The sequence below is a fragment of the Rhopalosiphum maidis genome, chromosome 3, assembly GCF_003676215.2.
Source record: "Rhopalosiphum maidis isolate BTI-1 chromosome 3, ASM367621v3, whole genome shotgun sequence".
In the NCBI taxonomy this organism is placed as follows: domain Eukaryota; kingdom Metazoa; phylum Arthropoda; class Insecta; order Hemiptera; family Aphididae; genus Rhopalosiphum; species Rhopalosiphum maidis.
The window spans coordinates 65,472,362-65,616,540 of record NC_040879.1 but is presented as its reverse complement, the minus strand read 5'-3'; the positions used below and the strand labels follow the sequence as shown (position 1 = coordinate 65,616,540).

Here is a 144,179-nt window from a genome sequence, read left to right as displayed (position 1 = left end):
CCTATAAAAAGATAAAAAAAAAAAAAAATCATTTTTAGCGCTCGATTGGACAAAAAATATCCCGTCGATGGATAATAATAATCTATATTATTATCGTTTATATTTCATATACATTATATATATAGTATTATACAAATCCCACCAATGAATATAATTATTTATACAATCAATTCACATCAATTTGTATATAATGATTATTTAATATTTTCGATGAATTTAAAAATAATTGTCATTTTTTTTTAATATATTAACTTGTGTAACTTTACGTCCAGTATTCATATTCGACTGATATTTTCAAAATTTCCCAATATTTTTATTTATAAAATGTGACTATTAATTAAGATATGTTTGCAATAGTATGGCAATTAAATTAATTTTTAAACTGCATTATCTAGTTTCAACAATATGTCCATTAATGGGAGGTAAATTCTACATCTAGAATCATTTTGAGATGTCCATTATTGAAAAGTTACAATATCCATGTTACATGTGTATTTTTAAAAGGAATTGAAAACCGTCTAAACATTAATAATGTGTGTACTTTTTTTTTATTATTAGTATACCCGTATTACACCTAGCTATGGACTATATACCCGTGTAGTGTGTACATGGACTTGCATAACCTGCTGATACCACTTCCTTACCGACTTATGCCGACAGAAGAGACGTATACAAAGATCTATGCAGACGATCCCTTTGTGGGAAATTATGTTTATAAACGCTATTTGACGGACATAGCCAAGACCTGCAGTAGCATCAGCACTCCTCGAGGCGAAGTGTTTAATTATTATACGCCAAACTCGGAGTTAATAACGCGCGCCGCGTTTTCGCCTTAGACTGTTTTAATATTTATTAATAATACCGCCACCAAGCACTGTACACTTTGCCGTATTATATCTACACAACACTACTCGTGCATATATATATATATATATATATATATATATATATATATATATACATATATTCACACTCTCTCTCTCACACACACACAAGGATGTCACGACGCGCCCCCACACCTTCGTAGCAGCTCTCCCACAAGACCGATAACTTTCCTACGCTGGTTCATCGCCGCCACTGCCGCTCTCGATCCCGCGACACCACCGTCCCCTACACGATCCCTCCGAATTAATTCTTCGCCACCGTCTTGGTATAGTGTTTTTTTTTATTTTTTTATTATTATTTTTTTTTTTATGTATACATTTGTTTGCTTGCGTGTGTTTTACCATTTTTTTACGCGTTCTCGTGTACCTGAACTCACACAAGCGCACACCCTCGGCTTTTGTTTTCAGCGGCCGTTAAAAAATTCAATCCGGTGCGGCCGACGAAATTATACGCACACGCGTATATTTATCGCACTGCCAGTTTTCCTTCCCTCGACTGGCCGCAACTGTATACACACATACATACATATATACTATATATATATATACTCCGCCAACGAAATTAATATTTCATAATAGTTTTTCGTATACACGTCGTCGTCGTCGTCGTCGACGTCGCCGCCCGTCTTCGTCGTCCGCCGTGGTGGTGATGGTGGTGCGAGACGGGAGGTTGCCGTAAAAGGAGAAATGAAAAAAAAAAAATCAAACCGTCGGCAAAATAATAATATATCGTATAGGTACCCACCAATGGCGCGAGGGTGCTTGATTGAATCTGTTCGTCGGGCGAATGAAACAACAAAATATACGCACTGCAGGCGAGTCTGCAGCAATTTTATATAAATGTATGAATATATAACGCGAGTGATGACAATCAATCGTTGTAATACACTATTGATAATGCACAGCTCATATTGTACACGCATAATAATACATAATACTATACATTGGTATACTTGGTAATTGGTATAAAGCATTATAGGTACATGATATTTTGTAGTGCTTCCAATTGGGACGGTCAAAACTAATAAGAACGCGTTGCTAAAGGAAAGCGTTTTTTTCCTTTTTATAAAAATTATAAGATTCTTAACGATAATTTGTTTGCATATAACCTCGGTTAATGATCGACACTTTCATCAGGAAGTCACTTTATTAAACATTAAGTTAACGCATGCTTGTAGTAACTATAATTGTTCTACTTTCCTAAAAACACCTACCAAAAAAATAACACGTTATGCTATTATATAATTTTTTTTATTTTTGACACAGGAATCGTATCATTTTTAATCTCGAAGTATAATACGATTAATGTTTTAGACATTGAGTAAAGTACGAAGGTTTTGCATTTATTCTTCAAAAACCAAATTTTTGAGAAATTATTTTTGAAATCATCAAAACCACAAGCAACGCATTTTCAACCTTTAAGCATAAACTATTATGCGTATAAGTGTGTGTAAACATCGAAGCAGCTTTTGATTTATAATACGCGAAAAAACAAGAAACCGGTATCAGAGCTTTGTGAAATATACATATTTTATTACAATTGTTTTTATTCTTTTAAATTTGAAAAAGCTACATAACGAGAACAAGAAAAATATTGAATATAGTGACCTATAAGAATAGTAGTTCTTATAAGACGTTTATATTATGTCATAGAGAAGTTCTTCTAACCAAGTAAAAATCAAACACAAGAGGTTCGAAATAGATTAACCTAACCTTCTTTATTCTATACCTGCCTTAATATTTAAGTAATATACTATTATATTATTTTGTTATTTAATTATTAACTTCGCAAGTAATGATTAAAACTTAAGAGGTCATCACATCCACAGTAAGTTGTTGTCTTCGTCTTACTTTCCTAGTATAGCAAATTTACGTTCAGTTCACGCTTTACTTCGTTAGTTTTTAAAAATTACAGTGAATCCACCTATTATGAAACTTAATAATCATAACATTATTTGTGTTCATGTGCTGAATTTTTTAAATATCTAATTCAATTTTTACCGAGTTTTTCGTATAAATATAGTGACATTTAAATCATTATTCGTTTTACTTAATGAATTATGGTATAAATACTTACTTACATATGAAATCAGCCTTACAAATAATGTTTTTAACTCAAATTTTTAAGTTAAACGTGACCTTTTGAGCGTAAATTTATCACGTTACGCAATTGTTAGACGGAGACAACAAATGTTAGTGCGTCCTCTTAACGACCATTTGAACAAATACAAATATAGCAGTAGAATTGTATAAATATATTATATAAGAATGTATATTTAATGTTATTACAAAGAAACTCAAATCATTTTAGATTAAAAAAAATAAATTAAAAATATTTCGTAAAACAGTTTAAAGTTCTATAAAACTAACTAAAAACGATCGAAATAAATCTTAAATGCATATTATCAACATAATAGAACTAAATTAAACTTTTAGAGTACTTACTATTTTTTAGTAAAAACAACTCATTAAAACCAAGTTCATAGTTTCGATTAAAACCTAATGAGTGCCATTATGACAATATAAAATTACAATACAACGTTATAAAATATTTCAAATTGTATAAAATATAAAATATCACATCAAACTATACTTATATTGATTCTTACTAAAGATTAAACTACATAAAACCATTCCATATTCTATATTCTATTGATTAACTATTATTTGTTAATAAATTTTTTTTTAGTTATTCGCATTCAGCGTATCCGGCATTATTTTATTAACCAAAACATCGGTCAACGCGAAATGCAATACCTTCGTGCTCTACGTGTTATTTAAATTATTCGCTGTCATTGCATGTACTAAAAAAAACTCATGTTAACCTGCTAAATAATCTCTATCTTTTGATGGATCATAACAATATATTTTATCAGTAGATATTTAACCGAGCAATAAATAACTAATATAAGTACCTACTTATCCGTATTGATTGTAAATAATGGCCCTTTATACATATTATGTTTAACTATATACAGTACACACAAGATACATTTAATTGAATATCAATTTGACTTTCAAGGGGATTTGTGTACTCACTCTTATTATACTCGTACTTTTATTGAAAATGAAAATTATTTTAATGATACGTCACGTATATAATATATAGGTAACAATAATTATGTTGCCATGACACACATACATATGAATATATGATATATACATGATAATGTATACGTTCTACACATTTAATTTTAAACAAAGGATACCGATAACTATTACTTATATGATTAAAAATAATTTGCATAATATGCACGATACATATTTATCTATATCTATACTTGCCAATGAGTATAATTTGTACACGGTAGTTTCGAGGAATAAAACTAATATTGCATTTCAATATTAGATTAAAAAACAAAACATTATTCAAGTACATGTATTATAGAATAATATGCTATAAAAAAATATTAAATCGAAAAAACAAAATATCATATATTATTATTATTAAATTTTATTTTTATTGATTTAATTTTAAAAAGAGAGAAACGCCTATCTATAATTCATCAGTTGCAAAGTGTTGTATAAAATACGAGTAAGTAACTATATTTTTTATAGATTTTTTTTTATCACATAATATCAAACAAGCCATAATTGTTTAACAATTATTGGTCTTTTAAGATTTTAAGAAAGCCGTGAATCGTGATCTCTTTTTAATGCATCTATGAATTTTCTAATAACTTACTTTCTACATTTTATCATTCGGTAATGAAAATTAATTATACCACTCCAATATATTAATGCATGTTAGTCCTAAGTGTCTACCTGATCATCTTTAAACGATTATAAAAGTTTTACACTTCTATTGAAAATAATGAAGGTTGATCTACTTTTAATTCTGTCCAAAATTCTAATTTATGTCTACTCGGAGTATTTTTTAAAAGATGATAAAATGTTTTCATTTTCATAGAAATACTCATTTCTATATAGTAATACTTTAAGCGAATTTATAAATCAACAGGTATGAAAACGAGTGCTCTTAATTTGCGTATTTATAACGAATATTTAATATCCTCACTCCTCAGTTTATTTATTTGAACAGCCACAATTTTGTATTTATCTCCAAATTGCTCAACTAAAACGAAAAAAGTAGCAATCTATATTTTTATACTCGCAATTTTAATTCCGGACTTCAAATAAACTAGACTTTATAAATCTATATAACGTACAAATAATTGACAATTAAACGAAATCATACACGTAAAACGAAAAAATCAAATATTATTGAACAAAATAAATCACTAACCATAAATTAAATTAATAACATAGTACAATAAATTTATAGTGTGTAAACTAAAATATAGTTGTCAGTAATTATGTTTATCCTTCTTTTTACAATGTGCATATATGACATATATCATCATTCTATTGAACATTTTCATTTTATTAATTTTTAACATTTTTGGGTATGGTCAATTCAAAGCTGTCTAACTTTGTTAAAAAATGGTTATTTTCTGAAATATCTAAATGTTGTTTTTAAATATACTTATTAGTATATTTCTGTATTTAAACTAATTTTTATATTTATATTCAATTTCATTGAATTTTTTTGAAAAAAAAACATTAAAATTAAAATGAAACATTAAAATAACGTTTAAAAATATAATAGCATTAAACGGGAAACATCAAATAATGTTTAAAGCACAATAATGTTAATAATATTAGCATTGTATTAAATCTAAATTCCCAAAAACGTAAAAACAATACACATATTTATAACTTAAGCCCTACTTGATACTTCATTAATACAGAGCTTATCGCTGCTTTTTCAAAATCAGTTGTATATTATTTAGAATATAAATTATATTTAAAAGACATTATTATGTGAAACAGATAGCATATATTCTATAAGATAATATACGATAAAATTGTATATTATACTTTTATATTGTTAATAAAAATATATTAAAAAATTTCACTGAATTGGCATACAATTACATCAAATTGACATGCCTCTAAATAACCGCGTCCACTCGACATGCGTCGAAATTTCCATGCACAAAAACCTTACACTAAATAATGATTATTGATTAATAATCAAATTAAAATATCCATTCCAATAGAAATCAATATTTTATTTTAATTAATAGTTAAATTCAGATTTTTAATTTTGTATAGTCTGAATTTATCGACTTTTAACTAATCTAAGCTGGACATAAAGTTGTATATGTATTTTATCAAATAATATAAGCATTTATGTATGAAGTATTGAACTTAATCCCTTAGATGTTGATACACTATAGTTTCTATTGAATTTTATAAATTTACGATCATAAGAAAATGTATTCTAAAATAATATAATGAGTATAAAATATATAACAGAAGTAAATATTTGGTTTGTTTATTTTACAGTAGCTTTTCAGTGTACCTAGGTAAATTGTTGGGAAACAAATTACATAATTTCCATTTTAAACCAAATTGGTTTTGAGTCATATCGTAATTTGTTTTCATTCCGAAACAATAGTAATATTTTTATATTTTAAAAAGTAAATACAAACAATTCGCTGCCTCGTTGCTCGTGTATATAGTAGGTATACAATATATTATATTATTATACATACGCTTTGCACGGGCAATTTGGTTTGAAACAATCGAGCGATTCGTCATCGGTACGATATACGATTTTTAATTTGATTTCTTTTTTCGTTTACAATCCTGGTCTAGATACCAATGAGATTTACAACGGCGAAACGTGACGAGGGGAGAGAAGCGAAAAACAAATGTTTAAACAATGGACGTTTTATGGAGATATACGCATATCAATTGGTCGGGCGGGGAAAAAAATAAACTCCGACGAATAAACGTTTCCTGCAGCAGGTAGACATGCTGTGTAGCGTGTGCATAATATTATATCATCCAACCTATAATAATATATTATTCGTATACGCGTAGTTATCATTGTACACATTATTATGTGTTATTACTGTTATTAGTATGGCTTGCAAGTTACAGGATGTAAAATTTGCACGACAAAAATCAAAAACATGCGAAATCACGAAAGGATTACATGTTACAATATTGTAAAAAGTATGAACGCACGTCATTATTTTTTTTTTAGCTATATTTAGTTGCTTGCAGTCGGTGATGTTAAAGTTAATTATGGAATAGAAAATAAAAATACTATCGGTTTTCGAAAAAAATTTAAAAAATATGATTTTTGCGATGTTATATTATACAAACATGTTATATAAGCCATTAAATTATACATTTCAACTAAACACTGCAAACCTGTGCATTGAAATTTTCGTTTTCCGCACAAAAATAAAAATCTAGTTCGAAAATACGCTTTGAAGATGTCTCGATTTTTAAATTCGCGACGTACAAAACAACAACAGATTTCGACATCGGTCTACAGTTGTACTATACTATCTATTACTGTATAGAGCAGCATATTATATAATTACAAAACAATTTATGCATTTCCGCGACCACTCCCGAGACCCGAATATCGTCACGGTCTGCGACGAATTAGGTAGGTACATACTATACTCATAGGACCCGTCTCCTGCCTATACATATTATATATTATTTATATGATATACTACGCGTATAATCGGACGATATTAAACGACGCGCCGAGCATATTCAATACGTCATATCGTTATAATATTATATTATACACCAATATGGCGGCGGCGGACCGGAAACGCGCGATCGGGAACGGCGCGACGTTATATTATTATAGACTTCGACGGAAGCAGACGGCGGCGGCAGGACTCGGTACAAATGACTTGATCAGTGAGAAATTCCGTATCCCCACGAGGGCCGTACACAATGGTCTCCGGATCTGTGTACGCGCTCACACAATATAATATTATATTATATACCAATATACCTACTGCACACACACACACGTGTACGCTCGTCCGCGTGTATATTATCCCTCTAAATAAATTAGCCGACGCGATCAATGAGCGAACAGCAATCTACGCGTACGCGATCATAATTCTTCCGGGCGACGGATATCGGCGGATGTCGTGCGCGCCGTCGATTTGTTTGCATTTTATGTGCGCGCGTATATGTAATAACGTGTATTGCCACCCGACCGCAAAACATTACTTGCGCACACACACGCGGTTACGGTATATGCGTAAGAGTTGGTATATGTATATTGCGTGCACGTCGCCGTTCGATCCACATATATAAACCGCCTACCTGGCCGACAGTAGATGAGTTAGGCGACGGCGGTGATGGGTATATGTAAATTTTAATATCGTTATTGCGTATATTATAATAATAATAATATGTCATCGAGATGTTTAATTTATGTTTTTTTTTTTTCATACGAGCGGGTTTCATAACGGCAGCAACGATGACGGACGGTCGCCACGATCGACCTGTCTACGCTACGCTTAATCGTGTACGTGGGCGAATTGCCTAACGCGCGAATGAAATGCACTATCTCGCAGCATTCCGTAGTACTTGCAAATTGGAAAATCGTGCGAATAGCATAATATTACCTATAGAACAATGACTGTATACGACTTCACCGGTTGAAATCGTAAAGACGAGATCCGCGTCCGACCGACGGGTCTATTGTACCTATAGCATGTAGTTGCGGGGTAGTAGAACGTGAGGAATATGAAATGAAGAAGTAGGTCTGAAAGAAACTCGAGAAATGGTAAAATTAAAGAATGAAAAGAAGCCGAAGATGACGTGAAGAACCCACTTTATTACCCAAAAGTGAAAAACCCCGTTCAATAATGTAATTCCTGAAAAACGTCTACGCTCTGCAAGCGGGTGACGAGTCGAGTATATGCTTGCGATCGGTGAATTATTATGCGGCTCACAAGTGATATGCATCAAGTGACTAGAACACTATACGAGAAAATTCACTAGACCTTTTCGAGAAAGGCCTATAGAGTCACCGCAGCAATACGCGGGGATCCCATACCCAAAGGGTCAGGAAAAAAACATACTTAACATACGTTCCTAGTCTTTATAGATCATTAGACAACCTTATTATCAACCCGAGCTTTTAAAAGCCTTAGTACAAACATAACCGACCAGAAGTCTACTACTTAATTTAAGGTCTGCAATGACTGTGACGCTGTAACGGGTATCAGAAACACAGATTTTAATTTTACAACATAACGCTTATTTAATCGCAAACCCGAGTATTTAGAATATTTAAAATATTATATACATCCGATTTGAGGCTACGAAGCCAGGCAATAAAGGTCAACAATTCCACTGCTCATTCTTCTTAGATTCTCCTTACAAGTGATTATTTTTTTATCGCATTCGATCATCCAAGTACAAGTTTATAATGAAATATGTGGAAACTTTTTCTAAAAAATTGTACTTAATTTGATAAGTCTTATTTAGGGACAGCTGAGTTAAAGTTGTATGCAAGCTTTTTTCCGTGAAGAAAAATCATACTTTGTCGATTCGTAGCATAACAAAATTAATATTATGATAATAATAATAATAATAATAATAATATAATTATAATTTCAGTGAATACGATGAATGATAGGCAAATAATCATATAATATAATTGCATTGGTAAAAACCTGACTACATCGATATCTGAAATTGTCTAGCAATAATCCTACGTGCTTACAATGAATTAATAAATATATATCGTTAAAATATTTAAACTAAATACTCGTGATCAATATTCAATAAACCTATAAAAAAATTAGTGTACGCACTGTATAGACGCTTGCAAGATCGAACAATTTAATATTCATTCAAATAACTATCGTCAAAACAATACGTTACAGTAGCCAATAAATACCTAAATAAATTGTAAACAACACTTAAGAGGGCGCCATACCCGCATGTGTTGTCTCTGTCTCACTAACGGACGTCATAACAAATTTTCGTTCAGCAGAATACATTTTGTGATGTTATGACATACGGTTTTATGGATATTATTATCATTTTAAAGTGAGCTATAAACATTTTAAAGTCGTAATATTTTACATAGCTGTAACTCACTTTAAAATAATAATATCATTAAAAGCACGTGTCATTGTCTAGATAATATTCCTACCTTTAAATTTGATAGTAGGTAAATTTACTCTAATATTAAAGCTAACATCACAAAATGTATTCGGCTGAACGAAAATTCGTTATGATGTACGTTAGTAAGACAGAGACAACACATGCGGGTATGGCGCCCTCTTAAGGCATAGATTAACTCATAATTAATATGTAATACAATTTTAATCGACGACACTCGATAAGAAATTAAAAATATAATTCTTAAATGTACTTTTTGTTACTATTAGCCGAAATCGTTGGTAAAATAACTTGTTGTTGATGTCCTGCGAATATTTAATCGTAGTTTTGATAATTCGTGCTTATAAAAATCAATAATAACAGGTAAGATTTTCAATAAAAAAAATTAATCATAAAACAGTCTCTTCGTTCGAGCGGCCCGTGGTTGACGTACCGCGTTCGTCCTTTATGCTACGCTAAAGTCGTGCACGCCGCCCCATAACGATCACTTACTACGCAGTAGGTACGTAGTGCGCACACGTGAATCACTTCAACAGTATAATAATTGAATGTATATGTCATTAGAAGACGAATGATATCACATTATTATCGTGTGTAACACGGGCAACAGGTGGGCGCGGAACAGACTGAAGGTCAGCTAAAAAAAGAGCAAAATATAAAGTTTCAACGGGTCGGTAAAATACGTGTGACTGTGCGTCTCGGCCGGCAGTCGTTCTCGGGAGAACGCATTAATGTTATTGACGCGCGCGAATTGCCGATTTTGGCAAGTGCGCCCACACGCGTTCCGGACCGCTTCAAAACACAACAACAACAACAACAACTATATTAGATCGATATGGCGTTGTTCGTCGACGACGTCAAGGCCACGTCGTGAGTCACTGTATCCGTCGGCTATTCTCTCACGGCGGTCGGGTGTATAATTTGATATGCGATGATTAACGTGTGCGCCGCCGGTGTTTCGAGGTCACCGGTCGCCGACGACGACGCACACCAATAACATCACTGACGAATGCGCAGTAACCGTCGGCAGCAACGGCCGCGTCCGCAGTCCACCACTCGCTCGCGCAGTTCGATACTTCACGCGACAGGCCCATAGTCGCGGCGCGATTCCCTTGTCCGTCCGTCCGTCGCGCGATATGACCGCCGCGCGCCTTCTGCTCGAGCTGGCCACCAGCCGGTGGACGATCGCCGCGCTGGCGGCGTTCGCGGCCGCCGCGTACCGCTTCGCCACGTCCACGTACGGCTACTGGCGCGACCGGGGCGTACCGCACGTGCGGCCGATCGCGCCGCTGTTCGGCAACATGTTCGGGCTGGCGGTGGCCGCCGAACACCAGAGCCGCATGTACGGCCGGATCTACGACGGGTTCCGCGGCCGCCGGTACGGCGGGCTGTACCAGATGCGCACGCCGCACCTGATGGTGTGCGACCCGGCGCTGGTGAACCGCGTGCTGATCGGCGACTTTGCGCACTTCACCGACCACGGCCTGTACACGGCCGGCCCGGACGAGAACCCGCTGGCCAACGGGCTGTTCAACATGAACGGCGCCCAGTGGAAGATCATGCGGCAGAAGCTGAGCCCCGTGTTCACGGCCGGCAAGCTGCGGCACATGCGCGGCCAGGTGGCCGCCTGCAGCGAGCAGCTGATGCGCAACGTGGCCGCGGACGTGCCGGCCGCCGGCGGTCCGGTGGAAGTGCGCGACGCGCTCGGCAAGTACTCGACCGACGTGATCGGCACGTGCGCGTTCGGACTGCAGCTGAACGCCATCGACGACGAGCAGTCCGCGTTCCGCAGGTACGGCAAGGCCGTGTTCGCGCCGTCGTTCCGCATGATGTTCAAGGAGCTGCTCTGGATGGTCTCGCCGGCGCTGCGGCGCGCGCTCCGCATCGGCGACTTCCCGCGGGACGCCGTCGAGTTCTTCACCGCCGCGTTCACCGACACGATGCGGTACCGGCAGGAACGCGGCCTGGTCAGGGACGACGTCGTCCAGTCGCTGATCCAAGCCAGGACCGACCTGGTCGTCAACAAGACCGAACCGTCGGGTACGGCGCGACGGGTTGTCGACGTTATATTGTTATTACGGGCAGAGCAATTAGTATAGAGGCTTTCGGGCAATGGTGACGCGATAACTGTCCGGCCATTACGTGAAATCGCCCCGTCTAGGTCGGGCGGTGTAAACCAAAGGATTTTTTTTTTTAAATAATTATAAACCCAACTGATCTTATCAATTACTCTATTAGTTATTATATTACCTTAACTGTTTATTTTCGCTAGTATTATTGGAATGACGTTTTGAGTACAATCGCGTCTATCACGACATCGTCGTGTCCTCCTAAATATTAATATTTCCTCGGCGCTTCTTCGCAGCAATCGGCGGTAGGTCAGGCAAATCTTCTACGGCAGTGCGTTTTCTCGCCTTTAGAATAACACTAACACTGTCTACAGTGATCTACAGCAACTAATTTTTCATTGCACGTAGTGAACTGGCCGTGAGGCCATTATATTATATTAACACTACAGTAAACACGACTATCGACTGCCTAAATAACAAATAGTCTTAACAGCTCACACGTTAGGTACGACTCGATGATTACTCAGTGATAACTGTTGGACGATATTTTAATAGGTAAAACCAATTTACCGATAAGTCGATAATGTTATAGGATGAAAATATAATCTTGGGACGACGACAATTGACGAGTTAATATTATAATATTGAGAGCTTTGTAATATTTGTACCACTTGGCTCGTACTTGAAATACGCCGACAAACAATTATTTCATAATAAAATGCAACGAATTCTGTACTCCCGTAGTTATTACTTTATAAATATAAAAATGCGTAAATAATGCCAAAAAATTAATGTACTAAATCAACTTAAAAACTGTATCCTCCTTACTATATCTAATTTTTTTAAGTGCTCGAGACATTAAAAAAAAAGTACCCAAATAGTATGTTTTTTTTATAGCTTATAAGTTACAATACGCGATTTACTACAGGCAAAGTAACTTGGACCGGTTTGAATAGTATTTTTAATGTACCTATTGCCCGAAAACACCGGGCGAAATATACATAGACCATATTTTAGAATATGTAAACATTTCCCGTAACATATATATGCAACATTACGCCCAGGTGTCGCGTAATAAAACAAGTCGAAACGTCTCGGTAAAGATATAGGTAATCCCGGTCACATACGCCCCCGAGAAAATATTAATAATAATTCAAAACTTTAACCACCATTATATTACTTACAATATCCGCACCCTATCTAAGATTATTGTATTATTCGTCATTTTGATGACATGCTTTGCGAGCTAACCATTTTGATTTTCATTTATTTTGTTGTCTCCACCTTGCAAACGTACAACATAACAAGTCTTATTTTAAGTTATACTCGAAAGACAGGGGAAATGTTTGTTTTTGAAAAACTATTATTATTTGAGAATGATGACAGACAAAATATATCATTGCCAAACCAATACATACACGACCATATTCGTTAAATATCTGATTCGGATAAGCTCGTACAACATTGCATATTATAATATACGAGTGTATGACTAATGGAAGAAACCTTTAACTTTAAAACCCGTTTAGTTGTACAATTTATTTAATTTTTATCGTTAAACATCATACATCTTGGTATTAATTTATTTCGTGTATTTAGTGACATTCTTGGAAACCGATATCGTGGCCAATGCATTTGTACTATTCGCCGCTGGGTTTGAAACAGTGTCTACGGCGATGAGTTTTTGTTTGTATGAACTCGCATTGAAAAAACCAATACAGGACAAGGTACGAGAAGAAATGAATGCGATGAAGATTAAACATAATACTGAAGTCGACGATGATTTTCTAAAAGAGTTAAATTACTTGGATATGGTATTAGCTGGTCAGTATCTATATATTTTAATCGATTCTATCATTGACAGAATATAAAAATATATACTCGTAAACTTAAGTCATATTAATTCATCCCAGAAATATAGAATATGCGATATAAAAATCATTTCAAATATAGCAAATACCTGTTATCATTTCTAAAATGATGGAAGGTATATTATTGACGATTTTTATGATTTAAAATATGTGTGAATATTGTTTTTTAGAAACCTTACGAAAGTATCCACCATTAATAACACTATTCAGGGAAGCGACGCGGGATTACCAAGTGCCCGATGACACATTAGTAATTGAAAAAGGTACAAAAATTCTCATTCCTGCGTATGCTATTCATCACGACTACAGATATTATCCAGATCCAGAGACATTCGACCCTGAACGGTTCTCGCCAGAAGAAAAAGCTAAAAGACCGAATGGGACTTATATGCCATTTGGCGATGGACCTCGCTTATGCATAGGTATGTGCTATGTTGCTATTGTAATTGTACTCAAAAATAAACAATAAATGGCATGTACGAATTTTTCACTAAAGTTTTTTTCCGTAATAATTAATATTTATGAAATTAAATAACTATCTTTAACATTTTAGGAAAACGATTCGCTGAAATGGAAATGAAATTAGCATTAACTGAACTTTTGACCAAATATGAAGTGGAACCATGTGAAAAAACAGACATTCCCATGCGTTTCAGTAAAAGATCATTAATTATTATGCCAGAAAATGGCATTTGGTTAAAATTTAAACCAATAAGTACCCCTAAATAAACACACATTTATTGAAATTAAAATATTTAGTACATATAATAGGATTTAAGGCCATTAGCTTTTAGATAAGAACACGTGGTGGATCAAAGAATATACTATACCATAACACACGAAACAAATTGTTTAATTTAAGAATATTCAGACAGTTGAGCAGTGGCTATGTTTTAAAAATCACCTGTTTAATCTATTATATCTATTGTACACAAATTATTAAGTGTTATGAAATTTAAATACAATGAAAATGTGTATAATATTTACGATATTTTTATATTGGTTCTCTATTTTAATTAGTGTAAACATGAAATATATTATATTTTCTTAACTTGAAATATATATTTCATTAAAAAGAAAAAGTGTAATTTTATATTATTTAGTATAGTAATAATTATGGTTTGACAATTTTATGAAATATATCAAATCTGTGAATTGCTAGGAAATAAATCAATTTCGCTATACATAGACAAAACAAAACACCAATAAAGAAATGTTTCGAAAATTGTCGTCCTCGATACTCATTGCATGTTAATATCAATAATTAAAGTTACAATTTATAGACAATGTTATTATTAATTAATAAATAATTATTATCGTAAATAAATGTTGTAATAAAAAAAATCAATTTCTAACACTAGTAATAATATAAATATTTGTATAAAATAATAATTTATACACTATCATCTGGATATACAATTTATTGTTACTTTATAGTTTATACATCCATACCTCCAAAAAAATTAGATGTTCTAGAGAGAAAGAGAATATTATTATTTATCAATATTTTAATTATAAATGTATGGTAATTTTTTTTTTTTTTTGCAAAATCAATAATTGTGACCACTAAACTTATTAATTAAAAAGTATGTCTTTTGGCTAACATTAAAATTGTCTCTTTATAAGTGTTTATTTGCTTTTATGTATCTGTATTTATACATAGAATTATAAATTCAATATAAGTTAAAAAGGTTTTCAGTGCTTTCATTGAACAAAGCATATTTTTTCTATCAACGTTTTAATTTTAAACCCAGCATTTTCTGTGTATAATATAAAAATATAGTCATTTACAGAGGTATCAGGTATCTACCGTATTAACATAATTATAATAAATAGGATCTATCAAAATATTGATTGTTTTTTATTTTTTATTTTTAAATATTGTCTTTCTACATTGTAATATATTACGTATATCAGTTTAGTACTTATTTGTACTTAATTGTATTTTCTAGTGTAGTTCAGTTGAATTGGATAGTGAGACAATTAATATATAATAAATAGATACTGAACAGTATACATCTATGTATATATAATTATATTTATAATTAAAGCGTATTAGTCCTTACTTCCTTACGGATCTATTTAATACACTAAATAGTTTTTGATTACAAAAAACTAAAACATAACACGAAAAAAAAACTGGACGCTATATTATTCATTAAATCCAACCTAAGCTTAGTTAATTATCCAATGTTATAACTTATAAATTATAAAACCATATTATCTATACTTAAGATAAAACTATACTCGTACATCTCTCTACGACCGTACTAATATCTACTCTTAAAATCATTTAATAATAACAATATTAATAATAGACAAATAGACTCGAATTTTCTTGGCTAGAGTATTGTATTTTAAAACAATAATTATCATTAAATTCATAATTTTCTTGCCATAAGGGTCTGTAAAAAAATATCAAACACGTAAAAATAGTTGTATTTAAAAAATTGTCTTAATTTAATTATTTAAGAAGTTAAAATCAAAAAAAGATAGTTGATTGGTTACCGCTCTACTGTACATTAGTTGAAGATAAGGACATCATTATGAGTAGGTTAAATTTGAATTTAACAATCTATCATTGTATACAAACGAAAAAACCAGTCATACTCTAAGCAGAGAGCGTCTGTTAGCCTATATATCATGATGTTTTATATATACATAGCAATTTACATCGTTTTTTAATTTTTAATTTTAAAGTAAGTTGATATTACTTTTCTTGGAGAATATGGTATTTTATTATTTATACAACTCGAAATTCAATTTAACTTTTCTGTTTAATACATAAAAATTAATTTCATAATATAAATGTACATTGTCTTAAAATAAATCAAAAATGTCGTTGCACATACCAAAATTCAATATACTTACGTAAAAGTTCTAAGTTTCCACGAATAACGTTTTTAAATTATAATAAAATAATAATTTTATAATTATCATTATTCATAGTTTAAATAAGTAATTTCGTCAAAATTCTAACTTCAAATGCATATAAAAAAATTGTGCCAATATATTATTAATATTTTTATACAAATATAAAATAATAGAAAAAAGCTAACAAATAATGATGAAAAAAGTTCATACCTATAAATAGCTCAAAAGAGGATGATAAAGTTTTGAAAATGTTATCATATAATGAAAATGATAATATAAACATTTGATGAAAATCTCTAGTATTTTCTGTTTTTTGTTCTAAATATCAAAAATTGTTTGATGAAAAATTTACGAGTAAATATATCGAATATCCTGAAAATTTTAACTTGAAATTACTTATAAAAAATCAATTTGGATTTTCGGTAGAATTTTGTTTTTGTAAATAGTTCAAAAATGTATTAAGAATTTTGTATTTAAAAATCAAATCTTAGGTATGAAAAAAAATATAATTTCATGAATTTCTAACTAAAAAAGAATTTGTATAGTTTTGGTATTTTGAAGAATTTTATTTATCAAAATGTTAAATTTAAACACTTAAAAAAAAACATTGTGTTTATAAATTTTTGTTTTTTTTTTTAAATTGAAAAACAAACGATTTATGAGAAGCTGTGTATAAAATATACAAGCATTTTCACTCGATAAAAATTTTTTAATCGATATTTATTGAAAAAAAAATAGAAGATTACTCATACCCATAATAAGTAACACAATAGTGTCGAAACATTTTGTAAATTTTTTTGTAAATAAAAATTATAGTATAAACATTTAGTGAACATTTCAAGTATTTACGATAATTTGTTTTCTAGTTAGTTAGGTATATCAAAAAACCGAAATTGGATTTTCTTAAAAGTTTCCGTTTTTCCTTAATTTTGTTAAAATATGTACCTTAATTTACAAAGTTGGGCAATGTACCTATTATATCGAATTTTCTACCAGAAATCACTCTCATTTTTTAAAATTAAAGTGTTTTCACTACCACAAAAGATGACTACAGACAGAAAAAAAAACACAGACATACAAGTATCATTGTATCATCTAAAATATGGAATATCGATCTCAAGTAGACAGATTTTAATATTTTTTTTGAAATCAATCAAAATCATTACTTTGCCAATAGAACACGTCTAAATTTCTCTATACGTTGTCACTAAACAAAGACCGGAAATTGCTTCCGATTTCCCTTTAATTTATATTATAATATTATTATATAGTGTTAACGATGTATATATGTACGCAATCGACGTGTTATTCCTACGGCGGCGCCGTCATACAGACGCGACGTTTTGAACAAAATACAAATCTATGGCCCGTTATCATTATTGAAAATAATTATTGCACTGCACGCGGCGGCGGCAATCGAAAGCTGTTACAATTAACGTCAGGATTAACCGACTGCAGATATATACGTACAAATATATTACCACTACTATACACCTATATAATGTATTATATTGTATGTATACACGTGTAGGCTACCGTAGTAGGTAGGTACTCCACAATATATATATATATATATATATATCGTATCAATTATTTATTATGTTATTTCGTGTATACGCGCGAATAACAAGGGTACTATAATTTTACATGTGCTTATGACGCCACTCTATTCAACTAAACGTTGCGGAATTAAAATAACAACCGCATATCCCACGCGAACCCCGCGTATATACAGTGCACGTATATATATATATATATTATTGTTATGTATATACGAAAATGATAGAACCAAAAAAAGCCGTTGTTATAATTTAGGTCGATTTTTTAAAATAATAGTTTAGAAAAATTACATTTGTAATAACACGCAGTTTATACGCACGCACAACGTATGCATGGTATATAATAATATGTAGTTGCGACGTGTGTGTGTATATCAAACGCTGCTCGTGAACAGTAAGTTTTAAAGTTTATAATTTTCGTTGATAATAAATATATATATATGTGTGTACCTATTAATTTTTAAAAAAAGGTCATTAAATACAAACGGAGTATATAGATGAATTATTCATAAAATCGTGAGCACCAGAAATATGCCTATATTAATAATTAAACACCCCGTGTTATAAAATAATAATATTGTAGTATGAATAAAAGTCGTACGGTTTAGTTTATTAAACCGAGTATGTATATATAAAACCAAAACGGATTAAGAGACCGCGCGTAGTATGATGTTAATTTCGGTTAAAACAAATAATAATAATACATTACAACGTTGTTTATTGCGGGCCTAGCGAGTGTGAGTATTAAGTCGCTCGTTAGGTACCGCTGTAAAGGAAATATAGTGTGCGAGTGTGTACGACAATGTACACTTAGGTGACGTCCTTCGACGTTGCGTAATGTTCTTTTGAGCTTGCAGCAGCCATCGTGTTTATCGTTTTATACGAGCACTGCAGATTTAATCCTTTCCATTTAATTTCCGAGTCGACAGCCTTTGACAAACAAGGCGCACCGCTACCATTAGCCAAATCACACATACACACGTTACGCGATCGGCGATGTGGATTTAATTCGAATCCAAAAGTTTTAAAAGGGGTGATAAAACAGAATTTCGCAAACGACGCGGAATGCAATGTCATCACATATGAGAGGTGGTTAACTTTTTGGCACCGCGAAGTTAAGTGTACTTCGCAAATACCTGCACCGGAACGTCGTAAAACTAAAGAATATCAATCTGTCGAACGGGATTTCGGTATTATAGAACGCGACGAATAAGAAAGTATAAGGCATTAAGTTTAGACAGATTAGGCACTAGATTCTATATTAAAAATAATAAAATACCTGTGACCTGTCAATGAATGTCCATAGAAATATATATGTTCTTGAGTGTTTTCTTTCCGTAGAATAGAAGATTATATTGACTAAAAGGGCGGATTTGATGGATAAAAATGCACTACGCACTTTTTAAAAGCTCATTTTTTATTTCTCTCGTATGTACTTGACGTTTATCTTTAATTTGTAATGTTTTCCATTTGATCCAGACTTATGGACCGTATATATGTTAAGGTACTATATATAGTATGTAATGTGTATTTTTGAGGCCGGTACCTATGGCCTGTCCGAAAGACCTATATTCGAAAGCCTTTGTCCGAAAAGTCGCGTATTAAAATCTATATAGCTGGCATAGTCGATTTAATTAATGACAAATGAAATATGTACCTAACAAAATACCGATACAAATTTAATATGCCTTCATTGTGTTTCTACGGATTACGGAGACTTTATTTCTTAGTGATGCGTAATGTTAGGCCATAATAAATAATTTTCAAAACATTTAAAAACAAGTAAGTATATAATTAGAAAATTTGACGGTTGTAAATATATTTCTATTGGAATTGTGAGAAAAAATAAATTGAAACAAAAATGCAGACAATCATTGAATAAGAACAACACGATTTAGTTATAAACTTAATTTTTCTCGAAGACCAAAATATTCCCCCCCCCACACACACACACACACAGTTGATACAATAATCCAATGGATATCGGATAGCATAATATATTCGCAGTCGATATCATATAATTGAATAGCTCGACATCACTAACTTTGTATTCAATTCGTGACAATACCTATGGATATATATTATAAACCGCAGTTTTTATATGTCAACTGCCATCGCTATGAATATTATAACGATCGTTTCGTTTACAACGCATTTGGTTGTTTAGTTTTACCTATAACGTATTTCGCCGTTTCGCGAAACGATATCGCCGATCATAACATAACCGGATGCGGCGAAGTAACAATTCGGGAAAAGACATTACAACAATAACGGTCGTCAACAATATTTATGTGGTCGCCCAAGTTTTTATATACTATTTTTTTTTTTTTTTTTAAGTCTGCGGCGACGACCAAATTTTTAAGGTTTGCATTCCATCTACTCCCGTTGTACCTTATATATTTACATATTATTATTATATATGTGCGTTCGCTTGATTTTCACTATGGCAAATAGATACACAACACACACACACACATGTGCTCGGGTGCTTATATACGTATATGTATACAGATAATATAGCGTACCCAAAGATGTTGATGTAGTTTATGTTAGTGTCATTTTTTTTGCGCAGCGCATAAAAGAAAAGTACGGTTTCCGTGAAAGCTCTATTTGGCTCGCTCCTTCTCCCTCCTACACACACACACACAATATATACAATATATACACATATGTTCCGGCCTTTCAATGTTCCGCCATATTATACGCGTATGTACACACACGTTCACAGCGTGGTTTCGCGCATATTTATATGCGTATATAGACACAACAAGCATAATTCTTGACTTTGGGTGATAACTTTTCATTGTGAATAATATTACCATAAAGATGTCCCGGAATAATACAATTCGCCGAACCGAAATAAAAACAAATTTTCCCGCGACACCGCATAAACACAAATAAAAGTGCGAGTAAAGACGCGGCGGCGGTGACAACTGCTGTGGGGTCATAACGCGCAGATGTGCCGACGCCACACACTATACACGCGAGCGCATACGCACGTACGCGACTAACGCGCACACGTATTACGGTAGCCATATACATTGTATTATATTATATATGTATAATAAAGCCGTTGCATTGCAGTTGCACAAATTACGAAGAACACAAAAGTTCGTGTTCGAATTTCCGTTCTATAGTATTTATCGTATTATCGCTTATATTAAAGTATATACACCTACCTGCCTACCTACCGTCTACCGCCAACAAACTGTTTAGGGCGATACCCGTTTGCGTACATTTACCCGTTTTTGCGACTCGTTTGCGTACAAATGCGCAGCTCAATATTGCGCACACGAATTTTTAATACCCGCGAGTAAATGACACCATACGTAGAACTCGCGCGTTTGCGAACATGAACTATACCAAAACTCAAAAAACATTTTCCTTCACACTTTTACTGGTTTAGGACTGTGTGTTTAGTATCGTCAACATCACGCGTTCAACTATACTAGAGATGGGCAACTGAAAGTCATTAGAGGGCCATTTTTTAAACAAATTAAAATTTAGCATAAAATATGCATTTTAATTTAGCATAGACGTAGTATAGAGTAGGTATAGACGATTGACTTTGAAATTGTATGATGTGATTTGAAAATGTATCACGGGCCAGATGAAAAAGGTTTGCGGGCCGTCTGCAGTTGCCCACCCCTGATACTTTACCATCGCAGGCATAATAGTAATAGGCATAGTGGTATATAATAACTCAAAACGTAGCCGAATTATCACCGGCTAAAACTGTAACTTGATTATACTCAATTCAATTAGTACGTGTATCTTATCGGTGAATGATAAATCGTATCTACTATCTTGCATTCGGTACTAAGTTACAATATAAGTCTAAATTGAATACGCAAACGAGTCGTAATTTTACAGATAAAAATGTGTATTAGCGGGTTTTCAAATTTTTCGTTGTACGCAAACGAGTTGTCGGTTCACAGGTAAAAAACTGTGTACTGTGCGCAAACGAGTATCACCGACTATTATTAATGACACCGTGGTTTAAGTGATATATGTATGATACCTATAACTGAATGGTCTAACGTTCGTGTTTTGTCGACGAGGGAACTCAATCGTATGATAATAATGTATTTAAGATAGCCAAGCTCTACGTAATAATAATAATTATTATTAAATATAATATACATATAGGTTTATTATAGATTATAATTTAACAGTGATGTAGTAGTTTTTCTAATGTGTATACAGAAAAAAAAATGATTATACATACAATAACATTAGACCCAATAAAAATAATATAAACAACAATAATCACACGATTTTGATAAATTTCGTCAACATTTTAACATCGAAATGCTTACATGAAAAAATCATGACTTTCGGTATTTGTAATTGCTGTAAGTACAACTTATAAAATATTTTTTATAGAGCAATATTTTAAAAGTTTTAGAAAAAAATTTGAAATAAAAATTCGGAACATTTTTAAATGTCTGGAAAATACTTAAATAAATGTTTGCCAACCCTAGGTCTACTCGAAACCTACTACATAGTACATAGCATAGAAATTACAGACTTTTATCTTTTATTAGTTTTAATTCACATAAAACGATTAAAGTCTAATTTTCTACCAGTTACCATCTTCAATATTGAAGATTTTTTTGACCGTTAAAATTGTTCTTAAGCTGAAAACCAATAAATTAATAAATTTTACACAAGCTATTGTAAAACTAATACATTCAATCGGATGCTAATTTAAAATTATTTCAATATTCTAATCACTTTAAAAAGTGTTATATAAAAAATAATTGAAATGTATTTGAATTAACTATATTATAATTAAAAACATCCATAATTTAAGATCACAAAGTGCAGTGAATCAGATTAATATATGTTGATTATTTTGAAGTCAGAAATTATATTAACAGAGTACCTACTAACGATCGTTGCATGACAATTATGCATTTGTATGTGTTTTCTAGTTAAAGTTAGTAAGTACTCGATATATTTATTGCATATTAGGTACTAAATTTGGAATTAAATATCATAGTTTTAATTTTAAAGCTATATTTTTAATGTTTGTCAATATTCCGGCACTACGGTAAATATTTCTTGTAAATACAAGTTTACAAATTTGCAATTATTTAATTAAACTATGAATTTTCCGTTTAAACATTACTAGAGGCTAATTTTCATCTTAATAGTCTGTAGGTTATTTAGATTACAATAATGCAATGCAACATAAAGTTTATCAAATAATTTATTACACCCACTCGTATTTTTGGTTAATATGAAAGCGTATATTGTGTAAATAGATGGGTTAGTATACAATGATATAGTCCTTTAAAATACACTAGTTTAAACTCTGAATGATAATATTGTACAATATCACTATAATTAAAATGGTCATAGAGTAATTATCATTATTTGGTCTATACAAGAAGGCTGGTACACTAAAATTGCAATAATCTAACCTAGATTTTCACTAAAACACGTAGCGTCGTGAATATAAACTTGTAGCTAGTTCATTGTTATAAGTTATAATTTTAAGTGCTATAAGTCCCGAGCCCTGGTTATAACCAATGTTGTTAAATATTTTTGAATGTTAATAATTGTTCTTTGTTTATACAAACTAGACCTCTCGGATTTTAACGTGAATAAAGATTAACGTGATCGCGTGTAAATAATTGTTAAACCGCGGATATTTATTTCACATGTAATAAAAATAAAATATTATTAAACGTTTTAAACTATTATAAAATATACATGTTTATACTAGCCATAAAAAATAAAAACTAATAATATTTTTACTTATTATTTTAAAAATAAATTTTTCATAAGCAGTATTATCGTACTCATCAAAGAACAGGGTGAATTAAATGATTTCGACTCAAATAAATAATTGATATTACCGATAATCGCTAGAAACTATAGAAACCATTGGAATATACTAAAGTAATTGAAAATAAAATTCCACGTGCAATAAAAACCGCTTGAATTAATAAAAAAATGCATGTGAAATAAGCTCACAACGTGAACACGTACATTAATTTTAATTTTCCATGTACCCATGAATTTAACTTCACGTAAGATAAAACAAAAACAAATACTTATTTCAGTTGAGTATAGTTTACAAATTAGAAAATTGTAAAAAATATTTTATATTATTAAATATAAGTTTCTCTATTCACAATCAATTTTGTCTGTACTGAAAAAAGTTGAATACAGTGAATAAATTTAAATATTTATATTTATAAAATATATACTTTTAAATCGTTTAATGCCTGTTCAAATCGGTTATTATTCTGTCGTTTATGAAAATATTAATTTATTATATAAGCACTTATTACATTTATAGGTAAGTCAAACCCGAAATCATGACTTATTTATAATTTTTAAAATCTTTTTCATCATACTCCTTTATTGGTATTCGAAAACACGTGGGAAAATTACGCTATAAGTAAATTTGTTTTCGTTTTTATATTCAATTCTTTCATCCACTTGACGTATTATCAGTGAAAACTTTAAGTAACGTTATTATTTGTTTTCCTAAATATTATGTGTCAACTTAATTCCAAAGTAAATTCAAAAGCTTGTTGTTTTCCTTGATTATTACACTTATTCTCATTTAATTTTTTTCGGAGTTTTGAATACTTCTTAAAGTTTATCAATTTTGATCACGGATTAGGATTATTGCTTTTCTTGAATATATATTAAACTTCTGTTTATTTTCAAACCTAATATAAGTAGTACTTTCAATGAATTTTCATTTATCGTAAATGTTAAAATAAAGCCTAACAAATGATTTCATATTTCATTGTACGAGTAACGAGTACAAACTATAAACACATTTAAATCGATTTATTTCAAATGCAATGTAAAACTTAGTCAATTATAATAATAACATAATAAGTACAAATAATATACGCTTTATAATATATAGGCATAGCTATAATAGTAGAAGCTACGAATACTACCACTATTATTCAAAAAGACGACCGCAGCCACACTGAAGACCGAACAAGTTCGTGTGGGACTTTATCATATTTGAGATATCTATACGAACAAATATATTTAAAAATTATACAAATAACTAAATGTATAATTATTTGTATTATTTTAAATTTAATGTAAATACATAATTATTATTGTTATTATACATAGTCTCGTTTGATATATGTATATTATATTGCACTCCGATATATAAGTAACATGTTTATTTATACGCTATAAATGTGTACGGAGAGAAAATCAACAACCTCCCCTCGGTCTCGGCCCCGGGTCTGCTTCTGCTGCAGTATAGGGACGAGCGCGGGTCTCTTATTCGCGGTCGTGTCACCGGCGGCGATTCCCAACACTCGTAAATTTTTATCTCTTCCGGCCAAATCCCGGTGCACGGATCCGCCGCAACATAATAATATACCTCTTACGACGCGCCGCTCCGTATAAAGTTTCGTATTAGTGCCCGCCACGAATAAATATAAGTACGCGCGTAATACTTCTTTTACCGCGGCCGCCCGCAAACCCTCCCCCCCCCGCAAAACAAATACTCGTATACACGTGTGTGTGTGCGTGAGTGTATTTATTTATATACATAGGTTCTTCTCGTGCCGATCGTAATTCGAATTATCAATTCCCATCCGAGGGAAACGTAAATCCGATCGCGGCGGCAAGACTGCGGAAAAATAAAACTTTCTGGTTTTTCGACTGCGCGGATCCGCCGAATCCTGAGATATGGACCCGGTCTCGGTACGTCTTAACCACCGTGCCGATACGGTAATAATATATCTATCTATACACATATATACGTACGGCCAGACCGCTGCGGCCGTCCGTCTTCGAGCCACCGTAAGTTGTTGGCGGCAAATCGTAACACCCAAAACCCACCGCCGCCGCCGCCTAGAAACTTTCGGCTCGGGGATTTACACGGATATAATATAATAGTCGGTCCGCGAGCGCGATGCCAACGCCGAACAAAATCATTGCTCTCCGCCCGGACCAATGCGGTATATTGTTATAAATGATCTCCCGAATTATTATAGATATATAAGACGATATATGACGCGACTACACGCGTATAATTTACGATCGCGAGTGTATAAAAATATAAACCACCATATACCGCAGGTGTTGTCTATATAAGTGGGTAGATAGGAGGAGTAACGAGTACATAGTAAACCTACGAAAACGGACGTGTGCCGTTGTATATTGGTCGGTCGTACTGCCGTGCATTATTGTACGATGCGGAATCTTTTATCGGTGAGAATTCGCGCTTTGTTTACACAGCGAAAATAATTATAGACCAGAGACGACCTATGGATACAACTCGAATGGAGACTATTAAAGGACCTCTTTTGCGTAGCTATCGTATTATGAACAAAGGATGATCATTTTTTATCGAGTACCAGGAATTTTGACTATGCACATATATTTTAACTATATATGGTATAATATATATGGCTAAATTAAGTTGTACGCTGTCATCGGATTAATAGAAAAATAAGCCATTAGTTTAATTAATTTAATACAAATATCAAAACATTTATTTTTAACTCTGTATGTTGAAATCGGTTCTCGTAAAGTAAATACATTATTATTATTTTTTCACAAATTAACAACAGTGGATAATGTACATAGAGACCAAATTTTGTAATAATAATATAGATAGTATATTATAATTTACCATATAAAATATTTATTGTAACAAGTTTATAAGAGGAAGCTGACTGTGGGTATTCATTGACTTTCACTTATTAGTTTCTAATTAAATCAGAAACTCTATTCAATCAACTTTTCACGCCCCTATATAGTGTGTCATACCACCAGAAAAATAGGGGATTGGAAAATTGCATTCATTTAATTTCCATTTCATTGATAATTGTATTTATAATGAACATATATATCTAGCAAAAATTTAATTATGATTTTTAAACTAGTAAAAATTTTAGTTATAGCTAAATCAATTTTTAAAATTAAATAGGTAGTATGTGCGATTTTATCTGAATTATCTTACATGTCTCTTTTATAATACAACTTAAGATTAAAAATTATTATGTTATTAATATTAAAATAATACTTAGATTTAGAATAATAATAATATAATTGTGTATAAAATAAAATGTTACGACAGACCTGCTATGTTAATTTACTTTATTTACTTTTACTTTTAAAGTAAAATATTGTTGTCGACTAGGTGGTTGTTTAATATATTGATTATATAGCTACATATTATATGTGTATCACATTTTCAGTCACCAAAGAAACAACACTTATGAGTTTATGACAAAGCAATATATGTTTTTTTTCAATATAGAAAAAAACATATTCTAAAAATCAAATTACTCATACGTATATTTTTTACGTAATAAATGTAAATTTATTCATTTTTATCTAATAAAAATCCAATTTATTTTCAATATTCTATTTCTGACTCTTAAATCAAACTTGTATCTCAATTTAAAAATTAAGGTATAGTTTTTGATTCCAAATTACATTTTTATTTTCACCCAGAAATTATTAAAATTACAGTAAAGCGTAATTTGGGATTTATTAAGTGCACTTGTGGTTTATTCATTAACTCTACTTTTAAAAACTCTCTATTGGTTTCTTATAACTTATAAGTTAGAATACTACCCCTCACCTATAAAAATAATACGAGTACATCAAAACAAAAATATTGAAATCAAAATCTGTATACATTAATTTTTTCATATTACATTTAATATTCAACAAAGTACAAACTCAGCACATGTTTCTTACAATGATGTTTTAAATTTAAATATCCTTTAATGTTTCACTTTAGACAGAGCCCATCTGTAGCACGACAAGAATCGGTGTGTTCTCTCGCTGGATAGATTATACTTAGTGATCACCATACTCAACATTTTTTCAAATATTGTTATTAGGTTCCGTTGATTTATTTGAAATTTGTTTTAAAATTAATTACCCTAATACTAAAAATGTCATACTATTTTATCAAGTATTTTTAAATAAAAATTATATTTTAAGCTTAATTGCTAACCTCCTAGTAGTTATCGTACTGTTTTTGAATCTATTTTATAGTGCTTTGTTGTTTTTATTATGTATAATATATTTTATTTTTAATTTTTCTCATTATATCTAATTTAATATTAAAAGTAATATTAATATTTTTATTGTACTGTGTTTGTTATATTTTGTTTCACAATTTTTATAATTATGCTATAGGAGTCACACGTTTATATATAAATATAATTAAATATTCTTGGTACTTTCCTGCTATGGTAAGTAGCTACGAAAAACGGATTTAACTACTGAAAGCCCATAAACAGTATTATCATATTTACTATTTTTAAATTTAACTGTTTATATCAAATAAGATTAGATAATAGTGTTTAATTAATTATACAAAATAACAAAGTACCATAGTTATGTTATGTTATATTTTTAATATTTTTAAATAGGTTATAATTTATTATATTATTATAGTTTAGTGGCGTTTAATAAATATTTATAATTATTAATTATTATTAATTTATAATTATTGTGATCTTGTAAAAAATTATGTAAAAATTAGGAGCTCAATATATTATTATTTCAAAATGTTTAATGCTCGGGTGTATTTATTATATTTAAAGTTTTTTAAAAAAAAAAAAACATTAAAAATAACACAGATATACTTTATTAAAACGATTATAAATAGTATCGAATTCAGAATTTAATTTACTTATATTTATGTTGCGTAATGCATTATTTTATACGAAATGTGTCAAATATCCTGTCTGGCATCACCCCACAATGAAATAGAAAATGGTCGATCGGTTTCCGATCGATACCATTATATATGGCTACACTTCTTTGAAGTCATAAATTTAATAAATTTTAAACATTTTTAGCATTAACTTTGTTAAGTTATCCCATAAGTAGTCCTATCGAAACGGTAGTATTTGTATTTTTGGAATAGTAAAAATTAATTTAGTGTGGTAATTATTGGATGTACCGACAATTTTTAGTCTTTTCTGTAGAATTATAATAAATTCTAAAGACCACTATAGTAATGAATTGACAATACAAGAACTCTGATACAAATGAACGTTCTAATTGAATAAAAAAGTTACTATTACGCTATATTGCTTATGTCCGCATTATATGCCAACATAATAAGTTGTGAGTAATTCTATACCTAATATAATTTTATCGGAACGCCGTATTAAATATCTATATTGATGTTTATTATATTGAATGTATATAAAAATATATTATCCTTTATAATATATTGCGCACACACAGCCACACAGTTGTTGTAATACGTATTTTCAGCGCTTCGTGTATAGACCATTCTCATTATTAAACGAGAATACGTATATACAGATAATACAATATAGCCACTGGCCGCGATAACCGTACACCGCGCGGGGCGAAGACCGCAGGGGACGGAGAGTAGATCATTCAATTTTTCATGGTGTTTGATGCATATTTCATTCGGCAGGCGCATTTCCGGTTGTGCGGGATCGGCGCGGCCAATTGTTTTTAAAAGAACGTGATGGGTCGAGCACACGCGAGACGATGATGTCCAGAGACGTTAACGGTTAAGCGGGCACTGTACGCCACGCGATGGAGTGTGGTGGTCGCGCGAGGGGGGCTAAAACGTTATTTTTATTATGTACACCACAAAATGGACAATTTTGGTCAGGTAGCTGTTAAAATAGTGAACAGTGCTTATGCGTGTATATTGTCGACGGAGTCCCACAGGTCCAATTCAATGTTTGTGTGTGTGTGGCATGTACCTACCCCTTCGCTTTCCCCTGCTCGTCAGCTCTTCTGTACAGCCTTGAACTCGCGGTATCATTTCTCGTATACTCAAATAGTGGTATAAGGACCAACGTCCCGACCATAATCCAACCATATGACCGGATGCTGATCGAATGACCATATTATCACCCTAAAGCACAGCGCGCTTATACGCTGTATCTGTGTATATATAATAAACTATATACTAATATATTATTATAGTCGTTTTGTCTCAGCGTAATACCACGTGTATATATTATTGTATATAGAGTGGTCATAACAATAATATAATACCAGCGTGTGTAAAGTGTGAACCATGACGACCTGTAACAAACACTATATGAACTGGTATATGTATATTTATATGTATACACATAACCGTGTATAATAGACGTACCTATATTAGAGAGCTATACACACTATATACATTATTCACCGCTTGTACGGTCGTTTAGTAATAATAAATAGCTAATACGTATACATTAAACATATTTACACACACGTGTATGTGTATCTATGCTGTGTGTGCGTGTGTGGTGTGCTCAGCGACACATATGCGCCCCCTCACTGATGGTTAGAAGCACTACGGGACCTCTCTCTCTCTCTCTCTCTCCGACTGTCATTAACTGATTTACAGGCTGAACCTCATTAATAGAACGGAATGTTTAACTAAATTGTATCACTTTAAATAATTATACGCGGTCCGACCGAGGGGTCAGCCATTATAAATTAACGGCTCTCTCTCTCTCTCCGTGTCTCTCCCATCATCCCTCTCCACAACTCACTCATTCCCACTCTATTTAACTCTGCATTTATGTATATGTATTATATTTATACATAAACACGCATGTAGTGTGTGTGAATGTGTGAGTAAGTTTACTCGACGACCAACCATCACAGAGGTCGTATCAGAAACTGCTATTCGCATTTAGGCCCCATCTGACCGGAACTAAAAAGAGTAGCAATTTATTTTATACATTTCCTTTCTGAGAACATTACTTATAAAGTATCAAGTATACACAAAAATATGTTTAAATATACAAATATTATATATTATACAAAAGGTATTTGGAGTATAACTTTGAGTGCATTTTATACCGTACAGTTTTGTCTTTCTTTTTCACTATACAGAACACGAGTTGTGAAGGACGTCTAACGTGTATCATGAGAACTATTAGCGAGGCTGATATACTTAAGTCAAATAAAACTAATTGATAATACATTTATATATGAATATAGTGCAACAATAATCGTTGTGATTACAGTAATAGTTGTAAAATCAATAGTGAAGGCGTAAAAAGGTTAGTCAAAATATGTTTGAAATCGGTACAATGGCTTTTTATTATAATTCGAATCAATGATAGAGTCCAATAAATTAATGATTAATCATTGCAATATTTTGTATACATTTTAAAACAACTTACTATTGGTTTATTCATATATTTCAAATTCTACTATTATTATAATTACTATTAATTTGTACACCATACGGAATTTTAATTTAAAATGCAAAAATTAATCTTTACAACAAAGTAAAGCATGATCTGACCTTAAATTTCTAAATTGACAGTTAGTTCTTTTTTTAATGTGTATCAAATTATTTAAGGAGAAAGTATTATACGCCGTAGAGGTTTATTATAAATTTAAAATTTATAACCATATATTACGATGATGAATAGAAGTATATATTACAATATTTGTCCATATAAAATAAAAACCACAATTTTTATAGTCACTTCATTTTCATGAACGTAAATAAAAAAAATCTTAATCATCTATACGAACTCAATTTTGCGTATTTACAAAAACTGTGATAATAAACTAGTTTACTAGTTTGTAGATATAAGCAACCAGAATAATGATGGGTAGTATTATATTATACGACAAATGTTGTATAATAAATAATCTATCTATGATGTCGAATTACCATTATTTAATAATTCATATGCATTAGAAAATACATTACGATTATAAGTTATTAAAAAACTGTAGTTGTATTTGTGACGGTCGTCTTATGAAGTTTTATACCAGTTTTTACATACTGCAAGAAAAAAAAAACAACGCGATTCAAGCTTTTATCGGTTCTTACATATTTATTATTGAATATTTTAAACTCTTTGAAATTTTAAGAAACATTTTCTCGGATGTTTGTAAATACCTTGAACACCAATAGTCACGTGCATGGCACATGAATATTAAAATGTCATAGATATTGTAACGTACTCGTATATACTTATCTATTGATAAGTAAGTGCGTTGGAATAATTCGATAATATACATTTTCGTAAATAACTGACGGATGAGATGTCATGCTATTATATCAAATTGACAGTGATTGTTTGATAAAGTATCTGTTTTAGTGTTATGTTAATAGACGTAGTGTGATAGTATTTGTGTTTATTGTTGGGCGATCGGTAATACCGAAACCTCAGTGTAGTATTTACACTATTGGTTGGTGTAATATTGATAAGTATTATTAAATTATGCCAAATATTTATTCTATTGCAAAAGTTAACAATTATACTATTTTACTTGTATCCTGTTTAATGTACACACACACACACATATATATATATATATAATAAAATGCAATACAATTTAATATATAACTTATATCAATAATAATCTACTACCTTAATTAATCGATCTCAATCCACCTTTTATTTATCCTCATTATCAGTGATTCGCAGAAATTCATTTTCTGTTACTACTATTTTACACGATTGTTTACTTTTCTTCATTGTCCTATTTATTTAAAGTAAACAACTTTACTTAACTCATATGAATTCACATTTAAATTGCTTGTTAGTGGTATAAAATATCTTATACGTATCAAACAAATTTGTAAATTGTGTATAAAAAATAATATAATATTATGTACATAATTGCATAAATAAAATAATGTTATCATTTATGTAGAAATAATATTATATTTTACATAATTTACCTACAATCTCAATTCTTTTGTTTTCTCACTGAGCAAAATATTTTAAAATATACGTATTATATATAAATTATATGTTATAAATATTATCCTATATAATGAGGTTGTGATTTTGTTGTTTCGTCTTCTTTTTTTAAATTATTTTATTGAGTTTTTTCTGTCTTATCTCATAAAAAACAACTATTCACCAGCTATTCTACGCATTTCATCAGTGAAAATGAGCATTGTCAGCTTGAATTTGGTAACTAAGTTAATAATTTCAAAATTACCATCACTAGTTATACTTAATTTGTGTTTTCGGGCGGTTTATCACTGTAATCTTGCGATAAATCTCGAATGATATGTTTGGGGGTCGCCAAAATGAATAGACGAAATGATTTTTTTATATTATTAAAATATAAAATAAAATTATATTTTTTTATTTTTTCTATATTTATAATAATACCTATAACAAATATAGGACGAAATTAAAAGTATAATTAGACTTAAGAGTAGCAATCTCTAATATAAAACCTAATATGGAATCAATAATATCAAAATTTCAAGCTCAAGTATCCCATTAACATGTGAATAACAAGTTAAATTGAATATTTTTAAAATTTTATTCATGTTTAAATTTATTGTGTATGCTTAACAATACGTTTTAAAATAATGTTGTATTATAAATTTATTACATTTTAATGTAAATTAATCAAAATTGTATATCATATAAATATTTTATCAGTAATTACATCAAATTTTGATGAATAATACCACATTTTTTTTTTTTTGAAGGGATCACATTACAAAAAAAAAAATAAAAAATGAAGAGTCGCGATCGAAAAAAGGTTGAAAACTATTGAAATAGAAGATAAAAAATCTAAAACCATCACCCTCAATAGTACGAAAATCTAGAAATTGTTTTGTTTTATCAGTGAGTATTCACATTTGTAAAAATCTAAACTTCAGACGCTATTAAAAAATATTTGATAATTTATGTTCAACTTTTTGCTTTAAATTTAAATAATATCAACTTTTAGGAGCTTTTCGTATTTAATTTTCAAATCTTAGGTATGAATATAAAAATTTTTATAAATTTTAATCAACAAAATATTTTGCAAATTATCACAATTTAATCAAAATTCTAAATTTAAACATTTATAAAAAAATATCATGCCAATATATTTTCGATATTTTACAACTAGTAACAGAAAACTTATGAAAAACCGTAAATTAAATTTCATATTTTTGCAGACTTGACAAAAAATTTATAATCGACATTGTTAAAAAAATAATATCGTTTAAAATTTCTATAAATAGCTCAAAATATTTAAAATATTATATAATGTATGAAAATACTAACATGAACATTTCAAATATCTAAGTAAACAGATTTAAAAAAAAGAACTGGGAATTTTCTCCAAATAACAATTAGATCCAATTTTCTACAGAAACAACATTCAAAGTTTAAAATTAAAGCATTTTTATTGCTTCAAAGATTGATGACACAGTGAAAATAAATACACACATCATTGTAAAATCAATACTTTTATTTATTGTTCCGCTGCAAATGTAAAAATTGTAATTAAGAATAATTAAATATTTACGTGTTTTGGTTATTATAAAGTTACGACAGATAATGTTTAACAAAAGCCTTATAATTAAGACGTGTTGAGTTGACCTCTATAAGCCAATGAATTATTTCTGTTTGTTGACTTTCGTGGAAAATCACAAGCACCCACAATGATTTACGCGATGTTCAAACCCTTTGTAAACTTTGCCATGGCGTGTGCATTGACCAGTTTTACGAAACTGCTTAATTAAGTCCCGTGTTAAAGTGTCCTTATAAGTTTGCCTCATACAACATATAATTAATATTCGTCCAATGTTTAGTTTTCGATGTTCATATAGTACCATATTCATATGTATGAAAACTATATTACTGTAAAATGTATAAACTTTAATTTTAAAAATTTCCTGCAATAGTACATCTTTCTACTATAAAAATTCCTTTTTTATTGCTATTGTATATCTTATATTTTAGTGTTGTACACAAAAATATTTGGAAAAAATAACAATATCTTTAAAGGATTTTATTTTTCATTGTATTTCTTTAATGTATACTTCACCCAGTTGCACAACCAAGGAATGAAGCAGGTCTATTGGTTCATATAAAATAATTCAAAAATTAATAATTATTTATTATACTAACAATTAGCACTCAGCATTTTATTGATACAAGATCTAAATATTTTTAGAAAGTTAGAAATAACATTTATTAGTAATAATAAAATAATTTACAGTTACAGAATTCCGGCTCACTTATTTTTAGGTACACAGTATTCGTTTTAGTGGTTTTGATATAAGTACTTTTATCTTAATATTATTTTAATTAATATCGCACTTTTTTATATAAATAGAAAAACATTGCATAAATCATTATCATAAAAAGTTAATCAGCTGATAAGATCTCATCAAATATTTAATTTAATATAGTACAAATTGTAATGGTTTAAGACGTTTTAGTATTACAAGTATTTGTTTTTCTATATAATATCGTCTTTTAAAAAAAAATAAAAATATATTATTTAATTTTTTTTTTTTATTAATAATACATTTTTAAATTTAAGCATATGATTTTACACTAATTAAATTTTCATTTTATATACTTAAACGTGACGTTTTTTCAATGTGAAAATGAAAATATGTCTTTGGCTATTTTCAGATATTTTTACTTACTTACCTATATGTCCTATATTACCTATTAGATATAGAGCTGCAACGAGTTTATCGTAGCTTTGGTTTTTATTTTCCAGACAATAATAATTAAGTCCCGCCTTTTATAGTTATATATATTATAACGAAATGGACAAGCGTTTTCTTGGTGTTCCAATTACTTTTTCGCACGAACTACAGCACACGATCCCAAGAGAAAAGACTACGGTAGACCACTGATGCCATTTTTTTTATCTACGAGACTATTCCATACGTGGACAGTATGTCCGACAATGTTGTTTATGATATATTTTATAAGGGTTCACCGCGACAATATTGCCCAGTGGAGTTGAGAAACGAATGTGCGAGGATAAATTTCCAAATAAAAGGTGCAGGTACTACGCGTAATTTAAAAACGAATGAAATAAGTAAGTAAAAATAAAATAAAAAAAAATGTAGGAGGGCTATATGTGTCCAAAGTGAGATATTTTAAGAGTTTCGCGTTATTTAAAAAGTTTATTCATTTTCATATACGGAGCATATTATACATAGGAGTATACACTATACTGCAGTATACACATGCCCATATATTTATTTATTTATTATAACTGCAATATTGCACGCCCGGCGATAATACCTTTTGAAATCTCAATCTTTTTTTACAGAACAAAATACTTATTTAAAGCCAAAGCGCTCGAATATAAAGGATGAAATAAGAAACCAATACATATATTATAGAATTAGAACACGAAAAATAAATCTTTCAAAGTATGCAGTGGGTTTTTGGATTCAAGTAACATTTGTTATAAATACGTAATATATTGTAGGTGGGTCATAAGTTGTAAAAAAAAAAAATTAAATATGTATGCACTGATTGCACTGTTATTCTTTATAAACTTCAATTAATTTTATAAAACTCAAATTTCTTAAAAAAAAAAAAAAAAAAAAATGGTAAAAAAAACTAATTCGATTTTCATATCGAATCGGTGAGTATAACTAGACAATTAATTAAAAAACTAATAAAATAAAAAATAAACAAACAAATTTTTGGATTTTAAACTTATTAATATTTCGTCACATATTTTATGTCAAATAAACACTGTGGTTAATTTAAAATAAAATGAAATAATATTCATTTTTAATTATTACAATAAATATTATTTAAGCATTTATTTTTAATATGCTCTATATAATTATCTTACTAGATTACTTATAAAGACTGTTCTAAAAAAAAATTAATATATATTCTATATATATCTATGAATATTTTAAACCTTATATCAGGTTGATAAATGATTATTGATTATGTATTAATTTTCTCCACTGATATCAATTTATGAATTAAATATTACATTAACAAAGTATTTTTAACCTTCTTAACCAATAATTTGTTTTTATATTGCTTAAATAATACATATTACACTATTATAAAATATAATAAGATTTTTAAAAATACTTAAGAAAATCGTATTATAAGTAAATTATTTAAATACACATTTTTTACTTATTTTAAGCATATTATACCTAAAATATAAAAGATTCAAATTTAATAGAAAATCAATGACATTAGAAATGCATTTTTTTTATAACTACGCATTTTGCTGAACTATTTTTCAACAGTTATTATAAACTTTTAAATAATAAATTGTTTTATAGACTTTCTAGTGAATTATACATATTAAATTAATATAATTTACTTACATCAACTTAATAATAATAAGTTAATAATTCATACAATGTATACAGTCTTGTAAAGTATTTAATAAATAATATTCTAATATTATTCAATATTTGAACAATATTATAGATACCTAATTAAGAAATAATATATAAATTAGATACATATTCTGATTATGTACTATATGATTTTAGCATGAATAATTTTATATTTTAATATTTTTCTCAGAAAAAGATAAAATGTATATTGTAAATTATAAGCCCATTAGTTTTAATTAAATCGATAAAACTATAAATCATAAATATATAATCAATATTAATTACTACGAGTATTTTAAGATTTATTTTTTGTGTTCAAAATATATTATTAATAGTATCACAAAATTAATATACATATTTAATACGTAATAAACTAATAACCATGGTTCATTATATACATAACATGTATCTACCATTCATTGTAAAAAAAAATATAATTTCAAATATAAAACTAGGTTAGTATGCATAATTAGTAACTAATTCAATACACTTTATTAATAACAGATATATATATATATATATATATATATATTACTTTTAAGCGTCAAAAATTATTTTAAATTTGACTTAACTACTAAAAAAAAAAAAAATTAAATATTTTAAATAATAAATGTTTACTCGCTGTTTGTTTAAAATAACTAGTTAATTGATTTCCTTTTGCTATAATTTTAGTTTTATAAGTTTAGTTCTTCGTTATACTTTAAGCTATTAATTATAAACATTTTTTATATAGGCGATTTTTTTGTAATTTTAAGACTTAAAAATATAAATACATGTTTTATTGTACTTTTTAAACTCATGAACTCCCAGACAAACTTTTTTGGCGTTTAGATGATTATCTTCTTAAAGGGATAAATAAAATAAATAATTTAAAAATATTAAATATATGAAAAAGATTTGATTTTAATTAGTAACAAGATCTGTTTGACCTATCTTTATGCGTTTATATCAGGTATCTATTGAATATAAAATATAATAGTTGTGTATAATATTGTTATTTTAAAATAAATGTTTTTCCTAATAAAACTAATCAAACCCAGTTTACATTGTAGGAGTCGTATATTGTAATGATATATATAATATAACATTATTAATTAGATTTAATTGTATATATTTAAATATTTGGCATTTAACTATTTTAAGTTTACAAATTACATATAATTTACATATAGTTATAATCAAGTTAGTTTTAACATTTAGAATTAAGAAGATAAATTTAGAAAAAATTCAATACACAGCTTAATACTAAACTAAATGAATGTTATTGACACAATATCTTCTATAAAAGCACAAAAAAAAAAAAAAACACATAATAACGTGCTCAACCGCTCGTCCATTCAGGGGCCTAGCGGCTCAGTGCACATCCAGTTTATATTCTACTACTGTACGTTGTCTTAATTGACGCATCTTTTAACTCATTACGATATGTTTACGTAGGGCATGTAAAAAAACAAAAACCATAATTTTAGAATAATTGTTGTCTATATGCAATTTGATATTCATACTACAACGTTTATATATTTTTTTGCAGCATTATGTTATTGTATGTATATTATGTATAAGAATAATAATTGACAAAAGATAATAGTGAACTCATCTCCATTTTATCTCCAGACAGTCAAGCTCATTGCGCATGTGATTTCTGCAAAATTATGATTTTATTTATCACTCATATAATATATTTGTGTATTAAAGAGTAAATTTTTTATAACATTATGCTCACGGCTTTTAATAATTCGAATTGATAATTATATGTTTTTTTTAAATTATTACAGACGATTTGGTTAATGAAAATAAATGTTTAAGAGTACAAAATTGTTAACACCTTTTTTTTTATGAATTCTGACAGTATTTATTTTTCAGAAAATTTTAATAGTTAAATGATAACTATTCTGAATCACCATACTTTATTAATTATATCCCTCTAAATATTGGAGCTAGTAAATTAAAAATGCAAGGTATTATGGTGGGACTAATTAATTTCATATTATATTAATATACAAATAAAATTTATTCAGTACTAAGATTGACGGTCAGACTGTCACGAACGATACATATCTGTTCTTATCTAATTAGTCTTAAGGATCTATTTATGATAATACAATATGTACATTAGCAAATTGTACGTCAACTAATTATTCATAGAAAACTATTTCTTAATATTCAAATATTTATTCAAATTTCTCAACAATCAACATGATTATTCTTATGTATTAATAAACTAATAAATTTTGTTAAAACAACAATAATAAAATAATATTAATGTATGAAACAAAAACCTAAGAGTATACATGCTAACTTAAATATATTTAAATATTGTTTTCGATTAACATCTAAGATGATACTTTTATATTAATTGAGTAACTATGATTAATGAAGCTTCGTACACACTACAATTGCATGATTTCTGTGAGCTTAATTAAATTTTACCAAAAGACAATATTCAAACCATATATATTATGTATTTTAACAGGCAATATTTCAGTATGGTAATTATGACCTAGACCCTAGATTCTAGGACAATAAAACTATAAATAAAATCAAACCACTTTAACTACTATAAAATAAAATAATTAAAGTTTGTCTGGATAAATACATTTTAGAGTATACAAAGCTACAATGAATTATTAAAGGACAAAAAAAAAAATAGATAAACAAAACACTTACTATTTTATGGGTTGTAAAAAATTTGATTATATTGAATTCTAAAAAGTATTATAGAACGTACAAAGCAACAATAACATGCAAATAGGTATATAGTAAATGGTTTTTAGATTGAAGTGATTCTACTTGTTTCAAATTCATGTTATACTCAATAAGAACATGACAAGTACAATATCCAAAAAACTAGTTTAGCTCATATCTTTCCGACAAGATGACACGTGGCTACAAAACTCGCACTAAAATCGATCGAAGGAGAAGTCCTGAGTCGATAATTGTAATATCTTCATTCTTCACTTCAAAACAATTGTGGAAGAAAACGTTTTAATTAAGTCGTATTGTGATATTTTTATTTTGCTTTTGTTTTACAAACGAATAGTGTTATATTAATAATAATTATGAGTAAAAATATTGTATTTATTTATGATAATAAATAAAAGGTGTGCGTATTATGTTAATTTACGATGGACACGTGAAGAAAACTAGACCGTCAAAATAATATGACTCGAGTAGATTCCGTTGTCGTCGGTTTACCCATATCGTAAAGATTTGACAAAAGACTTTTGTCGTCCGGACCTCGTTTATTTGTTATTTCAATAATGTTCCGAAGTCCAATAGAAATTATTACTCGCGTCTAGACGAGCGTCGTCCCGTGTGAAGCTCGCCGCAGCGGGCAGTTCGTGCGTAAGCGATCGCGGTCCGGGCCTTTTGAAAATTTAATTAACGGCGGTGGCGACCGCGGCAGTCGGCCTCCGAGGAATATATATATATAATATGTATAGACCGATGAACGGGGGAACAGTGGACACTGGTCAGTTCGCGCGCGCACGCCAGTAAAACGCGTTTATATATATATTATTACGGTGTATGTATAATAGTTGTTTAGTGTTGTGTACAGTGTGCGGATGTGTACGTCGTCGACACTGCGTAATACGGATATCGAATAATAGTATAATACGCGCTGTACGCCTATGCATATTGTGTGTGTGCGCGTTTACATCTCGCCATTTCGGTTATCTCGAGTAGCAGTTGCGTTTTGGGTCCGCCGTTTGTTTAAATATAAGTCCGCGCGGCGAAAACCTCGCGACGACGACTGCTGCGACTCTAATAATATTATAATAATATAATAGGTATACGTATACGTATAATAAATGTGTTTTCGACGACGACGACGACGACGACGATGACGACGATATTCCCAGTCGCGTGGTGGCCAGCTATTAATTTTCGATTAGCGTAATGCGCTTTGGGAACGAGAGCTGTCCGCCGCCGCCGCCGCCGTTCGCCCGTCGGGTTTCCGTCGTCGGGTTTCCGTCGGCCAATAATAATAATAATAATAATAATAATGCGATTAAAAACGATAAATTTACCGGCAGCAACGCGGACGGACCAAGACCGTCTTCTGGTCGTGTCACCTCCAACCCCCTTCCCACCTTGTCGCCCCTTGCACGACTGCTTTTATATTAATATACAAAATACAATACAGTCTTGTCCCCGGGAAATTCGACCGAATATTTACATAATATTTATATGTATATATATATACGCCACTTATAGGATAAGGTGGAATTCCGGTATATTGTATAGGTCCCGGCGTACCAGATGGCTTAGTGCAAATCGCCTAATCATTGCTCACGGAGCTTTGCCAAAGACGTCTCGTATAGTATTATATGTAAAACACCGATTTGCTTTGTATTTAACTGTGTATATTGAAATTTAATAGTACCTATATATTACAGTGATGGTCACTGGTCAGTGATGGAAACTTATCAAATGTTCACCACCAAAAAAAATGTATAATTGTTCAATAAAAATGTATAAATAATTTGTCATTACTAACGTGCGTACACGTATAGCCCCGGAGGTACAATATAACAATAATCAATCTTAACAATGAAATAATAATACAAAAAAAAAAAAATTATATAATTTTTTATCGAATTGAAGGTTTAAGCCGTTTAGTATGTGCGATTACGAATCGTTGAGTATTTCAATACGAGATTCACTTTTTAACATTTTTAAATCAAATGATATTATTATTTATTTTTCAAATTCAATGAATGAATGAATTATGATAAAATTAAAATGTAAAATTTTAATACTAAAATAATCATAATAGAAAAAAAAATATTATAGGTATACTATGTCGGGCGGGACTCTTTTCGCTTAAACGTTTTAAAACTACTTTACCTTTTCACCCAAGAATATAGATTTGTGCTCAAAATATAATAAATTAAAAAAGTGGGCAAGTGGGTATCGCTCTACTGTATAGTAGAGATGAAGAGTAGGTCACTGGTCACTGTAATGGATGTGTTAAATTTGAATGCAATGACGGGTATCATTGTATACGAAAAACAATTTTGAACGGACATAATTTGTCAGTTAATGATAACTAATTGGATATACTATATTATTACCTATATTTAAATTGTAATATATCGTTATTTTACGCGATTTCGTAAAAAATTAAATTTCATACGCTCATAAAATGTTTTCTATATCGACGCTGGAATTTTTTTTTACAACTACTTGAAAGAAAACTTATGGATAACCTTGTATTGGATTTTTAAACCTTAAGTATAAATCACAAAAATTTTATGAATTTTTAACTAAATTCCTAGAAAATGTTCGCGATTTTGATATATTTCGTAAACATTTGAACTTTAAATGCTTATAAACAAAAATTGTGACTAACGATTTTTGATTTTTTTTTACTACGATAAGTATGACTTATAATAAACTTTGTATTGAATTTTAAAGATTTTTTGGATAGCCACATTTTTTTTATCGGCATTTTAAGATAAAAAACTTAGAAAAGTCGAAAATTTCAATTATCTATAAGTAGCTTAAAAAAGTCAAAATATTTTGAAAATTAAATCGTAAATAGATAACCATAATATAAAAATTTGGTGAAAATTTCAATTATTTACAATGATTCGTTTTTAAGTTACAACAAAATCAAAAAATCGATTTTTGAAAGTTGTTATGCATAAAAATTCCCGTTTCTCCGTTATTTTTTCAAGGTTTTTTCCGACCACTCCGTTTAGAATCTAAAAATAAATTTAAAAAATATAAATCATTAAATTATAGTTATTTAATTTATAATTTATAATAATTAGATGCCATTGATTTAATAAAATCATACCAACTAATCGTCCCTGTTTAATATTGTTGTATTTTTTGTTCTTCGTACTTTGTATAAATGTGGTCAAAAAACGCTATAATATTCTTGGGCAAAGAGGTAAAGTAGTTTTAAAATATTTGGGCGAAACGTGAAAGGTCATTTTTGCGCGAACAGAGTCTTATCCATTGTGTCAGATGTGCTACTAATGGGTTGCCCGCTGCATCATGTCTTCCTTTTTTATTTGGTTCTGTTTATTATTTATCTATTTACCTATTATGCTGTTAATAGTATACATTATTAATATTCTTTTAAATAAATTTAAAAAATAGTTATACCTTATGACCATATGACAATTGTGTGTTATTAAATATATAAATAATCAATGTTATCTTTATTTCTTGTCCAACTTTAAAATATTGTTAAATAAATCTTGTTATTTTTATTTCACATATCATTATACGATAAGTAAAGATGTGCCAGTAGATTTTGTAAACAGTAAAAAATAGTACACTGTCTACCACTACCACTATATATTATTTAAAGAGGTGTTATTTTTTATATTCAATTTAACTATTTTACTATATTGAAAATTTTAGGTTAGGTTTATGGTCATTGGTCACTCTACCTCTAAATAATATTATTATTATGTTTATATACTGAGAGAAAAGCGATACATGACAGTTCAATGAAGTTTCACAGGAAACTAAAAGAAAAACCCATTGTCCCTTGTGACTGCAGCAGGTAGGTAAATACACTATTATAATGGGTATATTATAGTAGGAAGGTACTATAAAGTGGCAGGCGACAGTCGCGGTCATTGCAATAGTGTAAGGAAATTATAGTGGTTACTCAAATTTACAACGCAGCATTGTCCGCATAAATGGAAGAAAATATTTATACAAGATTCTCCAAAGGTATATTCGTATTAAATATGTATAATTTATATATTATGATAAATTTTACCACACTCAAAAGTATAATATTATACAAACCAACGAAACAAAAATTTAAATGATATATAACTTAAAAATAACGAAGCTATTTTGAAATTTATATGATGTTTAGAAAATGTTGATAATTATGATCCCTTGATTTTTTTTTTGAAAATTTTGAAAAGTGTTTTACTTATTGATTACCGACTATAGATTTAATAATATTCTTCTATTAACTGCCTTATTCAAAGTTAAAGGTTGGAGTATCTCAAAATATAAAAATATATACTGTCATTCCAACGAAGAAACCACTTACAAAGAAAATTTTTTATTACATAAAAAATAAAATATAATGTGGGTAAATAGGTACCGCTCTGCTTTACAAAAAGTGTCTATAGTGCACCTTTTCATTGAGTAGGGTACGGTACTGTATGAAGTGTGCTAAATATTTCAATTCAATGATAAATCATTGAATACAAAAAACGATTCTGCTCGGAGATAGTCAATCCATCTAAAACAATACAAATTTATATAATGCCGTTATAGTTAGTATAGTATCTACTATATACTACGAAAATATAGCTATTATTATATTAGGTGTGTGCTTTTGAGATAACGTCCATGACGTAGTCACTGACGTACTGTATATTTATAAACTGTGAATTATAAATAAATTATTTATATAATATAAATTATTTATTAAATATGATTAAAACACGTAACGTAGAGTATGTGATTGGGATTAATGACTAACTGAATGCAGCGAATCTTAACTGCGTATAAATATGTTTATTTACTAAAGTTATAGCTTTTGAAAATGTCAAATTACCTATGACTTGAAAATAAATAAAACAGTTTTTAATTATTTTTTTTTTCAATTATTCATCAGGCTTACAAACATTTTTTTTCCGCACTCGGTATGTTTCACAAGCTAAAACTCCAGGGAACTTCAATTAAAAGTTTAAATCACACCCTTGATATCTACATAGCATAGTCAACCCCGTGACAAGTTAATGAACTTTTAACAACAAAATATCACTTGAAAAAATTATGTTGTATTAAAATACCTTTTCCTTTAATTTAGATTTTTAAAAGCGATTATTACAATTGTTAAAACTAAGAATAATTAAACTAGTAATCAACTTACATATTAAAAAAAATAAAATATAAATAACTATAATATTTATAGGTCCATACAAGTTGCTACAGTTCGACTCAGTCAAATATGATTATATAATCAGTACATTAATTATTGTATATACAGACAGATATAGAGTATTGTATATAAAAAATACACTCGTTAAATATCAGACTTTCTGATTGATCAAATTGTAAATACAAATATACGATATAGGTATACAAAAAGTAGCTCACTCTTTCTTTTCTTCAATCAATTTATTCAAAATACAATTTTTGGAAATTTCAAGTATACTTAAAGGCGAATTATCTAGACAACCATTTTTGATATCGCTATCGTACAGAAACACACCATTAGAATTTTTTTGAATTTAACTAAGATAACTGTATACCAAAAACATGATGAATTAAAAACGATGACATGAAATTATTTTTAAAATAAACTTATACTAATTTTTACATCAATACCAAAAAAAAATGTCAAGGTATAGTCATACCTACTAGTTTACCTCCTCGTGGTGCACTACGGGTGATGCCAAGTGGACTGGCTCCAGGATCTATACACCTATCTGTGATTCCCTTTTATTGAGAAGGAATTGTGATTATTGTGACTAAAAAATACCATATTTTAAAATTGTTGAGATTTTATGGATGGATGGAAAGAAAAATTTTGATTTTTTTAAATTATGATTCAACTTTTCAACTGTAAATTATTTAGCGGAAAATTTGTTTTTGAAAATGTTGGCGTATTGAAAATCCAAATAAGTAATTTTCAAATTGTTTAACTTTATGTAGGTGCAAAGAATAATATGCCTATAATAACGTTAGGTCAACTAATGAGTTTAGAAAAAAAATGAAGGCTATTATGAATAAATAATTAATAATTTATATTAACCTATATCAATATTTATAGTTTGTAAAAATGGTACAAGTATAATAAACGCCAACTCCAATTTTATATTTTTGTAAAGCCGTATTTAAGAAATGTTTCCTTAATATAAACATTGTATCAACTAAAAAACTACTTAATACAATTTTAAATTAGGTACATCAACATTTAAAAAATAATTACATCCTAAATAATTTAAAGTAAAAAAGGAGGTTCTTATTGAGAAAACAAAAGTGTGTAGAAATACAGAACACTCTTTTTAACAGTATTTTTAATATTTTTATCGTAGAAATAAAAACCTCAAGAATTTTATAATTGTGTTCTTGGAGTACCTATATAAATTTAGGTACTATTAAAAATGAAATTTTTAAGAAATATCTATTTAAAAATTACAAAAATTACAATTAGAATAAAATCATTATTAAATGATGATCATACTTGATAAATTGGTTATCAGTTATCACAATAATGAAAGTTAATTATTAAAGGAATCACTTCTAGATTAAATAATAAAGATTTAACAAGTATAACTGTGAATAAAAAGCAATTTATGGAAAAGTGGAATTTAAATGTTGTTCTGAAGCCAAGAGGCTTAGATGAATGATAAGAATGAATAAACACATTTTGATAGAAGCTGAAAGTATTATAGTCACAAGAGATTGATGTTTTATGCAGTTTACGGTATAATCAAGGCGGTTATAAATTGAAGAACGATATAAATATTATACACGGAATACTAATTCACCAAATATCGTAATGAACAAAATACAATTATATTTTTATACTAACTATATAGAAGAAAATGATGGTGTAAAAAGCAAATATCTTATTTGTGATCAAATCCAGTCGATTAACTAGAATTTATTTAATCCTTTTAAGTAGTATACCCTAATAGTAAGCTACCCTTATAAGGTAAACTAATTTCAAATTAAAATATAATTTTAGATTCTGAGTAGAACGATAAATGTGTTGATTTTGCAATGACATGAATGTTATTTTTCTATTTTTAACTTAAATAATTTTTAAAGTAGAAAATGGGATTAAGTTTGTACTCTAAATTTTCTCATAACATGCGTAATCGTATATTTTTAAATAAGTACATATTCCGTTTCACGTTTTTCAGTTGATTTCTTAAATTATTTATTTCTATCATTTTATTGGTTACAAAATTTTGTTTTTATATTATACTCGTATATTAAAAAGTTTGATAACTATGACTATATACTACATTTAAGTATGTTCTTAGTTAATAAAATAATATGTTTTTAAATTATTTATTATGATCATAACATAGTTTTTTTTAATAATAACAAATAAATTGTTATTATAATTTGTATGCATATTTGTGTGTTTCTAAATGCTATAGAGTCGTATTCATGCATGTCAAATAAATATGGATAAGTTTTATATTAACGATTGCACTGATAAATGACTCAAATATAGATGTTTTAAGTATTTTACACTACTATACAGAATAATATGTAACATATCAAACAAGATGATTTACTAATCGTGTTCACGCCCATTTATCCTTTAATAATGCGTATTTTATTCAAATTCTATTTTTTGGAATTTCTAAGTATACTTAAGAACCCTATTGATTAACCTTATTGTTTCTGTAATTCAAACTTATTATATATTCCAGCTGAGCTATAGATTTTTGTACCTAATGTACCTATATTGTTTTTACAATCATTATGGTTTTTGTATGTGTTTAGTGTGTATGCATAATATGTTTGAATTTTGAAGACATATTTTATAGCAAAATAAATAATTCAATATTAAGAGTGGGTTTTTATGGAATTTAAAAAATGTTTTAGCTTTGTTATGCTATTAGTAGAGTTTTAAGTTTTGTATTTCTTATAATAACTGTATGATATAGTTTTAAATATATTATCTAAATGATTAAATATCATTGTTAATTTAACTATATAAGTATAAGAAAAATATATGCACTACAAATGATATATCAGTAATTTTAGTTCACTAATAAATATGTTTACACTGATTAAAGTTACAACAAATGGAAGAAATAATATATTTATTTGCTTCAAATCAGGTAATAATTTTGATAATTTACGAAGATTATTGGTTAATATTCAACTGCTTGTAAATAATGTTTGTTATATTATCTTTAAATTATGCATATACATTTTCATACTTAAATTTATAGATTTAATTATTCAATAATAGGTATCTAGTAGAACTGCAGAACATAGAATTGTTTTATATATTTATTTTATTTACTCCGACCATACATTAAAAAACTAACTAGCTCATTTATTTTAAATATTTTATGTATATTTGTAATTCTTCGATATTAAATAAGTATAAAATAAATTTAAAAATTGTTTATTCAATAATACCTACTATATTGATATATGCAACATGTATTTATAATTAAAAAATAAATTATTGTAAAAATACGGCACAAGTCAAATATCAGAATTTAAAAACCACTTGTGATAAATGATAAAAACATATGGATGCATTTGAAAATAAAATTAAAATTATAAGACTACCTATATTATCTATAGTATCTATTACTTATAAATTATAATTTTAACGTTGTTCTAACTATAATTCAAATTTTAAAGTATTCCTTTCACTACAAATTAATTTACTAATAATATGTAAAATTTACATGGGGTATATATGTAGCTAATATTATCCATATAAATAACAATAGTCTATGCTTATAATAGTCTAAGATTATAGTTAGGTATATACTATAGATACTATATGTGAGTTCACATTTAAAATAATAAAACAAATGTAATTCAATTATATCTATAGATGATTATAGTGAATAATATAGCTTCGTAAGTCGAAATTTTCATATATTTTTTTCTATTCAATGCACTGTATTTTTGTGCACATTTTGATTACCCGGGAATTTCATAAGACATCGTACAAAAACAAATGCGCGTACCTATATTATTAATATCAAAATGTCACAGTATTTTGCTGTTCCTAAACAATTTGATAAAAGGGACTTAAGAGGTTTTCCTCCGTAGACGACATTATTTCTTGCAGAAACAATAGATAAGTACTAGAAATAACTAATTAATATATAATAATCACAGCATATTATGAGTATTTTTTTTTTTTGCGTGCTAGGTATTGGTAAATATAATTAAATAATATACATATATTTTGATAACAATGGATCTTATACATATTTGTATTTTTTATTTAAATGATGCATCTACATATATTGTTACGAATTAATCAAATCATAACTCATTAATAATTTGTTTTATGCAATTTGTTAATTAGAATTGGTAATACAATGTTATAGGTATAGCTGACTCAGTACGCCTAGTTGTGATTTACTATAAAATACCAACTCATATGATGTAATATAAGAACAGCTGAACAATTATTATTGGTTGTATGTATAAGTCAGTTTCGTCTATACACATACCGATTTCTGTGGGTGGATTGGTAAACATTTTACCTAAACAAATTATTTATATATTATATTATTTATATTGCGTAAGACAAATAAGAACCTACCTATTATGAATAGAATAATAGGTTAATAATAAATAAATAAAAAAAAAGATGATCGGAAGAAGGGTGAATGAGCCGCTTCACTATCCCTCAGGACACCCCTGAATATGCAAGGGTATTATATTATTGTAATCGACAATAGTATATAATTGGGTAAAACGAGAATCGATTCGTATACGTGACACAATGCGCGAGGCATAGGTATTCGGCGTATATGTATATCTACCATGAAACCAAGACTTTTATTTAATTTAAATTTGTACTTGGCCATTAGCTATAGATTATTCAGGTACAGGATAACATCGACATGACACGTATCACATACAATATAATTAAGTGCACATAAATTATTATTATGACGCCGCCGCATTACGAAAGTTAAGTAAAACTTCGTCATATTATATAGTTAGGCGATGTGAATATTACGAATATATTTTAGTATTTTATCAACATAATGCAACGTAAAATAATATAGATAATGGTACAATTAAGTTAAAACATTTAACTATACATAGATCTGTGTGATAGAAATCGCTCACATTTAATTATTTTAAAAAATCATTGACACATTGAATGAGAATAGAGATATTTTGTAATAATTGGCAGGCGAAGGTGATTATTAATAAATAAAAATCAATGGTGAGACCTCCCCACACCCTGAAAAGGTTTAAAAAATAAAACATGTTGTGACTGTAAAATGAAGCAGATAATTGGTCATATGCGTCGGTCATCATATCGGCGGAATCTAGTTCGTTAAGTATTGATATAATTAAAAATTCCCATATTTTAGTTGATTTATAGCTAGGTATATAAACTGTAGTATATGTATTATAGGTTTTAAAGTTACAGTTACTTGTATATAATATATTTAGTGGTGTACAACGCAATGATATTTTAATGAATATATAGACTATTTTTGTACGTATTTTGGAAAGTCTTGTCATCACCTCCGGTCCGATGAAACATTTCACTCGTGGTCTGACGAAAAAGAGGAAAAGTACAAAGTTATCACGTACAAGTAAGATGCATAGATAAGTCATCTATGTACTATAAAAGGGTTCTCTAAACTTTTTTGTTCGATGTCCATATAACATATAACATGTTTTATAACATATATATATATATATGTAGCCATACAGAAGATATACGTTACACATGCATCATACGCGACACATGTTAATTATATGCTATTATACAATATGGAATATTATAAACAAATTTTCAGATTATTCAGCATCCTTCGGAGAACCGATTAAAACTTGTCTGGGACCCGAATACGAACCGCTATCGTACTTTAGAGAATTCCATTATTTATACAAAACATACTATAATAGAGGTGTTTAGCGTTTTTACCTTACAAAATAATAGGTATCTATATCGTCACTGCAGATGATGATGGAGTATTATCGGTATTATCGCAGAATGTGCATCTCCTTATCCAGTCTTCACGTCCACGGACTAAAATATGCAGGTGTCAACTTTTAATTTGAAGATTTTTTTTCCTGTACAATAATATTATCAGTAAATAGCAAGTAAGTGGATATAACTATAATAGAATACTGGCAAAGTGAAGAAATATTTATTATCCGGAATTAGACTAATTTTGATGCATATAAAAAACTGTGATTATACATCACATATATCTATTTCGTCGGGGTTGTCCAAGTACCTAAATTAACATTTTTAAATTACACTATTCGATCATTCCATAGAACTCTTATAAATATCCGTTTTAATGGCCAATTGCATGTGTATGTTGATCAAAATAATATTAAAACGACGTTATTACACGACGCAAGTAATTTAGAAATATACCTACGTGAATACATATTGTTTTATTATTTATTTTTTAATTTGTAGTTATACACAATTAATAAACTTACTTTAAAAAAAAATAATAATAATAAACTTTGGTTATTAAAAATGAATATTATTTTTCCGACCGTCAGCGGATAATCGTTAGTAAATTGGGTTTATGTAGATATAATAAATCCCTTCAGAGTGCAATTCGACGAAAACAGTGCGTAATTTGACCCTACCTATTTTGTCGTGCGGTCCCTCCTTATTGTAAAAATATGTTATACAAACATCTATTTTGTACGACTTTCATTTAGAATCTATTGTATTTGCTATTTACATATACTACAAATTGTATACAGGTATATAGAGAGGTTCATATTCATTTTTCATTTGTATACTTATGGTCGGAGCGAGACCCTTTTCAACCAAAATCGAACCTTTCCTTTTGCCCATTCACTTTTTGAACAAATTTAAAAATAGTCAATTTATATATATATATGAATTCTATACGGTTCATATGTTTTTAATAAATTGATATAATATGCATAACGTGAATACTACTCAAATATGCATGTAGAAATATTATTTGAAATTAACCTTAACTTATGCATAATAATGTGCACGTTTAATAACTGTAGAAGGTATTGATAAAATAATTATATGCATTTTATACAACTCTTATAGTCACATTTTTCAATATTTTTAACATAAATCACAAAGTAGGTACAAAATATTGTTTTTTGGTTTAGCCCAGAAGGGAAGGGTATGATTCTAGTCTAAAGCGTCGATGCCCGCATCATAGATCGTGTATACTCGTACTTTTATAGGCTATAAGACCCACAAAAAAAAACGTTCAAAATAAATGTCGTGTTACATTTATAATATTCTCACGAATAGACTATATACGTACGAGAATTATTATTATACAGTTAAGAACGCGGTTTAGGTACGTACACGTAATGATATAAAAATGTAGATAATAAGCCGCATCGTTACACAAACCGAATATTTATATACATTAATATATTATATTAACGATTATAATACGTATATATACTGCGCGAGCACGAAAGTTAATAATATACCGTATATAGGTATATCAACATTATCAACAGTAATACATATTAAACGTACTCCGTTTAAGACCACACTCATATTATCATCGTATCTATCTGCGCGTGTATATAATGCAGTATTATATGCACTGGAGCTCGCGGGTCGGCAATATACATATATATAATTCGCCAATCACTGCCGAGTATAATATTATTATAAATACTACACACCGCGGCCTTATGCTGCAGAATAGTGTATGCGTATATGCGCATATATACATTATATTTTAGGTATATACCAATAATAATAATAATGATAATATGTAATTTACCGCCATGACATCATGCGTATAATATCGTATAGTTGCTCTGCAGCGTCAGTGCGAAGAGGTGGGGGGGGGGGGGGGGGGTGAGGGTGAAGCGTATTACGTGTGTGTATATTATAATCACATTGCAGCCGGCGCAGTGATGCTATTTTAGCGACGAATATTAGCATTGAGCTTCATATATATATATATATATATATATATATATATATATATATGATATATTAAATTACACCGTGTATATAGGTATATAATAAGCAGTGTGTGTGTGTATATATATATGTGTGTGTGTGTGTGTGTGTGTGTGTATAGCGGATATAGGTATTGGTGTGATGGCATGTATACGTCGGAAAGGGAAACAATATGAGACGCGCGCCGTATAGCCCGGCGAAACGTTGTCGGTGTCTGTGTGGGACGGTGGGAGGGGGGACGAGAAAATATTTTTAACGTAATCCTTAACCTCGCTCCCTTTTTCCATCGCGTGCCACTCGCGTACGTATATATACACATATATTGTATACACGTGTATGGTGTACCTATGTATATAAATTATATACGATACATATATATATATATATGTGTGTAAAATGTAAGTATATATAATATATCTGACGGGTGAATTATTGATGTGATATATTATAGGAAAAGTGAATCGGCCGCGTGTGTGTGTGTGTGCGCGCGCGAGCGTCGGAGGAATATTAATAATTTAAAACGACCACCGCCGCTCTCGCGCTGGGAAAAATACGTAATAACAAACGCCGCTGCAACGTAATAATATAACAACAGTCGTCATATGACCGTATAGGTAAATAGGTACATAATATATGCATACGGTAGGGCAACGGAGGATTAATGAATATGGTTAATTTACAGAATAAGTCGTATAAAATCACTAAATATATGTCCGCGAGTTATATATATATATATATATAAGCGCGATTCAAACTGCAGTGAGCTTATAGCGCACTCGGATTTGAAATTAGCACTCCAATAATAATTCAAGTCCTCGGCGGTTTGATCAACCGGATGAGAACTCCAGAAAATATGTTATATTGTAAATCCGCGCGCGTATACGTGCAAATTCGTCGTTAAATATTTGATTATTAAAATAACGGAGAGGTGTCTGTGGGGGGGGGGGGTGAAATTGGCCACCGAGCAATACGTCTGATGATCACTGCGAGACAGCGACCGAAAGAACGGGGGCATTCGAAACCCACAACCCCCCCCCCCACCAACAAAAACAAAAAAAAGTTTTTCCGTTAACATTTCTCCCCCCGAATAGGTACACACCCGTTAAACATTAATACCTAACCAAATAACATTTATACGGCGTAAAACCGTGGCAAGTCCGTCGCCGCCGCGAATCTCGTCGCGTCACGACGACGGCGGACGGCGGTGGACGGCAGCGCGCGCGTTCCGCGTCCGCGTGGCGCGGCAGCGTCGGCCGGTGTGCGAGTACCGACACGCCGCCGGTGGACGACGGCCAGCGGCGTCGGCGGTCGGCGATTGGCCGGCGGGCGGAGTCGCCGACACCCGGGCACTGCCGGCCGGTGGGCGTGGCCACGGCCGCATGGACGTGGCCAAACGCTCACGCACACACGCGCGGCCGCCAACGCACACACCGGCGCCGGACACGGCCGGACGGCGGTGGTGCACGGCTGGCCGCGTGGGGCGGGCACGGGCGCGCCTGCGCTCCCGCGTACGCGCACGCACGCGACAACGGCCACACTGTCCGCGGCGACGTTTCGGCGGCGGTGCGTTTAGAGTATCGCGCGCACTCCCACCGGGACGACCATAGTCGCTGTGTGCACACGGGCCGAGAGAATATATTTTTATTGTATCTCCTCAACGTTTCTTCGCAAGACGTACGGTACGCGTCGCACGACTGTGCATTATTATGCCACGGTACACGCGCGCCCGATCGCCGCTGCACCGCCGGGAATAACACTTTTGCAGTTATTAAAAAATTATTAATTCGTATAATCGTCCTACGATTTTTTTTTTTTTTTCAATTTTCTGTTTCTGCCGCCGCGAGACGTCGGTCTTCCGGCACGTTTCGTACGCACCGCAATATTTTCCAATCGACACCTGTGCAAAGTCGTCGACCGGTCACTGCAGACCGACAAAAAAATAATTCCGCCATAACATTCTCACGTCAAACGCGCGCCCGCGGTACGCACACACATCACCCGATCGTACACATCGCGCACGCACGTTGACGGACACGTATAGGACGGCGGTGGGCCCGGAAGGCATCACGGTGGTGTCGACGGAAGAAGACGGACGGACGGTGGCCGGCGCCGGCTACTGGACGGGCGGCGCGACCGGCGGCGACGCAGACGCCGCGGTCGCGGCACCGTGGCAGTCAACGTTGGGCACGCTGGGCGGCGGTGGTGGCGGCGGCGGCGGCGTCGTTGTCGGCAATGTCGGTAACGGCGGCGGTGGCGTCGTCGGCGGTAACGGCGTGGTGGGTGGCGGCGGTGGCGGCGAACTGGATCCCGTGGCCGCGTGGGGACGCAAACTGTACGCCACGCCGGGCAACCACCACCGGAACGCCACCGCGGCCGGCCTCATGTTCGGCCTGCACCACCACCATCACCAGGACACCGGAACGCCCGGTGGTATATCCGGACTGCACCATCATCACCACCATCACCACCATCACCAGCTCCGGGGCCCAGTTACCGGGCTCAAAGAAGAGCCTTTGGCCAACTCGCAGCTGTCCGTTCCCCGTTCGTGGATGCAACCTTCCATCATCGATCAGAGCAGGTATGAAGGACATTCTTTTACCGTTTTCAGTTTTTACGTGGTCCACTGCCGTCGCAGTCCTGTAATATATTTGAACAATACGATAAAATTTTAGGTATCGGTTCAGGTGACGATGGAACTTTGACAAATCATAATATGTTTTGAGAAAAGAACATCTTTAAGTTCAATAGAATATTTACAGTAATTAAATATTATAAATATTATAATTCGATGTACGTTGAAAAATTGGATTAATTTCATTATCAAAGTTCTATATCACATTAAAATTGGGTGGCATAATTTTGGAATTTTTTTTTTTCCTCGGCACAATACATGTAAGACTTCTTAGTATACGGTTATTAATTTGGCCACGACTCGATTGTTTTGATCTTTGCGGTACTTACCCGACCTGAATAATATTCACGATCAACTGTTGGACAGTGTCGGTATTGGTCCGACATGTAGTATATTACAACAGGTACCTTTTTTTTTTTACATATTACATCAATAACAACGACATTTTAATAATACACTCAAGTAAATTATTATAATTTAACCTAACCTTAGCTAGGAATGTTTACACCTAATAATTATACACACACCAAATTACCGTAGAGTTTACCGAGTAAACAGATTATATATATGGTTTATACTAAATTATAAATGTGTACACATTAATATACGCGTCATGTTGATTGTAGTTAATTATTGGTATTGGAATACACAGTTATAATATATATATATATATATATACACACATATATTGCATGATGGTGCATAATTCGAAGCAATTGATTTTTCGTAAAAGTTTATTAAAATTACAATTTTTTATAACATTAAAATAATTTATATACCTAATACGTCGATATTTTTTCTATTTTACGAGTGAATATAAAAATTACTATTATGAAGGTCGCGTGGGTACCTTCACCTAAAACTATAACATTGTTTTTTACGAGTTACGTGAAAATGATTCGAGTAGGTACCTAATATATATATATATATTATATTAATATTAAAAATATTGTTTTAATATTTAAAAAAAATCATAATTTTTTTTTTTACATTTGTTGAAAATATACACCCATTTTATAGAGTACGATAAATAAAAGTACGCTATCTAATAAATTATTCAATTATTAAACCTATAATTAACGATGATAATTTTTATTGAAACTATTAACATTTTGTTATTTTTAGTAAAATATTCTTTTATATAATAATAATTATTAGGTCGTTGCTATTCAAAGTGTATAATTAAGTGTAGGCAATTACATTTTAACATTTAAAAATTAGGTTGCAGGGTACGATGATGTTTGTAATAATTCAAAAATATAATCTCTGAAACATTTACGAATTCTTTATTAGATTGTTGAGTATAATTCGTATTTAAAAGTAAAGGATATAATAAAAAAAAATATACGTGGGTATAAATGATGGTTAAAAAAACAGAACGAAAAAATGTATTTATATAACTATATATTTACTGACTTATCAAATCGTATAATTTTAGAATTGGATTATGAATTTATATGGACATAGCTAAGCATAACTGGTTGAAATAGTGTCGCCAGACGCCTCCCACCTTTACAACATCCAATTTTTATTCATTGAAATCAGAAAATTTACTTAATATTTTAAATTGTACAGATTGTAAATTGTATATTTATTTATTTTTAATCAGCAAAAAAGGTATATAAAGGCTGCTGTGAGGGGGGAGGGGGTTAAAAGGACTGAAAACAAAGAAATATTAAAATAAAAAAATAAAGTAACTTTATGAAAAAGAGATGGAAAAAAGTGACTCAAATCTGTCATAACGAGCAAAAAGACCACCTATAGGTACAATATTGATTATGTAAACAAGACAGCATATCTCATAGGGTTTTGAATATATTCTCCTGAGGCTTTTCATATATAAGTATATAAAGGTAGCTGGGGAGTGCATATATATATATATTTATTTTATTTTACTTTTGCTTTTATAAATATATAATATTACAAACACGACCGCACAATGTTACAACTAGATGAGTTTATATGTTTCATGTTCTGTCTCATTGTTCGACTCTTATCGCCGTGATTTTGATCGCAACAGCATTTATTGGACGAAAAAAAAAATATTAGAAAAAATAGTCGTTTATTCGTAGCCACTCGAATGTCGCTTAGTGAATTATATAGATATAGGATAAATGGTATTTATGTTTGAACCTTGCCACGGCGTTTAGAGTATGCAATAATATAGCACTCCAACTCCCATTAATTTAATTTTTTTTCATTCTTATATTATTATAGTCTCATTTTGTATATACGAGTGCATTTTACAGCATACTTTTATATCCTTTATTTTTTTCCGACGTCTCTATTAAATATTTAAATACAAAATATGTGCTTAAAAAGCGAAACGTTTACGTGGTATCGCTGATATAGATACTACTGTAAAATACGCTGCGTATACACATATTAATACATAAAATATAATATATGCACCGATTACAGTAAATTAGTATATTAGTATATTCATATTTTAAAAACAGACTGTACGTATTGAGCAGTGTGTACTTAAAAATAACCAAAAAAAGAAACAGTACATTAACAAATTTAAGAGTTAAATTCATTTGAAAATTCAATATTATTTCATAAGCAATTCCTACGAAACATTTACATTTTCAAATATATATTATTCATATAGATGCACATAATATTATACTAACGCAACTTAAACAATTCCGGTTGCTGCAGCAGCGGTAGGTAATAAACGACGCGCCTATACTTAGTATACTTACACACGATATAATATAAGTACCTGCTACCAACATATTATGCGAATGAAATAAATAAATAAATCATAAGAGTAGTAACAATAATTATTAAAACATATGTTTCTGTTAATTATTTGAACGCATTGCATATTGGTAATATCTAAAATTAAACTAATCCATTTTATTTCCTATTTCCCTGAATTCTATTAATCAATTGTTTTGTTCCGAATGAGGTGAATGTATGAAAACATATGTATATAATAAATTGTATTCGCGCATTAAACTTGTTGGTAACGATACAATTCAAATTTAAAATTTATCAATAAATAAAAATTTAATTATCACACATTATATTGTGTCAATTGTATGTTATAAATTTATAACAATTACATTAAACACAACAATTATACTTTTACGAATTTTAAATCAGGTCTACGTGTATAAAAATAATGTAACGTACAAATATTTAAAACTATTATTTTATAATGCATTTCTATTCATCGGATGTAAAATACGAGTGTGCGACCAAATCGACAATAATACACAAATAAATAATAAATTTGATTAACATATTCCAAATGGTATGTACGGACAATTTTTGTTTAGATACATTTAAATTGTCATGTATATCAAAAATTGCGATAATAATATTCTCGTTACTTTTACTAGCACTTAGCACTTATACTTAGTATCAACAGTTTACATTTATAAAAATATATATTCTCAAACTGCTTTCGGATGATAAACAAATGAAACGCCAAATATGTACCCATATCTTTACACAGGTAAATATAGAACATTGATTGGTAATTTGCGTTTGAATCGATATTAATCACACAATGCAATACAAGTATGAATACCGTATTATTAATTTCAATTTAACTTAGAGAATTATTGAGAATATATAACTATAGGTAGGTAAATTTTAATATACTTAATCGTATGAAAATTGTTATTTTTTTATTTGCTTATTATTGTTGTTGGTATAGGTACGTTATGATGTAACGTTTTATTATGTTTAATAAAAAATGAATAAAAACTTAGCTTCGACATCGCTAACGATAAAATTTAATACTTACATTATAAAATACAATATAAATACCATCATACAAATATACAATTGATAAAAAGCATTCAGATGATATTTTGATTTATATAAATAACCCGTTTATATATATTATATACTTACATGCGGTATTCCGGTTCAAGTATGCAGTGGATTATATCCCACTTACAGAAGATGCGTGAAAAAGTAAATGCAAATGCGATGTTACAACAAAAAATTATTATTTAAACACTGGAAAGTTAGTTGATTTTTAATATTTATAGTTATGCATACAGTTCACGGTAATGAAAAAAAAAAAAATGTTTACAGTTCCGTATGATGTATACGAGTATATACTGCACCACACACATCTCAGAAACACGTACGTATAGTAAAATATAGGTACATATAGTTTCCGGTTAATGAAAAGTTCACAGAGCCTTTTTTTTTTGAAAAGAAAGTGCCAACGACTCGTTACTTAGTTTTCATACAATTTAATATAAAATCCGTAAATACGCGTGAACATAAAAGTAAAATATTATGTAGGCGGTATCCACGCGAGCGACAAAGCTCAAAACGCTTAGAAAACTTTTCTCTAATATAAAATAATGTATACATTGTTGTTCATAAAAATTATTAACTTTTAAGTAACACAACCTATATTTAATACTCATTTTATTTTTTTTTTTACTTATATTTATTATATCAGTTAGTATAAGTCGATTCAGTTGTTCCATTTTTTAAAATTCCAAAAAATCAGCAAGCGCAAATTTAAATGTATGTAAATATGTTTTCCGAATAAAAAAAAATCTATAATTATTATACAATTCGTACATAGTCATCAAAGTGCAAATGAAACATAGTAAATTCAAGGTTTTTATGATTTAAAATATATTATGTATTATTTTTTATTTATAATAATGAATAACATTCATCGGTAAATAAACCAATCCATTTGAAAATCAGAAACACTTTTTTCAGTAGTGAAGGTGGATTTTGAGCGACCCCAAAGATCCATCTATATATAATTATTTAAATTTTGAATTTGAAATTCTTAACCGTTTCTCTAAACATTTGACCACTATAGGTTATTATAATATTATAACCAACCATGTTAGGACAGAAATCCCACGTGTACAGTTTCCCGTACATATCTGTGCAAGCATCTAGATGATTCTTATAAAGGTATTTACACTGATTTTCTTAAAAAGTATTAACATATCCATAAGTATTTTTTTACAGTTTAAAAACATGACAAAATATTGTTGAAAAAAAATAATTTTTAAACTTTTATTATTTTAATAAGTTCTTTACTTTTAAATAATATAATTTATTTAATTCATATTCCAAATCATAATATTTTTTTAAGAATTTTTATATTAAATTTCGATATAATAACTCAACATAGTAAGAGTTCAGAAATTTGTTTTTTTTTTTAATTTTTAATATTTCAATAATAAATAACTATTTTGAATTTTTTAACATTTTTTTTTTTTTTATGCAATTATTGACGATTGGGAAAAAAAAATATGAATTTCTTTTAATTTATAATTAACAATGTTGACTTTTCCAATTAAAATAAACTTTAATAATTTTAATTTAATAGAATTTTTTTTACTTTTTAAGCATAACAATATATTTAACTTTTACGTAAAATAGAATTATACTATTAACTTTGTCGTATTTTATCATTTTATGTAAACATTTGATTAATAAAATTAATTTGATTATAATAAATTAGAAATAGTGGGTAATTTAAACATATTTATGTCAAATTTGTTTTTTTTTTTTAGGTAGATATTAGGATTAAAGATTTTATAATTTAAAGTTGTTTAGACCATCAATTTTTAAGTCTTAGTTTTAATAATTTAATGTTTAAATAAGTGCATTCAGTAGATTTAAGTAAAACGGTTTCTCACGAATACAATGTGAAGAGAATAGTATTGTGCTAATAGTTTACAATTCCATCGAAATAAATTGTTTCCCAACATATATCCAGAGAAAGAAAGCAACATTATTTCCACGGGTAATTGTTAATTGAGTATAGGATGGTACCTAATAATAAAAATATTATACACGGTGATTCATCAAGCATGCTCATCCCCTTTTTCATTTAATTATGCATTTAAATTCAAATTTACGACTTTTTTAGCACGTTTAAGTACCTATAGTACGTATACCTATACTAAGGTTTATAATATAATTTAAGGAGTGTCCTGTGGCAATAAAAACACAATTTTTACAGGCAATTGTTAATCAAATTATATTTTTAAATTTAAATAAAAATCCAAAAGATAAGTTTAAACAAGAGTTATTTTCAAACCATTTGTGATAACGACAATAGGTAAAAAAAATATGATGAATTTCAAAATTCTATATCAGTTAATAGTTAATATGAATCTATTCATATTTTACACTTTTGAAAAATTGTCTGAATATCCATACTAATTAGGCGCTAGATTAAATATTACAATATTACATCTATTAAATAATGTATTTAAAACAATCATTAAATATGTAAGTACCTATAAGTTCAATAACTCAGAAACTATTCGTTTTAAATAACTTTTTTGATGAATTGTGCGATTTGTAGTAAAAAAAACAGCGGATACTCATCCTTAAAACTTAAATTTTATCAAAGTTCTATAATTATTTAAAAATGTAATATTGCGTACAGGTCGAATCAATTCATATAATAACGTAATCACGCTCGTTAAAGTAATTCATTAATTACGACACACCGATGAAGTCTTATCACAGTATATAATATTATAACGGATGGGCATCCATCACGGCAGCCCTGCAGTAATTAAAAGTTAACACTGCGTTGCTAAATTAAAACTCCTTTTACCTGTGCCATAACAATATGTGCGCTCAAGTGAAAATGGGAAATATTTAAAAGAAACTCGCATGTCTTAGGGTCTTAATAACATATAATATCAAATTCGGTTAATGCGTACGATTAACTCTTTGTTGGGTTTTATTAAAATAAATTTATGGCCAATCTAAAATAATATAATACAATGTTGCACACGCATTTCTGTACGATATTTAGTTAAATATTCGTACGTATTTGTTCTATTTTAATGTGTGATGCGTGTATTCGTACGTTGTCGGTAGATGTGTATAATATTTTGTTTGTGACGGCAGCGTACTATTATTATTGGCGCAGTCCTATATCGGTTTAAAACGGTGCGCTATTCGTTATAAGTTATAACATAATATACATATATAGATAACGAAAACACGAAAAAAAAGTCAATAAATTAATTACCGCGAGTGAGTCGGCCGCTCGAAACAACAACAATAACAATAATAATAATAATAATAATAATAATAAAGAATAAATTAATAATCGGTGAAATAGCCGAAACACTGTGGTCGTTCGTTCGGGGTGGGCGGCAGTGGTGTATACCGTGTACATCGCGGTTTACGCCACCGACCGAATAAACACACGTTCATATTCATTAAACGAATAACAACAGCCGCGCAAACGGTAGCGAAAATAAAATACAAATAATATTATTTGTTATAACGCGTAGAGATATTTACACTCGTGTCAGAATTAAAAATACAAATCGCTATTAATTCGCATGTTTGGCGCGATTCTCTCTACACATCACTTCGTCATCGACGGTGACGATAATATTGATAATGATGACGATAGTTATAAAGATGATAATAATATGAGCATAATACACTTAATATATCAATATTATTTTTAACTATTTACTTACCTATAGTGTCATCCGATCAATAATTGGAATTTGATAAGTGAAAAACGACAAGATGTTGCCTACCCATCTGTTTGTATCGCTCGATCCTTCTCCCGAACAATATCATGTTGTATAAACGAATAACAGCGGTCGCGAAATTCAATTTTGATTTTTGATTACATATAATAGTATTATTGGATCCGGCACTCACTCTCCTAGTCTCCTCCAATTAATCTATTCGTCAAATCCTATCGCTGCTTATTCGTTATATTTATATGTTACCATCTCCAATACTCTGTAATCCGTTTAATGATATTATACAGGACGTATGTTATAGGTAAACGAATTTCGACCAAGAGAACTCTTTTCTCAAAAATGTTCGGACATACAAACACCAATATAACTATAGTAAATAGTCGAACTGAATTTACTAGTCTACATAGATAAGTTAAACCAAGTGGTTACTATTAACTACATAGTGTAGTCAAATCAACACTCCTTAAGCCTTAAGTGAAATTTAACGCTCGAATGTTCATGAAATCGACTTATTCGGTGGTTAAAACAACTCTACAGTTGTATGTTATATAGGATAATACTGCACAATAAGAATATAATGGTTAATAACTGTACAATGCGAAAGACTTATTTTAATAATAAATACTATAATAATTTAAATATCGTAGTTATAATGTATTCAAAACTCATGGTTTAATATTATCTACAGACACAGACTATAGTAAATAAATCAAACGTATACTATTTAATATATTTATTACTTTTAACGAAATCAAAATAATATCATTATTCATTAAACCATCAATATTTTTATCATAAGACTGATATAACTATTATCCACTCAAATTCATACTTCGAGCCTCCACACTATTTGAGCCATTAAACTATATATTGCTATAGTTGTCTTATATATAAAATTGTTAGCCATCCTTGTGGGAATTAGAACATGTTTTATGTATTATTTGGTCGTCCAAGCTCGTCCAAGCCATTACCCTTTAAATCACCGTCCAAATGCGATTACCTGAAATGGTATATATATATATTTTTTTTTATACATAATATTATAGAGTTGTTTACCACAATCGATTTGATTTTCTTGAAACGGTAATTATGAACTTCAGATGTAACGAATTAGTTAAACCAGCAAATGAATATATTATATAGATTTAAATGTAAATTACAAACAGACTTTACCTATACATTAATACATTAACGAGACTGATTAAGTCCTATATCGATGTGTGTGATTATAACTTTAATATTAATATCGTATACATATATTTGTTATCAAATTTGACAATTTTTTTAAAAAAAATATCGTCTATACTTTCAGACATTTTTTACCGATATCATTTTTTATAAAAACAATAACAATTACAATTTTACGAAATACATGTCTGCTTAATTTTTTCATTGAGGTGGACTTATTTGAATATCTATGGTAATATAATATGTCTGTTGTTATAATATTGTATCGTGATTCGATTTGATATGCATGCACGCAAACTCACACTCAAACACATATTACATTATGCGAACGTGTGTATTATTATATATGCGAATATTGTACCCCGCGGCACATAACGCGAAATAACTTAAAGCTAGACTTGCTGGTTCTCCATTGATTTATCTGCATACATAAATACGTTGGACAAACTATGCATGTATATATATATATATAGGTTTATATTATAATAATGTATATGTATATACGTATAGTTTTCTGGTTATTTACCTACCACTGGCGCGATATACTTATTATAAGTATGTATATATATATATATATATATATTATAATTCCGTCGTAAATATTCACAGTGTATATGATATCCATAAGTATATTTTGTTTTATTTCTGTATAGTATCGGCGTGGGAAGAGCACATTTTGAGAAGCAACCTCCCAGCAATCTGAGAAAATCCAATTTCTTTCATTTCGTGATCGCGCTGTACGACAGGTCTCAGCAGCCAATCGAAATCGAACGGACCGCGTTCATAGGATTCATCGAAAAGGATCAGGTAAGCTTTATCATTTACATATATAAACATTGTTTAGAAGTTACCACTGTTTGTGTTTCCTTTACGAGACTTATCTAAATATAACGTTTTATCTAATCGTGCGTACAGTGTATATAGTACAATGTGTGTATACAGACGGCGTGTATTTTACAGTAGGTATATAATATATAGTTATATCATCTATGATAATATGTTATATCTATACTTGTATAGTACAACATTAAAACAACAAAACAGGAATACACGACGTTTGGCCCTGTTTTTTTTTTATATTTCGTTTAAATAATAATGATTTAATAATATAACATTATGATGCGTGTGTGTTTATTTATGTATTTTTTTTTTTTTTTTTTTTTTATTATTAAACTTAAATTTTCGTTTTGTTTCGTCGTCAATCGTCATCCCCGAAATCGTTGCAGCGTGTGTTTACTCAAAACCGATTTGGTGCGAACCCGTTTGTCACACGCAACGAGCTGAGAGATGATGATTATAATATAATACGCAAAAGCCGCGACGGGTTAATCAGGACTTAAGTTTATTCAGAAGTAGGTGACGACGACAATATGAATAACACGATATAATAAATACAATAATGATATGAACGCAACGAATAACGGTACAACGATTTAACACACACAAATATTCACTCCGCGCTTACCAGTCGAACAGACCGAAGCCCTTTAATATGTCGTATACTCACTTTAACGGTTATGGTATTGTGTCAAATTTGACGCTGAATGCCGAGCCTACATTATTCATATAATACTCGTAATAATATTGTACTCTGCGTTCAGAAATTCATAATTCATAATGTTCATAACACGTCATTTGGACGCGATCAATTAATTTTCCGCTCGAAATGCATTTGCATTTGCTACTTTAATAATATATTGAGTACGACAATACACTATCTCGGAGAACTGTATCGCACGACACAAAGTACTTGTTAGGGAAATCATCCATATTACATCGATATAATGATATTGTATTGTACTCGAAGTACGTGCGTGTACATCACAATGCCATTTCCGTTTTGATAATAATACAACGTCATTACTATAGTTTAGTTTAAAGACAGCAGCGGCCTTTCCGACAAACATTATTTCTCACACATGTTTTTATTTTTATGATACGTTAAAAACATAAATCTCCAAAATCACCATCATCGTTTTGTCAGATAAATATAATGTGTTAATTTTATATGATTAATGTACAAAGTCGATTAAGTAGTTATTCACTGATTTTTATTTAATTTATGTTTAAAATGTTATTTTAGCCATCTGACAATCGGAATTTCGTGTTCACAATTACCAGGCTTCAGATTGATACTGCCGTAAACCACGATTAATGCGTTAGCATTTATTTCTTAACGTCTGGCAGTATAATATTATAATGCCCAACAAACATGTGCAATGTCGTCAAAACATGTTATTATTAATAATGTTATATCATTATGTTTTGAATTTTCGACGATGCTTTTGGGATAGCAATACGACGTTTTATACATAAATACGATTTATTATACGAAAACTGCAAATCTATAAAATATCATACCAACTTATAATACTTGACAACCAACATCCACCAGTAATCGGTAGTTTTTTATGTTATTTCGTGCGTACCCGAAATAAAATGAACCTAATCGATTTCGATCTTATGACGATCAGCAAATATTTGTGTGTTGTGGTTATATCCACGTGAACGCGGCGCGTGTAATGTGTACACGCCTACATAATGTAGGTACCTACCGTACGTGTAAAACACTCGTCATCCACGTCGTACGCGTCTTACTTTTATATTTATATTATGCCGTGGCTATTTGCGTAGTGATCGCACAGACGACGGTGCGCTCGTGGTCTGTTATAGACTTTCGGATGAGACATATAATATATTTGACGATAAAGTGCATGTTCCGATAAGACAAAGTCTGTTTGTTTTGATGATTCCGCGCTCGCACTGCAAAATCTCCTGTAATACATAATCAAACATGAATCTTGTATGTACGTTTCAGGAATCCGAGTCACAGAAGACCAACAACGGTATTCAGTATAGACTTCAGCTGTTGTATGCTAACGGTAATGAACGTGCGCTGTTGCTCAAAAGCGGTCTGTAACTAAGCTAATATCGATACTGTTTTATTGATTTAGGTGTGCGACAAGAACAAGACATATATGTGAGGCTCATCGATACCGTTACCAAACAGGTGAGTGATTTTATTTTTTTTAACGAAGTAAAGATTAATAATAATAGGTATATGCGGTCAATATAAATTAGTTATAAAATTATAATTATTTGGCAATCGGGGAAGTTAAATATTATTATATATAATGTGCGATATCACTGCATACGAAGTAATATGCATTCGGATTAAAGAAAAAAAAATCGATAAATTGTTTTTTTTTCTCGCGTTTCTACGACATTTAACGTGCGATATTTAATTGGGATTGTTTTGCATTTGAAAGCGATTGATTTACGTGTGTGAAGTTGGCATTCCAATCACATTATTATGACTTTAGATTTAATTGTTATTTATAAAATTAATTTCAAATCACTATTTAGAACACAAGTTCACGATGCCTTATTGACTGACAATAACAATTTTAACATTGAAGCGTTTCTCGCACGTGTCTGTCCTAAACTCAAAACGCAACACGAGCAACACGAGCCTTGTGCGGATATTTGTATTTATTCTATTATAATATACATATATATTATGTTTCGATAAAATCACAAAAAATACTGAATAAGTTATCGCCGCTGCAAAAGAACAAATTGCTTCAAGTTTAACTACAACAGTTTTATAATTGATATTGTTGTGTTATTTACCTACCGTTAATCGAATAGCGTACGATTCCGACCATTTTAAATGTCCGGTAGATACAATAATGCGATTGCAAAACATGCAATAATTCGTCTACATCAAATTATATTCATACGTTTTCGTAGCTAAAAATACAATCGAAATTCGGAAACCAACACAAAACGATACCGCTCTATATTGCGTAATTATTATTTACGTTACTGTTTAGGCACGCACGCGAGTTTGATGAACGTTTTTATTATAATACATATATAGAGCAGGTACTACATACGTATTATACGTATCGTGTATGTGTGTTCTGTGTTCAAAGAAACGATGAGATTTGGAGCAAACAACGGGTGATTTTTTTCCATTCGTTTCGTGAATAAAAAAAAAGGTTTTATTTGCGTTTAATTTCCGATTTTTTCGTTGTCGGAAAGAGATGTTGTCGACGAAAAGGGGTCGACGAATAAATTCGTAGAGGACCGACGTCGAGAGTAATTTACAGTTGTATTCTGTATGTATAGTACTGACTGTACAGAGTATATTACATTATTATATTATATTGTTTATAGATGCCGGCGAATCCAATTTACGCGCTTCACTAATCTGTATAGGCACACGAGAAAATCGATCGATACATAAAACATCATATACGTATTATATGCACGATATTTGCACGATATTAACGCAGCGCAACTAATTGTACTGCGGCTGAATCCATCATAATTGCTCATCTTCGTCTCGTTCGAATAGTCTGAAAACATAATAATATTATTACGATGTTCATCACGGATCATTGTCAATTGTCGAATTTATTCTCCCTTACAATACATTTTATAGATACCATTATTATTAGATTTATATTTTAATACAAAATATATGATGAAAACTTGAATTTTGATTATTATATAATATATATTATATCCTATGTATCATATATATAACTGTTTGTATATAATATAACTACAAAGTATACAATAATAATGTGATTCTTTTATTGACTTCCTAGAAAATTGTTTTTTAACATATTATTAATTGATCAAATATTAAATAATTCCGATAAAAAAAATTCTACTTCTGAATAATATGAAAAATATCATTCAAAAAACTCAAAAAATCTCGATAACGATAGAAAAATAATAAAGATTAAACATTTTTTAAAAAAGTTTATTATAATGAAAAAAAATATTTCCAACGTTAATACTTCGAGAAAATGAGTGTTTACCTATAAAGAACCACCCTGCAGGTAATTCCGTGCATCGTCGTTTCTATCAGTTTTAACTTGTTTCTGCTGCAGAAGTATTTCGTTTTCCAATAATCGTATACACACACACACACACACACACACGATATTATACGACTTTTTATCTCGGTTAGATCGGGTACGATCGTTATATCCGGTTCGGATATGATGGTCAACGGTGGCAACGCCTCGTTATACATATTACACATTATATACAGTTTCCTCGCAAATTTCGCAGACGCATCGGACCGGCGGGTAGTGTTTGTCGCCACGTCCTTAGACTCGCGTGATCGCATACAATTTTAATCATAATAATATTATGTACAATACAAAATTATAAAAAATATTATATTACTCGAACGTCACGTGCGCTGCGCGACCAAGGGAGTATAAACGCGTGCAGTGGCGGCGGCACGTGCCACGCCCCCCCCCACATTCCCACCGACGCCGCAGACGCCGCCGCCGCCACAATCTGATCCTCTCAGTGACGCGCGTCGCTTGCTGCCGCCGCTACTGTCCATCCGGCGTACGCCCACTAAACGGCTTTATCAACACGCATATTATACATGATGTTTTATTTATACGTATGTACATATATATATATAGGTATATGCACACGACCGTCGCCGTCGTCGTGTTTGTGACGATTATTATTACGATTACGTTGGTTAAAATCGATGCTCGTGGTCCGTCCACCGCACCCCTTTTCGAACATCCCTTGTTTTTTTCTTCTCGATTTTACCGCCCTCGTACGATGTATAGACTCGTCAATATATATATACATATATGTACCTTCGTTTCATAAGTACATTAATACATATTATTATAGGTAGGTATAGACTTTAATATAATATACCCGTACTACTGTCGTGTGACATTCAACTGGGCGACGGGGAAAAGGAGCTGTGTGTGTACGTAATATAATATCAAATAGGTATACGTGATTGTTAATATTATTTATCAAATTTTCATGATCTGTTCGCCTAACAGCATGTTACAGCATTAATAACATTAGATAAATAATAAATGAATACTGTACTCGTGAAAACTAAAATAAAATGTAACATTCCAGTTTCCACGCCAAATATCTTTTACTATCAAAACTCTCGCCCCGATTCAAACAAACGTATATCAATTGCATTATAATCTCAAAACTCTTAGACAAATTATTATGACATACATTTACTAATATGTTCGGCATCCTAAAATATTAACATCTATATATCTATTTTTTAACTATTAAGTTAATTATATTTTATATAAACACTAAAATGTTTTAAGTCTCTATGCTTATGATACCGAGAAATACAAATAAATAATAATAATAATAATAATAAAAATATGAGTTTTAATATATTTATGTGTGTGTATATGTTTTATATTTTGTAAACCTCGTTCAGTATGGTCCACTAATCACTATTGGTGATTCAAAATGAGATACGTAAATTATAATATTATGAATTTCATTATTATAAATTTCACCCTAAAGGGGACACTTAGGTAAATGACATCTAAATAAATCTTCCATTTATACCTAAAAAAACCTCCGTCGATCAAACATTTTATTCTATTTTTTTGTGATAAACTATATTATACTTCATAAAACAAAACTCACACTGCATGGCAGTGCATACTTTAACACGATATTGGCTTTGTAACGACTAAAAAACCGCATAATTCTATTAGGTCTTTAAATATCATATCTATACGTAAAATTTATAGGAACGTGATCAGAGGATAAAACAATATAATATTATATTATATTTAATGTTTAAATATTCGAGTAATATAAGTATATTATATAGATATATATTCTCTATGTATATATAGACATGTAAGAGTTATGCCGCAAAAGCGTGCAAAATAAAAGTTTTAATCGAATTTCTCAGTTTGCAGACATTCAATATATACTTTATACGCGCTGTCGGTTATATATTTTATCTTTATAAATTTATAATGTTATATGAATCGTATTTTGGTTGGGCGCGCGCGCGCGCACGTGAAATGCGACTATATTACGAAACTTGTTGCTTGACAATTCGCTCGAATATACGTGATATTTATATTTATGTATTCACACAATACACATATTATGTTACCTACCACAATTAATTTCAACAAAAATTTTACATTACATCCTGTATGTGTTATGTGAATAATCCGAAGATATAACATACATACTATTATAGGTTCCTACCTACTTAAACTTGATCATTTTGATTCCATGAATGTTACATAATATAGATTTCATATTATAATAGTAATATAATATAGTGATTCATAAAGCATGCTCTTTTCCATTTTTTTTTTCTTTTAGTAGGTAATGAATTTATTCAAATTCCAGATTTTTCGAGTTCATTTAAGGATTATATTTTAAAATAATAAAATTTTTATAACATTTAAAGAATGTAAAGGTAAAGGTAAAGGTATCATAACTTTTTTTAATGAAAATCCTCCTTTTTCAATAAATTGTTAAATGTATGACTTTTTTAAACATTTTTATGCATCTAATTGAATTTTAGCTGACTGGTATACTATATATATATGCATATATAAACATTTTTTTTAAATCATCCATGATATATCTATACGCCCTAGGGCGTCACCTTTAAAAGTTTTTTTTTTATATTTTAATTTTAAAACAAATAAAGAGCATTTTTAAATTATAAATTTATAGGAATAGAGGATTCATATAATTTTCTGTTGTGTATGTATAATGTATTTATTTTTACTATGTATATACCTAATTACATTATGCTATATAGCTAGTATAATATCGTGTGGTCTTACAATCCGAAGAATATATATATGTACCAAATAGATTGTTATTTATATATTTTATCCTATAAGGCTTAATATAAAAGATTTACTTTTTCTTCAAAAATTTAATTAATTTTTATAGGAGCATGTGTATACTATAGGATCGTATTATTCCTAAGAATATTATATTACGATCCAATAACGGCCAATGAAAACGCTTTACATTTTGTTCCACTTCTTATATATAATTCTGGAACAATATAATACGTAGGTACACATTATATTTTATATTGGTCATATTACATTATGTTATACATAGATATGCCATTATAAATGAAAATATCATCGGCAACAATTTTATTTTAAATTCCAGTCTTCGCCTAATCCTTGATATATTTAATTTTACAATTATATTTGAGAATTAATTTTATAATTCAGTGAATATTGGCTATAATTCAACGGCGTAGATATTCGTGCTAATCAATAATATATTAAAAATGTATTTTTTATTGGACTATATTCACGTGCAAATGCATGATTTAATTATGTTTTTGTCATTTTTACCAGTCGTAAGTTATCATATTCTTTTTTTTTTTTTATCAAAACCGGTGCTGCTGAATGATAAATGTATTCGTAAAAATGGCAAACACATAATTCTGTGGTGTAATACATATGTTTTATGATAACAACACATTAATTTACTCTCCTGTTTATACGCCGTATTATTCCGCAGTAAAAACAAACAAATATTACATATATATTAATACATTATATGTAGGAAACAGTTCTACTCCATCAGGAAACGAAATAAGATACTATTTATAGCCCCTCGCTAATAACGCTATTTTTCGTTCTTACTTATACACCTACTTATATATTGTTATATGCGCTTAATGTTCCGCATCAGAAATAAAACAAATCTTTATTATAAACTTATAAAATAAAACCTTTAAATATCGTTCTGGAACATTATATTTAACGATTTTACCATTCCTGATCCCCACAATTCTACAACATATTATTATAGTTATACGCGCATGATAATTTTAATTATATTAAACGTTATTATGCTATACGCAATAAATATGTTTTATATTATATTAAAGGAGCGTGTCGCCTAAATAATAATGGTTGTAGAACTGCGCTCCTTGCCCAATCTAAAATGTTTAAATTGCACCCAGGTTTTGAAACGAATGATATTTGATAATTGCGCTCGATCCGATCATTCCACAGGACTTATCATAAATATTTATTTTAGTCGGCATCTGTGTGTGTGTCAATCGATTAAGTATTACAAATATTTACAATGTTTAAAAATAAACGCGTTTATGTACAAATTTGAGTATTATTTATTTCAACGTGATACGACAAACTTTAGATTTTAAAAATATAAATTATTTTTCTTCTATCTACAGACTGTTATTCGTTAATAAATAGGTTTTATGTAACGACCGCGGAAAGTGCAGAATTTGATTATATTACCATTTTTTCCCCGAGTGAGATTTGACGAATACATAAGTACAATTCTAGATGATTTGCCCACTATTATACAAATTCATATCGTAATATTATATAAACTTACGTGATAGGTATAACTTAATAATAATACAAACCGGATATAACACGCATATACCTATGGTGGCTTGTATATCAAAAGTCATCTTATTATACGTAGGTACATCTACATTTTCATAATTATTACATTTACAATGGACATTGCAGACTGACGAGATATTGCGTGCTCGTATCACGAATCTACACGCGTGTCGTGTATATATATATATATATATATTGGTCGGATGTATATTACGGCGGCTGGTGCGTAGATACCTATATATATATATATATGTGTGTACTACATTCGCGTTTCTCGTCTGGGATACACAGTTTCTGTATAATATAACTCGCGCGCGTTATTACACTGCGAGTTTAACGGACGAGAGGGTATTGGTTTGATTGGTGGGAGGGGGGGGGCAGAAGGGTAGATGTCGCACACGCGCAAAGACAATGCGATATTGCGTCTCTATACTACGTGTATACATATATACACATAATATAAATAGCACTAAATACGAACGCACACACACGAGTGCTTGTACACGACAATATTATATTATTATTAACCCTATCTCTTCGGTACTATCGCCCTTCTCCGAGCATCAAACACACACACACACACACACATCCCTTGTCGGCGGTCCGAACGTGTATAAAGGTTATAACGCTGCGGATGACACACACACACAAGTATACATTATATATATATATATATGTATTATTACGTACAAAATACACTCGTGTGTGTGTATATATATATATAATAGGTGCGAGTGTGTATATCACACATGAACGCGTGCGCGTTTGTGTGGAGTTTTGATGGTGTTTTACACACATCGTAATACCACACACGCGCACGCGGTTACGTACGCGTATCTACAATATTATCATATTATATTGTAAATGTGTATATTGTCGTGTGTACTTGGAGCGTGTGCGGGGCCGCGGGCCCGTAGGCGGTGGCGCGGGGCCGCGACAGAGATGTGCACGCGATAATGCCAATGCGAATTACAACGCGCTTATCTATCCGTTTCGCGTTGCCAAGTGGCGCCCGCGCCCGTTCACGTATAATATATATCATTATATTATGTTGTACGAGTATACCGATTTTATGTGTACGAATCGTGTGTGCACGTGTGTATGAGCAACAATATAGGTACGACGACGACGACGACGACGACTCTCACTGCCGCAGACTCACACACACCCTCGCGCCACCGCCGTTTTACACACTCTCGCGACACGACGGCATAATAATAATACTATAATAATATATTACATATTATTATTATTGTTATTTCCTCCGTATTTATATGTACACTATTTTATACACCGTATACATTAAACGTGCGTGCGTGCTTCCGGTTACTTTACGACTACCGCCAGTCGTACGCGACTACGCCTCACTACGACGTTCCAAATGATAAATCGTACGACAAATATTTATCGTACAAATGCGTTTAATGATATTACGCATTCATCCGAATTTATGTTTTAATTGTTCAATTTAAAACGGTCTTGCTTTATTGTTTCGCCAAAATATAATATTATTATTACACTGGGTACAATTGATGTATGCACTAATCGTATAAAATATAGTGTAGTAGGTACTTATGCTATACTGTGATTTGAGTATACGTCGCATATAATATCGTACCTGTACTATATTGTTTAATGATTTACGCATACGATAAACACAACTGTTAAACCTGACCTAACGGGGTAAACCATTATTATTACTATACTTGGTACCGCCAAACTATAGAATGTGATGGGTAACGTATACTAAAATGCTACTATAAGTGTTATGGTGTACAATATGAATTAACACACTTATACGTATACGCATATGTGCAGATAAAACAAAAAGTTATCGTAATAATATTGTGCTCGATCCGGGTTGTCTATCCGTCGGCTGGCCGTATTGGGTAGATATTTTAAAAATAGAATTCTTTTTATATTTATACAAAAACCGCGGAAAATAACGAGGCTTTTAGTTATTTGTCGCCAACTACTTTTTTTATAGTTCGTTAAAATGTACATTCTACTACATCTCAAGGCATCAGTATACAATTCGTTTCAAGACTAAGCCGTGTTTACTAACAATCTGAGATTTATGCAAGCAATTCGTGTAATATGATAGTTAATAAAATATATTATAGACCATTTGTTTCTATATTTATTGTACAATTTAAAGATATAAAATTAATTTCACCCAACATATCTCCCTCCGAACGTCAATCAAGGTAGATCAAAACTCGAGACATGCCGGGTTAATTTGGGTAAGCCCATAATCGGACGCGTATATTGATATATTTTTAAAAAAAAAAACATGTAATAACTAAATAGGTATAATAGTTTATTATTATAATTTTTATTATTTACCAAAACGCTGCAGCGTAGGTATTACCGCAGTCTGATCTCGTTAATTAACCACCTCCGCGCTCGTCTTGATCGCAAACTTTAACTAAAGCCAATTTCACTATATAATATCCCTACCTAGAAGTCATTAAAACTTCTCGGGGCGGACGCAGACGCGTCTACTTTGTGTTTCCACCGTATAATATTGTACACAGAATGCATTACTTCAAAGGACACTTCTAGGAATATAATATATGGTCGCAACCAAATAAATTCCTAAACATATTTTCGTACCTCCAATTTCTCATCAGCTCGTTCAAAGCCAAAACCGTCTATTCGTAGCATTTATTTCGGTTTCACACGCCATTCCGTTTACGTCATACCAAAAGTTTTTCGATACGTTTAGGTAACACCCACATAAAGACCATAAATGTGATAACCGCCGATATATAACGGCAGAGGAATTAGCGATGACCTTTCCACACATGCCCCTTAATTTATAGATTATATATAACAGTTGTACAGTATTCCTTTGAATGATGATTCGTACGTTATTTCGTAATATTATATTATCGTATTAAAACTGCTAAAAAAAACTTGCAACGGCGAACATTTCGTGTAGACTATATACACTGCAGGCGTATTTACTTATATTATGAATAAATATGTAAGTACGCGCAGCATATGTATATATTCAATTAGACGGTATTTATTGGTGTACCGCAGAAAGGGTGAGTGCGGCCGAGTAAATCCTGTTGCAGCGGCGGCGGCGGGTGAGGTGGCGCACAGCAGCACAAAGCCCGGGAACCGTACGCGGAGTATATATTTATATAGATAAAATTGCTTGCGCCCCTGATTCTCGCGAGCCTAAGACCTCCGGATTAACCGTCTTATACATATATTATATATGTGCACCGTGTACCGCCGCAACGTTATTTCACCCTGCCGCCGCAGACGACGATCCCCTCGCGTGCGCGCCCGGCCGCCGGAGAGAGTATTGTTTAAAAATCTATTACAGAACGCTAATGCCATTAAGCTACTTTAATATGTTACATAAGCTCTCGGAAGGCTCCTTCTTTTTTTTAATTGTTTCCATTATAGGACATAAAATATTAACCTTTTCGGTTTCGCCGCGCGACGGAGACCTGCTGCAGCACACGATATATTATATATCGTACGTATATATTATATTATGTACCTGCGGCTATACCCCAGTGCGAGTTCATGATATATACACATATATATATATGGGTGTGTCGTATGCCTGTATATTACAATATACTACGGTATAGACATATAATCTGTTCTATATAGGCACCTTCGTTATTTTTTTTTTTTTTGGTAACGAAAACTATATACTTAGTTTATTGATCATAACTTTTTTTTACTTAATTGACGTAACAATTTTATGTGTTCTATAATACATAGAATTCTTGCCGTACGTTTGAGGTGGACCTACTTAGAATATTCTATAATATTAATAGGAAAACACTCATCATATTTTGTCACTTATGAAGCCTATTTTAATCAAACGCCCGCGTTATAAATTATATATGCGTTGTACGGAGTGGACCTGGCCGGTATATGTTTCCATACACTGCATGTAGTTTATGTGATGTTATATATTTAACGCTACAGAAAAACGGGAAAACTCCACGCGCCCAGCTGCTGTTATAACCTCTGTGTGTTCGTCGTGTTATTATTTTATACAACAGATCGATGCGTTTTTTCCACATTATATACTAATATAATAGAAATCATTATTATTATATGTCTGATACGCGTGTGTTATTGTAGAAATGATTTTTATTTTTTTGCCATTTTACAGGCCATCATTTACGAGGGTCAAGACAAGAATCCTGAGATGTGCCGGGTGCTGCTAACGCACGAAGTCATGTGCAGGTAACGCATTATTATTGATATAAATACAATATTTAATACATTTACCCGAACAATATATTATCCTAAAAGTATACTTCTACACCATAACCGTGCGCAGATATTATTATTATTATTATTGTTATTATTATGGTATAACAGCCGACCCCATTTTATGGGTGCCAAAGACGGCGTGGCGCGGTAGGTATAGGTTAGCAACCGCATAGCCATAATAATAATAGTAATATATTGATGATGAATCGCTTACCGGTCAAATATTATGGCCGCTGACACGCTCCTCCCCGACACAACGACATTCCTTAAGTCTCTTATGTGTATAATGTTTGCACACACACATATCACACAAGCTAACTCGGGGGAGAAAGTTTGCCGAGTCATGCACGTGGTCCAATGCTATTTTGTATGTAGGTACGCGCGTACATACAACGCAAACAAAATCGTCAATAGCTGACTTCGCGCGAGGGGTTGTACGCGTATTTATAAAACCAAAGGGGGCCAAAACCCCGGGGGACAGGTGCGGCGTAATAATAGTTCGTTCTACGAACATGTCGTGTATGTATAATATATATATAAGCCTCTTTGGTATTTATGTTGTTTTATAATACATCATGTTAATTGCAGTCGATGCTGTGATAAGAAAAGTTGCGGCAACAGAAACGAAACGCCATCCGATCCGGTCATCATCGACAGGTAAGATTGATAGTTTATTATTACGATTTGCATACTTAACATAATGTTGCTTTCCAAAGTTTATTGGCATAAAATAGTTAAGATTCGGTCATACAGATGTATGTTCATAGTTTCTATATTAAAATATATTACAATACAGATAAAAATAATATTATGTTTTTTTTGGCTACTTATACTTCCAACCATCGTGATGTGTTTGGCATAAAAAAAAAAAGTAGAAAGACTAATGCTCTCTCACCCTCTTTATTTTGGTCGACTTTAGCACTTAGAAAAAAAAAATCATTCGTTTCTGTTATGCTCTCTCTCCCCCAATACTTTTATAACGGTATGGTTTAAATACCACAAAGAGATCCGCACACTAATAAGCCGTCCCAGCGGGTGGGGTGCTTTGAACAAACTTCTGCTCTTTCGCCTTTTATCTAACGTTGTCCTCCCCCAGAACCAATTAAAACACCACAAGCGCCCGGTATTTTTGTTTTATGTAATCGGTAGAACAAAATAAAAAACAAATATTGTACGATATCCCGCTATAAAAACATCATTAGTGATTGAGACTTCAAAGAACATCTCCAGATTGTTTGAGAGAATTAAATTACACGGCAAAAAAATCCAGGGTAATTACTTAAATGACTGAGGCTAAAGTGAAACGGTATTTATATACGATACTATTCATTATCGAGATTAAAATGCGCCCATAATTAAAATAATCAAACAATTAAGTACTTTAAATTAAAAAGTTATGATGTGCGGCTCAACGTGGTTAAAACTTAATGGGTTATAACTTATAGCTGGATGTTACCAACTAAATATTATTGTAACTGACGTAAATATTGGTCAAATAAACTCAAAATATATACAAAACATTTTTAATTTAGAATTAAAAAATTGTATTTATAAAAATTATAAAATAATAAAATGCACAATCTCAACGTCAATAAAATATGTATTAGTCCACTGTATATTCGTAATAAATATAGTATATTAATAATTTTGTATATTTGCCACTCCGAATGCGAATGTATATTTTACATACACATATGCAATAAAAATGTTGGCCACTTTGTATCAACCCGGTCGACCCTATATTGTATGAACAAACTCCTCTAATAATCGTTAAATTAATCGAACCGAACTGTCCGAGCTATCACCACGTATATTGCGAATATATGCCTGCATCGGAACACGTGTATAATAAACATGTCAATGTGCCATCAATTTTTGTAATAGATAATGAAAAAGAAAAATAAAACAAACCTTTTATTCGGAATGAGTCAGTTATCGTTTAATACACTAGTTAGTGTATTTTCACGGTTTTAATGAAAATTAGACACATGTATCCGTGTAATGTGTATGTATGTATTTATGCGTCAAAAATATTACGCGTGCTCTGTTAAATATAGTTCCCCGCACCATTTAAAATTATATAACATAATACTAATCGCAAACCACGGATAAAATATTATACTACAGACACTGAATTCAAGCAATATCTTAATACATTAATTTCTCGTCGTTAGTATTTGACGAGTTTAATACGTGCTTTTTCATAGACCGTAGGATTTTTCAGAGTTATAGAACAATAGTAAATACATATTATATACACAAATTTACCTACTTAAACGCAATCAAATAATCATCGTGTAAACTATAATGTTATACTGGTGATGTTCAATATATATACATGTAAAGACCATAATAAAACTCACTGAAGTAATAAATTATCAAATATTAACAATTTGCCGAAAAACATTTCGTTCCCATCACTTATGTATTAAATAAAATATATGAAATACAACATTACTTATATACAATGGGCCACGTATTTATGAATGGTATTTAAGTACAAGTTTTTGAACTCTTAAAACCCCTGGATATCTTGGACTTTAAGAAATTCAAACAATTCAAAATTCGAAAAAAGTTTATGTTCGAATTCGAATTATTCGAATGGTTCGAACACTATTAAGTTTGAAATATTCGAGTATGCAGATTTTTTTCTTATTAAGTTTAAACACTGTTTTACTACTATATTATGTTTTTAAATTTGTTAGAAACAATTTTGTAAGTTCGAATAAGTTTAAAAGTTAAAAATAAATTGAATTAAGATTCAAGTACCAGAAAACTTAAATTTGATCTAACCCCAATGATAACGTCATTGCATGCGAAAATTTTTCGGCCATGTTCACAAAAGCGTAATATATACATAGGACATTTAATAAAAAAAACCAAGTTTTGATTAAAAACAGTTCGATTTATTTATGTATACACATAATATTTATTTAGTTATTTATTTATTTTATTTTTTTTTTTTTACCAATGTCAGACAAGTACAAAAATAATGAGAAAACCGACTGTACACGTCTCGTATTATATTTGTATGTAATTCATAGCACGGCGATGTAAAACGGCATAGAGATTCCGGTGCGAAACGCTTAATAACAATACTGGCGGCAGTGGATACGCGTATTCAACGTAGGTTATTATTATTATCATCATCATCGTGGGCTGAATTTTTTTTTCTTTGGGTTTTTTATTTTCGTCATTCTTTTTCCCGTTTCTTTCCTAACGGCGGCAACGGAAGATCCGAATCGGATGATACTATATAATATATACTTACTGTATAACGTATACTATAATACTACATCGGTCCGACCGACCACCTCCGCCAGGCGCACCCCCCCCCCACCTAATCACTGCACTGAAGCGCTGCAGCGGTAACGTCGAGACGACGGCGATGGCGGTTTGTCGGTATTATAACCGTCGAATGTATATAAAAGAAAAACCGTCTGCTCCTAAAGATTTTTATGTTCGCGTCCTATAACGTGCAGCGCGGGGCAGGCGGAAAAAATATGGCCTGAAAGAGATAAAAATAGCACGCACCCTCCCCGCCCCGATCGACAAAGAAAACAAACCCCATGTGTCTTATTACGCATCTCCCCTGTGCGCGTACACCATCTCCCACGGGATGCCATTTTGTCGTCGTCGTCGGCGTCGTCGAACCTTCATCTTTTTTTTTCTTTCCTACACCATTAATTTCTCTTATTCCGTCGGAGATTTTTTTCCCTATTCACCGCCACGTTTATATATCTATATAGGTACGTGTATAATACCTATTCTGTTCTGTTTAATATACTGTTGAAAATTCTTGTTATGTGCGATGCATATTACAATGGCCAACGCGTACCAATGACCATCATATTATAATATATGACATTGTATATAGTGTCTTGTGACTTGTGAGGTATATTCGTATTTATGATGAAAAATAAAAAAGCGTTTTTTACGTTTGTCAAGTTGTTCTGTAAATATTCGTGAGTCTATAATAAATATACATAGATACCTATACAATTCGTCTGAGATTTTCGAAATACGACATTAAAATTATCAACCTAATAATGTTTACCACCGACACTTACAGTGTGTCCCTGGGGTCGTATACGCATACATCTGCATATAATATGTGTACGACTTTATTATAATAAAACGGTAAACACATTGTCTCAGACGTCATTGTGTCATACTTATACATGCATCCGTTATAGCGTCGTTAAACGCTGCGCATTTACTGTAGCCTGCAGCAGTTTAATTAAATTTTATATCGCTATTTAATTTTGCATTTAAATCGAACCACTGCGCAGTAATATCAACAATAATTCACGCCCCGTTAAATGTCAACACTTGAATTTTATAAACTGTAACTCGAATCGTTCGTGGTACCTGTATAGTATATTATTATATTTGAATTGCGTACGTATCGTGTCAATTGTCACTACGTAATCCGACGAGTGATTTCTGTTTATCGTTTCGACGAGTCCTGGTCCTGCAGTAATGCTTAGTCTAAAACATGATTGCGATTGCACATCTTAAACCGACGCCCATCGGGAAAAAACGCGTGTTGTGTGTGGCGAGGACTTTATATTGTCTATATTTCCATATACCTATGTAAATATGTAAATGCGAGCACAATATAAATCATCGGAAAACTCCCATATACACTATGTCACTATATATTATTATTATTATTATTATAACACATAAGACGGTGGTGCATTCAACGTATGTTCGTCGAATAATAAATACACTATATTATATAAAATAAGAAAAGTATAGCGCAGTGCATTTTATTCTGGTGATGGTTGAGTACACGTAAGGGATTCGAGAACAGGATAGGTACGAGGAATTATTCGTCTCCCGAGTCCTAGAAGACAGTTTGAAAGAAACGCGTAAAACACAACGTATTATATACAATATACATATACATGAATGCGTGATAAAGGAAACTGAACGTATTATAAAGGACGAAAAAGAGTGGCGGTGACACCGGTGAGTGGGGAGTTTTGCGCGCATATATAACGGGATTCCATAATATGTTTATTTGCTATATACACCCATATATTTGATATTGCCTTTATGTATGTATATATTATCATATTGTATTATAATGTGCAGCGACGAGGGTTGTCCCGTCGCGCACTTAGATGCAACGTCGCCCCTCGACACTGTTTCTCTAAAAATGTGCATACACGAAAGCATAGAAATTTGTTCTCGCGTTTGTTGGTAGGTGCCATTTATATAATATTCACGCGATTACCATCAGTGGAAAAGTAGAAATTATTATGTATTTTTTATTTTCAGAAGTCGTTATCGTATTTCTTAGACAATATTTGCTTTGCATACTGTCTGAATTGTATTTACTCTAATGTTTTTCTACATCGCGGTCTACGTCACATCGATCTATTCCTGCATATTATACAACGCTGCGTTATATATTGTTATTATAAAAGTATACTATAGCTGTCATCGCGACAAAACGTTTGTATTTTTCGAGCAACGCGCACGTTTGAAAACGTAATCGTTGCGATACACAGCAATACATAAATACGTTAACTATTCATGAAGTCTCGTTCAGCCAAATAAACACCGTCATAACATAATTTGCCATCGGAAGACACAATGATAAACTGTACGAAAAACGAAACAATGAATATAATTCGTACTCGCGGCTAAAACTGTCGGTCTGTTAAACAAAAAGAATACTCATATACATATATATATATGTATATATGTATGATGAAATATTGACTTTCGGTTTTTCGATAATTACAACGGTCTTGCACAGTCGATTAATATCACTGCAACTCACTAGTTCGACCGAGATGAAATGTTCATATTTTTATCAAATTTTTAATGATGCGTACCGTAAGTACCGTACTGTGGACATTTTATTAGTGTTGTGACTGTTGTGCGAGTGTCGGCGAACGTAGGGCAGTCAATAATTAGTGTTACGGGATGTAACCAGGTACAATGCCACCGAATTTACTTCTGCGATTCTTATCGCGTGCATACATAATACATGTTATTATAATATGGTTCGCCTGTGCGCGTATTATTATTAAAACGGACTCGTTTCGTGAGGTCAGCGCTCATATAATAATAAATGTCCTAGCCGGATCGATATAATATAAACATTATATATCATACCGTGCTAGTTTTGGAATATAATATATTTTTTATCTACCAATGCGTGTGTGTCGTCTGTCTGCTAATTCAGTCGGTCATTTATTTTTTTATCGGTACGTTTTATTCGACCGATAATAATAATAATAATTGTGGCAATGTTATTATTATTATTATCGCCATCGCACATATACGCGCACGTTCGGGTCGGGTCACAGGCTATGAGGCACCGGTGAATTATCGACAGTGCCGCACGAATAACGCCACTTGTATCTTCTACATTATAATATTATATTATGTAGGCAGTATATTATATTACCCGCCTATATAAACATAATATTATTATGTGTTACACAGGAGCGTGCAGCGTCGTCGGGTTAAACTCGATCGACTGTTATCGAAAACGTCGTCGAAAGGTGGTAAACACGTGTGATGTACACGAGGCGATAGTTATTTATTGTTGTTATTATTATTAAAATATAAATACCGGAATTTATTACTTCGTAACCACCTCGGAAGTATATATGACTTCTGAAAGTATACGTATATCCTCAGGTATACACTCCAGGGCTATATATCTTCGGCTGTATCATTCCTGAAAATCTTTTATACACTTTATATAATCTTTATTATATTGAATATCGAGTACTTGCGGCTAGTGTCGTCAATGTCGGATACTTAAGTCCCGGATTAAGAAAATAAGGAAAATTTACATTAATCGTGCACCATTGATATTGTATATTTATTTATATGGGTTCATCTTTAATTTAGATAATATGCATTTTTTAAAATTTTTTTCCTGATCAGCACGTTGTTCGATTAACGGCAAACGGTAGCAGGTGTTTTAACATAAAATATTATTATTTATTTATATTATAATGATGATACCATCGTCCATCATATCAGTGCCAATATTTCGGTTCACTGAATGATTTTACAAATGTGGTAATCGCTTATTTTATTATATCAATTTTTTATAGTAAATTTTAATTAATGTTACTATCATGGCTAACACTATTCACCGAGGTGAGCAAAGCAATACGAGTGCCGAGTGGTCAATGCTCACCGTACCTATATCTATGTTATATTCTGCTTCTGCTGCATTCGTATACTGTTTTCAAATTAATTTTAAATATTCTGTCACACGCGAATTCGATATCGAATGAAAATTTTTATATTATTATATCCACTACGACACTACCTGATATTATGTAATCGTGTTTTGGTGCGTGGGTTTGTAAATTTAATAATAATATTAAATGTATGATATTATAATTGTCACTGTGTTTTTTGAAAAAAAATAATTATTCATTTAATTTTGAATAAATATTTGTTAACATCCAAACAAATATTTATAATTCATTACGAGCTCACGCAATTTTGTATAAAAAACGTACAAGTACACTTCAGTGGAATCGTTAATTATTATTTTTGATGATAGTTTTTATTTGACAACATTATTATCAACAGCATAAAACTATTATTGGTATTACTATATAATGACAGTATATGTAGGTTTACCATGTTAGTAAATAATACAACACACGCACGTTTCTTTAATTGATTTGTTAGTATCATTGTTTATTCATTATGTTGATAAAGCTTCAAAAAAAAAGTTAATTTGTTTATTAAGTTGAAATCTTAATAAGAAAAAAAAAGTTATTTAACAGACGACCAAAATAATTAAAATAACATTAATTATTATGAGTTAAAAGTTTAATAGTACCTATCCAAAACCACAGAATTCTAAACCTCAGATAATTTGATTCGGAAAACTGTACTCTCGCGTAGGATTCTAACTTTTTTGTGATTAGGTACATCATTAAAATTAAAATTAAATTATTCTTTTTAATAAATTATATTGCTTACTGGTAGAACGCCCGCTTACACCCACTCGAAATGGAATAATTTAATAAGATATAAATTATCGCTGTATAAATTAGCTATCTCTGCATCGGATATTAAAGAAATACGAAAGCAAATATTCTTTATTTTTTTTTTAAGTCGAGGTAAGCCAAGCAGTATACCTACCAAAATATTATAAATAGCGAATCGTGGCTCGACAGCAGGGAGATAATTTTCCAAAATCGTATTGCAAAAATATCAATTTGATAGATATGAGTTATCGGCTGGGGGGACAAACAATAACACCCTTATGTATATATAGACGCGGCCGTAACGATAATATTATACGGATTTTGGTGTATATACGAAAGCTCGCGACGAAATGAGTCGCCTCAGCTCTGTCGCCACCGCCGCGAGTATAAAACTGACCACCTGAGTCCTGCGGGGCCCGATGACGTAACTCGCGCCACTACGGTCGACCCTTCTGCGGACATGCGTATATACATTGTATATGCAGCGTGGGGGTATTATTTTTCTATTTACATGTATTATTCGTTTCGTCGGCAGCGTCGGACGCATCTCGTTTGTGCGGATGATTAATGGAATTACGATGACAGCTGCCGCCTAGACTCGGCAGTGCGACCGGCAGCGTTGGCGGTCTGACATCATCAATAAATAATCGCCCAAAAAAAAAAAAATGTACATATATTGTACGTGTGTGTGAGTGCGTCGTTGGGCGGGATGCCCGTCGCATAATGACGTATTGTATCAGGAACGCGTTTTTGAATTTCGCCGAATCCGCTCGACTTGCATAATTTATCGAATTGTCGCTCTTTCGGCACAGTTTGGGTAGGACCGGATAATATATATAATATTATAACGCATTAACGTGCAGACGAGTTTTCATACGGACTCTGGGACTTTTCGCACGCAGCATAAATACATCGACACATCGTAAACGCGTTATTTATTTTTTTTAAATAAAAAATAGCATTTTCGTTTTTACTCGATTACTTTACCCGAAACGTGTTTTTAATCAGTTTTGGGCGGGAATTCGTCGAATAACATTATTTGTGTACTATACAGACAGCAACCCTGTGACACGACGAATGTTTGAAATTAAAAAAAATAATAATAATAACGACCCCGACGCAGTCTATTAATTATACACTCGTAATACTCGCGACTAGTTGACAAGCCGAATATTTATGGCCATTTCGATTGTTCCAAATTGTCGTCGACGTACTGCAGTGTGTGGCCCGACCTTCGTTACACACTCTTCAGTCTTCTGGTGCGCGTCTATGCATTATTATCACGTGTGTATCGTTATCGCGTATAAATGTGTATTATAATAATTATTATGGGCCCTTGAGTCTAGACCTAGCTAACAATAATAATAATCATCGACGGAGAGTAATGACGGTATATCAACCAGCCGTGATTTATTTCCGTTGACAATTATTGAAATATAATATGAAAACGCGTTCAGTCTCGTCTGAAATTGGCCACCTCTTAGAATATAACGCGATGTAGTGCGCGCGCGTATATCACAACACGATATACGTTCGACGTGGGATAGTAGTGGGCCAAGACCGATTTGAAAACGAGAAAAAAAATGCACGAAAAACGCGTCATATGTGATATTATATTATTAGGTTGTGTATACATAATATTATAACAATAATAATAATAATACGGTGGTGCGGGTGCGACCACGACGCATATGGTCCGAATGCGTGCACACACGCTCACAAGTGTATATTATGGAAACTGCTGCTGCTGCCGCCGCGTCGGTGCCGCAGACGACCCTCACTCGCGGTCGTATAATTTACCCGTTTTCGATAGTCGTGTCCGGGGCCGGTCCTCGTCCGGAAAGGGGTCACGCAAATTGTTGACATTGTTCCGGGCGTGTATATAATATTTTATACGTGCCATTTGTGTGTGTGTGTGTGTGTACGGAGGCCTCGAGCGTTGTCAAGTGTGTAGTGTGTACAGCCGACCGGTGCCGCCGCTGGTGTATGTATACACACAACGAGACGGGGAAACGAGACAAGTCGATTCACTTGTCTATATGTCTATACATATGTATATATATATATATATATGTGAATATTGTGTGTACGGTACACTAACGCCGAACGCTGTTTGTAATACGACGCTGCGTCGCCGACCTCTAATCAAATATCGCGCGCGAGAAATGCAGTTTTGCCTCCCACATCACACGACAGCTGTGCTTACGCCGCCGGGTTTTGCACCTCCCCCAAAATCGTTGTTATCGCCATCACCACCGCTTTCGTCGCGTGCGACGTAATGTCGGCACGCACCGGTGAGTACGAAATCGTATGCGACTCGCCCGTCTATATACTATATATTATAGCGACGAGGCGGTGGCGGCTATACTGCTGCTGTGCATCTGTCGCACGCGCGCGCGCAATTAAGTATTGTTTTGTTGTTCTCGGTGCACCGCTTAATCGCTGAACCGCGAAAACTGCAGTAGTACCCATATGTACTATTATATAATATAATAATAGCTGTATGATAAACCTGAATTGCGTGTACATCATTTATCTCCTACCACACCCACCCCCCCCCCCGAACCAAACATCGCCGACGTCGTTGCATACACATCATACTTTATAAGGGACGATACGAATTCGGGAAATTGTTTTAAGCGTGTGGATTCAAAATCGTGATTATTATAATATATACACCAGGGGTGGCCATCATAAATAGGTTCGCGGTCACATGCATAAAAACAATGATACCAAGAGCTAAAATGCTTATAAATACATTACCTATATATAATTTGATAATTTTTTCATAAATTTATTGTATATAATAAATAATAACTATATTTTAATTTTGTAAACGAGAAATAAGCCGCTTTTAACAGTGACATGGCATGTTGGCCACGCTTGACATATACTATATACTATATAAATAGTATATAGAGTATAGATGTATTATTATTATATTATATAAATGGATCCAACTAGAATTCAAACTTTATTTTTTTCTCTTAGTCGAATTCATTTTTTTCTCGTACTTTTGAACTTATAATTTAATTTAATTTATTGATATGAAACTTGAGTTTTATCGGAATTTTCGAGTTCGAAATATTTAATTTCAAGTATTAATTTCTTACGAAATGTTCAATTTTTTTAGAGTTTTGGGTGTTCGAAAGTTAAATAACTTCGAGAAACCTTCTTTGATTGATTTAATATAAAACTACACACAATAATGCACTAAACGAACAAAATTAATTGATTGCAGTTTGCCGGCTGTTTATACCTATTAAAATTAGTAGAAAATTTTCATAGTTGAATGGCTTTAGTATTTCTTTATTAAACACTGTAATCACGTTAATATAGGTAATGTAGGTAATATTTAGACTCGTTAGAGAACTATAGCTCGCAAAACCTCACAGATGGTTTGCATCTAGTGAGCTAATTCTTTACAGGCTTTCCTAAAATACGAACATTTTTACTTTATTGAGAATAGACATTCTGACGTATGGACCAATCAAACCACAATTTAACAGTCGCGTAAAAAGTTTAATCGCTGAGACGCCTAAATCATGTATTTTGATTGTTATCGCATTTTTGGATTTGTTAAAGACTTTTTAATTCGAATGTAGAGCACGAAATTATACTGATACGTGCAACAACTTAACATCACACTCGCGTAACGCTTGTTCCGGTTTGAGTCGATCGTGACCGAATGACAACAATACTTCGGTCGCGGTATAAGTACTGTTACAACATATAGTATTATAAATAGTGATAGTAGTCGTTTTGCACCAATATCACTCGTGCGTACAAGTTTTTAGTGTTAACGTTTTGATTTGGTCGATTCAACGACGCCACCGCAGTACTTTCATCTCATATAATATTATAGTCGCATCCGCCGTACTCCGCACACACGCGTGTGAGTAGAGAGAATATTATATATATATATATATATATATATATATATATATATATATATGTCTATATGGCAGAGATCTTCGGTCAAACCATCAGATTCCTGTCTAAATAATAATGTGCCCGAGGGGGTCAACGGCTTATGTTATTACGCGAGCTCTATTAATTCCCCTTTATTTTCTCGGCGCTGGTCATTACAACAACGGCAGACAATATGAAGGAGAACGCTGGGGGGTTTATTTTGGTTCTTTTTTTTCCTATCTTCCCTCAACCATCGCCCTTTTGGCCACCACCCGACAGCGCGTATATATATTTATTTATATATGCGACATACGTGTATTATATGTGTATGCCTGTATATGTGTATGTGTGTGGTGTGTGTGGGGTGAAAGCATCGCAGTGGAAGTCCCATCTGTTGTGTACTGCTACCGCCGCCGCCGCCGCACTTGTGCGTGAGCAGTAGCCCACTTTTTAGCCCCATCCCCATGCCATTCGTTATATAATAATATAAGGTTAGAATAAACGACGCGGCCGTAGGGCTAGCGGAATAATTGCTTTACGCGTGTAAAACGAGATGCGTAAGTGCCCGGCATAATCGGCCCTCGAGCAAATGTCACGGAACACCCAGCGGCCAGCACTATAAATGTGTACTTATGTGTGTATGTGTATATAAATATTTTATAAGCCGTGGATGTGTGTGAGTGAAGATACCACGATGACGAATGCACAAAATAATAATAATTTATGCCCTAATATGAATATTGGTCTGAATTAAATTACAGACCGTTACCATGTTTATTACTGGAATTAGTCCGACTAATCCGCCGGTGACGGCTAATCAGGATCAGACGAGTGGAATTCTATTTGGGACGGACGCGCCTGAATTGCCTGTATATTATATTACTATTAACCATTATTTTTTTTTTTTAACATTATGGTCTATTTTATCCCTAAACATATATACACACACAGTGTATATGTCTGTATAATGGTTACTGATTAGTGCACCCTTCAAATCCGATACGCACAAAAGCGATACATTAATTATTCTCGACATAATATTTTCTTAGTTAAATCAATATTTATGAAAGCATATAGATTAGAAATTAGCAATACCTTTGAGATTATTTTAATAAAATATAAGTACTTATACACAAAATGTAATCAATACTGAATATTACGAGTTCGTATAATAGATAGATAATACATTTACGATAATTGTAAATTGTACGACAGAATGTACTTATTATTTTTTATGAACCATTCGTTTAGTAATTATCTGTTTTCTATTGAATTTATACTCTAAAACCTTTGTGTGCAAGAATTTAGATTAACCATTAACGCGGGCGTACATGAATATCGTCCTCAATAATAATAATAAAAATCATTAACGATAAGAAATTTACTTATACATTTCACTCGGTAAAATATAAGTAAATATAATTCAGAAGGTCAATCAACCCGTTTCGTGATAAGTGATATTGCATACTGTTATTTTCAAGATATTAACTTTTATTTTTTAAATTGCTGGTTTTATTGTTTCGAGTGTCAGTTTAATAATTATCAATTTGCATTTGAAATTTATCAAAGATGATAACAAATAAACAAAAATTTTTGACAACATTATTTATATAAGTCATCATTTATATATAATATACACAATTTCAGAGAAAAAGTGTAGTAAATACGTTCAAACGAAATATTCGAAAAGAATCAAATAAAATTATATAGGAGTGTTAATATTAATTCATTCTCCAAAATTACCGCCCTGTATAAAATTAAAAATATTCTTGGACACAAAACTTAAAATGTTTACTTAAATAAAGTTCCGAAAATTATATTTATAAAGAATTAACAAAATATTTACATAAATATATTGTATTATTTAACCTTTTAACTATAATTAATATATTTTTATATTTTGTTTAAATATTCATGTATTAAATGGCCTGTATTGTTATTATATAAGTAACTTATATGACTTATAATTCAACTACTGCACGTCTGCATCACAAGGATCGTCGATTGGTGCAATCATTCAAACACCTACATAGTATACCACACCTGTTGTAGGGATATCGCTTTTCGCGCACAACGAGCGGATATGCTTAAAGTATATCTTATCGAAATAGTACTTTTATTAGTATATCATCATATATAACCTGCAGCGAGCGTCTTGGCCGGAGGCTATTCTTTTTTGCTTGCTTTCCGTTTGTTGTCGAGATGCAATATATTTGTATAATTATCGTGTATATTATATCGACGTAGGTAATAACTAATAAATACAACATGAGATTACGATTCACCAATATGTTTGACATTTTTTTTTTTAAAGTAAGCACTCTTTATGTTGCGAACTTTTCTTCGAAGGGTTCTTTGTGTGTTAAATGGGATGCAAACGCGTGTTTATCTTACCTTTTAGATTCGGAGTAAATCGTGAGAAATTCATTTTTATTTTACAATGATGTATGCTTTTTATTCTCACTAAAAATTTAATGCAGACCTTTTCCAGATTTAAAATCCAACGATATAATAATTCGAAAAGGTTTTCCGATTCATTACCAAGGTAGTTTTCGATACGGTCAAGAGGAATACCTAAATAACGGCACAGAGTAAATTAAATCTATAGACAATTTTCAAGGTATAATATAAGTGAGGTCCACTTAAAATCGACGTTTTTAATATATTTAATGACATAACATGTATTTATTGTCCACAACAGAATTAGTATCTATTTAATATCAGATATATATTTACGGAAAAACACATTTTTTATTTCTTATATAATATAGGATATTAAATATTATTCAATTAGACAGTTTTCAGATCGTCCCAAGGACAAAAAAGTCTATTGGATAGTCCCGATCGTGTACATATAATATAACGCAAAATAATAATGATTTCTCCCGTGTTGGTACATCATGTATACTTAGATATAAGTATCAATATGTACAGAAACATTGGAATAAGTGTGCACCAAGTGTTAACGTATATGCGAATCACCGCATATAATATTGTCGTCGGTGAAAAATATTATCGATACATATTCTTCGAAACGAGCCCGGAAAAAAAAACCACAACGTAAAACGGGTAGGTCGGTGACGGGGAAAACATAATATATAATATGTGTATAGGCGTGTAATGATGAATACGACTATATCATATTATATCACATGACGTCGGATTTTCATATACACTTTCGGTGGATCAGTATACACAAATGTACGGTAATATTACATGCACCAATATATTCTGTTACACCTGCAGTCGCAGTGTGTATATTGTATGCGAGAGTACGTATACACGAATACACTGTGTATATGGTGTGCTAGTTGTATTTTTCGAGTTTACCATCGCACCGGTGCTTTTTGTATGTGTGTACGTACAGTGCGTGTGTGTGCGCGCGCACGCATATACAGCAATAAAAGTGGACGCCGTTCATTACCCTATGCAAATTTGGCACAGTCGAAACACAGAGCTGACACGAGGGTCCAAATAATATTTATAACGCGGAGAGAGGGATCCGTTTTTGTTATCTTCTTGCCGGTATTGAATTAATTAGGCATCTGGCCTAAAATATTATCATTAAATTACGGGCGGACGGAAAAATGGGACTTTACCATAATATTATAACGAGCGCCGCCGCCGCCGCCACCACCACCACCACCACCACTACCACACAATCACCGACCACCGTTACTTCTCTACGACCTGCACCTCGTCGCGTTCATATTGTATATTATAATATGTATATATATATTGTATACTTTTTTGACGATTTATATAATATACCTATACAAAAATTACATTCTCAACTACTGTGGGTGCCGTGAATCATGATATTTTATATTTTTGACTTTTGTACGACCAAAGTAATTTTTTCCCTTCGCAGTACAAAGTATGTAAATATATAACTAATCTAAATGGAAATAAATGGAAAAGTGAAAATTATAATTAAAATACTAAATGAAAATATATCATATACGCATCATATATATATATATATCATTCAAATATCGTAACATTATAATATTTAGTCATTTATTTTATCGTAAATTTGGAACACTATACCCACAACAAAATAAATAAGTCAAGTGTACACATTTTGTATTTTATTTTAACATTTTAAAATAAACTATAATTTAAATAAAAACAATAAAAAAACTGATATTTATTTCACTTACTGAGATGGTTAATATTCTATTAATACAATAATTTTTATTGATTTAATGTGTATAACAATAGTTTTAATACAAAATATAAGTGTACATAATTTTATGGGAATGTATAAAATAGTATCTAAAATACTATCGATAATAATGATGAATAAAGATAATATTATAATAATAATTTATAACAATACAAAGCATAATTTATGGAATACATAAACATATTATTATAGTTAATTTTCCTTAAATTTGATTCTAACTATAAATTTTCTAACAAAATAGATATATATTATGTCAATAGTACCTAATAGTCGGATACAACTTATAAAAACCTATTTGAATTCATCACACGAAAATGAAGTTTTCACTTTTTTTAAAAAGTTTTTTGTTTCTTCTAACTATTTAAAATTAGATTTTTAAATGTTGAATATAAAAAAATTAATATGTACTATGTGCTATCATGACAAATTCAAACATGTTTTTAGAAATGTTTGCATTTAACTTGGTAATACAATTGGAAAAGATCATTATTTTTAGCAAATAAATAAATAGTTAAGTAGCGCATTATTTGATATAGTTTGCGTGCACGTGCAGGAGCGGTCCGTTATTTATTTTACACTATTTGACTTTGTCCATATATACGTATATACTTAATTAATTGCCTACATTGAACTCCTTCCGATGTCAAATCACATTAAAAATTGAATTATTTTTAATTATTTCGATAATAACTATTATAATTAATAAAACTTGCACTGTTTTGTCGCATTTATATCGTAAAATCGATTGCCAATTTGTTTTTAAAACATTACAATGACGTGTAACAACTTCTATAATACGCTCGCATCATTTCATCGTCATATCAATATCGTACATTATAATTATTCATATAGCATGACGCCGTTTATTTTAGCATACCTACAGCCTACAGGTATATTTAATCAAACATGATATCACACGCCGATGTTGTAGGTACATTAATATTTTATAATATTGCATAGCTGTAATACGCACGAACAATTGTGCGGTGATACAGAAACGAAGCTAGTGCGATCGCACGATCATAAAATTGGGTATATCATCGAAAGTGCCCATTACACCCTGCAGACTTCATCGCCTGGGTCTTGCTCATTCCATCTTGTAAGTTTCGTTAGCATCGTCTTCCGCGGGCTGTAAAATCGTTCGAAATAATTACGGTAGTAACTTTATTTATTTAATGCATAGCACACACGCGCACGTGTGCCATAATATATATAAACATTGTGTACCGAGCGTTGATAATCGTTTCTTGTCCCCTACGCGATCACCCCCTCCCAACCATAACGAACCGGACCCGCTGCAGATTGTGCGCGCGAAATTGCTACGCAGACAGGGGCTGGTGATAGTAATCGACGAGACTTTGGTCAAATTGAAACATATTATTATTAAGGAAATAAGGGTTTCGAACGCAAAGCCAGCAGCCTCCGATGTTTACAGGATTCATTTATATATATCTACAAATACGCACGTGTATTATAATAATATAGCCGTATAGGTAGTATATTACATATAAATTTGTAATGAAATATATTGTGTACTAGAATAAGATTGAGCTTTGGACGTTCGTCGTGCGACATTCGTGTTGACACTAGAGTAAGACCTCGCTGTTCCGACGAATATGGGATCACGGGTTGTCGGATTACTGAGGGTTTGATCAAAAAAAAAATTAAAAAAATATATACATAACGCATTATTGATACAAAAATATAATGTGTTATACACGTTTAATTTATAATTTATAAAATGTAACGGTTATAATGTATGTGTTTCTTTTTTAACTTAAAAACATTTTGTAACTTTTTAGTCACTTTTGTTTGTGAAGTCTAATTCATAAATAGTACTTCTCGTATGTGGTAAAGGGAAAGGTAAAGTAAAGTGTCGGATTACTGTGGTTGTCGGACTAGCAAGGTCTTACTGTATAATGCATATGATGTATATTATTATATATAATATTATCATTAATTAATGTCATATTATTATTGTTATTAATATATACACATAGTAGGACTCAAAATCAATTTCGCCGGACTCGTGGCCGATAAGTCGCTAGGCTTTGTGCGGTATTAGAACGGCTTGACGTTTCGGTTCGCGGTTAATTATATTGTTCCATTTCACAACTTCGGTCGTTGACCGGACGGTATAACGCATATCGTCGACGTCGCCTTCAAGCAAAATCATATTATATCCCTATGATACAGCGGACCCGCGTTAATAACGTTTCATTCACCAGTCGCATCATTGATTTTTTAACTGAGTTGCAAGCGTATTAAAAATCTTGTATCATATAATATAAGGCCCTAAACCATCGTGTGAGTACACGAAATATTGTAATACATGTTGTTTTAAAATTCGCCAAACATACTCAACCCTTATTTTTTCTTTTTACAACGAATTTATTTAAATGGTTTAGATTTTTTTAGTATACCTAAGTACTTGGGTACTTAAGAACTCTTTTTTAAATATTTAGATTTGTATATCATTTAAATTGTATTGTCCCGTGACTATAGGTACAAACGTATTCTTATCAAATGAGAATCAATCATTTTACTATAAATTATGATCAAATTATTTGTTGAAATACTTAGATAAATTCGAATGAATAGTTTCTGAGTTAATAAAATGAGTAAATTGTATATACCTACCTGTTTAAGATAATAGTTCTTAAAAATAGCATTGCATAATTTTCACAAAATATAAAATGACGATTACTAAATGTCGAATTAAAAAAAGAAATCATATAATATATTTATGAGAAAATTTCAAAACTAAAATTTTAATAAAAGAAAAATAGGGGTAATACTTCAATACTTGGTGATAGTGAATCATCTTGAATGTGTATAAAATATACACACAGTTATAATATAATGGTCTAAATATTTCCGGTTACAACATTTAAATATATAACAATATACTTATTACTTATATACCTATAAATAATTATAGTTATAAAAATATTTTTTTAAATCAAAATTCGTTGTACACTCGATAAAAACACTATTATTTTTTTTTTTATATTCGAACACATGTGGTTGGCAAGCTAGTTGATAACAGTCACAATGCGGCGGTGATGGTAGTGATTGGTGGCGATGGTAGTGGTGGTGGTGGTGGTGGTGGTCCGATAAATATATATATATATACAGTGACAAAGAAAAAAGCTATAAAGTTCGGAGCAGTTAGACGCGCGCGTAGTGTATATTAAAGGACGGGATAGTGACAATAGAGATATATGGTATGGGGGTCGAGAGACGATAAAAGAGAGACGGAGATGTTATTTCGATAAACTATCGGATGAAGGGTTGCTGTTGCCGCCGGGAGAACGACAGCCGTAGGGTGCGGTGTCGGCTGAATAGAGGAAATTATTGATGAGGCTCGGAACTTGACCAATGGTTCGCGGAATGAGTGAGCGGCAATACCGGAGAAATTAATAAATATTTAATAAACACCAGACATCACTTTCCATTCTATGCCACTATATGGAGCCGACAACACGTTTTTATCGCCAGAGAATAGTGTTTTTAATATTTATGAAGAAAATAACGCACGCGAAAAAATCACATTTATAGACAACAGATTTTCCTATGCATGTAATATAATAGATAATAATACTATGTACGTACTATCTATTAGGTTAGGTTCAACTCGCACAAAAAAAAATTGAAAATCACCAAAAAGTCGTAATAAAGGTAAATTCGTAAGTCATTTGTACTACTATATGCCTCTAAATAGCATATTATCAAACACTATAATTGTATTTTAAATTATAGAAACATTTAGAAACAAGTATTTTTTAACACAGCGTGTCCTTAAAATTATAGTTTAGATAAAAATAAAATATTCAAAAGGTATATTGTTTAAAATTAAATAATTAGTAATGTAATATGTATATTATGTTATATATATTATACATTCTAACATTGTACCTTAGTGATATAATTTATAAATATATATATAACGAATATTTACTGCTGAAACGTTTATGAGGCATTGGAAAAAGAGAAAAATAAATACTAACAATGAACAAAGTATGTATTATTTAATAAAAGAAACTTTTTGAAAATTGTAAAACGAGTGAAAATTTGATAAAGGCGCGGATCCCTTTTTTATCAAATAAAAATAGATTTGTATTAGGTCGGTTCTGGGTAAAATATACTTTTAAATCTAAGACGCATTTCGATTTGTTAGTGAAGTACACAAAACAACACTGCTGGATGCACGCGGCCAATCTTGGATCACACATTTTAAAAAATAACTTCCTCGGACCAATCGCACAACTTCCACCACAATCGACTTCAAAATAATAACCTAAACTACAACTAAATATAACTTATAGATTATGTTTCATATTATAGTTTATAATGTTTATATATTCGTATTGAGACGTGTAAATTTTTGTATTACTTTTTCTCATACTTAATTTTAAATAGATAATAGATTACTCTAAATAAATATAGTTGAATAATTGATAGTATTATCATTAAATACAGTAATATTGCAGTGATAAACATATACCATTTACTAAAAGGAAATATTACGAATATATTTTATATTATATTATTATTATTATTATTATGAATATACGCGAACACTCGACAAGTATCTACATAATATGTTTATGATCCTATATGTAAATATAAAATATTTAAACCATACCCGTGGAATAATTCCGTCGCTGTTAATTTGGGATTAACTGTATCTTGTATTGAATAATTATGATTTTAATAGTATCTATAATAGATCACCACCAACTTGCGTCAGAACGCTATGAACCATATTATTATAAATACGTCATAAAAGCAAATCCGTAGTAATATCGGCAGTATAGTGGTGATGGTGGAAAAGATATATGGGCAAGTCGTTTGCCGAACTGGGTAAAAAAATATGTTAAAAATTAACTGACCGCGAAAAAACCAATATACCAACGCTATCGCCGGAATCTATAAGACCAAAAAAATCTATACTTAAAATGACTCGTCTATATATTATACTAGTGGTTGGTGTGCATCATTGTAGTGGTCTCATTTTTATCTGTCCAGTGTATATACATTTATTATAGCTAGAGCGCGGATTTGTATGCACTTAAAAGTATCGAAATATGCCATATAATATGCAATAAAAATCATAAAAATATATAAAAAAAATAAGCAAGAATTTTTTATTTATTTAAAATTTACAATAAGACTTATAATAATTAATTACTTAAATACTTAATAAAAAAAAATTTAGGGAATTTTCTGAACTTAATTTATTTTTAAAATTGTATTTATTATTAAAATGAATAATCATATGCATTTCAAGTTTTTCTTCTGTGAAGCTGTGTTGTTTATCACTTTATCGGTTAACATATTTTTAAAGACTGAGAATGAACGTTCGACGTTAACCGAAGTTATTGGGGCATTATTAAAGTAACTTAGTATTGTCGCCATTGTCGGGTCTTGATCTTCGAGCTGAACGTTTTCGCCTAATAACACTGAATTAATTATTACGTTGTAATCGATTATTTATCTTATGACGAAATATATATATAAATTATTATTTAATGACTATGAAATTTGGTTTTAATTTTTCTACTTGACAAAATATTATTTTATACATTTTTTTAAATTTTCACTTCAATATGCAATAAATTTTTAATTTTGCCAAAGTATGCGAAAATATGCAATAACCTTTAAATATGCAAAATAAAATTTCACCATTAGCTTCAAATTGTGATGATTCGTGGAGATAACTGACAAAAATCCAAAATTATTAAAAGGAAAAAAATATGCGATTGCATAGAAATCCGTGCTCTAATTATAGCTATAGACTACAATCACACTCGACGTCCGTTTTTAGTCACACGTTTTTGACGTTGAGCTGTTCATCGAACAAGTATATTATATAATATACATAGAGATACTGTGCATTGGAATTACAGCAACAATCACAGAAACTATGCAGATTTTAAACGAAATTCTCGATTTTTCGTTACCATATCACCGCTTTACTACCTTTACTATTTAATAATAACAATTATCAAAAAGAGGCAAATTAGCAGAACGACTTAAACAGCAATCACGAATATATCGTATTAAATGTATTGTTACAATATTTTTTCACGTTTTTATTGTGTAACTTTTAAAGGAACTAGGGAACCTCGTTTGCGAGTATTGGAGTACCCTTGTGTTACGCGCTGATGCCTATAATTACCTGATTGGATATTTCTAGTCGTACAAGTGACAAGTCTTCTTCTAAGGAGATAGTCTGTTTCTGTAACACTGGTAGTTTGTGCCGATAATTTCTTGGCTTTTTTTTTTTGTGTATGTAAAATAATGTAAAAATAATGCAAAGTCGAAAACTGTGTTTGAATGTCTATATAATATATATATATTATCTATATATTATCATATATAGTTATATCATCATAATATATATGTATATTATGCAGTCACCGCCGGTGTAATTAAACCTGCAGGCTGTGCAATCGCAACCGTCTTGACGTTATTTACATTTTCGAATGAAAAATATAATGGTATGTAAAAAAAAAAAAACCAAAATCCCGTATACGCGCGCGCGGTTCTCATGACGTTCAGACTACGACGACGACGACGTAATGCAATTGTGCGTATGACAACGCCACGCTGCACAAGTGGGGCGCACGTTTTTATCCGAGGGTTTGCTCAGTCGACGACACTCGGTCCATTACGGGTATCCGGGGACGGATTTGTCAGATAATTAGCGCGTTGAGGTATGCGCGGGCGCGAGCGCGTGTGTGCCGCAGTGTGCGTGTGCGTATATATATTATATACACGCGGACGATAAATTATCACTGCGCGCAGCACCACAGGCGTTTCCGTCGGAAATTAGTAAAAACACTTTAAACGGTACACACACACACACACACCACGAACGAGTAAATATATTAATGTTGCCGCTGTCGCGGGGTCAATCAATACGGCGATAGAGGCGTGAGACGAAATGTGCAGTGTGCGTATAATATAATGTATTATGTGCTGCACCGCGTCCGAACACCCCAAACATAACGTAGATGCGCGTAAACGCGTCAGACGCAAAAATAATAATAGTATAGTAGTTGTGTAACACTTCGTAGGTCGTAAAGCGTATCCGTCTATACGAGTGCAGTCGCTAACATATATATATATATATATATTGTGAATGTTTGCGGAGTGTTGTGTACGGTTAATTCGTTTTTCGGGTTCACTGTATGATATACAAACATCTGTTCGATTCGCCGTACAGAATATATGGTCCATACCTGGTCGGGTAGGGGGAAGGGGGTGCGTAGTGACGGAGTGACTGTAAAAAGAGTGTCTCCCATCGTTGGGTTCACGCGAACCGTGTCGCGATTCATGTGCTCGCACACGTCGGCACCGCGCGGATTTCACCCATTTACGAGATTGCGTCCAATAATCGTTTCGACAAAATAGTACTATGTATTACTATCGGTACAGCTCTTATTCGGTGTTAAATAAAACTATTATGACTGCGACACAGTTAAGCGTCAGCCAGTGAATACGTACCCATATATATATATATATAGTATTGCGCACCATCACCACCCGACTCGCCGAACTACTACTCCACACTAAAACGGACCGGGTCAAAGTATATTTCCCTTAGAGTTTCGTTGACGTCTTGCCCTTCAATATAAACTTCTAAGAAATCGCTGATGACAATAAACTATTAAATACACACGCGTGCTCTCTCACACTATTTATGTTTGTGTGTGTGTTAGATTCAGCCGACGCCCGGATTTAATCAAACTGTCAACCCCCCGGAAGACGAACTTTATAAATTATTAATTTGTCACCAACCTTTTGGCTCGAGCAAATTGGAGCATTCGTTTTCCGTGTCGGGGGAATTGCAAAAAAAAAAAAAAAAATAATAATGTTAAAGTTATATGAAATTAATTTTGCTTTCAAGTGTCAATATAAACAACCGATATCGTGACGCCATCGTTCAAAACGCGCGGGCTTCACACTGTGACATCTCCGGGGAGAAAAACTTTTACCAATTTAATTTGCCGACAATTTTTCGCGAATAAAAAAATGCGATAAATCACACCGCCACGGGACGCGACAGTTTATTTATTTATATAATACATCGCACTCGTATAATATAATATGTAATGCGGTAAACCATACGTGGCAATAGTTTTACGAACAACTCCGCCGACGTTGTGTCACATTTATGTCATGCATGCGCCGGCGTGTAGGTACATTATATTATAGGTGTCTGCGTTTACGCCGCACGACCGTTCACGGTGTTCACACCTATACGTGGTTTTCACGCGGCAGACGAAATTTTTTTTACGACCAACGATATTGTAATGTTTTCCGTCACCGACGAAGTTCCGCGACAACGCCGCGACCAACAGCACTATATACTCTGTACGCGCAATAAATTACACGGCCGTTGACACTTCTTGCATCTGGTCCGCCGCCAGAATAAGCGCGGTCATGTGTCAAATGTATCACCGTCGTCGCCGTTACGACTCTATACATTAGTGTTATTATATGACGTAGCACACTGTGTAAATATATAATATGATAATAATAATGTACATGATATCGTGTGGTAGGCGATTAGGCGAAACGACCATCATCACAGCAAAGCGCACTATATATTATACCGTTTTTACTATATGTTAAAGTGTTATAACGTTTGTAATATGTATGTAAAATATTATACCAGTTTATGACTTGAGTTAGGTGTTTTAATAACGTGTGTGTGTGTATGTATATATATATATGATTTTTTTCTTCAACGTCGCTGGCATTTTTATCTCTATTCCGACGAGTGCCAGAGCACCGCGTGCTACGATCATCGGTCATATCATAATACAACGTGTATACATATATATATATATATTATATTGTGTACAGCAGGAGACCATATTCTGTGTTATAATATTACGCACCACTAATGCTGTGACCTATAGTTGTCGCAGCATGGCGGAAACGCGATAAAACCTAATGCGTGCGAAGAACTAGGTTTTTCGGTTTTATATTTATTTTTCACACACATACTACATATTATATACTATATATATAAATTATATGAAATATACACATTATACGCACGACCCGAATCTCGAGTCGACGACGAAGACGGCGACCCTTTTTAATGATTTATTAACTCGACCGTTCGCACAAATCGTCTCGGCTATATATTATATATTATACTCGTCCTATATTATGTTATGTATGGACAATGTTTGTTTCTTTATGTCAACTCGTGTGTCGATGTTTATTTTCATTTTCATTTTTCATTCTCTTCCTAACGCAACCGGGACGACACTGCTGCGCGCGGTCCAACCGGGTGATTGATGTGCATGCGTGCACATATATAAATATATTAAATAAGTACGCATGTGTGGGTTTGTGTGCGCGTAACTCGTGTCTATTATTCACAAGAAAAATAAAGTGTACAAAACGCCACCTGCAAAAAAAAAAATAAAAATAATGAATAAATAAAATGGATCGGCGAATCATTTTTTTGAGTCGTTTCGAGATTCCGGAATAAAATAAAACCAAACACAGACGAAAAGCTTACGACAATCGTTTGAGCGTTAAGACGAAAACTCAACGAAATCATAAATCGCCGTTTAACGCTATACCTACCTATAATGCATATCGATGATTATATTATACGTCTAAGCGTACAATGACGGGCGGGGAGGACGGATACAAGGCACGACTTTTGAGTTATTCGACATGATACCATCGCACATAGATAATGTTTTTGAGGATCTTCTTGACATGACAAAATCCTGGAGATAAATACTCAAGTGGCATAAGAGTGGTGCACAAAATACTTAGCACTCGATCGGCGTGTTAGTCCGTACCAACGTATTATATAATATACGAGAGACGCTTATAATTCACTAGGATTTTGGCGGCCGCCTGTTGTCGTATCTCGCGTACGTGTCGAGACGACGTGTGACCGAAACGGGGGGAGAGAAGAGTTTAAAAATAATAAAAATAAATAAATAAAACGCTAAAGGACGAAAAGCGGCGGTCGTTAAAAACCATTATGTATAATATAAGCGCGCGGGAACGACACTACACATTCGATACACGGCCGACCTGCACGGACGACGGCCGCCCGAGTGTTTTTTAATCCGGTGCGTGTGCGACGAATAAAAAACTGTATAGAAAATATAATGTGTATTATATTTGGGTACGACAACGACCGGTTAGGTTAGGATCTAATCCGCGCCGCTTTGTCGCATACGTACAGCGCATAACTGACGGGGCCGACTTGGGGTGGTTGGCAATCGGAATCGTTTATATATTTTATAAGTTTATTATAGTATGTGCGCAGATAAAAAGTGAGGGCGAATGAGAGTGGGGTTAGGGAGGAGAGAGGGGAGGGGGAGCCTGAGAGACCTGAGTGCCAGAGACACAGAAGAAACGAGCACTCGCCGCCGCCGACATACGGCACGCGGTTTCAAGTGTCCGTGACGCGAGAGCACGTCATAATAACGTACGGGCGGGCAGTGTCCCCGGATTTGAGCGGCTCGCGCGCCCGTCACCTCGGCGATTGGCCACGCGCGGGTCGACTCGCGCGCGCAATCACATTAATTGAACGGTTCCGGGGAGAGCGCGCGCGACCGACACGTGACCCGCGGCGTCCCGATAAACCCTTCCGCCGTCGTCGTCGTCGTCAGCGGCGGAGCGTCATTGCGACAATAATAATTATACCGTTGCGTAAATACGGATGCGTAAAATATAATATTTCCCGTGTGCGTGCCGCGTAAATCGCGTTGTTTCCCGTCGTCCGTGCACCACTGTGCGTGTATTCTATACACCCGACTGTAGGTACCACGGTATATCGTATGTAACACAGTCGTCGCGATACTCGAACCTCGATAACTCGAAAAGCTTTGCAACTCGAATTTTTTTTTATCTCCTTCGACTTCCAGTTATCGCGACTCGACTGTATATTTTATTCCGGCCGGGGGCGACAACGTTCGTCGTAAAAACCCAAGTCCCGTTCACGGACGTTTTATTGCACCCGACCACCTATACCCACACACGCACACCCGTGCACCTATATAGGTATATATTATGTGTTGTGCGTCCGGACCGTGGGACGAGATTCGGAGTCTATTTTTACTCTCTCCCCGACAACGCTTTCGTAATAATATTATTATTATTATTATTATTATTATACGTATACGCCTATACCTATTACATATATATTGTACGATTCCCCGTGCTTGCAGCTTATATATATATATATATATATGTATTATACGATATCGACGTGCACACGGTTGCCGTTAATAAACCGCGTTAATGACGTAATTTATCAACGGCGACGAACGCGTTGTATATATAATATATAATATTATATAGCGTTTGTATATATGTGTGTGTAGCGGCGGCAGCGGCGCGCGCGAACGAAACGATCTCGTGGAATTGATGATGTCATCATGAAGCTGTTAATACGGCGGCTGCGAGCTGACAGTAAGACGGAACGGCCCGGGAGTCGTGCAATTTGTTTCGCCCCCCCGCCGCCGCCGCCGCCGCCGCTGAAACCCCGGGCGGGTACCTGTGCCGTCGCCGACTGTGTACAGTTTTTCCTTGTCGCGCGCCCAACGTGATGTCATATATTTTATTTTATTTCGGCGCTACTGCAGTGCTGCAGGCGAATACGCGCGACACGTATTATTATCGCAGTGTATAATATAGATACGCGGTGCTTGTCGCACACACACACATCCATACACATATAATAATATACGTGCGCTGTGTACTTGCAAGTTACATAGAGTGCGTATATAATGTGTACGTGGGTGCCTCGAGCTTTTCAAAGACACACCATCGGGTGTCTTTGAACGGGTAGGAGGAGGTTGATTTTGAGTAGATGTATACATTTTTTTTCCAAACGCACATCGGTTTAATCCTCTCGTGAAGTTCACTTAATTCTTACTATATTAGTATTATACTATTGTATTTGCTGATTTATCACCCATTACACTATATATTTTTTAATATTGTCATTAGCATAAATGCCCCGCTGTATTAAGCGTCGAAAGTGATCCATTATTCACTAAGAACTATGATGATAACTGTTTTAGTCACAATCCTGCAGGAAGAAAAATTATATATTTTAGTTGTTTTTTTTTTTTTTTGTCATAGCACGGTTTTGTTTTTTGTTTTTCCTGTAAGGAAAACTCCTAAATACGACCCTCGTTGACCCGGAGATGTTGATCTTACAGGTGTAAAATGGACCGTCAAAATTTTAGTTCCATAAACATAATATATCTGTTTTTTCTTTGTATATATTAATATAACCATGATTACATTTCTTGACTAAAATATTGCAGCTTTAATCAGATTTCTAATTGATCGGATTATATACATATTGTAGTGAAGTACTGTAAAAAATTCGTCTCAACAGTAACGTATGCGTATATGATGGGTGTTTATTTGCTAATAATAAATAATAATGCTAATAATATATTAATATATAAATCAATTGAATAATGTTTTGATTGAATTAATCTAGTTTTTATGAATATTTTAAATATTTTTACACGAGTGATGAAATATGGAATCTGATATCCCAAATACCCAATATCCTTTAACACGATAAAGCGCGCCACTACAACGCGAAATCAACATATGGAATTGGTTATTGTTTTATTTTTTCTCCGTCTATTAGAAGATCTTTCTTTTCTCAAATAGCCAAATATCTCACAAAACCGTTTCTTTCTGCATTCTCTTCCTATTATGCCTATTGTACACATGGGTCAGGCATTGCATAATATAATATAACTATATATATTACTGTATAATATTAGATATTCAACAGCTAACCCAGTAACCTCTACGCCCACTCTTCACCGATGTAAATAATTATATTATTATACTATATATTTTTCCTTTTCTCATTCCGAGCCACAATTTGCGTCTTAAACACAATTGAGAAGTTTATTCGAATTCCGCAAAATACGTGAACTACTGTTGCAGATACTGATTGAGTGACACTTTAAACTAAAAAATATACTTATATTTCCACTTTATAGTGGCCATCATATTTTATTCACTAGAAAACTGTTGAAATATGTGATTATATTAAATTTAGATTTTGGACTATCAGCTTAATTTTCTATGATGCGTACATTATACTCCCTAATATAAACTACGGAAAAATTGTCAGAAACCAACAAAAATATTTACTGCTAAAGTTTCCGATAATAAAAGTTACTGTAAATCCAACTCTATTATAATATTATTTCATTGGTTTTATTATTTGTTCTGACAGACATAAACGATCGTTTTTAATTACCATTGCTATACTGACCAGATAAATATTTTATATAACTCGTTTTATAATTTACGCCCAAACGAAGTTATACTATACATATATACTATATAAACGTAAATATAGGTATTGTGTTCCTATTGTTTAAAACATACACCCAATCGTTATATTGTATTGTTATAAAAAATCAATAGACTATATACATAACGCGTATGACAATGCGAACGCGGAATGATAGTAATTAAGCTGAAATTTGACGTCTGCGATTCCGACGCATGATTTAACAGTTATTTGGGTAATTTATGGTGTTATATACTCCGCCGACCGTAAAATAATAATAAGTGGCAATTTAATGATGTTTAAACAACTATCAAGACGATAAAACCGACACTAGTGGCGTCGTATCAGTTTTTAATAGAGAGATAGTGATGGGGGCAAAAGTTTTGACCAGCCCATATAATATAATTTAATAAAGATCGTTTTCCTCGTAAACCACTTACATTTTTATTACAATACAATTCTCATGTTACATGACCATATGTATACATGAAATATGTATCATCATATTAGCAAAATAGCCTAATTTTATTGGGTAAAAAACGTGGAAAACTAAAAAATATAGTACTTACCTAGCTACCTCAGTGGTGTCATAATAGATTTTTTTTTTTTAAAGGTCGAAAAAATTAAATTATAATACTGAACACAGCTACTAAAGTTTAATTGAAAAGAGAAAAACTGAAAAATATTAAATACTTATTTAGTATATCCTATACATGTATAATATTCACGTTTTTCGTTCGACTAGAGAATAAAAAAAAAACAATAACAGCTCGTACTTAAAAATACATAATACATAACAAGTATATATTACTATACACAACAAACACATAGACACGGTCACGCGTCCATCTATTTTAACCAAAACAAGATATCTTTAATATTATCTACGAGGTATAATACTACCATCAGTTATGTATAAATAAATTTAGGATTATGCAGAAAAAATGTAAATAACTATACAGCTATATATTATAATAAATACAAATAAAAACTAAAATTCGCATTCCAAAATAATAACATTAATAACGATTTGATATATTCCATTGTTTAATCGAGTATAGATAGTACCTTTAAAAAATATGTCGTCAAGTATATAATGTAAAAAATAGTACAAATATCAAATATACATTATACATATTGTATAACATTTGTGTAGTAAAAATAATGAAAGATAATTGGAGATATCCCGCAGGGCCCTTAATACTTCAATGACCGCTCTACGACAAATTTATCGAAGTGAAACACTGCAGCTAATGCAATCCGACGGGATTGACGATTGAGAGTATATATACGCGCCCTCTCCGAAACTCGATATACTAACGTTATTGGGTCTGACACGCCGCGCGTGCAGTGTGTCGTCAGAGAAAGAGAAAGAAATCATTTCCGGTGTACACTTTATGAAACATAAATGTACAGTGTACAGCGTGGACCTTTCGCAGCGTTTCGCACGATAGCCTATAACACAGAAAAACGGGATCAAATGTTGGTGGTCTAGCACCCTTTATACGGTATATTGGTATATAATTTACTTACCTATCGTTCGTTCGTTTCGTACAGGTGTCTTCGATTCTATTTCATTAATTTTATTTCATAAAGTCCATATATTTATATATCTCATCGATTTTCCGTTTCTGATTATATTATTGATTTTTATTTTTTACCCTTCAAAACCTATCAAAACTTTTCTACTAGAAAAAGTAATAAACTTGTCTAAGCTTTAGTAAGTAACATAATAAAAAATTATTTAATGCAAGCAGGTTGTTCTATCAATGATTTGTATTTGATTTCTGCCGATTTTGACGGCAAATGTATAAAAGAAAATGCAATTATATATATTTTATATTCTGTGACGTGAATCTCGGGATCAGATGACATAATATTATTAGAAATTTTCTTGGAATTTTAAAAATACGCATTTTTTAGAACTGTGATCCAAAAATTATTGATCTAAATCGTTTTTTCGACTATTATTGCTATTATAACATTATTAGGACCTATTCATACTAATGCGGAAGTTATCTAAACGATAAGGAATTTCTATTCAGTGGTCACTGATCAGTATTTAAGTAGTTAAAATTAATTACATTTTAAATTTAAACTCCTTGTTTTTAATTCGTTATATAGGTTTTATGATTAACGATATATGAATTTCAAGCGTGTTTAATATACCATATTATTATAAATATTTATTATTTATATATACATGATAATTCGCCAAGTATGCTCGCCCTAATTTCTTCATTAAAATTCCAGTATTTAGATATTTTAAATACACTTAAAGCTTAAAAACCATATTTTAAAATCCATGAGATTTTTGTACTATTTAAGAGTATCATGTAATGATACAAGCTCCTGTTTTTCAAACGAGAACCTTCTTTTTTTTATATAGGTACATTATTTTATACATAATTTTTATAAATCTTTTTATGTACCTAATTCAAAAATTTAAAGTTTTTCTGTTATAAAAATAAAAGTCATTAAAAGTGGTTTTATAAAAATATAAAATTAATGGTTTATCGATTTTAGAATTTACTATATTTGAACCATTTTTATAAATTATAATTATTGACAGATAATAAAATGATTTACTAAAAATGTTTAATAATCGTAGACACAGCGTTTTTCGAACCCATTATTATAGATCTGTTACTAATCAAAGTGTTAAATAACTCTAAAACTATTCGTTTTAATTTTTATTTCAATTTATCAACATTTTTCAGATAAAAAATATCAACTAAACGCCCGGTGATCTTTATTGATTCATAGATGATAACAGATAAATTACTTACACATTTACATAATATACAATATATTTAAATAATATTGATTTATATATTATTAGTATATGGTATGGAATAGAATTTTCATAAATTTGTTTTTTATATACATATTATATAAATACATGTCATTAAATGTCATAATAAAACAGATTTAAAGAACGCAATATACACACTTTTTAAGGGGTTTGATGTAGGCAATTTTTTATGATATTAATAAAAAAAAAATTTAAATCATAAAAATATTTAAATACTAATTCAAAGTAGGTTAATTCATGTCTATACTATTATTGTTAATTATGTAAACACAAAATAATATATAGGAAACCATTTCGTGCAAAAAACAACCACAACAGAAACTAAATTTATATACACATTAAAGTAGACAATGTTTACAGTGTCTTAACTAAACTAATTTTTTATATATATATATATCAGTTACACGAAAAAAAGATGTTTTATAGATACAAAAAAAATTGTTATCTTCTATATCGTGTTTAAATCTAATTTCTCAGGTACGACTGTGGAAGTGTGAACCTCCTGAGTGGTTCTTCTTCGCATAAAACAATTTTCTATATTTTGCTTTATAATCTCTTAGTTATATAAATACTAGCAATAATACTAAATTAGAAGTTGGAATCACTTCTAAGTTATACTTTGAAATAACATTTAATAAATTGTTTAATGATTTAAAATTTTAATTTCACTAATAACGTTATTAAAATTGCCTATGAAAAACCCCTTTAAAAGAACAAAATTTATAATATACGATAAAAAAGACAAATTAATTGTCATGTCTTAGAGTTTGTATTGTTCGATATAAATCATACAAAAAATTCATTATTCTTTGAACCGTTTTATTTTAATATATTTCAAACTTAAATAACTTTTATATTGTTTGTATTTAAAAAAAAAGCTACTTTACTACAAAATTTTGTTCTCTACAAATAGGTACTCGTATTATGAGTGTGTGTGATTTTTAATATATTTCGAAAACATGATATTTAAAAAGCAATAATTATAATGATTATTGTCTAATATCATTTGTTAGTATCTACTGTATGTATACTCGATGATCAATATGATCTATAAGCTCGTTATGGTACGCCGTACTTTACTAGAGTCGCACACTCGCGGCCATACAACGACGCCGACTACAGAAATAAAGCCGTGAGTTCAGCGCGTTATACAATATTATTATACCTCTAGCTAATGGTTATTAAATAATATGTTTCGTACGCTCATTGCTTAAAACACGTGTGTGTACACGACGTAATAATAACGAATGGCAAATACGCGCGATTATAATATTTCACATGTGATTTGTAGGGATGACGGGAAATATAAAACGAAACAACAACAACAGACAATACGGATTCTTGGAGTTTATAATACACTCGGTTTGGGAAGTACTGCGAGCCGCGTAAGGCGAGGTCCCAGCGGTATTGACTGGAACCCAAACCCAGGGGAACCGGAGTCAATACTCTCTCTCCCTCTCTGTCGCTCTGTCTCTCTCTCCTTCTCGTCCTCTCTCACACTCACTCACCATCCCCTCTCTCGACACTCTCTTCTCGAACCCTCCCCTGCAGCCGTCCCTCTCCGATCGCTATACACCACCGGCACGCCGTCGACCCGCGCCGATCCTCCCCTTAAATTGTCTACCCGCCACCGGAGCGGCATAAATATATATATACGTATACACACGCTATTGCCGTCGACTGCTGCTATTCCGTGGCGCGCACACGCACGCACACTGCACACGGCACACGCACATACGTGTACACGCGCGCGCGCTGGCTACAAGTAAACTTTTATCTCGGTCCGTCCGTTTCGCCATATTCTCCCTTTCCCGCGAGCTTCTCCGCCGCCGTTCACCCGTCGCCAAGACCGGACCACCGCCACCGCCGCCGTACAGAACGTTCGTTTGTATGTATGTATATATGCGTATGTATGTATATATACATACGCATATATACAGGATTGTTTTTGCAACGTGTCCGTCCTCCGGCCTGGACTCTCGTACCGCGAGAAATAAAGAAATACCCGGCCGGATATTTGTATCGGACACTATTTGTTTATCGTCGTCCGTGGGCCTTCCGCGCAATTAAATCCATCCGGAATCGTTTCGTTGTCGTCGCCCCCCCCCCCCCCGCAAATTTCGAACAGCGACGTCCGCAACTGCGCGGTGTACATTATACGCACGTCTTTACCGCAATACCGATGATGATAGGTAAAGCATTACCGATAGATTCCGACGAATAATAAATTGTTCGTTCGAAAACCACCCGCGGAATCCAATTATTGTTATCCAATAAAGTTATAAATATAATAGTATAATATTATAGTTGAAGCTTCGTGAAATATTCGACACTTCGTGTAAATATTTTAACAGTGGCTCTAACGTCAACCTGGTTATTAACTTTTGACTATCTGGTACTTATCGATAGTAATAATTAATACCGTGTCACAACCGATTTATATACATAGTAACACAACTAACAACTTCGGTATATACTATATAGTATATAATGATCTATTTATTCGCGTCCACCATATTATTGATAGGTTTTTGTATTTTGTTTTTATTTATAAACTAATTATTAACAGTTAACGCACATTTATTTCAACACGTTAACTCTATACGGTTCTAAGTTTGGACGTTTCCCGAGCGAAAGTTTCCAAATGTAATACAGAACTTAGTTATGTTTTGTTTGCTCGTGAATCCCACTGATATTTTCACTTTATAGACGAATCCAACCAGGAAACAACATAACAGAGGTCAATTTAAATAATATACACGTTTAATAATATTTTCTTTGATACTCGCACCCCTAAAGCGTGCAGTTTATGAACCCTTTATATAAACAGCGCGCGACCTATATACTGCAGTAAATAAGTAATCCCGATTTTAAACTCGTGTAAATTGACTTATATAGTGGTGTAATGTTTGTTTTTAACGACGCATAGCGGGTTGTCCTCAACAGTTTTTTTACACCAAAAAGGTTTGTATCTACTGCCCTGCTGCGGCTACAATCGGTCTTTGTTTACCTACAACCATTAAATCAAACGAATCGCAATCCGTAATTAGCACTTTGGCGTGTGCGTCTGCTGTGTGTATGATTATTTGATATGCGTCGATCCGGGACCGAAATAAAACGAAAAACAAACGCCGGTTATTCAATTTTTACGACGGATCGTAAACGAAATAATTATATCCAAACTTTTACACACGATATAAAGATAGCAAGATAAACTGCAAGTATCGGAATAATCGAGTATAAGCAGTACAACTTTATCGTCGTCGTTTCACTGCAGTACGTACATATGCTAAGCCTTAACAGCTAAGGCACTTATAAAGTCCAAGTGTACCTGCATATATATATATATATGTATAATACGAAAAGTTTTAAGTGAACGCAACTATAGAACGTGCTGTACAAACTATCTCGTCTATAGCGTTAAAATTTGCGGAGGAGAAGATAATTATCGAGAAGAACTGTTTTGACCGACCGATATATAGCGGGTACCCGGGCCGCGCGATTAAGTCGGATGGACTGTCGAACATATATAGCCTTGCAATCCGTATATATCGGTATATATTCAGTGGTACACGATGCGATGCGGGGCAAACATCACACACGCTCACAGCGGGAAAAGGAGGGCGCGGAAAATCCAGTGTTCGGTCGGCGTGCGGGTGGTGGTCGGGACAGGAGGGTGGCGAGTCGGAAAAGCCATTGCCACTAGCGAATCCCCCCTCTCACCATCACCGCCCCGATTTTTCCTCTCGACAATGTATATATATATATATGATCGTTGAACGTATATTATGCACGTATATATATATATATATATATATATATATATACAAGCACTGCAGTATATATACGCACTGTCAAATCCTCCGACCCCACCGGACGGCGTCGCGGGTACCCTTCTTCGCCACGATCCACCCCCGTCGGTCCGCGAACCGCTCCGCGCCAACGCATTTTCACCCCGCGCCACGAAAATGGAAGGCGACTCGCGATAGTCCCCTAAAACGCCGCCGCGTTGCCACGGAAACGACGCCGCCGACGATTGCGACTGTGACTGCGACTGCGGCGGGGGCGACGGCGACGACGACGACGACGGCGGCGGCGGCGGTGTGCCCTTCGGTATCGCTGTATAGCACTACAGTATATGTAACAACTATAACATGTGTATCTAAGCGTATTTTCCGTTTTAGCCGACATTATGGTGCACGATACGGAACAGATAATAATATTGTTATTTTACTCTCAAATAATATACCACCGCGTGTTTATCGCATAAAACAGAGATAACACAGCCGTGCTGGTAAACGACGTTTATGGCGGAAAAATATATAACGCGAAATTATTTTCGTACAAAACACTACTACTTTGGTTTTTATTTGATTTCCCATTATTTTCATGATAATATTATGCCGAAAAGCTTACACGGGCGCCGCGCCGCCAAAGAGGCGACAAACACAACGGCACAACGCAGCTTTCGTCGTGAACAGATAAATAAAATATTTGACGTTTATATCGAACGACAGGTATATTATTTATGTTGTTGTGATGTATATATAATACAGCTGTCCGCGCACTGTTGACGATTAATATTCCTATTAACGTCATTCAAATGGATTAAATGGATTTAAATGGTATATTAAAATGGTTTTAAATGGTAATCAACGACGCGTTACGCTGCGCATATCGTCGCAATTCACACGTCGACATTCGTCATCAATCGTCAGATTGTGGTTGCGATCGAAAATACAAATACTATGCATACGCTACATTTATACGATAACAGCCGTCAGTCAATCACCGCAACAGCGTAAGTCAAAAACTGGCCGTTTCGGACAAGTATAATTTACCAATAAGCCTCAAAACGGATACGTAATGTGTACAAAATATTAAATACATATATTAATGCATAACGTTTCAGCTGTTTCGAGGTGCGATATACTGATAATTATTACAATTTTTGTAGCTAGTAAAAAAAAACGTTCAAAGTTCAAATTAAACGATTTTTCAATCGGTCCCGTTGGATGGGCGTTTTAACGTGTGACCAGTTAACTGCTGTTACAAAAGTATTGGCCTATGGCTATGAGTCCAAATACGATCAATATGTTATGTATGTGCGTCTTATGTTTTATAATTAAATTTATCGATTTATCGGTAAAAATGTTACTTCGTCAAAAACCTATATACATTTACGTTAGATTAACAGAGATATTTAATGGTTGCAACACCCGGAAAACACACAAGCACACGTCAGCGTCGGTATATGTGTATATATATATATACATCGTGGCGTATTTGGTTTAATATGACGACGGAGCGTAACGGTTCGACGGGAATCTTTCCCCGACACCAACATCGTCCGCGCTGTCACCGCCGAAACTTTGACATGCCCCCGCTTTCTCTAATGATTATATTATAATATAATATATTATATATGAGGTATACGCAATACACTTCATCCGCCGAGAACTCACGCGTAAATATTAGACTCACGCACTCGCTCCACACAAATGTAGAGAACGCATATTTACGTATATTATTATATAATATTATATACATGCACACAGAACAGGTATTTATGTATATATATATGCATATGGATTCAGACAAGCGGTGTGGTCGTGAAGTTTTCAACACCACGCCGGATGAGAGTATATACTGCTACCACTGCACCGCCACCATTCTCACTATATATATATATCACACTCGCATTCCGAGTGTTGTTCGTGCTGCAGCACAAGTTTGTTGCGCGAAAACTTGGTCGAACCGTGGAGACGGCGAACGAAATTAAACGTTAGACTTACCCCGCTGTGATATTCATATTATATTACAGTATGTGTGTAGTACGTAGAAGATGTGTAGAAGGGTGTGTGGTAGCAGTATATAATGAAGGTTTCAGCGGGCCACCGCCGAACTCGGAGTTTATGTGTTGGCATACGTGTGGTGTGTGTATATATTATAGGATTTCGGCAAAATGAAATATTGCAATATTACTACTATACAACGTACGAACGCCGTGTAATTTACGGAAAACATTCCGGCTCCGTCGTTTTTTCTAATTGCATCAAAACCATACATTATGTATTATATTACCATACGTGTTACCATAGCGCACACGGTCTTATACCTATACACGCGTAGATACGATGTACATATTTCAACAGTATGATATTATGCACAGAGAGCACAGTAAGTTCCCATATATACGGTTAACCGCAGTAACTCTGCTGCTATTGTCGTCGTCGTAACTTGTTTGTCGGATTACGGAACTTAAGAATATTATAAACGACGCTGAAAAACAAATTTCGCAATTAGTTTATCGTCATTGTATTATATAGAAAGAAAAAACAAATTCACACGGACACGGTATATATATATATACGTGATGTCGACACGCGTGTTATACAACGACGCGCACTGCGTCGTATAATAAATGTTTTGAATTTCGAATCTCGGGAGCGAATTGAAATGCGCGGGTTTTTTCCGCGTAAAACGGCGATTCCGGACCGCGGAAAAAACGTTTTGAAATGTCGTATATATACATATGCGCGGCGGTACGTTTTCCGTTGTCTGCCGGCGGCACCTGGTGTGCGCGGGCGGCGAGCGGACGGTTTTTCGATCCGGATTACACACTGAGCCGCACAATAACGGCGATGTGCAGTCGTCACGTATCATATAGTGATCATTACAGGTCGTCGAGAAACGGTCACACATTTATTATACCGCCGCGAACGATCTATTTAATTACGGCGAAAAAACCTTTAGCGAGATTGTGCGGCCCCGTGCTGCAGACGTCCGCACGCGGGAGATTTTTATTGCGGTGTCGTTGTTGTACACTCGCGTATATATATATATAAAGGGGTAAGAACTCGGTTTTATAGGTATAACGCGTACGAGTGAGATGGGTAGAGAGGGAGAAAGAGTGAGCGAGTGAGTGAGTGAGAGAGATACGTAAGAAACGGTCAACGGGGAAAGACGGCGTGCGGAGAATGAACGAACGTCCGCGGTAACAGCAGTATACCTTCCTATATATATGTGTGTGTGTGTATGTGTGTGTGTGTGTGTGTGTGTGTGTATACGGTATGGAAGAGAGAGACCTTAAGGATCGAAGATAAACTGTTGCGGGGTAACGAGAACGACTGTCGCTGAACTATCCCCGGGGAGGAATCGCCGACGGTGTGTAGTCATCGACTTCTCGGGCTAATGCAGAAACATTAGGTATACGCGGTAGCCCTCTCCGTCCCGCTGCGCCACGAGGATATACGCAATTCCGTCCATGTGTATGTGTGTGTGTGTGTGTGTTTGTGTGATTTTCACGTGTAGATAAATGCAATTATTTCACTCTTTTCCCCGCGCGGACGTCAGTACCCTTTCCTACCGTATCCGCTTTTTCTTTAGTTTTGCCGCCACTGCTGTGCGCGCAGTATAGGCATATTATATATTATATTATATAACATATCGTCGTAAAGCATATATTATTACAGAGATATAAATTACCGTGCCTGCGTGCCGCCTGCTATACCAGTAAGCTATACTTTTGTGTCGGACGTATATATGATAATCGTAGACTGTATGGATTTTTCACACTCCGCAAAAAGCACGAGTAGCGGCTGGTGTCGACGTTATTTTTATTTATCTAGTGTTGTGCAATATAATTCCATTGGCAAGAGGACGTCGTCTCGCGAAAATAGGAGTTCACCCAAAGGTCGAAGGTACATGATATCGTTATGCGGACGAGCAACAATTTGCAGTAGCCAGTGGTAGTGTAAGGGGGAAAGATCGTATTCCGTATACAGAGCTCGCACGTCTCGCGGGACCAATATAATATTGTCGACCCGGCGGAATCCTTTTAATCGATTCGGCCGCACGTTTCACACGTCGTCGAAACATTGTTATAGCACCTATACTCTTGCCTATTCTTCATACCGACTAAACATACTGAAATACAATCATGACATGATTAATGATAATCATATTTTAAAAGCACTGACTTCAGAATATATACAGAGAGCTACAGTAAAATCGAACAATTTTTTCAACAAATAAGGGGAACTTTTAACCCTATATGGCTTATTTTTAACTTTGATTTCATAGGACTTAAGCCTCTGTAATCCGTACGACTAACTATACGTTGTATACATTTTTTATACGATTCGTTTTTAGCGTTTAAAAGTCATTATTAACTGAAATGCATAATTCTATTTTCCCTGCAGGTATACCAGCGTGTTGTTTTTTTTAAACATTAACCTACCCCGACTATCCTCCTTAATATTATTACTCGACCGTTTCAACGGTACGTTTGGAATCAATGGATTCGTCTGTATACATATAGTATTATAATATTGTACTAACATAATGCGAACTGTTTGGCCTGTACTTCAAAGTTCAAATACGCAACGACAACGATGATGACGTGCAGTGTTTAAACCGACCGGATTATTGCTTCCGTACGGTCGTATAAACTATAAACATATAGCCAAATACTGTTATTATTATTATTATTATTATTATTATCATCGTCGTCATCTTCATTATTATTAAAGATCAATATCAGTTGGAAATCGATTTATCCGGCACACGGCAGCGTGCACGCGCTCTGTGTGTACTGATCTCGGGACTGATTGTCGGCTATAAAATACATCACGACACATGCGCCACCGGTCGAAACGTTAATCCCTCGTCAGTCCCACCATACATATTATATACATATGATATAACTTTGATATATATATTTTCAAACTATACTATCGTATAATACTGATTGTGCACTACCGTCTCTGGTTTGTTTGCTCAAAAGCTATAATATACATCATTAGATTGGTTATCGTCACGACTATACCGCATACTATTTAGGTTAGATTACAGCGGCATTATAAAAAAGCTGCATCCGGCTTTCGGAAACATATACCTATATTATGTATATATAAATATGTATTAAGCATTAATAATACATTATTATGTAGGTATATAAATTGAAAAAAAATTCTATACTCCATATTTACCCATCTTTTAGTGGTATATTATAGAACACTTGTGACAGGGAAGTATTAAATAATAGTATTTCGTAGTCTTATGATTTGATGATTGCGATGTCGTACACGCGTTCGTATATTATTTTTTTGAATCCTGTCGTTGCAAATACAATCGTCGCGGCGTTCGTCACGTGACGTTTTTTTTCTTTATATAATTCTAGTATACTATATACCTAGAATACCGGCCAAGTTTTTATAACCATTTAGTAAACTTAAATTCCACGTGCGTCATATAATATAATTATATAGTTTATAGATAGCTATAAAGTCTTAAAAAAACGAAACAACACACCACGATATCGCGGTGGCGGCGTGATGCATAGGACAGACCGGGAAAATTCCTCGGGGAATCACCCCGGAGACGGTCCGTCGTTTACTTGAGTCTTTTCCGACGCCGCTGCTGACGGGTTCGGAGGGTCGTGCCAAAGATTATATTATATATTTTATCGGGCTAACCTATCCCGGTGTGCGTGATAGCCGACCATATAATAAAACAGTAGACGGGTCGGTGCCGCGATGACGGTGCTACTAAGTGCAAGAGGGGTGGGGGGAGGACGATTGGCAGTGTGCATCAATCATTATGCGCAAACTATATAAAATTATAATACTATAACCTATGTATAATATATATATATATATATATATATATATATTATATTATTATTGTAACTTTATTACGTAGTATACGTTCATTACCCCGACAGCAAATTGAATAATGCAATTTTCCATCCGGGGCCGTCCCCGCGGGCTCTTGTCCGTAATTCTTTCCGATTCGGTCCATCGATCTGGCGTTTCGTTTTTATTATATGATAATAATATGTACGTACACCGATCTTCGTGCGTGGACTGTGGAAATCGGTGAGCAAATTAATCCTCCTTATAATAGAATAATTGTGAACGATTCAAAAAAACAGTTAATAATCGGGTTATTCTGTATGTGCAGTCGGTGTTTATTAAACGCCAAAATGTTATTACATGTAGGTAACGAAACGCACTCGGCATAGTAATATCACAATGCGATGCACAATATTATTACCTCGGTATGGATGATACTATAAATAAACTATATATTTTGCGACGGAATTCTCTACGGATAAGTGTATACTTAACGTTGTTACACTGTTATACTTAACCATTGCGAACTCGACTGTAAATATAATATGTACCGTAAATAAATAGGAGAAACGTTAATTATTATTAATACAGTGACCTTAAGACGAACGCCCTTGATTTCAACACGAAATATGTAATGAAAAATATTGTTTTTAAGGTCTTACTATTTACCACGGACCGCAATAACGTACAATAATTTTATATTTTGTTAGGGTATTGGATATAGGTATACCTATCCCACCCGTAATAATAATATTACTGACATTTGTTATTGTTTATTAGTTATAACTATAACGCAACTAATTCGAAATGACACGTTTTGTTTTATAGATTTTTCTTGAAGTTTTTCTTGAAATGCAATCAAAATTGTTTGAAAAACGCTGGAAATCCCAGAGACATGCGAAGGTTTCAAGTAAGTAGTTACCTTTATTTTTATATTATATTTAGAGTACACTATATTATGTTAAACAATATATTAAAGGTAAATGTATGCATGTATATAAACCGAACAAGGTCTTTCGTTTCCCCAGTTAAAAAAACACCGAGGGGGTATTTTTGTATTTTTTCATTCAAGTCATTAACGTAAAAGGGTTTTCCAGTATTATAATATGTATATATGCGCACAAACATAAAATGATATACACCGTCTGTGGTGGGTTTGTCGTGCGTGTCCTATACGCTTCGTTCAAACACGAAATGTAATTTTAATAACATTATGTACTCCGATTATTGCGGGTTAACATCGTAAACAAGAAAAATTAAACGATCTTCGTTGACGTTTTCAGTACGCCATAAATATATATGCATGTACCTATATATATCAGTTATTATTTTTCAAACGGAGGAACGTATTAATTACTATAGGTTCTAATACGTATAACAACGTACAATCATTATTCACAAAATAATAATGAAAAGGTGTGTAGTATATAATACCCGTAAAGGGAGAGAATTGTCATCACAGGTAAAAGGCATTTGTTTAATTAATGCATGTGAAAAGTTCGTGTTTTTTATTTTTTTTTTTTGTTTCCTAACACGCTCGTCTCTGTCGATTTTTTTTCGTATAAATATTTTATTGCATTTCACGCTTTAAATAATAATAAAAAAGTTTCTTTCATCTGACGATTTCAAGAATACAAAATGCCATTACGGTTCATAATTGATGCAGTCTCGTCCGAAACGGTAAACAGGAAAGTAAAAAATAAAAAAAAACAAATGAGAGGTTTATAAGAGAGAGAGAGAGAGAGAGAGGAGAGAGAGAGAGTGAGAGAAAACCTTTTTCGTATTAATTATTTTTTTAAAGCTTTCGGTGTAAAAATTGCTCAAAACAGCCGGAATTCATGTCAAGACTATCTACGGCAGTTTGCGGAGCATACGACGCGCGCGACTAATAAAAGTTTTAACAACATTAACTCCCATAACTAAGCAAAAACAAATATATATAACGGTTTTACATTAAGAATACGGCAGAAAAAAAATCAGCATATTATTATTATTTGAAGTAAAATAAAATGATAAAAGCAAAAAAAAAGACCTTGAAAATTAAAAAAAAAAAAAAAAACATTCGTTCAATATATTGGCCTTTCGATAAATAATTATCAAATTATCGTCGTCCGGTAGGTATTTTATTAGGCGCATTTATCACGTTTAACGACAATGGTAACCATGTTATTATCATCCCGATGTCGGCATAATATGATAACATTCCAATTGAAAAAACGGAAAAAATACCAAAAAAAAAAAAAAAACCGACGTTATTATATAACACGTCGCCATTTATACCGATGACATAACACAGGGATCGCTCTTTTTACGATACACATATTTTTTTTTCTCGCTGCACGTAATAAGTACATGCATAGGCTATATAATACCATTAATCATTATGTATATCTGGTAATATAATAATAACACATACACGATTTAACGAGGTTAAATAAATCGATGTTTGCTAGTCCGTGGCGCGCGCGTGCGTAGATAATTTGCGACGTGTAAAAATACATTTAGGCGAAAATGTAAAAAACGAAGTAACAACAATAATGGAAAACTTTCGAAGGTCCCCGCTCACCGTCCCCCGCTCTATCAAATCTAAACTTTTGTGAAGTACGCTAGAATATTCTATCGGCATGTGCAGTTGTCGCAAGAATAGAATATATAATAATAATAATAATAATAATATGGTGTACCTATGTGTTTGCGTCGTATAAACCCTGCAGTGGCGGGCGGCGCTGCAGCAGTGTTTAATATTAACCTATATAATAATATTATATTTAAGTTGCGTATACTCGCGTGAGTTGTCACTACTTCATTGTTGACAAATTTGTACGTCACAACTTAAGATTCGTGTAGTTAACATAATATTATTGTACTATTATACAGCTAGCTGTTTTAGGCGATAAAATACGGAAAATCGTAAACATAATGACGTTAATCCGAACGCACAAAACATAAAAACGGTCTTCAGCAGTTAATGGAATAATAATATATAAATAATATGGTCGTTGATTGCAACAGTGATAATATTATATAACTCGGCGCTACGACAATAATAATTTAAGTATATATCACGTTTAAAATCAATATCGCAATGAAATTTCGATGAATAAAAAAACCGTGATCATCTTTTAAAACTATATTTAACTACAGCAAAAACCAAAGAAAACATTCATTATTGTAGGTTTGGCGTTCAAATTCACGCGTTTAATTTGTCAATACCCGAGGACAGTGGCGCAACCATAGGGAGGGGGGGATCAGTGGGCCATGCGCCCCACGTCGGCTGTATCAACTTAATATAAAAACGAACTGTTATTGTTAATTGTTGATTATGTTTTTTTTTAGTATTTTGGAATTGCCGGGCAAACTCTGCCCTCCTTCCATTTTAAAACCATGGCTACGCCACTGTCTATAGGTAATATTAGGTTTATAAATAGAAACACGTAAAAATGTTTTTATCAAGAAATATATTTCTATAAAAAATGACTACTCGTGTCGTATGGTATTTACACGCCATGTTTGACAGCTCATTTTTCGACATCGGAAGACGAAAGTATTTTTTAGTTTGATTAAATTGACCGTATAAATCTCGTGGTAGGTTATTTTTAAAAGTTTGCTTCATTCAACAACCATTGAACATCTCACCCACGCCGTTCGATTATATATAAGCACTTACAATTTTTAATAATGAGCTTTTAATAATTTAACACACGTTTTGTCGTTAAAAATAATTTGTCCATAAAATTCACCTATATTACTCATTAAAATTAATATATATATATATATATATATATATAATAGAACCCAACAAACACGAACAAGTTTTTCAAGCACCGGACATAATATATTAATTAAAAATACTATTATAAAAAAATACTGATGTGTATATAGAAATGATACATATATTATAGTAAGTTATGTAGACAACTCGATCGAATGTATATGTTGATATGTACCTATCCCTCTTCCGCCGATGGAAATTTTTGTTTATCCCACTCGTAAAGCATATATTATAATATATATAATAATGACAAAATACGATAATAACATAGGTAGGTAGGTACACGACACGTCTTGTGTGTTGTATATATATACTCGTATATAAAGGCGTCCGGCTGATGTACTTCGGTTACATATAATATTAAAGTGGCACGGGCGATCCGCGGCGGCAAAAGTCGAAACGCTCAGAGAATTAACCCGGCTTGCGTGCAGGGTACATAATAATATGTATGTATATATTATATATGTACAACACCCCTGCTTCGCCCCACCAATCCACCGCCTCGATACCCACCCCGGAATCGAAGCGGCGGCGGCGAGGGGCACTTGGCGCTATGTTCTTTAGCGATTCAAAACCATCCCCTCACCTCCGTCGTACCGCCGCGCGTGTTCCCATGGGAACGGCAACCCTGTGGGACATCGGGCGTAGGTGCGGCGGTCGTGGCTGGCGGTGGCGATGGGGGATGCGGTGGCGGGAGTCGCGGGGAAGACGACGACGCCGACTACTACAACGTCGACGACGACGACGTCAAGGACGCGCTCCCGAGCTCGCACACGATCGCCGCCGTCGTCGTCGTCGTCGTCGTCGTCGTATACCACCACACGGGCGGCGGCGTATTCCCCGGAGGCGGAATTCAAAACCCTCGAGAGGTGGAGTCGATTTTACCCTATCGTGGCCGCAAAATGGGTGGCGGTGCGCTCGTTTGTGTGTGTGTGTGTGTGTGTGTGTGTGTGTGTGTGTGTGTGTGCGTGTGTGTACAACTACCCCCTGCAGCCTGCGCCCACAGTTATATATAATATGTTATATTTATATATATGTGTGTACGTATATTATATGCCTAAAGTGCACCGCGTCGCCCGCTCGTGTTTGTGAAATGCGCTGCAAAGGCCAGCGGCGCTAACACTATACATACAGATATTATATATATATATATATGTATACACGCGAGTATAAGTAAGTACGCATGTATAATGTATATATATATATATATATTTGGTGAGTGAGCTACCCCGCCGCGCGGAAAATTCTTATTATTTCGACGAAACGCGCGCAAAAACTTTCGTCGGCCAATCTAATTTACACCACGCGCGTCCCGTATATATATACTCGTACACACACATGCACACACATACACATACACTCACACTCACTCATACACACACGAGGAAGCGCGTGCGCTCACCTCTTTAATAATGAAAAACTTTCCGCGAGAAAATCGACGCTCGAGATTTAATAATTGACTACACGACCGCCGCCGAATGCGCTCGGTGCGGCAACGGCGGCGACGATGACGACGACGACGTCATCGGATAATTCGTAAAGCTCGATCTCGTTGTATAGTATACGACCAGTATATTATTATAAGATGTTAACAATCTCCGAATTTTATAACGATAATAATATAGTTAATCCGTCTTATATTGTATAATGAGTATATATAAAGGCTGACCGTTCGCGCTTGGACGCACGTTGGGTAATATAACCTGCAGCGGAGAGGCGGAGCCGCCGCCGCCGATCGCAATATTCGCGTTTCTTCCTTTTTTATAAATATTTTAAAAACAGTGGCTGTACTTGAAAACATGGTTTGGTAACGAAATGCTAAATGTTTAGTGCACAACAAATTTATACAAATTTTTAATATGTACATAATATTTATTATATGTTTTGCTTTTAATTATATTATGATAGACAATTTTCACTATGAAAAGTAAAAATGATCACATGAAAACGTGAAACCTGCAATACCAATGCCCCTTTATATTATAATATATAATAATTTTCATAGCAATGAATCATATCAAATATAAATGAATAAATAATAAATATTCCATCATTATTACTTTAATTTCAAAACTATCTATCCATTTATTTATTTACATCATCTTATTAAATTAATGTGAAATGATATTCAGAATACTGTGTCGAAAGTCAAAAATCTCTTTAAGAATAACAATTTCACGGTTGCCAAAATATGTACTTCATTATTTTAAATAATCTTATATCAAACAGCTACGACATTTTATGTAAAATATATGATTTTAAATTGTTCCGGTATTCATTATCCAAGTATACATCGCCCGACTACGGTATAATAAGTACTTCCGTGTAGTTGTATTAATATTTAATGATTATCTACACAACACGATGGCGATAATAATATTATGTGTTCAAGAAATAAGGGCATTTTAAATTCTACAGAGCGAAGCTCTGAATGTATTGATTTTATAAAACATTATTAATAATTTTCATATGTGTGCTTTATTTGGTAAGCCTATCATCACTTTTAGGGCAGTAAAAATTATTTGACTTTCAACTTCGAGATGGTTTCTGGTAGAAATTTGATCTAAATGGTAGACCCCATTTCTATTTTTCTTAATTCTATATAAAATAAAATACGTAAGCAAAACTTATTGATATGTATTTGAAGTTCAATTTTTGATATAATTTGTCAAAATCATAAATTTAATGAATTACAATTTGAAAAATTAATAATATTGTTCATAAGTTGTTTATATTAAAACTAAAAATTCTAATAAATATATAAGTACAACAATTTTTTATAGACATTTGAAATTCAAATTTGTACAAAATTACTTTTGACTCAAAACTTGACATGGGTTTATTATGCATTTTACTACACACAATTACATTTCTAATGTATATATAGATTAATTTCAAAATATTATTTACTTTATTTTACGGTTAGGTTGTAATGGTTGTATTCACTCAAAAGTTAATAGCAATGATATAATATGTTGTAAATGATATTTATTATTGTATTAATAACACAATATATGCAATGTTTTCGACAAAAATTAAATCAACCTACCCTAATACAAATTAGTAATTAGTAATAACTAAAAAAAAAAAATTACTAGCAATACAAAACAACATATAATAGGTACCCTACACTCTATAGGCTTAGTGATTTAGTTTGACAGACTGTCTCCACTCAGAACTCGTTTTTCGTATACAGTGATATATCATTGAATTTAAATTTAACACATCCATTACAATTACCTACTCGTTCTCTATTTTACAACAAAGCAGTACCCACTTTTTCACTTTTTTTTTAATATTATTATAACTGTAAGACCACGTGGATTGTGAACCATTCCGCTCTTATTATATATTAGGTGTAAATTTAATTATAATAATAATGTATCTTTACTTACAGAATAGTCAATAGGGTTTTCCTGCTTTCGTGTGTTTCAGCTTTTTGTAAAACTCGTCGACTCTCCCGGTATAAATACTACTTTTAATAGGGTCATAGTGATATCTATGAACATAACATAGTATGGATTTACTAGATCCGATTCAGCAACTACCATCGCGATAGTTAACCCTTTCTAGTCATAAATTTGAAATAAATGAGTTCAACTTATCTCGTATAATATCTAATGTGTGTGGTAACCACTATAACTCCGTGAATAATTATTTATTACCTATCATTCTTTATATTATATACGCACCAAACATTAATCAATATACATATAAATATAATAGATATGTTACGTACAGAGAACTACAACAGAGATTTATTAATTCTCTATGTTTGATAATATTTATCATAATAACTGATCACTCATGAGTTATACATGATATAATAATAATAATAATACCTAATACCTCTGCATCGGTGGATCAGCCATTCAGCCATTATGTACATGACTGCAAGATACGATGCATAAATGTTTACATAAAATAAATCGTATTCATATTCAGATAAATTCATATTATTATAGGTTATTATATGTAACATGTATGTTGATAATTTAAAACCATCTGTCGATAACAATTAAAACATTTAAGTTATGTGCGAAACCGTGTAAAATATTTATTTTCAATTTTCAGGTGGTCATTTCAACACAAGTTACGGTTGAAGGTCCTCTGTTGGCTGTATCGGATAACATGTTCGTACACAACAATTCAAAACACGGACGCCGAGCAAAACGTTTAGACCCAAATGACGGTAAGAATAGCTCAGTAAATATTTATTTTCGTATAGAATCGGTTTATCAGATATTATTAATATTACACGTATAGCCACCACATAATTATTTAGGTTTAACGAATATAATTTGTGTGTGCGTACTACAGAGTACGAGAATAGAAGCATTATAAAACTTTATCATGCATTAAAAATAATATTTATACACCGAGATATTTCGTAAGGGCAATTTCCGCCGATTCTAATATTAGTGTTTTGGTAAAGCCGTAAAGGTCACTTTATATAATACTATGTATTTCCCCGCTGCGAACGACAACGCGTAATAATATAATATTATGGTATGTTTTCGGATATAATATTGTTGTCATGAACGTTTTTTCGCCTTTTTTATCGTGCGGCATATTGCGTATTATGCGTAGACAAGTTAGACGGCATACCCACCAACACGACCTAATATTTATTTTAATTGACATGGAGCACGAACAAAAATACAGACATGCACAAAACACATTACAGGGTGTCTAATGATTGTTAAAAGCCGAGCAAAATGCCAGAGTAATATTAAACAGATATTCGCGAGTTTTGACGTTTTGTTTTGTTTCCTTAAAGTAAGAGGACAAAAAAAAAAAGAAAATGGAAAGGAAAATAAAATAAAGGGAAAAATACACGTGGAAGTTGTTTGTGTATGCTGGGCGACATTCTACGGAGTTTTGCGATCTAAAACTTTTTTCTTGTCCCGAATTGGTACCGCCTGATTCGGTCCACTGCATAAAACCCATTTTATACAGCGTCGCAATTGAACCGCTCCCGGCAAAAGAAATCTCTCGGTCTCGACAGCTAAGCGTAACTTCAATTCACTCCATAATAATATATACCAGAGATAAAAATACAACGAAAAAAGTAGAGAAAAAAATATTACGATGTCGATGGATACAGCGAATAATAAAATATAATATACTATAAAAACATGTATACATGTACATATGTATATATATATATATATATAATATGCATTTATACTGTTTGTCCCGTCTGAGGATTTTTGTATTTTTACGTTCTATCGATTGTTATTTTTATTTTTTTTTCCTACAATAGTCGTAGAATTGTCCAGTGAAATTATAGCCATTAGCTTTTTTTTTCACCACACACGATCGATTATTTCACTTGACACGCGGCTGTACATTCGGTTTTTCAGAAATCGGATAAAACCACGAGTACTGTTGTAAACGAGTCTTAATGCCCGTGGTTTGTCTATGAATCTCGTCCACGGGAAAGTTCACATTTGAGAATCCACGTGAATTGAATTTAAAAAAAATTAAAATACGTATTTTTTACATTGTTTACCGGTCATTCTGCGTTGAACGCTGAATCAAAAGCAATAAGCGGAACATATGGAATATATGTGTATACAATTGTGTATACATTTCTGCAATAATAAAACATAAATATTTTGAAAAAAAAAAATGAAAATCGAATTACTTACCTACTACATTATATTACATTATTGTACATCTTACGACCAATGGACAAACACAAGGATTGGAATATTATAGGTTAGGTACCTACGTGTGCACATACAATAAACACGATGTAAAAGTTTTCTCTTATAATGTTGTTCATATTTAAAACGTATCAAAATTTTATTCGTCGTTCGCGTAACGCGTATTTATGTAGTTATATGTATATAATATTATGGATATGGCTATGCATTGGCATATTTTTCTTAGTACACTCTGATTGCTGCTGTAGTTTGAAATATCCACGAATTTCGTAATTATGTAACAAATAGTGGTTATTTTATTTTGCATATTGTATATTTTAGCCGCGATGGTCAGTAAAAGAATAAAATAGAGTATTATTAATCCAAAGAATATAATACCCAAGTATTTATATAAGTATAGTAAGATATATAGGTATAGTTTTTTCATTTATATCTTATCATAAATTCATACAACTACAGCGTTTTAGTTTTAGATCTACTTAATTTTTACTTTTCATCATTTAAAATACCCAAAATATAAAGCAACGGTGCAAATACTTCGACAGTATGTCGATCAAATGTATATTCTCGAATTTTTACACATTTTTATTTAATCAATTACTTATTTTATACATATTTTATTGCATATTTTTTAGCTCTAACTATGAGTATGTTATATAAATACGAATTAACGAAAAAAATCTCGTTTCACCCGTTAACGCAATAAACATACGATATACCTAGTATTCTATACGTTAAAAATGATTGTATTCATTATTTTTTTTTATTATCTCTTAGGTATGTTTTCTCCTCTGCCCGTGGCGACACCGTGTATAAAACACATTACACCGAGCGAAGGATGGACCCACGGCGGAGCTTCGGTCACTATATTGGGTGATAATTTTTTCGACGGGTTGCAAGTGGTTTTCGGCAGCAATCTAGTTTGGAGCGAAGTAATTATAAACAGAAAACTCAATAGATATATATATATATATATATATACTATCGCGCATTCCGAGCACGTAGGTTTAATACGATTACTGTATTTTCCCTGCAGCTATTGACTCCACACGCCATACAAGTGCAAACACCGCCCAGGCCCATACCCGGCATCGTAGAAGTAACGCTGTCGTATAAATCCAAACAGTTTTGCAAAGGATCTCCCGGCAGATTTGCGTACATATGTAAGTTTAAATAGTTGTACATTGTAAATATTATATTATTATGACCGATAACGCGCATATTTCGATAAACGTTATAATTAAATCATGATTCGTAACATTATATACCTATTATTTATACAGAATATATTTTTAATTTTAGCACTCAGCGAACCTACCATCGATTACGGTTTTCAAAGACTACAAAAATTTGTACCCAGATATCCAGGTGATCCCGAAAAACTACCAAAGGTAAATTACACTTGCGTACTTAAATTAAATAAAGCAATATACTATTGTAAACCAAACATCGTTATTTAGCTGCTACGTGCAATCTACGCTTGTTTAAACGGTTTAGATAATAAACATAATGTATCGTATTTAATAATAATCGTAGCATTTTTAAAAATTAACAATCAGTAAATTTATGTAATTTTACGTGAAACGGGTAAATGGGTAATAATTTTATCGAGTTAATTTGTTCATGTTGGCACTACAACACTTTCTGCAGTTACATAATATAATAGCAGACGTTAGTCGCATACTAAACAAGTGATCGAAAACCGAGGCTATTTACAGAAATATCAAACAATCATGCTCATACCAATTAAAAGTATAGACGCAGTGGCGTACACAACAATTATTAACGAGACGGAAGACTCAAAACAATTTATTTGATTTAATTAATATTTACATGATAGATGATACACAAAATTATGATTTTGTTAACTTGGTATTATTTTATTATATTATAATTTATAAGACGATGAGTTAAATGCAATGAAAAATTCAAAATCTTCATTATTATCAAAAGTAATAACATGGGTTATTAATAATTAGTTATATTTGATCAAGTTATAAAAACTTTAAAACAGATTTAATTTAAAATCATGAACAGAATTATTATGTTAATGGTAGTATTAAAAATTAATTGTAAGAACAAAATTTAATTCATTAGGAATCTTTCAAAGTATTATGTTGCTCTCTATTGCTTCTAGTTAGTTTATAAATTAATCTATCTAAGAAATTTAAAAAATAAAAATATTTGTATGTTTATACAAAAATGTTTTTACTCAATATTGACTTTGCATCCGGGATAAAACTATGGTGACAGACGTGTCATTTGCATTTACATTTTGAAACGTCCAAACAGATAAAACATCCCCATCCTTAGCTGTGCGTACACCACCGCATAGATATATATATGTATAATAAAATTATATTTTTTTGGGAGAGTTTTAAAACACGTTAGGTTATCGAAATTTGATCACCGTACAGTTTTTACCATTTTACCGATACCAGTTCTCGCTAATATTAGTTCAAAAATTAGTAAAATTAAAAAATCACTCATCATTCTAATAAGACTACCGAGTGTGGCGCGAAAAGCATCGCGGCTAGAGGATACGATATATCGTATAATATTATGTATTTATGTTCATAACGAAAGTATTACGTGCCTGGTACAAATAACTCGATGTATATAAAAATGACACACGTTAATGTCTTATTTTCGCAGGAAGTGATCCTGAAGCGTGCAGCGGATTTAGCGGAAGCGCTATACACGATGCCCCGAAACAATCAACTTTCGCTATCGCTGCCCAGGTCGCCGTGCTCGCGGGACAGGGACAGCAACAACATGTCGACGTCGGCGGGGGCGGTGGGCACCGGGTTCAACCCGTACACCGGACAGCTAGCGGTAACCGTACACGACCACGGTGCTACTGGTCAATGGAACGACGGTGAGTGCTGTAATGAGATCATATTCTTAAATTATTAGATATTAGATATTAGTTATAAGTGTTATAGATCTCCTATAATTGCCGGACGAACGCGGGGAATCCCGTAGGCCCTACAGTATAGGGCGTTTTCCGATCAGTAGTGAGCTAGAGCCTAGAGCGATTATTTCGAATTTCGAGAATAAAAATGGAAAATGTCTATGAAAACTATTTGTTTTACTTCCATCGTTGTATTATAATTATACATTGACAATATTTAAAACGTACAACATTAAATTACAAATGTACTGTACAAGAATGCAAAAACGATTTGATCGAAACATTGAACATCGAGACGACGATGTATTTACGTAAAATCAATAGTTGAAATGGTAAAAGTTAAAAATAGTTTTTAGAAAAAGTACGTTCGGTCTGTCCGGACATATTAATGATTTATAAATAGATGAATAAAAACAAGATTATCGAATATAATATTACAAAATGTTCAAAATAGACTGAATTGTTTTTGATAAAAGTAACAAGTCCGGACATATTATATTTGTCCGCTTCACATTTAAAATATAAATCACGATAAAATATTAACTATTGTATATCTTAGTATCTTCAATACTTGTTATACATATACGCTATAAAACCTATCTTGCGTTAAAAACACAAAAATTTAAGTATCAAACAATGTTTTAACTATGTCAATGACAATAAATATTTTTCTAAGTGAAAAATATAACCCTAATTAACCAAATGGTTTTAACGATTTTTAGAAAATTGAACATATAGGTAATATTTTGCCTTTTAGCCATCGATTTATGACCACTGGTGTTCTGGTTTGAAAATAAAATTAAAATATTTTCATTTAATAATTGCTACAAAAATTAAAATAAAATGTCATAATCTGTAAAATTATAACTTATGTCTTATGGTACCGTACAGTACCATAATATCTATACAGTACTATAATAACACACTGTCTACCGTTTTCTACCAATGGTATTATCGTCAATAGTCATTTTTGACCACTCCACCGAATTCGATCAAGTATATACATTATACACACATAATTTTGAGAAGACTTAATTATATAATATGATATATGAAGCGGATTTCCTGTCATAACTAAATTATACCGTCTCGTGTTAAACACTTTTTGCTAATTAGTCCAATCCTTATAATTGATACGTAACCTTATACAAATATTGAAATATTCCCTTTCCGGCTTCCTTCCCCCGTGTAGTCGTAAGTGCAAATCATTAGTCGTAACCAAACACTACTTTTAAGTCGTATTAAGTCCACAATTAGCCATATGGTGTAAGCAGAGTATATAATAATATATTCAATCTATACATAACGTGTTACCAAAATTCGTGACCTATACGTATTAAAACACGTACGGAATATTATGATACGACACGGGTGCATGGTGAGACAATTAGAATAATTAACGCATTTAATGTAATGTTCAAATTTCGTACCCGAGCGTTTGCCAATTTGTCGTCGTTCTAACTTCTAACGTGGTATTGGTCACGACACGAGATACAGTTTATTATAATACTGTTTTGGAGCGTAGGGCAATATAATATTGTCTTATACGCCGGCCAAGTGTGGTTTATTTATTTATTTAAATTTTTTTTTTTTTGTAATACTAAAACCTTTTTCCTTGTCCACAGACGATTACGGACGCGGTCAGAGCAGCAGCGTGTCGCCCCGAGGCGGCGGTTACGGGTCCAGCGCATCGACGCCGCACTCGACCAACGGCACGAACGGAAGCACGTACATAAATCCGCCACCAACCAGTGGAGGCGGTGGCGGTGGTGGTGGCGGTGGTGGCGGCGGAAGCGGCGGCGGTGGCGGAGGCGGTGGAAACCCGTCCAATTCCGGTCCCAACAACGGTAACGGAGGAAATTCCGGTTACAATGGTTCCACCATGCCTAACACCACATCGGCCGCGTCGTCCGTTCAACTGACCAACATGAACTCGCCCACGGCCACTTCGCACCCATCACTCTTCAACTCTTCCTCAAGTAAGTACTATAATACGACGACAATTGTACACAATCACATAGTACTAGTGGTGCACATGTCGCGGGTAGTTGTTTGCCAACCATATATTATTGTGCGCATGGCGTTTCGCTTAAAAAATAGTACAAAATAAATCTAGACCAATGACTATAGAACTTTTAGAAAAATAGTGGACGCTAAAATACGCGTTTTCAAAATACGATGTCGAACCGTATCTGTTCATTATTATTGTATTCATAAGCATATATTATTACAGTAAGATGTTTTGGGCGATTACCCCCTCTCCCCTCACACCATTTTTGGGTATTTTTATTATGGTTATCATTTTTTTTTTTAAATTAGCTACAATTTTCAACATCTGATTTTCAAAAAAAAATAATATCCCTCCGAAACTTTTTTCTGCATACGTACCCACTACATCCTGTTCGTAATATTATTACTGCCATCGTCTATTTTGTAATCGAACTAAACATTCTCCAGTGTGTTTTCTATAATAGTTATGAATTATTATAGTTGGAATGACTAATGAGTCTGCGCATTTAATGGTGATTAGTGTGAAAAATACTTATTCCGTTATTATAGTCATTATAGATATTTAGTCCGAATATAATATATAGTATTGACGTATTGTGCTGTTTATGAGGACACCACGAAACCAAAAAACATGACATATCAAAATATTATTCCATAATATAGAAATATACTATATTATGTTAAAAACACATTACCATGGTAAACACTATGCTATGTGTATATAATATAATATAATAGTATGTTTAGATAACGTATTGAAGCTAAACTATTACTATACCCTGCAGGCTGCAACAAAAATCGATTGCGGATAGACGATAAGAGTGATATGAGTAATGCATCGAACATTTTACATGTATTTTGCGATATTTATACATCACTTGAGCCGTGAACATCTAACCCGAAAAATTATTTTTGACTTTATTACTAGCGGTACACCCGTTATTGCAGTAATACTTTTTTATAGACAACATTTAGATTTTTCCATATCGTCTCGCGGTACTTGCGTCTTGCGTATAATCGAAATTCACCAATTTGATATCAAGTGCATTTTAATTTTTGTATAAATAGTCATATCGCACACACATTATATTAATATGTCAAACTATTCCATTTTTGTTTTCGATCTAAATTTTAAAGATTAGAATTTACATGAAAAATGTTATGAATTTGTATAGGTACACTAAAATAATTTGTAAATTTACAAAATTTTACGAACTTAAATTTTAAACCCTTTAAAAAATGTGATTATTTATTTCTGATATTTAAAATTTTTTTTATTAGTTGTTATTTTTATAAAATATATTATAGTAATTATTAAGTCGTTTTTGGCAATGGCATAGGCCGTAGAGCAGCGTTTAGTACGTTGTAGCGAAGAGTAATGCAATGTTCTGTGTAGTGAACAATTAAAATATTATTATACAAATTAAAAATATTTATCGTTAAATCGTTTCACGTAAGAAAGAATCAAGTCAAAGTTAAAATACCAAATTTTCACTTCAAATAGAGTAGCATTTTAACCGCGTCGTAGCGTTTTTATTTTATTTTTTTGTTAGGACACGAGTGTTTAATAGTTTAAACTGTTTAAAGAATGTAAAAATAACAGATTCTTAGAGCGGTAATGCCCCCCCTGTCCCCCCTAAATATGGCATTGATAATTTTCTTTTCCAATCCCACGCGTTGTTTTAATTATAACGTATGTCATTTTTGTTATTAATTTACTAATTACTATGATTCTACTTTATTACAGGAATGGGCACTTTGGTAACATCACCGTTCGCAATGAATCCGTTCGCTTTACCAAACTGCAACGGACAGCCGTACGCCACGAGCCCGTTAATCAGCTCATCAGCGAAATAAATATACAAAACACAATGCGCCGCCTTTAAAATATAGTGTCGATTATGTTTCTAGTAGTTGTCTAACTTAATCGACTGTAAACGCCGATTCGGGAATACGACACTCCCGTTAAATAGGTTTAAAATACGCATTGTTATTATTAAAATCATTTAATCTTTATTTATTATTATTATCATTATTATTATTGTTATTATTATAATTATTATTATTACAGTCCGGATTTTTATTCTGCGAGTACACTTAAAATATGTTCGTATAATGTATACTACAATTTCCACATACCGACAAATTATAATATGTTACAACTAAAATTATAAAAATTATAATTTCTCCATTCTTTAAACTCAAAAACAACTTTTCTATTTTTTTTTTTAACTATGTACTATTAAATTTTTGAATTTTCACATTTTAGTATGATTAAATCACTATAGATATTTAGAAAAAATCATTACTAATCGTATATCGGAATGAAAATAATTATCTTAGCTTCAAAAAATACTCAGTTACTAATCCATTTATTACTTACATAGCCAAGTACTCTGAAGACCATAAAGATACATAGTGTATACATACTGCTTATAAATGATGGTCCGTACTTTTTAATTTCTAATACGAGACCATAACAGAAAAACTGAAAACAACTATGCAACTTAACCATAGATAGAACAAAAATCAATAATCATAATAACATAGTAAAATACGATTTTCTACATATGTATAATTAATAAATAAAATCTTAAAAATCCGGACAATAATTTATTATTATTGTCACATTGATAAGTGGTTTGAGACATTTTTGATTCTGTCTTGCTGACCAGCAATATTATGTAATAAATAAAAATAATAATAAAAATTTAAATATCAAATTTTAATGAATTTCGATAACACTATTTTTGTATAAAAATAAATATATATATAATAATGTATTTAGAAATCCTATTGTAAACTGTATTCTATTTAATCTTATTATTGTATTATGTTGTACGATAATTCATTTTCTTTGTTTGTTTCTATTTATTTACAAAATAATTTGTTGTTTTTTTTTATTTACGTATGTAATTTTTGTTTTGTGTATAGTTTCAATGTCTTTTTAAAATTAACTATGATTTTTTTATCTAGTCTAATTGTAAAAATATGTATCAAGTTAAGTTGAAATTTCCTCGCAAAATCACGTATTTATTGCAGTAACCCAAAACGAATGTATTAAGTTTCATTTAGAACACAATAATCCTGTGAATGAAGTAATTTAAATATTATTAAAAAATTTTTTTGTGATAATTTGATACACTAAAAATAATTATTAATTTCCCATGTCTTAAAATATTATTGTTAACTTCGATAAAAAATATAATTCGGTGTGGTCATGTATTATATCTATAATAATACTATCCATGACGATTGAAACAATTACATATCATACGAGCTTTGTTTGCTCTATACAATTTATGTAAAAAAAAAAAAAAAATACGAAAAAATACTATTGTTATTATTTAGTGTATATATATATATATATATATATTATACATAAATATATATTATATATAATTTTATATTATATAAACACTTTAGTTTCTTATCAGCTTCTGTAATTAGTACAGCGTCTTATATAACATATAAAACATAATATAATATTATAATATATTCCTAGACTGCCAATTTTTGGTTGTATACAATTGTTTTCATTGTACATATCTAATTATTTACATCAGTAATAATATAATATATATATACTCTATACATTTTGTTTAACATTTATTATTACTATTCGATCATGTAAGTAACATTATTTATTTATTTTATTTTTTTTTTTGATTTTTGAGATTAAAAAGAGACATTAGCGACCAACTATCTACTCATTGATTTGTGTTGTTTAGTATTAGCTATATCGTATATTATTATCTCGTTCAATTTAAATTACTAGATTTATTGAGTGCTTCGTAATCGCTCTGACGGTAACCAGTGTTCCTTTTCTCTATATTTTTTCTTTTTCCTGGATCTTGTTGATTCACAGTTAGCGTCTAAGTTATCCCGTAGTCCACCGGCCAAATACTTCGTGACACACTCTCCATCAAAAAACAGTCAAAACAGATGAATTATTAGTAATGATGCATGATGCATTTATGCTTACAGATTTTATTAATTTTATTTGTATAATTAGTCGACATTGACAAGAAAATAAAAATATGCGTTTATTGAGTAACGAATGAGAACAAATACCATTACTAAAGCAGTAGAACTACATGTATACGTGTTAAGAAGGCGTTATTAAGTTTTGAAGAGGGGGAATGAGACTAAGACTAAAAAATATAGTTACAAGTTTCGCGTAGGTCCCCCCTTTAGAGGTTGGCCGATAAACTGTTGAACGGTTGGCATTGCGTGCGAGTTACGACCATTATTAGAAGCGCACGAATCAGAACCAGAGAGAACATCATGACGTGCTTAATAATACAATATTATTTTAATTTTTCTTTCCTAACATATTACATTTATGTAGCATTCATTACAACGAGTTATTTAAAAAAAATCTTGAATAGACAAATATCCATATTTTGTATTAATATTTAATAGGTATATATTGGCAAAGTGGAAACATGTTGCAACATATACATTAATATACAATAAATTAAGTTATGTAGTTTAGTGTATTATGCATTTACACTATAATAAATTAATATAATTTAATTTTAATTTAATCATTACATAAATGATTATAATACTATTTACAATCATATTAAAAAAGTTGTATTTATGCATTTTCATCTTGTGTTTGATATTGAAATAATGTTCGTGTCTACTTATGTGTATAATGACTATAATGTATATTAGGTGTTAATGGTATTTGAATGATTATTATTACTATTATTAAAAATTTTCCTGGTATTTAATTTTTAGGTAGTAGACATAGTTAACGGTTATTACTTATTAATTTACCTCTCACTAAAATTAAAAATAACTAGTGTATTGATTATCATTTAAAAATCATGAAATAGGTATTTACGAAGTTAATAATTCTTAAAAATAAACTTATTAATTAAAAATATGGTGAATTCATAGTCCCGTGAGTATGATGACTCACTATCACTGTTTTGCTGGATCTTAGAACCTAGATTCCTTTCCACCCAAGGCGCAATATCAAATTAGTATTTACTACATAGAAAATAAAACATTATAAATATCCTACGATTTGATGACTTTTACAAAAGCACCCGAGGCAAGTATAACCCCCTCTTTTCCTTCTCGACATTTAACTCATCATTGATGAGTTATACAAATTAAAATACAATTCCTTGAGGCGTCGCTTGATTATTAAATCTATACAGTATTGAACTAGTTGTTCCAAATATACTAGTATACTATATTATACTATACTATGTATATTATAATTTAAAATTATTGAATTGCTAGAAAGGAGTAAGACGAAAATCCTTCGACTAAACAGATATGTAGATATTGGAATTGAAATTTGTTACCACATACCAATATTGGTATTAGCTAATTACCTACCTAGTGGATAATATAGTATACATATAATTTAACGTTGACAAATTTTACCATTACACATTTATCAATTATCATCATAATTTCAAATGACAAGTGCGATTGGTCTTGGAATCGGTGTTGGTTAGTAAATTAGTAATCCAAAACCTAAATAATGGCGAGGATGGCAAGAAAAATGTATTTTATTGAATATTGACCAATAACCTTAAAACTTGACAAATGTTTTCATATTATTATTATCATTTGTACGTACAAAAAATCGTCGTTTACAGTATACTGAGATACTGAGATTCGCAAAACTGGTACATCCAATCTTCGACACTACAATATAACTGGCTATAATCTATAATTATTACTAAAATAAGCAGTATAATATATTGTACGAGTTTTGAACGCTGTCGCAAACAGAGGGTCTCCGGCACATCATTATCATTGGCCTCCGTTCACCAAACTTATACTGCGCCAATTTGGACCGCACCGATTGCGCGGGGATCATTAATTATATCGCATCGCGTAAATTGACTCGTATCCTTCAGTATACACGAATAACGTACAAATGTATATGTATAAAAAAAAAAAATATCGGTCCGCGTACGATTTGTTTACTCGCCCGAAGTCGTCGTTGTCGTAACGGAACTCGCAGTGGCCGGGAATACGCGCGCTCCCCCGAAGCCGAACTGGGAAATGATTAATTTCAATTATACGCTCCAGAACCACGGGAGACTATAATACACGCGATTTGTTTGCTCTCGCGTCCCCATATCGTTTACCATATGTCCTAACCCCCCCCCCACATCACCCCTCGCCGCGGTCTCTTCGCACAATACAGTTAAGTATTTGTTTTGGCCTCTTCGGGTATCGGGTTTTTTTTTCATATACGTTAAATTTTTTAACAACCTTGACTATTCTCAACCCCACCGATCACATACACACACACACACACACACACGCACGATGCACTTGTGTAATACGTATAAGAGTGTGGGACGTATGCGTGTGTGTATATATATATATATAAATGAAACGACGTACAAACATCGATGACGGCTATATATTGTGTACAATAATATACCACTTCACAGACACACACACGCGCGCGCTTAATATCTATCGTGGTTTTTTATTTTTTTATTTTTGTTTTTTTTAATTCCTATTCGCCGTGGTTGCGGTTTATTTTTACCGTCCTACCTACTCGTGCCCGGACTCTCGGCGATTTTGTTTGTTCGCAAAATTGGAAATCCATCGATCGCTTCAAGTGCGGGTATTTTTCGTTTTGTTTTTTTTTTTTTTTTTTATTCCCCGTAATATTTTATTACATTAACCGCGCATGTGGGAGGTAGCCGGTAACCGTGTAGGTATATCTTAAATCTGATGCGAATCGTTATCGTCGTCGTCGTCGATGTGGCGGAGTCGTAGACGACGGAACGCCGCGCTCAGAACAATACGATCGCGGTACACCGATAAATACGTATAATATACGAGACTACGACGTATATTATGAGTCATGTTATGTTTAATTTATTTAACGTAGGGCATAACATAATCTAAAATCGTATTACACATTATGACGTACGCGCCACGAGCGCGAATGAATATGTATGAGATACGGAAATCGAAAGGGAGCGCGCGCGCGCCCGGCTCTATACCCGCCGCTCGGGTCCGTTATATTATCTATTATACAGCCGAAGTAGGATTCCCCGCTCTCACTCGTCCGAATTATACAACAATAACAACAATATAATGGGCTTCTGTTATTTTTATCCAGGGCTTAACGACCCCCCTTGCACACTTTTTTTTTCAAATTCAATCTCCACCCACGCATCATCGCCGACGCCGAGGTTCAATTACGTTATTAATACCACCGTCTTCCCGCACGAAATACCTATATTTGGCATATTAATAATATTTTATAAAATTGTATGTAAGCTTATAAAACACCCTTAATACACGTCATGTCATTTTTACAAACTTCAGCGGTAAAATAACTGATGAGTAATGTGTATAAATTTTATTATCACATAAGACTTATCCCAGCCGTATGGATTTTTTTTTTTATCATTAAAGTAAAGGCTTCGACATCTTAAGGTTATTAGCCTACAATTAAATTTTAACAAAGATTAAGAGGAACAAGAATGAAGTATTTACAGATATTTACAATATATATCTTAAATGTATGTAATGGAAAAATTTGAGAATTGCTTCGGTATTTTCATCGCTCAGGGCAGATCGGAGGAATGTTGAGTCGGCGAAGAAGTTCCGTGCTATGCCATGTTTTGGGCATCTAGTGACGATGTGGTCAATCGAGAGGATCTCCTTGCATGTGTTGCATACTGGGGCAGATTCTTTGGAGATGAGAAAGGAATGACTGAGTGAGTGCGAGGTGTGCGTGACCTATTCTTACTCGGGTTATAATTACTTCGTCTCTTCTTTTTAGGCTAAGAGGGAAGTTCGTATAAATCAACGATTCGAATTTATAGTTTGTATACGTAAATTGTACTATATAGGAAATTTATACAATTATACTGGGATAGTACTGATAGCAGAATAGGCATTGGAATATTACCATAAGACGAGACGTGTTCGCGATGATTATTGCGTGGTTCACGTGTTCGTGTTCACCATATTATAATATTAATATAGAACGAGTTCCCCTGTCTTTGTCAGGTTTATTTATAAGCGATTTCGATAATTTCCCAGGCATACTATTGAATGTAAAAACTCAAAGTTATACACTATACATATACATCGACTGTTTCTGTTTATAATAGTTATTTATACATTTTTGGATTCAAAATTATCGACGACAATAATATCATTTCCTATTAGCTTTTAACGTAATATTAAATGTATTATTTTAATTATTTGTTTGAATTCTATCGTCGGAATATGTAGTTTCAGTTAATAGACAAATTTATCAATTTTCCAAATAGGTAGTTTCCGATTTTTAAATTTCTATGATAATTAATAAATCAAGTAATACACAATATTCACACTTTTTGGGTTTTTAAATATTAGTTTAAATAAATTAAATTTGTTTTTTGTTTTATTATACATTCTGTAAATATATTTACAATAAGTATAAGTGTTGTATAGGTAGAAATAGAATAAAAATAAAATAAAGGACTGTTGGCTTGAGCAAAGAATCCATCCAGCGATGGAACTTCTTAAAATTTAAAATAAGCATTGATCATAAAATATACTATAGACGTTTCTTGGCTGGTAGATACTATAACTATATTATAGCAATATATAATATGCACACTGCACAGTATTTGATGTTTGCCGTTATAATTTTCACTATTATAGGTACCTATTTACTATTTAATAATATTTATATTTTCATATTTTATTTTACCTATACAAGCAGTACAAGCAATCTGCGACACTGCCAACACTGGTACGTGCGACATGCGACTGATATTGCTTACTTATAAATAGACCATTATCGAATTTCATTTTTGAAAATCAAGAAAGACGATAATATAATACACTTTTTATTTTATCGTATATTTGTAAACCGTTCAGACTGAACCTATTGTCTTACAATATCATTACTTATTTATTTTATACTATACTACACAGTACTACGCAACCATGAACCAGGATCACCCGTGCTATAATTAATGAAAAATAATTATTATTTTAATATTATTGAGTATTTATTTATTTTCATAGAACTTAAATAAAAATATAGATTGGGCCTATTACTACATTGATTTGAAAATTATTACTTACAGTAACACCGTTTTACGGATAAACAGTGTTTTGACTCGCAGAAAAATTATAAAATTATAATTTTGTCGTAGTCCAACAAATAGATAGATAATTTTGCTCGTGTTATAGGAATATATGGTACGATTATATTGCCATATTGGTATATGTTTATAGACTTTTTATTATTATTAAGTAGGCCCTATTTATATATAGTTTCTCAGTATTTAGCAAAAAATTAAAATGGACCCAGTGCGCACTTGAATACTGGTCGCCTTAAAGGGCGTCGTTCAATAACCGCACATTTTCGACCTTCAAATACTGTGCACGTTTTTTTCTATTATTAAAAAGGGAAATTTAGAAGGTCAATAATTGACAATCGCTCATATTATTTAATTTACAGTTAAAAATAAAACATTAATCGTTATTAAACAAATAATTCAATACACGAGATCTTGTAATTGTAATACAATTCTCAATATTATAATAAGATGAAATAAAGTATGACACTATGACGTGTAGTAGATAACACTTAGATTAGAATAAATGTACATGCTAATGTTTTTAAATATTTTTATGAATTCATGATTTTGATTAATCATGATAGCTTACTGCTGTACGGTTGTACGGTTCAAAATAACAATATAATTTTAGTAATTTTAGATAAATTTGTGTGTTATTAATATATTAATATTACTACATACTTTAACAGTGTTTTCGGTATCGAATAGTTTGATTTTTGGAAAAGTATGTGTATTTGAACGACAACCTTTTTGAAAGCGTGTGGTTATGACGACCGCCGAATTTATATTAAGGTAGTATAAATAAACAATTTAAGCAAATTTAAAATTAATTATTAATTATTAGATCAATTATTTAACAACTCTAACTACAGATACAAATACAAATAATGTAAAATGCACGATTCTGACGGACTTTAATCTTACTTATTAGTTATTAGTTCATTACACATACACTAATGCGTGCAAAATGCACTGGCAACCACAAACATCTTCACCCACGGGTTTAGATTCACTTTACGTACTACGCAATTAGTATTAGATATTATTTTTCATCTACCTATATCTTATTAAAATTCATACGGAACGACTGAAAAGTCAACTACCATTTTTATAAAATAAAACTTTTTTTAACGATTACGATTACTGA

The 144,179-nt window shown here is 32.1% G+C and overlaps 2 protein-coding genes across 2 annotated transcripts; both read left to right on the top strand.

Moving 5' to 3' along the window:
• The first annotated feature begins 10,369 nt into the window (after positions 1-10,369).
• On the top strand, positions 10,370-14,763 carry LOC113559205 (probable cytochrome P450 6a14). The gene is made up of 4 exons (XM_026964832.2): positions 10,370-11,894; positions 13,523-13,747; positions 13,965-14,216; positions 14,348-14,763. Exons 1-4 carry the CDS (start codon positions 10,991-10,993, stop codon positions 14,521-14,523), a joined length of 1,557 nt encoding a protein of 518 aa, XP_026820633.1. The 5' UTR covers positions 10,370-10,990; the 3' UTR covers positions 14,524-14,763.
• Positions 14,764-55,217: 40,454 nt separating this feature from the next.
• On the top strand, positions 55,218-136,614 carry LOC113556486 (transcription factor collier-like). The gene is made up of 14 exons (XM_026961451.2): positions 55,218-55,514; positions 64,891-65,044; positions 67,056-67,119; positions 67,192-67,247; positions 77,597-77,670; positions 78,289-78,357; positions 120,404-120,485; positions 127,422-127,539; positions 129,797-129,951; positions 130,056-130,182; positions 130,322-130,410; positions 131,675-131,897; positions 133,559-133,912; positions 135,691-136,614. Exons 1-14 carry the CDS (start codon positions 55,318-55,320, stop codon positions 135,798-135,800), a joined length of 1,872 nt encoding a protein of 623 aa, XP_026817252.1. The 5' UTR covers positions 55,218-55,317; the 3' UTR covers positions 135,801-136,614.
• Positions 136,615-144,179: the final 7,565 nt, after the last annotated feature.

What these genes read in the sequence shown, in the direction of transcription:
- LOC113556486 (XM_026961451.2), top strand. Translation starts at nt 55,318, where the DNA reads ATGTTCGGCCTGCACCACCACCATCACCAGGACACCGGAACGCCCGGT. An exon ending in TCCATCATCGATCAGAGCAG is followed by an intron (nt 55,515 to 64,890) that starts GTATGAAGGACA and finishes ATTTCTGTATAG; the next exon opens with TATCGGCGTGGGAAGAGCAC. An exon ending in TCAGCTGTTGTATGCTAACG is followed by an intron (nt 67,120 to 67,191) that starts GTAATGAACGTG and finishes TTATTGATTTAG; the next exon opens with GTGTGCGACAAGAACAAGAC.
- LOC113559205 (XM_026964832.2), top strand. Translation starts at nt 10,991, where the DNA reads ATGACCGCCGCGCGCCTTCTGCTCGAGCTGGCCACCAGCCGGTGGACG. An exon ending in CTTGGATATGGTATTAGCTG is followed by an intron (nt 13,748 to 13,964) that starts GTCAGTATCTAT and finishes ATTGTTTTTTAG; the next exon opens with AAACCTTACGAAAGTATCCA. An exon ending in TGGACCTCGCTTATGCATAG is followed by an intron (nt 14,217 to 14,347) that starts GTATGTGCTATG and finishes TTAACATTTTAG; the next exon opens with GAAAACGATTCGCTGAAATG.